This window comes from Somniosus microcephalus, chromosome 16, assembly GCF_052327205.1.
Source record: "Somniosus microcephalus isolate GS21.2 chromosome 16, FLI_Smic_1.0, whole genome shotgun sequence".
Taxonomy (NCBI): domain Eukaryota; kingdom Metazoa; phylum Chordata; class Chondrichthyes; order Squaliformes; family Somniosidae; genus Somniosus; species Somniosus microcephalus.
In genome coordinates, this window is record NC_141002.1 from 76,034,406 (window position 1) to 76,149,064 (window position 114,659).

The window sequence follows — 114,659 nt, forward strand, 5'->3', positions numbered from 1 at the left end:
AAAAACTTTTCAAATCGGGCGCAATTCTGGGTGCAATTTGCGCCGGAATCGCCGATTGCACCCAAAGTGGAAACTCCACCCCAAAATTTTCACAAAATGACAAATAGTATCAAAAGTCTATTTTTCTTGGCTTAATGTGCATGCTGCTGGCAATGATATGTGCTAAATGTGCTAATTTTAATCAAAAGATTTTTAAACGTAATGGCAAAGTTTATATCAAATAGAAAACGATGGAATAGATGGAAATATTGCAACATCATATTCAAAAGCAAATATATAAATAAAGTATTTGTCAAAATTCCAAACCTCATTGCACCAAATTTTAAAAATCCATTAAATATAAATAGATTAGATATTCAAGGAGCAAAAAGATGCTATCTCTTTTCCAGACTAACAACATGTTGAACGAGTAGCTGTGAACACTAGGAGAGCGTGAATAGTCTCCCTTGTACCATGAAACAAACAGAGCAGACCAGTTTGTCGTCGTCGAGCTGCAGTTGGCTTGATCGTTCCCAGGTGAACCGGATGTCATGCACTATCAATTTCCATAGCAGTTCACCGATCTAGAGCACAAGTCAAAAAGCACATCTCACAGCATAAGTCATTATGCAATCTAAGCATTCATTGTCAATAATCAGTAAATAACACTGTTATCAGGTGATTTATTAAAGAAAAATAATCACACTGTAAATAAACTAAATCATTTTAATAACTTGTCATCAATAAAGGATTCATATTAAATCATGCAACACTGAAGGACAAAATAACATTCATCACCACGTTTCCATAGTGGAAGGATACATAATGGGTACAGATCTGAAATCTATCCATTTATTTAAACATAGTTTAGCCTGCAAGAAATGTCATCACACAATAAGAGTTTATCATCATCTTACTAAAATTATGACCTAAGGGTATGCTAAGCATATGTTGATGGTTGTAAACTTTTATTTTTTTTAATTGCAACAGACCTAAGGAACAGTTGCTTTGTTCTTGGGAGCACCAAGTGGGACTAAATCATAAAACTAAACGATACATTTGCCAGCTGGCAGATAGGATTGAGAGAGGGAATTAGTCAGAAAGAAAAATGTGAACAGTGCTGTGCGAATAAACAAATCCATGTGTTTGTAAATATGCTGTGCCCTGTTTGCCAGGTTACTTTTAACTTTACAGGATATTTCCAAAATATGTGACTCATTGAAGATTCATGCACATCAGAACAAGGGTTTTTTTTAAATGGGAGTTATTGCTAATTAACACTGATGTATTCCTGTGTTTATTGGGTTCGGGTTCAATGGGTAATCCTGGAAATGAATAAAAATTCTTGAATCTCCAGTTTGTAATGCTACAACCAAGATTCCCCTATTTTAGAAAGCTTGTAAGAAGGAATCAATTGTATTATTATAAGTATAAAAAGATACTATGGTAATATGGAAATAAGGGTTAATGAAAAAGGCTAATGTTCATGGGCAGATGGGAGATAGTTCCCACAAATGTACCTTACAAATGGAACACTGTCTGATGGGAGGAAGTCAATTATGAAGCACAGTAGGTGAGTGGAGCTTGTTGTAGTTTCAGGTTACTTGAGGGAGTTCATTTGATTTGTGACAGATGGACAACATCATAATATAAAACGTCCTAAGGGATTGTAATTGAAGAATCATATTCCCTCCAGTTGGAGTGATAGACTGCATAAATTGCAGATACTTAAAATAAATACCAGCAGTTCAGTTGAAAAATCTATCTGGGCCACATATGCAGCTTCCCGTAGCCATTCTCAGCTCCTTTATCTCATCTTTGAAATGACAAAGGCAATTCCAATTCTGGACACTTTCCAATCTCATCAATCTATTTGTAGGTCTCTTCTCCCCTACAGTCGCTGGTTACAGCTGCTTATAAAATTAGATATTTTCTCTTTAAAATATAAAGAATTAATTGAAAAATGGAACCAACAGCATTCCAGCCCTATTCTGGACTGAAAATGTGAATTTAAAGTATGAGAACTTATGAGGAGAGCAAGATGAAAGTTTGTAACATCTGGGAGTTTTCCTAACTGCATAGCACTGGGGAATGAACTGAGCAAAGAAACCAGAAGCACAAAGTGACCTTTAACTCAGAGGCTTTGATTTCTGTTATATCCAAGTGCTGGTTTGATGTCAGTACCTCTTTTGGCTGCAATTGTACTCTAGCCACCAGTCTCAGATTGGTAATTGTGGAGTATGATGTGCAGTTAGCAGACCAGAGATACATTGCAGGCTATGCATTTGCTGTGGGTCACACTAGGGTCAGCCACAAAAGAGCACTTTGCATGTGAGCTTGAATGTAAGCCCAGAGCTCGATACCCTGAGCAGCTCATTTTCAATTCTGGGGGGGGGGGGGAGCATTCACTTTCTCCTAACATTAAGTTTATAAAATCCAATGGACTGCCATGGCACTTTTAAAATGTGGCTTTCCATTAGGCTGGAGTTATAGTGCAGCTTATGGCAACTGCATGTATATAGTGCCTTTAGCATAGTAAAATGTCCTAAAGCACTTCACAGGAGGCTATCAGACAAAGTTTGACACCGAGCCACATAAGGAGACATTAGGACAGGTGACCAAAAGCCTGGTCCAAGAGATAGGTTTTAAGGAGCGTCTTAAACAAGGAGAGAGGCGGAGAGGTTTAGGGAGGGAATTTCAGAGCTTAGGGCCCAGGTAGCTGAAGGCACGGCCGCCAATGGTGGGGCGAAGGAAATCGGGCTGCACAAGGGGCCAGAACTGAAGGAACGCAGCGTTCTCGGTGGATTGTAGGCAATGTTCCCTCTGTGATGAAATATGTCATTCATCAGACTCTGTAGTTAACTACATACATTGTATTGCCTGCTCCGGTGCTTTACCTTGTATTGTGTATAGTGCACCGCCCCCTTTGTGTGTCGGCTCCGCCCATACCTGGCCCTACTTAAGACAAGCCCAGGCTTGTCTTGCAGCAGAACAGCAGCATGCTAGGTGAAGCCACAGGCATCTTTTCTTTGCAAATAAAAGCCTTGTTTTATTCAGTTAACTTTGAGTCTTGAAGTCATTGAGGCGCATCACCCTCTAAATTTTTTTGGCGCCACGCAGCCCCTTTAAGGCGCTGCATGGGTCATTCAAAATACTGCGCATGCGTGGTTTTTGCATTGACAAGCCGGCTGCGCGGTATCCCAGGACCGCTGCGCAGATGCACAGCTTAAAGGGAATGTTGGTTGTAGGACTTGGTTATAGAGGTTACAGAGATAGGGAGAGGTTGAGGACATGGAGGGATTTGAACACAAGAATGAGAATTTTTCAGTCTTAAAACTGGTGTGCAATGGTTTTCTGAAATGAATCTTGCACCTCCTGACTTCAGTGCACTCAAGCGTGGATCTAACTTCAAGTAATACGATGACTTTCCATTTGATACATTCTCAAAACAGCTTCACATGGAAGCAAAAGTGGTGGTAAAACAGAAACCTAATAATAGTGTGAGCTGCTTTTGCACTGTTTTCCAGTCAGAAAGCAGAGTTGTGTGAATTTACATTTATATGTACAATTCCACTCATGGAATCTAAATGCCGGTAAAATTCTTACTGTTAGAAGAGAATCGTGGGGCATAAAACCTTAAAGCAAAGATACTTTTTAAACTTTAAAATTAAATTAAATTTCACATTGCATGAGTCGCAATTATACTGCAAGTAGTGCAAAGCCAAAATAATGACAGATGATTGCTTTGTGGTGCTCCCACACAGTTTCTGAAACCCAATTGCAGAGATCGCTATAGTTATATAGCAGATTCCAAATCCAAGTGATAGCAAATAGATGTGATAATCTGACAGGTAATTCTCCCAGAGGGGAGCAGCACTCACAGGGAATAGAGCTACAGTATTGTAGTCCTGATTCCCTGATCCACGATCCCTGTGAACTCAGCTCCCCATTGGGAGCGCAGGATGCACAATTACCCCTCTCAGCTATAACTTGCCCATTAAACACGATTTTCATCAACCTAACAGCAATGAAAGGTTAGTGTCACCCGAGCTAGGGAGTTAAAGTTGAAAGAGACCCTTTTACATACATACACATTTAGTATTTTTCTTGGCAATCATATCACAGTCGATTTTGCTATTCTCAGGTATGATGCCAGCTGTCCGCAATTCTTCTAAAAGCAACTCAAATTGTGCAATAAGTTGCCGGTATGTCTGGCACCGAGCCATGCTGTGCATATGCGTGGGTGACTTTCCGGTAAAACCTAACCAAAAGGCACAGAGAAAATGTTCAGTAATTCTCAATCAGCAATTAGCAGAAAAAGCAGTTAAATGCTTACGTTCATTTAAAGATAAAATCATTATATGGATCTTTCAGTACTACATATTTCCTTACTTAAATGCGGTAAAGCTAACACTTACAGCAGTTAAATAACGCAACCGTTAAACTTTCAATTTTAGAATTGTCATAATATTACACAAACAAAAGTCATGTTTTCTATTATTCTACTTCAGATATTCTTTACGTACTCATGTACAAAAAATTGCAAGCAACAGTTATGTAAAATACTGTATGTTCAATATTTACATAACTGTGGGAATTAATAGCACATTCTGCCTCTTCATCCGTTTCTATCAATCAGTTACACTGCAACCTGCCATTTCAATTTACTGCTTATAAAAACCTACATGCAGGTGTGACCTATACACAAGACATTATAATAGTCACAAAGCAGATTAAAATTCATTTGACAGAGTTGTTTTTCTAATAGCTTTGCAAAAAACATTGCCGAGTTGTAAAGTTGAGGTCATCCAAAACTCTGCTGCCCATATCCTAACTCGCACCAAGTCCCGTTCACCCATCACCCCATGCTCGCTGACTTACATGGGCTTCCGGTTAAGAAAAGCCTCGATTTTAAAATTCTCATCCTTGTTTTCAAATCTCTCCATGGCCTCATCCTTCCCTATTTCTGAAATCTCCTTCAGCCCCACAACCCCCGAGATATCTGCGCTCCTCTTATTCTGGCCTCTTGAGCGTCTCTGATTATAATCGCTCCACCATTGGTGGCCGTGCCTTCAGCTGCCTAGGCCCCAAACTCTTGAATTCCCTCCCTAAACCTCTCCGCCGCTCTACCTCTATTTCCTCCTTTAAGACACTCCTTAAAACCTACCTTTTTGACCAATCTGCCCTAATATCTCCTTATATGGCTCGGTGTCAAATTTTGTTTTATAACGCTCCTGTGAAGCGCCTTGGGATGTTTTACTATGTTAAAGGCACTATATAAATGCAAGTTGTTGTTACGATTTTCCACACAAATATTTGAGCAATGAAAGGAATAAACCCAGCATATATAGAGAAACAAACAACTCATCATCTCCTACACTCAAATGCTACAGAGTTTTTTAAAGAAATCGATTTATTTGAGCTTACCTTCTAAAAAGGATTTCAAATGAGTGCCTACGAATAGATCTGTAAATACATTATTGAGCTGCCGGTTAAATGATGAACATCGTACATTTGCCCATGCTGTGTAGCATGTTATTCTTGACTGTAGAGGCATTTCATCAAAAATTCCCCAAATCATTAGTCTGAAATGTCTTCAATATCTGCAAATAAAAGCAAAAATTAATTAACTTCAAAAATAAGGAAATAAATGTTAACCATTTACTATCCCACTTCCCAAGTTCACTCTCTGTAACCAAACTATTCTTCGTGGTCAGCAGGGAAGATAATACAATCGATCGACTGTAGCCACAACACGAGACACTTTCACAGACCCTGGCAGCATGGTGGGATGCATGCACTGCAGTGAAGATGGCAGTGAACTGATCAGCCCTCTTTTTAATATGGTAATCTTCTACTATTTCCAGGACCCTGCAGTGCTTCCTAAAATCAAGGACCAACCAACCTGATTAGAACTGTCCTCATGCAACATACAAATCCCCCGCAGGAACATCTCTTCATTTTATTTGATACAGTTGTCCATGTTATCAGATGACAATCTAAACTTTCATAAACCTTGGGAACATGACTTGGGCCACTCAATCGTAGGAGATTGTTGGATTAAGGCACCAAGGCTGACCAACATAACCTCCAACTGCAGCAGGAGAGGGTCAGTTCAGAAGGTTTTGTCATATATACCTCATTGTACACAAACTCCAACCCTGACAAATGATTACTAATGGAACAGTGACCTAGTGCATACTTTGTTTATGACTCTACTTTCAGCCCACCTTGGAGGCCACTAGGACCTTACCATTCCTTTAGATCCAACCTATACCTTTATCCTCAGCTTCCTTACCTTTTGCTCCTAACAGCCAATTGGCTCATTCTTCTTCTTTAGTGCAACCCAACATCCCCATGCCAAATGTGGATAAAGCACCTGTGGGACATTTTCTAATCAGAGTAAATAATGCACCTGAAGCTAAGAATGTACTCGAGGGTAGGTGCCCTATTCCTGCATGCCCCAGGTCCTCATTGCTCAAGGAATCCCAATTCCAACCACTAAGTGGACAAGTCGTAGTTCCCCATCTCACACACCAACCTTCCACTGACAACAATACCCAGTGCCCTAGACCTTCTGTCCCTCCTGTTTTCCCTCCCATTGAGTGATCTTGAGATCCCAACAAGAAAAGATGCTGATCCAGCCAACAAGTGGGAAGGACAATGGCTGATGAAATTTAATGCAGACAAATGTTCAGAAAGGGAAAATAGACAACATGTGTATTCCATGGATGGAGAATTGAGCAAATTAGAGGCTCAAATACAGACATGGTGGCCATTACTGAGACATGGCTGCAAGCTAGTCATGATTGGGAGTTAAATATTCCATGTTATAAGGTCTTTAGAAAGGATAAGGAAACTGGATGAGGAGAAGGGGTAGGCTTATTGATTAAAGTTACTATTACAAAATTAGTAAGAGGATATTGATAAGGGAAATCAATCAGCGGAGTCTTTAAGGTTAGAATTGAGGAATAAGAGACTTCAAACTGTAATGGGAGTTATCTACAGGCCTCCTGATAGCAGCAATGAAGTGGCAGAATGTATTCAAAAAAGGATAGCAAACTGAGAAAAACTTTGACAATGTATAGACTTAGTGAACATAACCTGGCGATCGAAAAAGGTAGACACAGACAGACCCGGCTACCAAGAGAGGACAGGATATGCTCTCACTGCAGTCAGGGAGTGGTGGAGACAGAGATGCACTTCCTCACAGCTTGTAGAAAATATCAGGGCATAAGGGAGAATTTCTACCCAAAATTCACAAAAATATGCCCGGAATTCAGAAATTTGAATGACGACCAAAAACTCCCATACCTACTAGGGGAAGAGAGAAATTGCATAACACTAGCGGCACACTATGTTACAGCTTGCCATAAACAGAGGGACAACCAGTAAGTATAAGAAAAGAGTATATATAAATTATATGAAAGTATATATTTATACACTCAGGGATATATCTGTTTATACACTGTATGGATAGATCTGTATTTTTGTGAACAAACATGAATGTTTTCCGATGCTTTGGCAACATAAGATGTAACTTGTCATGCCAATAAAGCGATTTGAATTGAATTGAATTGAATAGAGAAAACGGGGAATTACAGATCGGTAAGCCTGACATCGGTAGTGGGGAAAATGCTAGAGTCCATTATAAAAGATGTAATAGCAGAGCACTTGGAAAACAGTGACAGGATCGGACAAAGTCAACATGGATTTACAAAATGTAAATCGTGCTTAACTAATCTACTGGAATTTTTTGAGGATGTAACTTGTAAAATAGATAAGGGAGAACCAGTGGATGTGGTGTATTTGGACTTTCAGAAGGCTTTCGAAAAGGTCCCACATAAGAGATTAGCATGTACATTTAAGGCACATGGGATTCGGGGCAAGGTATTGACTTGGATAGAGAACTGGTTGGCAGATAGAAAGCAAAGAGTTGGAATAAACGGGTCTTTTTCCGAGTGGCAGGCAGTGACTAGTGGGGTACCGCAGTGATCGGTCCTTGGACCCCAGCTATTCACAATATATATTAATGATCTAGACAAGGGAACTAGATGTAATATCTCCAAATTTGCAGACGACACAAAGCTGGGTGGGCGTGTGTGCTGTGATGAGGATGCCGAGAAACTCCAGTATGATTTGGACAGGTTGGGTGATTGGGCAGAAGCATGGCAGATGCAATATAATGTGGATAAATGTGAGGTTATCCACTTTGGTGTCAAAAACAGGAAGGCAGATTATTATCTGAATGGCAATAGATTGGGAGAAGGAGAAGTGCAACTAGACCTGGGTGTCCTTGTGCACCAGCCGCTGAAGGTAAGCATGCAGGTGCAGCAGGCGGTTAAGAAAGCAAATGGTATGTTGGCCTTCATAGCGTGAGGGTTTGAGTACAGGAACAAGGATGTCTTGCTGCAGTTGTACAGGGCCTTGGTGAGACCACATCTTGAGTATTGTGTGCAGTTTTGGTCGCCTTATCTGAGGAAGTATATTCTTGCCATGGAAGGAGTTCAGCGAAGATTCACCAGGCTGATACCTGGGATGGCAGGAATGACGTATGAGGAGAGATTGGGTAGATTGGGCTTGTACTCGCTGGAGTTTAGAAGAATGAGAGGGGATCTCATTGAAACATAAAATTCTGGCAGGACTGGACAGACTAGATGCAGGGAGGATGTTCCCGATGGTCAGGGAATCCAGAACCAGGGGTCATAGTCTAAGGATAAGAGGTAGGCCTTTTAGGACAGAGATGATGAGGAATTTCTTCACCCAGAGAGTGGTGAACCTGAGGAATTCTCTACCACAGAAGGCAGTAGAGGCCAATTCATTAAATATATTCAAGAAGGAGTTGGATATATTTCTTAAGGCTAAAGGGATCAAGGGGTATGGGGAGAAAGCAGGGTGAATTTGGATGATCAGCCATGATCGCATTGAATGGCGGAGCAGGCTCGAGGGGCCGAATGGCCTACTCCTGTTCCTATCTTTTATGTTTCTATATTAATTCAGAGAATAGAGAAGCTTGTAGCAAAAACAAAGTTATTTTAATGGGAAACTTTAATTTTCATATAGATTGGGAAGAGTGGAATAACTCAAGTCAGAAAGGTAGTGAATTGCTTGAGTGCATTCAAAGATAGTTTTCTGGGGGAATATGTTTTAGAACCAACCAGAGGGCAGGCCATACTAGATTTAGGAATGAGTAATGAGACAGATTTAAATAAATGTTCCTTTACTGTTAGATTATTAATTAACAGTGATCATAATATTATCAAATTCAACATTGGGTTTGAAAAGGAGAAACTTAATACAAAGAAAGAATGGCATTTATATAGCACCTTTCACAACCACTGGACATCTCATAGCACTTTACAGCCAATGAAGTACTGTTTGGAGTGTAGTCACTGTTGTAATGTGGGAAACACAGCAACCAATTCGCACACAGCAAGCTCTCACAAACAGCAATGTGATAATGACCAGATAATCTGTTTTTGCTATGTTGATTAAGGGATAAATATTGGCCAGGACACCAGGGATAGCTCCCCTGCTCTTCTTCGAAATAGTGCCATGGGATCTTTTACATCCACCTGAAAGAGCAAACAGGGCCTCAGTTTAGTGTCTCATCCGAAAGACCACACCTCCAACAGAGCAGCACTTATGTGCTCAAGTCCCTGGAGTGGGGCTTGAACCCATAATCTTCTGACTGAGAGACAAGTGTGCTACCCACTGAGCCACAGCTGACAGTTACTAAGATTCTAGATTTTGGTACAGCTAACGTTAACGGGATGACACAGAGACTGACGACAGCAAACTGGTCAAAACTGCTATCGGGTAAAACTACAGATAAACAGTGGAAGGTGTTCAAAAATAATTTAGCATAAGGAATATATTAGTAAGCTCCACTTACCAAATAAAACCGTCATGGTCGACAAAAAGGTCAGAGATAACATAAAACTAAAGGAAAGAGCATATGAATGTATAAAGAATAGTGTAAATCCAGGGGACTAGAAGAGATATCAAGAACAGCAAAGGAAGACAAAAAAGACAGTAAGAGCTGCAAAAAGGAATACAAAGACAAAATTGCGAGGGATATCAAGATTAACACAAAAACTTTATTACAATTATATTAGAATAAAAAGAGTAGTCAGGGGTATTGTGGGCGATTTAAAAACCAGATGGGGGTAATATTGCAAATGCAAATAAAGAAAGGCAGACTTGTTAAATAATTACTGTGTGTCATTCCAAGGAAATTAAATATGACTCAAGGACTGGAATTCACTAAAACTAACAATAGCAAGAAAACAGTATTAGAAAAAATAATGGCACTAAAGACTGACAAATCCCTAGGATATTCTGGTTTCCACCCCAGGGTTTTAAAGGAAGTAGGTGAAGAAATTGCAGATGCTTTAGCCATAATCTTCTAAAGCTCTCTCAATTCAGGAATTGTCCCTTTAGATTGGAAAATTGCAAATGTAACTCCAGTATTTAAGAGAAAGGTGAGAGAGAGAGAAGCCTGGAAATTATAGATCTGTTGGAATTTATAATTAAGGATAGAGTGACCGAGCACTTCGAGAAATTTGAGCTGATTGGAGAGGGCCAACAACAATTTGTAACGGGTAGGTCATGTCTAACAAACCTAATTGAATTTTTTGAGGAAGTAACTAAAATAGTAGACGGGGGAATGTCTATGGATGTAGTTTATAGGGATTTCCAAAAGGCATTTGATAAGGTTTTACATAAGAGAATGTTAGCTAAAATGAAAGCTCAGGGAATTGAAGGTAAATTAATATTGGCCCAGAAATTCGGGTCGGAGGCTTCCCGTGGGTGCAAGCTTCCGACCTGCACTTACCTAGCGCGCCGGCCGTTGTGCTGTGGGCCCGCGTGGGATTCCGATCCTGGGCCTGCTCCAACTGCCGCCGCGCAGTGCTTGCGTATCCCAGGGGCGCAGTTAGTTCGAAGCGTCCCCTGGGATCATGTGGGCCATAGAGAGCCAATCGTAGCAGGGAATCTCTATTCATAGATTTGACAGGAAGACCTGTCAAATCTATGATTAGAGTTCAGCCCCAAAACATAACTAAAACTAAAATAAATAAAATAACATCACATTTTTAAAATAACTATAAATTCCATAAAATAACTATTTTAAACAATAATTTAAATTTTTGAAAAAATAATTAGTTTTTAGCGGGGCTAAAAATAAACTTACCTTTCTTTAAAGTATTTAAAAATAATAAACCTGATGGAAAAATGTTTTAATTTTACTTAATTCACCACTTACCTTGTTAAAAGCAGTCCTTGTGACTGCTTTTTAAAAGCGTAGCTCCTGGAGACTTAACCTCCCGGAGAAATCGGGAAAAAAAAGGAAGTTCCAGGCGTACACGCTGCCTCTCCGGCACACGCGTTCGACCTGTGAACCCCTTCCTTTAAGGGAACGGAAGTTCCGGTTTCCCATGCATGCGCAGCGCATGCACGAAACCGGCACGTTCGTTGGGCCTATGTGTGAGTACCCAGCGCATAGTCGCCCATGGGGACCCGAATTTCTGGCCCATTGTACTGGTTAGGAGATTGGTTAGGCAGTAGAAGACAGAGAGTAGGGATAATGTATATGTACTTGAATTGGAAGGAAGTGACTAGTGGTATCCTACAAGGATCTGTGCTTGGGCCTCAGCTATTCATTATAGAAACATAGAAGATAGGAGCAGGAGTAGGCCATTCGGCCCCTCGAGCCTGCTCCGCCATTTAATGAGATCATGGCTGATCATCCAAATTTAGTACCCTGCCCCTGCTTTCACCCCATATCCTTTGATCCCTTAAGCCTCAAGAAATATATCCAATTCCTTGAATATATTTAATGAATTGGCCTCAACTGCCCTGTGTGGCAGAGAATTCCACAGGTTCACCACTCTCTGGGTGAAGAAATTCCTCCTCATCTCTGTCCTAAATGGCTTACCCCTTATCTTTAGACTGTGACCCCTGGTTCTGGACTCCCCCGCCATCAGGAACATCCTTCCTGCATCTAGTCTGTCCAGTCCTGTTAGAATGTTATAAGTTTCAATGAGATCCCCTCTCATTCATCTAAACTCTAGCGAATATAAGCCTAATCGACCCAATCTCTCCTCATTCGTCATTCCTGTCATCCCAGGTATCAGTCTGGTGAATCTTTGCTGCACTCTCTCCATGGCAAGAACATCCCTCCTCAGATAAGGTGACCAAAACTGCACACAATACTCAAGGTGTGGTCTCACCAAGGTCCTGTACAACTACAGCAAGACATTCTTGCTCCTGTACTCAAATCCTCTCACTATGAAGGCCAACATACCATTTGCCTTCTTAACCGTCTGCTGCACCTGCATGCTTACCTTCAGCGACTGGTGCACAAGGACACCCAGGTCTCGTTGCACTTCCCCTTCTCCCAATCTATTGCCATTCAGATAATAATCTGCCTTCCTGTTTTTGCCGCCAAAGTGGATATCCTCGCATTTATCCAGATTATACTGCATTTGCCATGCATCTGCCCAATCACCAACCTGTCCAAATCGTACTGGAGTTTCTCTGCATCCTCCTCACAGCATACATGTCCACCCAGCTTTGTGTCGTCTGCAAACCTGGAAATATTACATCTAGTTCCCTTGTCTAGATCATTTATATATATTGTGACTAGCTGGGGTCCTAGCACCGATCCCTGCGGTACCCCACTAGTCACTGCCTACCACTCGGAAAAAGACCCGTTTATTCCAACTCTTTGCTTCCTGTCTGCCAACCAGTTCTCTATCCAAGACAGTACCTTACCCCCAATCCCATGTGCTTTAACTTTACACGCTAATCTCTTATGTGGGACCTTATCGAAAGCCTTCTGAAAGTCCAAACACACCACATCCACTGGTTCTCCCTTATCTATTCTGCCAGTTACATCCTCAAAAAATTCCAGTAGATTAGTCAAGCATGATTTACCTTTTGTAAATCCATGTTGACTTTGTCCGATCCTGTCACTGTTTATAAAGTGCTCTGCTATTACATCTTTTATAATGGACTCTAGCATTTTCCCCACTACCGATGTCAGGCTTACCGATCTATAATTCCCCATTTTTTCTCTACCACCCTTTTTAAATAGTGGGGTTACATTAGCTATCCTCCAATCCATGGGAACTATTCCAGATTCTTTAGAATTTTGGAAGGTTACCAGCAATGCATCTACTATTTCTAGGGCCACTTCCTTAATACCCAAGGATGTAGATTATCAGGCCCTGGGGATTTATCGGCCTTCAATGCCGTCAATTTCCCTAACAGCATTTCCCTACAAATACTGATTTCATTCAGTTCCTCCCTCTCATTAGACCCTATGTTCCCCGACATCTCTGGGAGGTTATTTGTGTCCTCCTTTGTGAAGACAGAACCAAAGTATGTATTTAATTGGTCTGCCATTTCTTTGTTCCCCATTATAAATTCCCCTGATTCTGACTGCAAGGGATCAAGCTTGACTTCGCCAATCTTTTTCTCTTCACATATCTATGGAAGCGTTTACAGTCAGTTTTTATATTCCCTGCAAGCTTACTCTCAATCTATTTTCCCCCTCTTAATCAATCCCTTTGTCCTCCTTTGCTGAATCCTAAACTGCTCCCAATCCTCAGGTTTGCTGCTTTCCCTGGCCAAATTATATGTCCTCTCCTTGGATCTTATGCTATCCCTAATTTCCCTTGTTAGCCACAGTTGAGTCACCTTTTTTGTTTTATTTTTATGCCAAACAGGGATGAATAAATTCTGTAGTTCATCCATGCGATCTTTAAATGTTTGCCATTGCCTATCCACCGTCAACCCTTTAAGTAACGCTCCCCAATCCGTCCTGGCCAACTCGTGCCTTATATTTATTGATGACTTAGATAACACAATAGAGAGCTATATATCCAAGTATGCCAAAGACACAAAAATTGGTGGTATACTAAATAGTGTAGTTGGGAGCATAACATTACAAAAAGATATTGATAAAGTAAGTGGATGAAACTATGACAGATGGATTTCAACACAGGTAAGTATAAGGCCATCCATTTTGGACCAAAAAAGGATAGATCCAAGTATTATTGAAATGGTGAAAAGCTAGGAACAGTGGAGGGCCAAAGAGATTTAAGGGCCCATGTACACAGACCACTAAAATGTAGTAGTCAGGTACAAAAATTAATCAAAAAGGCTAATGGAATGTTAGCCTTAATAACTAGAGGGCTAGAATATAAAGGGGAGGGAGTTTTGCCAAAGCTATACAAAGCCCTGATTAAATCAAATCTTGAATACTGTGTACAGTTCTGTGCACTGCACCTTACAAAGGATATATTGGCCTTGGAAGGAGTGCTGCACAGATTCTTCAGAATGTTATGAGGGCTCCAAGGGTTAGACAATGAGGAGAGATTACATAAACTAGGCTTGTATTCCCTGGAATATAGAAGGTTAAGGGGTGATTTGATTGAGATTTTTAGGATTTCGAAAGGAATTGATAGGGTAGAGAGAAACTTTTTCTGCTGGTGGGGGAAGTCTAGGACAAGGGGACATAACCTTAAAATCAGAGCCAGGTCATTCAGGAGAGAAGTTAGGAAACACTTCTTCATGCAAAGCGTGGAACCCTTTCCCAAAAAAAGAGATGCGTGCTCAATTAATAATTTTAAAACTGAGATCGATAGATTTTTGCTAGACAGGGGTATGGAAGGATATGGCGCCAAGGCAGATGGATGGAATTAACATACAGATCAGGCATGGTCTCATTGAATGGCAGAACAGGCTCAAGGGGCTGAATGGCCTACTCCTGTTCCTATGTTCCTCTGATGGTGAACTAGCTAAGGGTGAAGCTGAAGGAAAGCTAGTCTTAGACTTGACACTAAACATATCCAGCCAATGCAATCAACCAAGCTACATAGCCAAAACAATAGAATATAAGTCAAAGGAAATAATGATCAAACTGTATAATACTCAGGCCAGACAACACCTGGAGTACTGTGTCAAGTTCAGGACATCAAGAAACAAGAGGGACATTTAAGTGTTGGAGGCAGTGCAGAGAAGGGCCACATCACTGATCCCCAGTGTCATGGGTCTGAGCAGTGAGAAAAGATTGAATATACTTGGGCTTTTCAGCCTGGGAAGGAGGCATCTGAGAGGTGATGTTATTGGGCATAGAAACAGTCAACACAGAACAGGAGTAGAACTAGGGGGCGTGAGTTCAAACTAGTAAAAGGTAATTTTTCGATTGATATCAGGAAATTCTTCTTCACACAGATTGAGTAGTGGAGGCAAATACTCTGGAGTAATTTAAGAAAGACTTGGATGCTACAAATGAGAGGGGGAAGACTAGGATCCCTCTGGATGGATGAATTAAGATGGACCGAATGACCATCCTCATCTGTGATTATCTTGTGAGGAACTTCTTACTTGCAAACTAGATTTTCGGCTTTGAAAGCTGGGGTAGCTTCTTCCTGATCCATGGAGAAGGGGGCACGCTATACCTTGAGCCTCTGACCTATCAATTGAGAATATTCCATCCCAATGTTTCCTATTCTCTTTTCACAAAAAACATCTTCCATCATTTCTCATGACAGTAATTCACCTTAAACATCGCAGTGACCTTTAATGACCAACTGAGATCACAATTACCGTTCGTGTCGCACTATTACGATCTCGAGAGGAAACGCTGGACTTGCGCTGCTGAGCTCTGCAAGCTGAAGTGTCGGGAGACGGGATCGGGAGCAGCTCGCAACTTTCCGGAAAAGACAACATTCGCAGCCTCCCGGCAACCGCGGGGGACTTCTGTCCTTCCGATTGGTGCACATCTCGCCGATTTACGCGTCAGAGAGAGAGAGAGATAGGTGGAGCATTGTTTGCGGTTACTATGACTGCGTAAGAATCCGCTCTGTTCCAACTCGCCACTTCAGTGGAATTTTACTCACGATCTCCCTTCTTCTTTCTATCCTTTGTTCCAGTCAATTCTTGCACTGGTTGTCAATCTCCCGAGCATCAGTCGTGCTGTAACATCCCCAGCATTGCATCACACACGTTTGTGCCTATTGTTGTTACCAGAACGTTTAAATAAACAAAGGAAAAAATTGCAGTGTTCTCACAGCAGGGATAATTTATAGCTAATAATGGCTATTTGATTAAGATTGTAATTTGGAGGGGTTCAGGTGACATTTTTAAAAAATTCATTGATGGGATGTGGGCGTCGCTGGCTAGGCCTGCATTTAGTGCCCATCCCTAATTGCCCTTGAGAAGATGGTGGTGAGCCGCCTTCTTGAACCGCTGCAGTCCATATGGTGTAGGTACACCCACAATGCTGTTAGGAAGGGAGTTCCAGGATTTTGGCCCAGCGACAGTGAAGGAACGGCGATACAGGTCCAAGTCAGGATGGTGTGTGGCTTGGAGCGGAACTTGTAGGTGGTGATGTTCCCATGCGTCTGCTGCCCTTGTCCTTCTAAGTGGTAGAGGTCGCAGGTTTGGAAGGTGTTGTTGAAGGAGCTTTGGCGAGTTGCTGCAGTGCATCTTGTAGATGGTACACACTGCAGCCACAGTGCGCCGGTGGTGGAGGGAGTGAATGTTGAAGGTGGTGGATGGAGTGCCAATCAAGCGGGCTGCTTTATCCTGAATGGTGTCGAGCTTCTTGAGTGTTGTTGGAGCTGCACTCATCCAGGCAAGTGGAGAGTATTCCATCACACTCCTGACTTGTGCCTTGTAGATGGTGGAAAGGCTTTGGGGAGTCAGGAGGTGAGACACTCGCCACAGAATTCCCAGCCTCTGGCCTGCTCTTGTAGCCACAGTATTTATATGGCTGGTCCAGTTCAGTTTCTGATCAATGGTAACCCCCAGGATGTTGATAGTCGGTGATTCAGCGATGGTAATGCCATTGAATGTCAAGGGGAGATGGTTAGGGTCTCGCTTGTTGGAGATGGTCATTGCCTGGTACTTGTGTGGTGCGAATGTTACTTGCCACTTGTCAGCCCAAGTCTGAATGTTGTCCAGGTCTTGCTGCATATGGACACAGACTGCGTCAGTATCTGACGAGTCTCGAATGGGGCTGAACAGTGTGCAATCATCAGCGAACATCCCCACTTCTGACCTTATGATGGAGGGAAGGTCATTGATGAAACAGCTGAAGATGGTTGGGCCTAGGACACTGCCCTGAGGAACTCCTGCAGTGATGTCATGTGATTGAGATGAATGACCTCCAACAACCACAGCCAACTTCCTTTGTGCTAGGTATGATTCCAACCAATGGAGAGTTTTCCCCTTGATTCCCATTGACTTCAGTTTTGCTGGGGCTCCTTGATGCCACACTCGATCAAATGCTGCCTTGATGTCAAGGGCAGTCACCCTCACCTCACCTCTTGAGTTCAGCTCTTTTGTCCATGTTTGGGCCAAGGCTGTAATGAGGTCAGGAGCTGAGTGGCCCTGGCGGAACCCAAACTGGGCGTCAGTTAGCAGGTTATTGCTGAGTAAGTGCCGCTTGATAGCACTGTCGATGACACCTTCCATCACTTTGCTGATGATTGAGAGTAGACTGATGGGACGGTAATTGGCCGGGTCGGATTTGTCCTGCTTTTTGTAGACAGGACATACTTGGGCAATTTTCCACATTGCCGGGTAGATGCCAGTGTTGTAGCTGTACTGGAACAGCTTGGCTAGGGGGCGCAGCTAGCTCTGGAGCACAAGTCTTCAGTACTATTGCCGGAATGTTGTCAGGGCCCATAGCCTTTGCAGTATCCAGTGTCTTCAGCCGTTTCTTGACATCACGTGAAGTGAATTGAATGGGCTGAAGACTGTCATCTGTGATGCTGGGGACCTCAGGAGGAGGCTGAGATGGATCATCCACTCGGCACTTCTGGCTGAAGATAGTTGCAAATGCTTCAGCCTTGTCTTTTGCACTCACGTGCTGGGCTCCACCATCATTGAGGATGCGGATATTTTTGGAGCCTCCTCCTCCTGTTAACTGTTTAATTGTCCACCACCACTCACGACTGGATGTGGCAGGACTGCAGAGCTTTGATTTGATCCGATGGTTGTGAGATCGCTTAGCTCTGTCTATCGCATGTTGCTTCCGTTGTTTGGCATGCAAGTAGTCCTGTGTTGTAGCCTCACCAGGTTGACACCTCATTTTTCGGTATGCCTGGTGCTGTTCCCGGCATGCTCTCCTGCACTCTTCGTTAAACCAGGGTTGATCTCCCGGCTTGATGGTAATGGTAGAGTGAGGGATATGCTGGGCCATGAGGTTACAGATTGTGGTTGAATACAATTCTGCTGCTGCTGATGGCCCACAGTGCCTCATGGATGCACAGTTTTGAGTTGCCAGATCTGTTCGAAATCTGTCCCATTTAGCACGGTGGTAGTGCCACACAACACGGTGGAGGATATCCTCAACATGAAGACGGGACTTCGTCTCCACAAGGACTGTGCGGTGGTCACTTCCACCAATGCTGTCATGGACAGATGCATCTGCAACAGGTAGATTGGTGAGGACGAGATCAAGTAGGTTTTTCCCTCTTGTTGGTTCCCTCACCACCTGTCACAGACCCAGTCTGGCAGCTATGTCCTTTAGGACTCGGCCAGCTCGGTCAGTTGTGGTGCTACCGAGCCACTCTTGGTGATGGACATTGAAGTCCCCCACCCAGAGGACCTCAAAGGTCCAGAGGTTTATAAACTTCATTTTAGAATAGATTCGATTAATGCCAAGAAATTATTCCCAGATTTTTAAAGCATTGGCTTTAAATATTACAGCATCCGCAGTATTTTGCTATTGTTTTAAATATTATGGGGTTGTTTTATTCAATCTTGTGTCTATTTTACGGAGAGCAGCAGCTGTGTACATGCTGCCCGTGTCCTCCAGGTCAATGGCAATTTTCACTTTGATTTCTAATTTTATATCCAAGTCACTTCAGTGCTTGGATACAATTTTAAAGTGATCCAATAGGAATAAATCACTTACAGTTACATGCATTTTGTTACGTGGAGACATAGTTTTGAATTTGCAATTTATTTAGGCATGAACTGAATTTAATTTCACATTTAACTAAAGAACTTGTTATTTAATAAAGCGCCTTTCACATTCTCAAGACATCTCAATGTGCTTCATAGCTGATAAATTACTTTTTCAAGTGTAGTCCCTGTTGTTCTGTAGTCAAACATGACAGTCATTTGTGCAAAATAAGATCGCACAAACAACAGAGATAAATGACCAATCTATTTTTAAGGTGCTGGGTAAGATAAATGTTGGCCAGCACACTAGAACTCCCTACAACAATACTGCGGATGCTGGAAATCTGAAATAAAAACAGAAATTGCTGGAAATACTCAGCAGGTCAAGCAGCATCTGTGGGGAGAGAAACAGAGTTTAACGTTTCAGGTCGATGACCCTTCCTCAGAACTGGAAAAAGCTGGAGATGGAACAGGTTTTTAAGCAAGTGTAGGGGCAGGGAAAGGGGGGAGGGGAGGAAAGAACAAAAGGGAAGGTCTGTGATAGGATGGAAGGCAGGAGAGATGAAGAGAAATTAAGAGATGGTGCAAGACAAAATGCGATGGTAATGGGACAAGTTAAGAAACATAAAAGATGGCTCTAGATGAAGTGTAAACGGCACTGGCAGAATGAAAGACAGCTGCCATGTGGGAGGGAGAAAAAAATAAATAAAAATAAAAATAATGGCCCAGAAATTCGGGTCTCCACGGGTGAGTACGCACGGGGTACTCACCCGTAGGCCCAATGGAAGTGCCGGTTTCCTGCATGCACTGCACATGCGCGGGAAACCGACACTTCCGTTCCCCTGAAAGCAGGGGTTCAGAGGTCGAACGCATGCGCGGGGGAGGCTGCGCGTGCGCATCGAACTTCAGGTTTTTTTTGCAGGTTTTCCCAGGAAGGTAAGTCTGCAGAAGTTAGACATGTAAAAAGCAGTCGCAAGGCTTGCTTTTTACAAGGTAAGTGGTGAATTAATTAAAATTAAAACATTTTTTCCACAGGTTTATTATTTTTAAATACTTTAAAGCAAGGTAAGTTTATTTTTTAGCCCCGTTAGAAAATAAAATTATTTTTTTCAAAAACTTAAATTATTGTTTAAAATAGTTATTTCATGTAATTTATAGTTTATTTAAAAAATGTGATTTAAAAAAAATGTATTTGAAGATTTAGTGATGTTTTGTAAGAAGAAGGGGCCCGTAGTATTTCTAAGTTTGACAGCACTTCCTGTCAGACTTATGAATGGAGCATTCCCTGCTCCAATTGGCTCTCCATGGCCCACGTGATCCCAGGGGATGCATTGAACTAACTGCGCCCCTGGGATATGCATGCACTGCGCGCCGGCAGCTGGAGCAGGCCCAGGATCGGAATTCCACGCGGGCCCACAGCTCAATGGCCAGCGCGCAAGGTAAGTGCAGGTCGGGGGCTTGCACCCGCGGGAAGCTCCCGACCCGAATTTCTGGGCCAATAAAATAAATGGAAAAAAAAAGGATGGGGCAGAGGTTATGATCTGAAATTGTTGAACTCCATGTTAAGCCCAGAAGGCTGTAAAGTGCCTAATCGAAAGATGAGGTGCTGTTCCTCGAGCTTACGTTGAGCTGCATTGGAACAATGTAAGAGGCCAAGGATGGTGAAGTCTGAGTGGGAGTGGGGCGGAGAATTAAAGTGACAGGCGACTGGAAGCTCGGGGTCACCGTTATGGACTGAACGGAGGTGTTCTGCAAAGCAGTCACCCAATCTGCGTTTGGTCTCCCCAGTGTAGAGGAGACCGCATCATGAGCAGCGAATACAGTATATTAAATTGCAAGAAGTACAAGTAAATCACTGTTTCACCTGGAAGGAGTGTTTGGGGCCCTGGACAGTGGGAAGGGTGGGGGTAAAAGGGCATGTGTTGCATCTCCTGCACTTGCACGGAAAGGTGCCAGGCGAAGGGGAAGGGGTGTTGGGGGTGATAGAGGAGTGGGCCAGGGTGTCGCGGAGGAAGCGGTCCCTTCGGAATGCTGAAAAGGGAGGTGAGGGGAAGATGTGTTTGGTTGGTGGTGAGATCATGCTGGAGGTGGCAGAAATGGCGGACGATGATCCGTTGAATATGGAGGCTGGTGAGGTGAAAGGTGAGGACAAGGGGAACCCTATCGTGGTTCCAGGAGGGAGGGGAAGGGGTGAGAGCAGAAGTGCGGGAAATAGAACTAGAACTCCCTGTTCATCTTCAAATAATGACATGGGATCTTTCATGTCCACCTAAACAGGCAGACAGGACCTTGGTTTAATATCTTACTATGTCTTGCAAATCCATGTTTGAATCCCTCCATTCAGGTTTCTGCCCTTGCCACAGTACCGAAATGGCTCTGATCAAAGTCACAAATTACATCATTTGTGACTGTGACAAAGGTAAACTATCCCTCTTCATCTTCTTGACTTGTCTGCAGCCTTTGACACGGTTGACCACTCCATCCTTCTCCAATGCCTCTCCACCATCGTCTAGCTGGGTGGGACTGCATTCACCTGGTTCCATTCTTATCTATCTAATCTTAGCCAGAGAATCACTTACAATGGCTTCTCTTCCCACTGCCGCATCGTTACCTCTGGTGTCCCCCAAGGATTTATCCTTGGCCTCCTCTTATTTCTCATCTACATGTTGCCCCTTGGCGACATCATCTGAAAACACAGCATCAGTTTCCACATGTACGCTGACAGCACCCAACTTTACCTCACCACCACTTCTCTTGACCCCTCCACGGTTTCTAAATTGTCAGACTGCTTGTTCGACATCCAGTTCTGGATGAGCAGAAATTTTCTCCAATGAAATATTGGGAAGACCGAAGCCATTGTTTTCAGTCCCCTCCACAAACTCCGTTCCCTAGCCATTGACTCCATGCCTCTCCCTAACATCTGTCTGAGGCTGAACCACAGAGTTCACAACCTTGGTGTCGTAATTGACCCTGAAATGAGCTTCCGACCCCATATCCGCAGCATAACTAAGACCGCCTATTTCCACCTCTGTAACATCGCCCGACTCCGCCCTTGCCGCTGCTGAAACCCTCATCCATGCCTTTGTTACTTCTAGACTTGACTATTCCAACACACTCCTGGCTGGCCTCCCACATTCGGCCCTTCGCAAACTTGAAGTCATCCAAAACTCGGCTGCTAGTGTTCTAACTCGCACCAAGTCCTGTTCACCCATCACCCCTGTGCTCGCTGACCTACATTGGCTCCCGGTTAAGCAACGCCTTGATTTCAAAATTCTCATCCTTGTTTTCAAATCCATTCATGGCCTCACCCCTCCCTATCTCTGTAATCTCCTTCAGCCCCACAATGACCCTGAGATATCTGTGCTCCTTTAATTCTGCCCTCTTGAGCATCCCTGATTATAATTGTAGTGTATGTACCTTTAAGAGAGAACTACTTTTACAGCTCCTGTATACTGTAGTACCGGCAGTGACCACACCTGTATATAAGCCTTGAGCATGCCTCTGTACCCCAGTCTTGAGACTACCCTACTCCAGTAAATACCTGTTGATTGTTAAGTTACAGCATCCGTGTGGTTATTGAAAAACATCATACTCTCAGAATCACGGATCTAACAGTGACGACGAGTGCCGATTCTAATCTACCTGCAACTCTGCATTTCCCTTCGAGGATTCGCTCCGGGAGGGCGGTGGAAGAAAGTCGAGGCCAGAAACACGGGCGTCGACCACGAGCAACCGCCCAGTCGTCCGGCAGAGAGTGAACATCGCAGGGGAGGCTGTGGAGAGCCGGGCTTGGTTCACCAGCCACGACGATCAGTAATAGACTGACGACAGGTACAGCGCAGACCCTTCCCGGACAGTGGTGGCTGGAGCCGACCGACGGCAGAGAGAAAGCTGAGCAGCGTCGACGGGGTAAGACAGAGGGTGAAGCGCGCAGGGCACAGCTGGGGGTTGAAAACCGAGCGGCGTCGAGGAAAAACAAAACGGAGAGAGAGAGGGTAAAGCAACAGCCGGGTTCAGGACTGAGCGGCGGAAACGGGAAAGGTGCACAAAAAAAAAAGAACGCGCAGAGCACAGCCAGGGCTCAAGGGCTGAACAGTGTCCGCGGGGAGAAGAAGGGAGAGCGCGGGAGACGCCATTGAGCCGCGGAGAAGAAGGAAGAGCGCGGGAGATGCCATTTTTAGAAGCCGCAGCGGAGAAGAAGGGCGAGCGCGGGAAGGAAGGAAAGCGCGGGAGACGCCATTTCGTGCCAGCGGAGAAGAAGGAAGAGCGCGGGAGACGCCATTTTTGACAGTTAAATCACACCCAGGGATGCCGAAGAGTGGCAGTATCTCTACGTTCGACAATGAAGTCGAAGATAGGGCGACATATGTGGAACTTATTGAGGTGTACTGCAGGGCGAATGAAGTGCCAGATGCTAGGAAAGCACTGGTTTTGATAAATTCCATGGGTGCAAAAACTTATGGGTTACTGCAAAACCTAATAACCCCAGAGAAGCCTGTGAACAAGAATTTCGAAAGCATAGTAGAAATCCTACAGGACCACTTAAACCCCACACCGCTGCTGATAGCAGAACGATTTAAGTTCCATAAAAGGAACCAACACAAAGATGAAAGCAATTCTGAGTACCTAACGGAACTGCGCAAGCTATCGAAACACTGCCAGTTTGGAGCGGGACTAGCAGATACGTTAAGGGACAGGTTTGTGTGTGGGCTGCAAAGTGAAGGAACCCAGAAACGGCTTCTATCAGAAAAGGATCTTACGCTGGACAAGGCTTTCAGTATGGCAGTATCACACGAAGCAGCCGCAAGGGGCGCTGCAGAGATACAACGGAGACCGCAAGAATATGGCACCAATGAAATGTCCTATGGAACAGGGAAGTGCTATCGCTGCGGCAGAACAACACATGACCAGAAGGATTGTTGGTTCAAGGACCAAGTGTGCAGACAGTGTGGAAAAGCAGGACACATAGCAAGAGTCTGCAGGTCTGGGAAGAAAACCAACAGTAAGAAATCTCCACAGGAGAAGTACAAAAAGGTACACCAGGTGATGGACAGTAGTTCAGACGAACAGAAAAGTGACACAGACTCCGGAAGCAAGGAGCTGGGTTGTCTGAAACTACATAAGGTAACCAAAATGGAGGATCACCAGACTATCTGGGTTACACTCAAGATAGACGGAGTCCAAGTGAAAATGGAATTGGACACAGGATCAGCCCTAACAGTCATAAACCAAAGGAACTACAAGCGGCTATTTTCACATATACCCTTGAAAGCTACAGAGATTGTCTTGAAGACGTACACGGGGCAAAAAGTCTACCCCAAAGGAAAAATAAGGGTGAAAGTGATAAATAAAGGCCAGGAAATACCTAAAATGGATATATATGTATTGCCAGATGGAGGACCACCACTGCTAGGATGTGAATGGATCCGGAAGATACAATTAGATTGGCATTCCATACAGGCACTGAAGGTTGAGGCCAAAAAGGATGACGACGTCACACCTGGACGACTGTCAAAAATGCCAACTGATGCAAAAGAAGTGTTCCAGGAGGGACTCGGAACACTAAAAGGCATAACAGCAACGATTAAAATAGAGGAAAATGCAAGCTCAAAGTTTCTTAAGGCCAGACCAGTGCCTTATGCGATCAGACCAGCTGTCGAAGCAGAGCTGGAAGGGTTGGAACGTTCAGGAGTACAGTCCAAAGTAGACTGGAGCAAGTGGGCTACACCCATTGTTCCTGTAATGAAGAGGTCGTTGAGTTATACGCCTGGGGAACCAAAGAAGGTCCGCATCCGTGGGGTTTTTAAGGTGACAGTGAACCCAGTCCTTCACACGGTACAATATCCGCTTCCACGAATTGAGGATATTTTTGCCTCGCTATCTGGAGGTAAACGCTTCACCAAAATTGATCTAACCCAGGCGTACTTGCAAATGGAGGTAGAAGAAGCCTCGAAACAATACCTTACGATTAACACTCATAAAGGTCTTTATCAATACAATCGGCTGGTGTTCGGGGTAGCATCGGCTCTGGCTATTTGGCAAAGGGCGATGGATCAAGTCTTGCAAGGGATTCCAGGGACTCAGTGTTATTTGGACGACATCCTGGTCACGGGCGAAAATGACAGTGATCACCTCGCCAACTTGGAGAAGGTGCTCACCAGATTAAAGGAATATGGGCTACGAGCTAATCGCTACAAGTGCGAGTTTTTCCAGAAGCGGATCTCGTATTGTGGCCACGTCATCGATGAAGAGGGGTTACATAAGTCCCCTGAATAGATTGAGGCAGTAGTCAAGGCTCCAGCACCGGAAAATGTGTCACAACTGAGGTCGTTCCTCGGGCTGGTAATCTACTACCATAAGTTCTTACCAAATTTGTCCACGGTATTACACCCACTGAACACCCTACTGCAAACAGGGGTACCATGGAAGTGGAATGACGAACGTAGACAAGCTTTCCAGAAGTGTAAAGAATTGATCACATCAAAAGAGGTGTTGGCCCATTTCAACCCAGCACTACCAATTCATTTGGCATGTGATGCATCACCCTATGGTATTGGAGCGGTGCTGTCGCACAAATTCCCAGACGGGTTGGAGAGGCCAGTAGCCTTTGCGTCTCGGTCACTAACCTCAGCCGAGCGCAACTACGCCCAGATTGACAGGGAGGCCTTCAGCCTAGTATGGGGAGTAAAAAAATTCAACCACTATCTGCATGGGCAGAAGTTCACCTTGCTGACTGACCACCAACCACTTGTCTCCATCTTTAATCCTAAGAAGGCCGTTCCAGTGATGACTGCACAACGGTTACAAAGATGGTCCCTGTTTCTAGGGGCGAATCAATATGAAATAGAATATAAAGGCACGAAACAGCATGGAAACGCTGATGGGCTATCGCGCCTGCCACTGCCTACTGTGGAGGAAGCACCAGCAGTGGACCCTATCGAGATATTTTATTCGTCAATAATTGAACGATTGCCAGTAACGAACGCGGATATAGAGAAGGAGACCCGCAATGATCCGACGCTGTCTCGGGTATATGATTTGACAGTGAGGGGATGGCCAACACATGGTGACTCACTGTTGCCAGCATTCTCATCCAGAAGAGAACAGCTGTCAGTATGCCAGGGGACAGTGATGTGTGGATCCAGAGTGGTGATTCCACCCAAGTTAAGGGAGAGAGTGCTAAATGAGCTACATGAAGGTCATCTGGGGGGAGTGAAAATGAAAAGCCTTGCTAGGGCTTATGTGTGGTGGCCGGGAATCGATCAACAAATCGAAGACCTAACCAAGAGCTGCTCAGGATGCCAGAAGGTCCAAAATGCACCACCACATGCCCCTCTACATCCATGGGAGTGGCCCTCCTCTCCATGGCAATGGGTGCATATTGATTTTGCTGGTCCATTCATGGACTCAATGTTCTTAATAGCAGTGGATGCTCATTCAAAGTGGCCTGAGGTGATAAAAATGTCCTCAACCACTACAGAGAAAATAATTGCAGTCCTACGGACCATATTTGCCAGAAACGTCTTGCCAGAGCAGATTTGCTCTGATAATGGACCACAGTTTGTGTCCGAAGAGTTTCAAAAATTTAGGAGAAGAAATGGGGTAAGGCATTACACATCCGCCCCGTATCATCCAGCCACAAATGGATTGGCTGAGAGGTTCGTACAAACCTTTAAGAAGGCGATAAAGGCCATGTGCAACGATGAAATTCCACTACAGCATAAGGTGGACAATTTCTTATTAGCCTACTGAAACGCGACACATGCAGTTACCAACCAAACCCCGGCCATGATGTTCTTTAACCGAAGGTTGCGATCTCGTCTGGACTTGCTTAGACCAAATGTGCGAAGAAATGTTGAGGATAAACAATTCCAGCACATCAATGAGAAGCCAACAAGGAGCTTCAATGTAGGACAACCAGTCTTGGCCCGTGACTACCGAACAGAGAAATGGCAACCCAGAACGATATGCACACGACAGGGGCCATTAATGTACACAGTGGATGTCGGGGAGAACATTGTGAGACGCCACGTTGATCAGATCTTAGCGTCACAGGAACGAGTCAACCCCATGTCTTGCGTACCTGGGGATGAACCCGACATACCGGTAGCATCTACCTCCGAACCAGTAGCAGTGGAACCCGATGAACTAACCGATAAAAAGGGGCCAGAATCGCCTCCGCACCAAGAACAAGAACCTCAGGAAAGGCGCTATCCCAAAAGGATCAGGAAGCTGCCCCAAAGACTGAATCTATAAATGGACTATTGTTGTTTAATGTACATGTTAAAGTGTTAATTGTTATTTGAATATTATGGGTACTACTAATCTAAAAGGGGAGGAATTGTAGTGTATGTACCTTTAAGGGAGAACTACTTTTACAGCTCCTGTATACTGTAGTACTGGCAGTGACCACACCTGTATATAAGCCTTGAGCATGCCTCTGTACCCCAGTCTTGAGACTACCCTACTCCAGTAAACACCTGTTGATTGTTAAGTTACAGCATCCGTGTGGGTATTGAAAAACATCATACTCTCAGAATCACAGATCTAACAATAATCACTCACCCTTTGGTGGCCGTGCCTTCTGTTGCCTAGGCTCTAAGCTCTGGAATTCCCTCCCTAAACCTCTCCACCTCTCTGGCTCTCTTTCCTCCTTTGAAACGCTCCTTAAAACCTACCTCTTTGACCAAGCTTTTGGTCACCTGCCCTAAGGGATGTAATCTGTCACCCCTGATCCTCTCTAACTTCTACCGCTGCACTATAGAGAGCATCCTGACAAACTGTATCACGGTATGGTACGGCAGCTGTAGCTCCCATGACCGGAAAGCCCTGCAGCGGGTAGTCAAAACTGCCCAATGCATTACCGGCACCCGGCTACCGACCATAGAACATATATATCAGAAACGCTGCCTATGGAGGGCACGGTCCATCATCAAAGACCCTACCCACCCCAGCCACAGTCTGTTCGCCCTCCTACCATCTGGAAGACGCTACAGATGCATTCGCACCCGTACGACCAGATTTAGGAACAGCTTCTTTCCCAGGGCTGTCATCCTACTGAACTCCACAAATAAACACTAAAGCCTGCACATCTGCCGATGCACTTTATTATGGTCATATTTATGCTAATATATATGTACAAATGTATGTTGAAATGTTTAAGTGTCCTAATCCAAATTGTACACTCTCGGGAGCCGCAAGCCTACATTTCGTTGTACTGCACTTGTGCACTAACAATGACAATAAAAGTTGATTTGATTTGATTATGTGGCTCGGTGTCAATTTTTTTTTGTGTCTTATAATACTCCTGTGAAGCACCTTGGGATGTTTTACTACGTTAAAGGTGCTATATAAATACAAGTTGTTGTTGTTGTTGTTGTACTAGCCTAGATCAAGTATTCAGCTCCCTGAGTGGGAATTGAGCAACCTTCTGACAAATGCTACAAACCAGGTCCTTCGAACTTCCTCAGTTAAAACTCTAAATAAGCTCAGTTCTCTGAATTTCTATTTGCATGACTAATCAGCATTGTAAATGTAAAATAATTTTAAAAAATTGCAATTCAAAAAGCAAATTAAGTGAAGAATGTCAGACTTGGCACAATGGTTAGAAAGTTCTAAGTTCAAGTTCCACTCCGGAGACTTGGGCCACGATTTCCCCCACCTCGGCGGGTCCATGGCGGGCGACGTCGGTGGCGGATCCTGACCCTTCTGCTGGCTTCAGCCCGCTGTCAAAAAATGATTTTCCCCTGATTGGGCTTTTTAAGTCCGCCTAGTGCATTTCCTGGCCAATTGAATGAAATGGGTCTGATGACGTCATTTGATGACGCATCATCAGCCGGTTTCTTTAAAGGGACCATGCACAAATTTAGTTTGACAGTTATGCTGTCAGTGTTCTACATGATTGAGGTGCTGCAAACACTGACAAGCACTGCACAGAGGTGCACGGCTGCACCCATATGTTTATGCAGGGAGTCAGAGGTACTCTTCCCTTCCAATGGGCGGAAGAGACCTCCCCAGGAGACCAATACAGCCTGGTTGCATATTGCACAGGAGGGCACAAGCAGGGATGTTGTCAGGAGGATCAGGCTGCAGTGAGGCAAGCTTTTTAATGATCTCAGTAGATCACGAAATGTTACTGCAAAGCCACACTCAATCTCATCCTGCTGTGCCTCTCAAAACACCCCCATCACTCTGCCTTCCCTACCCGACTCCTGCACATACTTACTCACACCAACTTAACTTGCACCTCCACCCATCCCTCTCTATCTGCATTATCACTTCCCCATCTCACTAGCCACCCCTCACACTCACCCTCAACCTAGTGCAATCATACCAACTAACAACACACAAGGGTAGGCACTTGGGTGTTTTAGCCAATGTTCATGTACAGTTTCTGTTAATGTGGTGTCAAACATTGAAACCTTTATTTTCAACACTTTACGTTCTTGGACAGATTTGTGTGCACCTTTGGAAGTGGCTTAGTGAGTTGCAGTAAATGGTGAGATATAACGTTATCCCCTGCAATGGTGATGAGTGTGAAAGGAATGGCTTGGGCATTGCAGGGATGCTTTATGTTGTTGGTGTGGGGTGGTGCCAAGCTGGTGCATCATGTGGCAGCCAGGGTGTACAGCATCAAGTGAAGTAAATGTGGCCATGGCGAGGCCATCCCTGGCGTCCTGGGCAGCAATGTGGTCGGGTGCTGATGCCCTGTGTCCTGTGCAGCATCAGTTGATTGCGGAGGTTGGTGTTGTTGTTGGTGCTGCTGGTGTGCCTGGTGCTGCTGGTGTTGGGGCTGACCGTGTTGGGGCTGACCGTGGTGGGATTATGAGGACCAAGGTGAAATAGTTTCAAGGGCACTGATGCTGATGGAAGAGATGACAGGTGAACTTGAGATGACAGAAGTGATCTGTCAATGGTGAGAGAGGTTGTTCCAATGAGGTGACACTGGATAGAAAGTTTACTCCAAACACTTGCAACCTGCATGAAGCTCAATCTGTCTTCCAAATGCAGTAAGCAACAGCTTCTGAGCTTGGAAAGTGAACAGCTGTGAGATGGGAGCTTTTATAGCACATTTGCAGCTGTCAAGTAATGAAATGATTCCATGCTCATACAACTCCCGACCTCCTTACCTGACGTGATCCCTGAGGAGCGTGGACCCCGTGGGCGACCTCGTAAAATACTTTTAATGGTCTGTTAACAAGGTCATAATGACCTGAATTGCCACCCCTGCCCACACCATGGAGCACATCCTTGGCAGTCTGCAAAGGATGGTGTACTCCCTGAGAGACCGTGGGGACCCAGACCACATGCCATGTGTGATGGGTGATGTGGCAGCATTCATTGCAGCACAGGCAGAAGCAAAGCAACGCCTTAGTGCTGTAATGCAGTCAATGGTTGCGGCCATCTAATCTCAGACTGCTCTCATGCAGTCTCAGCTTGATGCCACGCAAGCTCTGATTGCTGCCATCATCGCTGGGTCCACCACAGTCCACTGGGGATCTCACGGTGTCGCAGCAGGCCAGCAATCTGTGATGCAGCAGATTGGTAGGGATGCTGAGCTGCTGCCCCGGGGGAGTGGCAGCGTGTCAGTTGAGCAGGAACCTGCTGTCCTCTCTCAGGATGACAACATTCATGTTCCCACCACTGCCACTCTGACATTGCCCTTGTCGCTGCCTGTCATCCAGCCAGCCCAGACTGCCGCCGCCCAGCCTGAGGTGGTGCAGTCTACAGCCAGGCCTTCCAGGCCCAGAGCTGGTCGCGGGCATCCTGCAAAGCCATCTGTAGTTTCCGACACCGACACTCAAAAACCTTCCACCAGGCCTGCTGCAGCCAATGGGGACAGACTACATAAGAGCAGTAGATTAGGAAAAGGCATTGTAAAGAGGGGAAGTAAGGGTTTGCAAAAGGGTGATTAGTTAATACTGTTGTTTTATATATGTGTTTATTGAATGGGGATAAATTTATTAATGGAATGTTGCTGATTTTGTAGTGTCTCTCATTTCAGCTTTGCGCTGTGATATGGCAAGCAAAATGGATGGAATGATCGGGATGTGGGGTAGAATTTATTGGAACCGCAGTCTGATGAGGCGGTCATGGATCACCCTTCCAGAAGGCCAATTGAGTGGCTGCCTCCTCCATCGCTGCTGTTCCTCCACCTCCTCTCCCTCTTCCTCCTCCTGAGGTGGTCCCGCTATGCCTGGTGGCAATGGCTGGGCCCCTCTTGATGGCCAAGTTGTGCAGCATGCAGAACACGACAAAAAGGGACACCTGCTCAGCTGAGTACTGGAGGGCTCCTCCCGAGCGATCAAGGAAGTGGAACCATTGCTTGAGCACCCCAATGGTCTGCTCAATGATGTTCCTGGTGGTGGCATGAATCTTATTGTATGGGTGCTGAGCAGCAGTGTTGGGGTTGCAGAGGGGAGTCATGAGCCAGGTGGAGAGTGGATAGCCCTTGTCTCTGCCCAGCCAGCCGTGAGCTTGATGTGGTGGCTGGACAAGTCTGGCACAGGATGAAGGCTTCGTGGCTGCTGCCAGAATAGTGGGCATTGACGGTGAGGTTTCGCTGTCTGTGGTCGCACACCAACTACACATTAAGTGAATGGTATCCTTTGTGGTTACGGAATACCTCAGGATTGTTATGGGGTGCCCGCAAAACCACAGGAGTGTAGTCAATGGTGCCCTGCACCATGGGGTAGCCCACTATCCTGGCAAAGCCACATGCACGCTTGTCCTGCTTCTCTCTGGTCACGGGGAAGGAAATGTACTCCCTTCTCCTTCTCTAGAGAGCCTCTGTGACCTCCCCGATGCAGCAATGGATGGCGAACTGCAAAATGTTAGTCTCCTGCTGCAGAGTGGAAGGATCCGCTGGTGTAGAAATTGAGGGTGATGGTGACCTTGACTGCCACTAAGAGCCCTGGTGGTCCTGATCTGAGGCTCGAGGTCTGGCTGCATGAGGTGGCAGAGCTCTGTGACCAACTCCTTGTTGAAGCGGAGCCTTCTAAGACATGTCTCCTCAGTTAAATTTATGTAGAAATGCTCCCGGAATAGCCTGGGAGGGTAAGGCCTCCTGTTGACAGCCCTGTTGGCCCTCCTCCCTCTGGCCACATTTTCCAATCTCTGTCTTCACCGTAGATGCTGGAGGGCGAGGTCTAGTGCCAGTACAGCCCCCATTAACGTGTACAAGATTGAAATCTCAGCACAATGAAACGGACAATTTTTTGGCAGCCAGAACACTCCTGAAAGTAATAAATGTTTACCTCAGTGAAAACGGCTATCTTGTGGCAGAGCCACTGAGGGACTCTGAACTGTACATAATTCCCTTTAACGATGTGTTAGCTACAGACTAAATCTGTACCATTGTATATACTGTTTGCATGTACAGTGCGCAGTCCCTTTAAGAGCGCGGTCAAACGCGATGACGTCATGCCGCTAATCATGTGATCACCCAAACGTGGGGAAAACGTGATGACGTGATGACGCCATCCACGGAACCGCCCAGGCAGTCCTCGTGGAGCCTCCGACCTGTTAAGACCTGTATTCATAGTTCTCTTGCATCAATCTGTTTAAACTCGTTAGTTTGACATTAAAAACCTTTTTGATTGATTGCCTGCGTCGAACTCAATCTTCAGATAGGAATTTGACCATTCCTACAATCTCCCCACTTAAAACAGAGAAGGCAGCATTGAGTGCTGACTAAAATCAAACCGGATGTTGATGCCTTTAAGTACCGCTCCTACAGCAGCCATCTGACTGCATCACGCCTCCTCTTCCTGCCGTTGTTCACGCCAGGCACAAAGGCAGGGGGGCGGCAGTCAATTTTGCATGTGACGTCACGATCTGGCAGCTGCTAAAGGTGTGGGCGCTAGACATTATTGGCAACGCTAAATCCCGGGTGAATGTCGCGTGCGGTGTTGGATTCACCGCGCCCGGCCACAAACCCATTAGCGCCCCCCTCAGGCGCTAACATGCCGACTTTCTCCCCCCCTTAAGTTTAAAAAAAAACTTTCCTTGTGACAGCTGCTAGCAATGCAAATCATTAATTTTAGCAATTGGAAAATTGTGGGTAGTAGCTGGTTAATTTTATGATTTACAGTGTTGTGTATGAACTAGTCTAAAGCAAAATTAATCTGGAAAGTTTCAACTCTTTTCCCAGTACAAAACTGGTTAACAACCAGTATTCTCGTTCCGAAAAATAAGATAGATTGGTACAGGAAATGAAAATGTAACACAGATACTCTCATGAATTTGGCATTTAGCACAGTATTAAGGTAGAGAACTAGCCTTTGTTTCTAGCCTAAGCAATAACATATTGGAGAATGTTTGATACTGACAATGGGTAGAAAATGTGGAAATGTGTTCCATTGCCAATCATTGATATCACTTATGTTTATGAGCACAAAAAATCAAATTAATGAATCAAAAGCACTGCCTGTAATTTCTAGCCTAGGTTAAAACAAACATCTGATCCCAAAGAGCCTGGGTTGATAAACAGAAGATGGAGGCTTGAGGCTTTTGAGTATGGACACTGATACAAATCTTAATGATTTGAAACCGGTTTTTTGTTTCAACAACTCTTGCTCCGTATCATTTAGGAAAATGTTGTGATGGGTCATGGAGGACAGAATCTGAGCCTGTTGGGAAAAAAAGGGGATGGAAGTCTTCATGTTAAACAGGAAAAGGGATGACGTGGTATGCTGAGGTTTCACTCATGGATCACCCTTCCCGAAGGCCAATTGAGTGGCTGCCTCCTCCATCGCTGCTGTTCCTCCTCCTCCACTCCCTGAGGTGGTCCCGCTAGGTCTGGTGGCAATGGCTGTGCCCTCTTGATGGCCAAGTTGTGCAGCATGCAGAACACGGCAAAAAGGGACACCTGCTCAGCTGAGTACTGGAGGGTTCCTCCCGAGCGATCAAGGAAGTGGAACCATTACTTGAGCACCCCGACGCTCGATGATGTTCCTGGTGGTGGCATGAATCTTATTGTATGGGTGCTGAGCAGCAGTGTTGGGGTTGCAGAGGGGAGTCATGAGCCAGGTGGAGAGTGGATAACCCTTGTCTCTGCCCAGTCAGCCGCGAGTTTGATGGGGTGGCTGGACGAGTCTGGCACAGGATGAAGGCATCGTGGCTGCTGCCAGAATAGTGGGCATTGACCGTGAGGTTTCGCTGTCTGTGGTCGCACACCAACTACACATTAACTGAACGGTATCCTTTGTGGTTACGGAATACCTCAGGATTGTTATGGGGTGCCCGCAAAGCCACGTGAGTGCAATCAATGGCGCCCTGCACCATGGGGTAGCCCACTATCCTGGCAAAGACACAGGCATGCTCGTCCTGCTTCTCTCTGGTCACGGGGAAGGAAATGTACTCCCTTCTCCTTCTGTAGAGAGCCTCTGTGACCTCCCCGATGCAGCAATGGATGGCGAACTGCAAAATGTTAGTCTCCTGCTGCAGATTATAAGGATCCGCTGGTGTAGAAATTGAGGGTGCCACTAAGAGCCCTGGTGATCCTGATCTGAGGCTCGAGGTCTGGCTGCATGAGGTGGCAGAGCTCTGTGACCACCTCCTTGTTGAAGTGGAGCCTTCTAAGACAAGTCTCCTCAGTTAAATTTATGTAGAAGTGCTCCCGGAATAGCCTGGGAGGGTAAGGCCTCCTGTTGACAGCCCTGTTGGCTCTCCTCCCTCTGGCCACATTTTCCAATCTCTGTCTTCGCCGTAGATGCTGGAGGGCGAGGTTCAGTGCCAGTACAGCCCCCATTAATGTGTACAAGATTGAAATCTCAGCACAATGAAACGGACAATTTTTTAGCAGCCAGAACACTCTTGAAAGTAATAAATGTTTACATCAGTGAAAACGGCTATTTCCCCATTTCAAACAGAGAAGGCAGCATTGAGTGCCGACTAAAATCAAACCGGATGTTGATGCCTTTAAATACCGCTCCTACAGCAGCCATCCGACTGCATCACGTCTCCTCTTCCTGCTGTTCACGCCACGCACTAAGGCAGGGGGCGGCAGTCAATTTTGCATCTGGGCCCTTCCACACGCGTTGATGTCATGATCTGGCAGCCGCTAATGGCGTGGGCGCTAGACGTTATTGGCAGCGCTACATGTCGCGTGCGGTGTTGGATTCGCCACGCCCGGCCACAAACCCATCAGTGCCCCCCATCGACGCTAACATGCGGACTTTCTCCCCCCTTAAGGTAAAAAAAAACTTTCTTTGTGAAAGCTGTTAGCAAGGCAAATCATTAATTTTAGCAATTGGAAAATTGTGGGTAGTAGCTGGTTAATTTTATGATTTACAATGTTGTGTATGAACTAGTCTAAAGCAAAATTAATCTGGGAAGTTTCAACTCTTTTCCCAGTACAAAACTGGTTAACAACCAGTATTCTCGTTCCGAAAAATAAGATAGATTGGTACAGGAAATGAAAATGTAACACAGACACTCTCGTGAATTTGGCATTTAGCACAGTATTAGGGTAGAGAACTAGCCTTTGTTTCTAGCCTAAGCAATAACATATTGGAGAATGTTTGATACTGACAATGGGTAGACAATGTGGAAATGTGTTCCATTGCCAATCATTGATATCACTTATGTTTATGAGCACAAAAAATCAAATTAATGAATCAAAAGCACTGCCTGTAATTTCTAGCCTAGGTTAAAACAAACATCTGATCCCAAAGAGCCTGGGTTGATAAACAGAAGATGGGAGACTTGAGGCTTTTGAGTATGGACGCTGATACAAATCTTAATGATTTGAAACCGGTTTTTTGTTTCAACAACTCTTGCTCCGTATCATTTAGGAAAATGTTGTGATAGGTCATGGAGGACAGAATCTGAGCCTGCTGGGAAAAAAAGGGGGGATGGAAGTCTTCATGTTAAATAGGAAAAGGGATGATGTGGTATGCTGAGGTTTCACGTTACCACACTGCCATTGCAACTCAAATCTGAATTGAAATCCAGCCCAGATAGATGTCTTCTGCTACTGTAAGGGTGCTACACAAAATTAGTTTGAATACTCTTAATCAGCTTTTAGTGGACACTACTCCACAGCAAAACAAACTGGCTACAGTTCAGTTCAAATTGGCAATCTGAATCAGCAGAGTTGCAAGGATGGGAAAATTCAGACTAGTGCACTAGGGGATGCTCTTCTGAGATTGGGGCTAAAGGACACTTTGGGCGTAGTAAAGGGAACTGTACTCTGCATCTAGCTATGTTGAAGCTGATTTTCAAATACACAATGCCAACATTGCATTGCAGGGTGCTCAGTTCTCCAGACATAATTCAACTTCACAATTACAAGGAAGATTAACAAAATTTGTATCACATCTCAGTTTAATATCAGATAACTAAGGAAAGTTATCTGACCCCCCACGGGTCACTTTTTATAACAAAAATCAATTATACTTTCCATAGGAAAAGACTCCTTGAGCAAGACATCAAAGGGTTAGAGAAATAATCGATCCTTTAGGGTAAATATTTAAAGTAAATACTTCAAAACTCACAAATATAAAACATCATATTCTGTACATTTCAAAGTTCAAGCAGGTTATTTTCATGAGCAGAGGGAGTTATTTTTCAAGATTACAAACAGACAAGGCATTTTCCAGGTGTATTTTTGTCTTGTTCCATTTGCGCCTTGTTTGCACTGGACCAATTACACTGATCACCTGAGATCTGCATATACACAGATCCCTACAAGTGAAACATTTTGTTAGCAGTATGGAATATTACAGGTTACTCCAGTTCAGGGACCAATGGCAATTAAATGGGAATTTTTAGGTACTAACAAAATGAGATACACAAGAGATCAAAATGGTGCCATTGTTCAGGTCGGAGGCATGTGATCTTATTTTGTGCCCTGACTATCTTGTATTTTTTTAAGCAGGTATTCCATCTGTAGGTTCAGGTTTGGCTGTCCTTTTCTAGTTTTTTGGCTGAGTATTCTGTACTTCTCTAGTTTTTGCTCCTTGTATTTCCTCTGTGCCTCTTCCTTTTCTTGTTGATTTTTCTCAGCCGCCTTTATTAAAAAATATTTAGAAAGACGTTAATATGTACACTTAGAATGGATAAACTCTGGAACAGTCTTTATTAATTCAATGGGATTAAAGAAATTTATGATGATCCTTTGCAATTTCTCTCAGATACAACACATTCACACTTTGCTGGCACAGCCTATAGTATAGGTTTCTCTCTCCGCAGATGCTGCCTGACCTGCTGAGTATTTCCAGCATTTCCTTTTTTAATTTCAGATTTCCAGCATCTGCAATATTTGGCTTTTATATGGGTATAATTCACAGTTGGAGGGAGTCTTAAATAACAGCTTACTGATGGTCATTTCTGGGCAGTGGTATCAGTTATGGCCACCTGTTGCAGCAATGTTGATGTCCACTGGATCTTTTTGGTTGTGTTACTATAGGTTTATGAACTTCAGGTGCAGATGAGTGGCACAGATCAATCCAAGTTATAAGGCAGACGTTATAGCCACTGGTAATAGGGCAATAATGGGAATTGGATTTTGGAGAGCTTCTTCAGGTTCAGCCTGAGCATGTATGCTATATTCTTGGTGTGGGCTCATTTCCATTTTGCCTTAACTCACATGGAACTCACTGAGTTTGGGAGAGGGGGGGGGGGGGGGGGGGGTGGGAGGAGAACTGGAAGAGGTAGGAGGCGGGGAATCCACCTGGCAACATTTTTGGAGAGTAGCCTGAGCTTTCTGCCCCAAGGCTTCCTCCAATGCCTACACGAGAGAGCTTCAAACGTGGAGTTGGCACGCCCTGCAAGAGAAATCTGCCAGAATCTGGTCTCTTTGGGACAGCTGCTTCTCTAAGGCTCCAGGAGACCATCCCAGCCACCCACCACTTAACCTCATCTGACTCGGGTGAGAATATAGAATGCAAAAATAAGGTAACAACTCGCTCCGCATGGCCAAGGACCCTGCCAACCTAAAATGGAGGACCCTGTTAGCTTAAAATGGTGGTGCAATGTCGACATCGCTGAGTCACTTGCATATTGTGAGAGATGATCATGTTAATTCAAGAAACTGAAGGCAGCAGGAAGTAAAATGCTAATATGGCTGGCACCCACGATGTCACACCTTGCTGGTGGAACAATGTAGGGTGGAGTGCAAAGGGTATACTGACAATAGGCGATCCGAAAACACATTACCATGCATTACCATAATGATTAGGTGATCGTGAAACCATTACCTGCATATTTTCTATATTACAAACCATTCAGTGAACTGTGACTTCTTTATTTCAAACTGCCAGGCCAGGAAATCACTTTAAACTGTGTACGTGCCTCGCTCGGGATTGGTGTAGAATGTACGATGTGTTAATGTCTTTTCAAAAGTAAAGTATAATAATGTGACCCACTGTATGAAAGATTGCTTGCTCTGGTGGAACCTGTCGAGACTCTGCTGGAGTCAGAACGGTGCTGTATCAGAGTAAGTCTCCCGGGACAACAGAATAAAACAACTGTTGAACTAAACCAGTATTCGACTCAGTGTTTGTACTGAACCAGATTGAGGACCAAAAAAATCCGTTTCAACACGGGGAGCACCTCCGAGTAGAAAATTAGGAATACAAACAAGTTAGTTAGTTGGCACAAAGGGTAGAAATGGTACTAAGAAGTAGATGTGGGCAACAGCATGTTCTGAAATGTAGTAAATAGTGAGGAAGATAGTCGCAGACTTCAGGAGGATAGAGACAGACTGGTGAAATGGGCAGGTACATGGCAGATGAAATGTAATGCAGAGAAATGTGAAGTGATGTATTTTGGATAGAATGAGGAGAAGCAATATAAACTAAATGGCACAATTTTAAAGAGGGTGCAGAAACAGATCTGGGCAACGTTCCCGCTAAACTGCACAGCGATCTGGAGGTCCCGCGCAGTCCACTCACCAGCTTTTAAATGGGAGAAACCACACATGCACGGAAATTTGAATGGGTCACGCACCCAAAAAAAAACTAGAGGGTACATTGCCGGGAATTCAATCGGAGGTGGGGGGGGGGGGGGTGGTGGGGGCGGCAGGGACGCTGGATCCAGCAGGCAAGTAGAAAGGCACTTGCATCCTGGATCCAGCAGTCTTCGCCTTCCTTTAGCTGGCAGGTTCCCCGACCAGACAGAGTTAAATTTGAAATGGTGGATCACCATGAGGCACGCCAACCTCATTATAATATTTAAAGTGGCAACCTACCTCCTGCGAGCGGGTTGGCTGGCTGTCCCCCGTCAAAACTGGAAGTGGGTGGGTTGCAGGCAGGTTGGGGTCGGGCTTCAGTTTTTAAAAAAAAACTCTAACCTCCCACCCCTTCTTTTGGGTTAAAACTCCCCCGATTGTGTCCAATTCTGGGCATCACACTTTAGGAACGACTTTAAGAGGTACAAAGGAGATTTGCCAGTACTATGCAGTGCTACAGTTATATGCAAGCATAGTATTTTGTTGACCATATTAGTTATGGTATTGACTAATTTCTTCTAGCTGATATTGATAGATGCAATTTTGCAATAATATTTAAAAACCTTTCAGCACCAGAACTTTAAGTACATACATGTGTGCTGGCAATTAAAAAATGCTTGTTAATTCAGAACAATCAAAGTCTATTTCTAATTATCATAAACCTACTTGATTAAATCCCTGCTGTTTATGCCAATGAAAGTTTGTTATTGACTCTACACGTTACAATATGTATTCTTGCATTTCTAAAACTATAAAGTCAAATTAGAAACAATCTAACGGATAGCTCATAGAATCACACTTCAATTCCAAAAACATACTGCATGACACTTACCTCTTTTTGCTTTCTACGTTCTGCTTGCCTTTTTTCATATTCTTCTTCAGTTTTTTGATATGACGACTTATTCTTTTTCCTAAAAATCAAAGTGCAATGAAAGCACAGGATATCCTTGGCATTTAGGTAAGCATCTTCAGCCGCGAGACATCACAGCAGATTTATCTTCCAGAATTTACTTATTTCTAATGATGTGATTTAAGTCAGCACTCAGCAATTTTACAGCATTGATACACAGGGCCACAGCTCAATGACAGAATCATGGAAATCTCAGCAGATGGGTGCCATCTGTCCCATTCTGCTAGCTCCATGTCAAAGTTACCTATTAACATAGAAAAATAGGAGCAGGAGTAGGCCATTCGAGCCTGGATCCTCTATCTCAATACCATATTCCCGCTGTCTCCCCAAACCTCGTGTTCTCTCATTCTCTCTTCCACAGCCTTCTGTGATAGAGAATTCCACAGGTTCACCACCATCTGAGTGAAGAAATTTTTCCTCACCTCAGTCCTAAATGTCCTACCCCATATCCTGAGACTGTGACCCCCTCGTTCGAGACCCCCCCAGCCAGGGGAAACATCCTCCCTGCATCCAGTCTGTCTAGCCCTGTCAACATTTTATAAGTTTCAATGAGATCCCCTCTCATTCTTCTAAACTCTAGTGAATACAGGCCTAGTCGACCCAATCTCTCCTCATACAAAAGTCCTGCTATCCCAGGAATCAGTCTGGTGAACCTTTGCTGCACTCCCTCTATGGCAAGTATATATTTTCTTAGGTAAGGAGACCAAAACTGCACACACTACTCCAGGTGTGGTCTCACCAAGGCCCTGTACAACTGTAGTAAGACATCCTTGCTCCTGCACTCAAATCCTCTTGCAATGAAGGCCAACATACCATTTGCCTTCCTAACTGCTTGCTGCACCTGAATGTTTGCTTTCAGTGACTGGTGTACAAGGACACCCAGGTCCCTTTGTACATCAACATTTCCCAATCTATTACCATTTAAATAATACTCTGTCTTTCACCTTTATCCACTATTCTAAACTCATCTCCTGTGTTTTCTCTATAAGTGTTTATCTTATTGCATCTAAATGTTGGGAGTGATGCAAGTTCAAATAGCCACATTGCATATTCTAATAACGCATGCATGAAAAAAAAATCCTTCTAACGCCTCCCAATATGCTTCTAGAACTAATTCTAAATTTATGCCCCTAGTTATCGATTTGCCAAAAATTGAAACAATCTTTTACTATTTACCCTCTGAAATCCTTTCAAAATGTTGAAGACTTATAACAGATCTTCCTTAACCTTTTCTGTTCTAGTGAATACAGTCCTAGTTCCTCGACCCTCTCATTAGATCCAGTCATCCCTGCTCACTTTCTAGTGAGTTCATGCTGCACCTTTTCCATAGCTTTAATGTCCTTTCCATAACAGGGTGCCCAGAACGGCACACAGTACTCCAACTGTGGCCTGACCAATATTGCACATAGATTCCTCTTCACCTCAGTGCTTTTCCATTCAGTGTCCCTTCAAATAAAATCTAGAATTCCAGTTGCCCTTTTTATGTTTTTCCCCTATATACACTATCTTCTTTTAAAAGATCTTAGAAGTAGCCTTTTGGTTCCTCAGCTCCAGAGAATTTTAATATTTAGGTTCTATTTTCATTCTCTGTTCTTTTTTCCAAAATGTGCTCTTTTACATTTATCTATATTGAACTGCATTTGCCACATATCTAACATTTGCCTAATTTGTCTAGGTTCTCCTCTAGTCTCCCAAAATGGAAAATATTCAGTGTTCTAACTTGTGTGGTTAAAGAACAATTTATAAATTTGCAGATGACACAAAATTGAATACAGGGCAAGTAATTTAAAACAAATTAACAAATCAGCCTTTGGTTTAGATAGATTGGGTGAATGGGCCAACATATGGCAGATGTCTTTCAATGTGGGCAAATGCAGTGTTCTGCACTTAGGATGGGAATCTCCAGGCATGTTTAACTCACCATGTGGGAAATGATTCATGAACACCATGATATGTTACTACAGATTTACAGCCAATTATTATATTCTAGTGGTTAAACTAAAGCTAAAAAAACTTCAAACCATTCCTACATTACAACAGTGACTACACGTCAAAAGTACTTAATTGGCCGTGAAACACTTTGGGACATCCTGAGGTTGTGAAAAGCACCATATAAAACCAAGTTCTTTCTTTTCACATTAATTTCACAATTTTGAAAGAATGTTCAAAATCTCCTACTTTTTGGTCTCCTCTGCTTGAGAATCTGGTTGAGTTATTGTTGCAGTTTGGTTATTTTTAGCTTTCTTTGATTGTTTCTTAAGCAGCTCTTCTTCAGCTAGATACAGGTGGCGCAAATGATCTGGGTAATTCTCGGTATACTGTACTTCTTGAGGGTGTGGCGCTTTCTTTGCTTTTCTCAGTAGCTTCTTGTACTCATGCTTAATCTTCTCCTTCCGCTGGAAAGCAAAGCCTTGACCTGCAAGTGAACAATATTATTCAAACCGTATCAAAATCTAGACACTGGAACACATCTGGCATCAAATCGATAGCAACATTAGATTTATATTCACCTTGAACAGGTCAATTTATAAAATTTATACATGAAATTTTACCGTTTCCCAATAGGTAATTAGAAACTTGGGAACACATCATAGCAACAACACAGGTTACGCAATTAACTCAAGTGATGCCCACTAAAACATTTTAATCATAGAATCATCGAAATTTACAGCACAGAGGGAGGCCATTTGACCCATCGTCTCTGTGCCGGTAATAGGAAACATAGAAGATAGGAGCAGGAGTAGGCCATTCGGCCCCTCGAGCCTGCTCCGCCATTCAATGTGATCATGGCTGATCATCCAAATTCAGTACCCTGTCCCTGCCTTCTCCCCATATCCCTTGATCCCTTTAGCTTTAAGAAATATATCTAACTCCTTCTTGAATATATTTAATGAATTGGCCTCAACTGCCTTCTGTGTAGAGAATTCCACAGGTTCACCACTCACCGGTGAAGAAATTCCTCCTCATTTCAGTCCTAAACGGCTTACTCCTTATCCTTAGGCTGTGACCCCTGGTTCTGGACTCCCCCGCCATCGGGAACATCCTCCCTACATCTAGTCTGTCTAGTCCTGTTAGAATTTTATAAGTTTCAATGAGATCCCCTCTCATTCTTCTAAACTCCAGTGAATATAAGCCCAATCGACCCAATCTCTCCTCATACGTCATTCCTGCCATCCCCGGTATCAGTCTGGTGAATCTTCGCTGCACTCCCTCCATGGCAAGAACATCCATCCTCAGATAAGGCGACCAAAACAGCACACAATACTCAAGGTCTGGTCTCACCAAGGCCCTGTACAACTGCAGCAAGACATCCTTGCTCCTGTACTTGAATCCTCTCGCTATGAAGGCCAACATACCATTTGCCTTCTTAACCGCCTGCTGCACCTGCATGCTTACCTTCAGCGACTGGTGCACAAGGACACCCAGGTCTTGTTGCACTTCCCCTTCTCCCAATCTACTGCCGTTCAGATAATAATCTGCCTTCCTGTTTTTGCCACCAAAGTGGATAACCTCGCATTTATCCACATTATACTGCATCTGCCCAATCACCCAACCTGTCCAAATCATACTGGAGTTTCTTGACATCCCCCACACATCACACATGCCCACCCAGCTTTGTGTCGTCTGCAAACTTGGAGATATTACATCTAGTTCCCTCGTCTAGATCATTAATATATATTGTGAATAGCTGGGGTCCTAGCACCAATCCCTGCGGTACCCCACTAGCCACTGCCTGCCACTCGGAAAAAGACCAGTTTATGCCAACTCTTTGCTTCCTGTCTGCCAACCAGTTCTCTATCCAAGTCAGTACCTTACCCCCAATCCCATGTGCTTTAACTTTACACGCTAATCTCTTATGCAGGACCTTATCGAAAGCCTTCTGAAAGTCAAAATACACCACATCCACTGGTTCTCCCTTATCTATTCTACCAGTTACATCCTCAAAAAATTCCAGTAATTAGTCAAGCACGATTTACCTTTTGTAAATCCATGTTGACTTTGTCCGATCCGGTCACTGTTTTCCAAGTGCTCTGCTATTACATCTTTTATGATGGACTCTAGCATTTCCCCACTACTGATGTCAGGCTTACCGGTCTGTAATTCCCCGTTTTCTCTCTACCACCTTTTTTGAATAGTGGGGTTACATTAGCTACCCTCCAATCCATGGGAACTGTTCCAGAGTCTATCGAATTTTGGAAGATGACCAGCAATGCATCTACTATTTCTAGGGCCACTTCCTTAAGTACCCTAGGATGTAGATTATCAGGCCCTGGGGATTTATCGGCCTTCAATCCCGTCAATTTTCCTAACACCATTTCCCTACAAATACTGATTTCATTCAGTTCCTCCCTCTCATTAGATCTTATGTTCCCCGACATCTCTGGGAGGTTATTTGTGTCCTCCTTTGTGAAGACAGAACCAACGTATGTATTTAATTGGTCAGCCATTTGTTTGTTCCCCATTATAATTTCCCTTGATTCTGACTGCAAGGGACCTACGCTTGACTTCACCAATCTTTTTCTCTTCACATATCTATAGAAGCTTTGAGTCAGTTTTTATGTTCCCTGCAAGCTTACATCTATTTCCCCCCTCTTAATTAATCCTTTTGTCCTCCTTTGTTGAATCCTAAACTGCTCCCAATCCTCAGGTTTGCTGCTTTTTCTGGCCAATTTATATGTCCTCTCCTTGGATCTTATGCCAAGGAAAAGATTAATTGCTTTTTAAAAAAAATATAAATAGTACTTTTTTGTGCAACCAACAACTTGGCATTCTACGTGGAAGTCCCTGGACGTTGTACAGTTCATCTCTACAGTTTGAACAGAACACAGATAGATTGGATTAGAAGCAAAATAAAAAGCACTGAGTAAAATGAGGGAGGCATGCTTCAACATGACCTTAAAAAATGCTATTAATTTTATAAAACTATGTTTTTAGTACAGGAAACTTTGTGCTATCTGGCACCGACGGGACCGAGCTGTTACCGTTCCCTCAAAACTGCCGGACACGCCAGCGCTAATGTTGAAACATACGGAAGCTTTTGAGCTCCGTATCTGTCAACAAACCCTGTTGCTTAGCAACAGCTTCTAAACAGTCCAAGCGTCTGTGTAGCTTAGCAACAGCTTCAGCGAGACCTAGCAGAGCTTGACTGTTGAGAGAAAAAAGCAACGAGAAGAAAAAAAAACCTAACGAAACGGCTCCTGATTTTTGCCGGTGGCTCGAGCATTCTGGACAGTTAGCCTCTGGATAACACAAAGTTTCCTGTAGCAGGAAACACAAATTCATCATAACACCCCAAATTCACAACATGCACTCCTGACAAGCAAGCCTATGCAAATGGATAGAAATTTACTCCATAGAGTGTGGGGAAAACATTTTTAGTTTGCAAACCAGACTTATGATGTTCATTTTTTTCAATAATCTATTCAAAAGGAAAACTACCCAGTCAAAAACTAGCTTTGACAGTAACCTACTTACAACTCACTTTAAACATGTTCTGTAATACTGATTCATATCCTCTCAATGTAGCTGTCTAGGTGTTATATAGAAGGTCCTAACATAGAAACATAGAAGATAGGAGCAGGAGTAGGCCATTCGGCCCCTCGAGCCTGCTCCGCCATTCAATGCGATCATGGCTGATCATCCAAATTCAGTACCCAGTCCCTGCCTTCTCCCCATACCCCTTGATCCCTTTAGCCTTAAGAAATACATCCAACTCCTTGAATATAATTAATTAATTGGCCTCTACTGCCTTCTGTGGCAGAGAATTCCACAGGTTCACCACTCTCTGGGTGAAGAAATTCCTCCTCATTTCTGTCCTAAAAGGCCTACCCTTTATCCTTAGACTGTGACCCCTGGTTCTGGACTCCCCGACCATCGGGAACATCCTCCCTGCATCTAGTCTGTCCAGTCCTGCCAGAATTTTATAAGTTTCAATGAGATCCCCTCTCATTCTTCTAAACTCCAGCGAGTACAAGCCCAATGGACCCAATCTCTCCTCATACGTCATTCCTGCCATCCCAGGCTTCAAGGGTTAAGTTACAAGGAGAGATTACACAAATTAGGGTTGTATTCCCTGGAATTTAGAAAGTTAAGGAGTGATCTGATCGAAGCTTTCAAGATATTACGGGGAACAGATAGGTTAGACTTAGAGAAACTATTTCTGCTGGTTGGGGATTCTAGGACTAGGGGACATAGTCTAAAAAATAAAATTAAGAGTGAAATTAGAAAACACTTCTACACACAAAGGGTGGTTGAAGTTTGGAACTCTCTTCCGCAAATGGCACTTGATGCTAGTTTGTTAATTTTAAATCGGAGATTGATAGCTTTCTGTTAGCCAAAGATATTAAGGGATATGGGCCAAAGGCAGGTTTATGGTGTTAGGTCGCAGATCAGCCATGATCTCACTGAATAACGGAGCAAGCTCGTAGGGCTGAATGGTCTCCTCCTGTTCCTATGCTTCGGAACAGGTGACTCTGGACCGATAGTTCTCAAAGCTCCCCACCACTGGTGGGTTTACCTCATGCCATGTCTGGGTCTGCTGTAGACTACCCACATGGTAATAAGTGAACCAGATGAACCCTGGTATTTTTTTCCGTCAAGTAACTCCATTATTCCGCAGCCCAGCGCTGCAGCATAACACGAGTCGGGTCGAGTCCTCACCTTCTTTAACACTGCCCCAACCCTTCTTAAAGCGATCAGCCTTCCATTGGCGCTTTGGTTTTGAAATCTGTGCCCCGCCGCCAGGAGCCAGGCGTTTAAAGCGTTTCTCGGTGAGGGAAACGCCGCCGCCGCCGCCAGGAGCCGGGCCCTTAAAGCGTTTCTCGGTGACCGAAACACTTTTCGCCGGCCGGCCGCTCGGCACCATTTTCCTTCTGCCGGTGTCGTCATCAACGTGCGACCGTCCACCCCGTGACTACGGCAGCCGAGGGAGATCAAAACCCCCCCCCGGGCCGCCGCTTTAACAATGTGCGTCTGGCGGTGATTCGAGATCTAAACGCGCCCGCTACTTTGTGTCGAGGTTTAATGATACGTCAGCGGACTATTTTACCGACTCTGACAACGTTGGGCCATCCTCCCCGGCTTTGGGGCCTTTCGAGCCTCTGCCTTCTCCTCTCGGGTGAAAGTCCGCGGGGAGCGAGAGGTCGGGCCCGCGGCAACCGCTCCAACTCACACAAGGAAATGCTGTTTTCCAGCCAGGTCGGTTTAGACCTGGTGAAGAGCAAAATCAAATGTCTCACCGAGTTCCTGGACATTTACCTCAGAATAGCCAATGTGCACACGGTTGATTTTTACACCAAAGACGTTTGGAATGAGTTTGTGGCCGTGCCACCTGAAACTGTCATCTCACATCTCCTCTGTCAGCAGGGAGGAAGCACACCGGGTAAGAAAGGGTTGGATCAAGTGACAAGTCAGCACACGAGCAGAGCTGACTGTAATGTTAATAATCTGTACCAACACAAAACCCCAGGAGAAGCTGGGCTTTATCATTCCTCTGCTGAAAATCTAGATAGGAACAAACCTTTTATGTTCAAAGTTGCCACTAGTTTTGGGATACCAGATGATGAGCTGGATTAGCAAACACTAAAGATAGAAATAACTTGCATTTATATGGCACCTTTCTTGACCTCAGGACGCCCCAAAGCGTTTCACAGCTAATGAAGTACTTTTCAAGTGTAGTCACCGGTGGTTAATTTGAGCACAGCAAGGTCCCACAAACAGCAAGCAGATAAATGATCCCACAGCACCTTATTCGAAGAAGAGCAGGGGAGTTCTCCCCGGTGACTCTGGACAATATTTATCCCTCAACCCACAACTAAAAACAGATGAGCTGGTAACTTATTCTATTGCTGTTTGTGGAACCTTGTGTGCAAATTGGCTACTGCATGGTATAAATATCAAGAACCACCAAAACTTGCCCAATGCAGGGAAGAAATGTGACTTGGCTAACTCTGGGTTTGAACTCAAAGTTGTCCACTTTAGATTGCTGACATTTTATCACCAGGCCTCCTGGAAAGGAACCTATTTCTGGTTTAGGTTACAAAAGCAAAATACTACAGATGCTGGAAATACTCAGCAGGTCAGGCAGCATCTGAAGAAAGAAACAGAGTTAACATTTCAGGGTGATGACCCTTTGTTAGAACTGGAAAAAGTTAGAGATATAACAGGTTTTAAGCAAGTACATAGGCAGGGAAAAAAGGAGGGGAGGAAAGAATAAAAGGGAAGGTAGGTCTGTGAGAGGGTGGATGGCAGGAGAGATTAATTGACAAAAGGGATGATGGTTGACATTTCTAAACGCAACTGAAAAGACAGTGGCTCCATTGCTATTTCTAGCCTTCTCTCTTAGGCAGTCCCTCGGAACTGAGGATGTCTTGCTTTTAAAAATGAGTTCTCAGGTGACTGATGAGTCCATTGTGGGACCTACAGTCTCTGTCACAGGTGGGGCAGACGGTGGGTGGGGTGCTTGGGTTGACGTGCGCATGGCTTCCGCTTGCTCCCGGCGAAGAGACTCAAGGTGTTCGGCGCCTTCCCGGATGCTTCTCCTCCACTTTGTGTGGTCTTGGGCCAGGGATTCCCAGGTGTCAGTGGGGATGTTACACTTTTTCAAGGAGGCTTTGAGGGTGTCCTTGAAGCGTTTCCTCTGCCCACCTGGGGCTCTCTTGCCGTGCCGGAGCTCCGAGTAGAGCGCTTGTTTTGGGAGTCTCGTATCGGGCATGCGGACAATGTGACCCGTCCATTGGAGCTGATCGAGCGTGGTCAAAGCTTCGATGCTGGGGATGTTGGCCTGAGCGAGAACACTGACGTTGGTGCGCCTATCCTGCCAATGGATTTGCAGGATCTTGCGGAGGCAGCGTTGGTGGTACCTCTCCAGTGCTTTGAGGTACCTGCTGTACCTGGTCCATGTCTCTGAGGCATACAGTAGGATGGGTATCACTGCTGCTCTGTAGACCATGAGCTTAGTGCTGGGTTTGAGGTCCTGGTCTCCAAACACTCTCTTCCTCAGGCGACCGAAGGCTGCACTGGCACACTGAAGGCGGTGTTGGACTTCGTTGTTGACGTCTGCCCTTGTTGACAGTAGGCACCCAAGGTAGGGAAAGTGGTCCACGTTGTCCAAGGCCTTGTCGTGGATTTTGATAATCGGGGGGCAGTACTGTGTGGCGGGGGCAGGTTGGTAGAGGACCTTTGTCTTACGGGTGTTTAGTGTAAGGCCCATGCTCTCGTACGCTTCGGTGAAGGTGTTGACGATGGTTTGGAGTTCGACCTTAAAGTGTGCGCAGACGCAAGCGTCGTCTGCATACTGTAATTCGACGACAGAGGATGGGACAACCTTGGATCTGGACTGGAGGCGACGGAGGTTGAACAGTTTCCCGTTTGTTCTGTAAATTAGCTCCACTCCAGTGGGGAGCTTACTGAGGGTGAGATGGAGCATTGCAGCGAGGAAGATCGAGAAGAGCATTGGTGCGATGACACAGCCTTGCTTGACCCCGGTCCGTACGTGAATTGGGTCTGTGGGTCTGTTGGTCAGCATCACGGCTTGTATGTCGTCGTGAAGCAGGTGGAGGATGGTGACAAACTATTGAGGGCAGCCGAATTTGAGGAGGACACTCCATAATCCCTCACGGTTGACAGTGTCGAAGGCCTTTGTGAAATCGAGGAAGGCCATGTACAGCGGTTGGTGCTGTTCCCTGCATTTCTCTTTCTAGTAACTTTCTAGTAACAAAGATTAATTTGCACACCTTCACCATGGTGTCAATTTAGGCAGCATCCAACACTAGTGTCAAAAAGCCATTGTTAGCATTGTAAAGTGCAAATTATTTGGAATTGCCTTTTGAGATTAACATCCCCACCAGATGTAACTTCACGTTTGGTTGTTTTGCTGTGTAATGACTTCACACTGTCAGTAACTTCTGCCATGGCACCTCATTCTCAAACACTCCTGGCTCTGCTGCTCTTCCTCTTCCATTATTGTACGGAAGAAGGGTATGCCCATTGGGAAAGCCATTCCAGCTGTTTTGTCCTTCTGAATGGGGGGTCGGGGTGGGGGCGGGGGGGGGTGGTAGGGGCAGGGGGTCTGATAAATGTCAGGTGCACCAAGGATGACAGCAGTTTTGTTAAGTATAGTGCAGGTCTTAATCATTTCTTTAAAAATTACCATCGAATTCCAGAAACCTAAGTTACACCGATATCAGGTGACATTGCGTATCGTAAATCTACGCCAGCACATTATTTACATAACTCCAGGAAACTCGCATGGGCTGATCTTTTGCATGGGGCACGAAGATACGTAAATGAGCGGCAGAGAGTTTCGGCGGATGTACCTTGGCACAAATGATTTACGGAAATTAGCAGGTAGCGATGTTTCAGCATAAAACCAGCGTAAATCAGTTACATCTGAATTTTCTTGGGGAACAAATGGTTTCCAAGCCAAAGTAGGGGTTGCTCTTCTGAACCCTGCTGTTCAGTTAAAGGTATATTGTTTGGGCAGAGAAAATGTATACGGCTAGAACTTGATCTTGGAGTTCTTGCTACTGGCACCGGATATAAAAAAAATTGTTTCATCAATCAACACTTGAATCTTTCACCAAGATGGACTTAAAATAGTCACTTAATGGCAACTAAATGTTTTTAAAATAGATCTGCAGAAGTAATGCTCATATTTTAATTTATTTTTTAAGGTTTACATTTTAAGTTTGCATGTTATTTTTTTAAAATTCCTTACATCTTGTCATTTTCGAGCAAAATCCTTTCATCATTCGTTTATGCTTCAATTGGGAATAATTTGCAGTTGTCCTGAGAAACCTTCTGCCCAATAGTGTCAGTTAGCTTCATGCCCCACTCTCATGTTATAAGAGGCAAGTATTAACTGAAATGTGTTAATTTCAATGAATGTGTGCTTTAATAATATACAGTATTTCACTCTGAGCTCTAAACTCACTCTTCGTGCCTTTGAAATTGCTTCAAATGTTCACCACAAATTACATTTTCTATTGATCTGTACTTTATAATCTTCATTGGGTACATAAAGGTTTTTTTCAGACTCTTATGTAGCAGAAATGCATATTTGGTACTTTGAAAGCCACAATGGATCCAGTGTGCTCAAATAATTACGAACCTTTGCTCTAAGCAATAATTGTAATTAGAGCTCAGATTCAGTTATTGCTTAAACATTTTCTTTATTCATGACCAGAAGGAACAGGTGTCTCCGTATGGGACCAGGCCCAAAAACTTAGCGATGTGGCTGCCTACGTGAGAGTTACTCAGGATCATTCTCTGCCAAACCTTGGAGTGTGCACACCACTGGATGACCTGCGGCAGGAGATGTGGGGAGATAAACAAAAAGGTGTGGAAATCACAGGTTCTGTATTGAGTGTTTTTTGAATGGAATGTGGACCACTGCACATATTACATAGAATGTACAGCACAGAAACAGGTCATTCGGCCAAACTGGTCCATGCCGGTATTTCTGCTCCACACGAGCCTCCTCCCACCCCTCTGCATCTAACCTTATCAAGATAACCTTCTATTCCTTTCTCCTTCATGTGTTAATTCAGCTTCCCCTTAAATGCTTCTATGTTATTCACCTCAACTAATTCTTGTGGTAGCGAGTTCCACATTCTAACCACTCTTTGAGTAAAGAAGTTTCTCCTGAATTTCCTATTGGATTTATTAGTGACTATCTTATATTTATGGCCCCTAGTTCTGGTCTCCCCTGCAAGTGGAAACATCTTCTCTATGTTTACCCTTTCATAACCTGAAAGACCTCTATCAGGTCACCCCTCAGCCTTCTCTTTTCTATTTGATGATTGTTTAAGTAAGCCACCACTCTCGAGTTAAAATGATCCATTAATTCTTGTGCAATAGCCCTGTTATCATTTATACTTATTTTCCCTGTTAATTCTGTAAATCACAATTCTCACTTTCTTTCAGAATCTGATTAAATGTCCAATCTGACCATCTTGCCATTAATCCTAACCAAATTAAGTTCTGACTTAACTTGTCATTGTTGAACTTTTTCAGATTTCAAACTTTCTGATTTCTGTCTCAGAATGCCTGATTTCTTCTTCATATTATTTATTTTTGTGCAGGATACCATGCCTATTGTGAACCTAGACTCTGTTACTTAGGTCTCAATTGTATGTTATATGATATTGCACATGATTTCAAATGTCTATCTTTTGAGGAAAATGTAGAAAAGTTGAGTAGGCATGGTGGCACCACAGAGAACCAACACACTCATTGAAACTTATAAAATTCTAACAGGACTAGACAGGCTAGATGCAGGAAGGATGTGCCCGATGGCGGGGGAGTCCAGAACCAGGGGTCACAGTCTAAGGATAAGGGCTAAACCATTTAGGACTGAGATGAGGAGGAATTTCTTCACCCAGAGAGTGCTGAACCTGTGGGATTCTCTACCACACAAGGCAGTTGAGGCCAATTCATTAAATATATTCAAGGAGTTAGATATATTTCTTAAGGTTTTGGACCAAAGGAAGCTGCAAGAAGATATTGATAAATTGGTGGAATGGCCAAAATTTGTGGTAGAAGGAATTCAAAGCAATAAACGTGAGATGGTACATTTTGGTTCAAAAAAGTAATTATACTTTGAATGGGTAAAAGCTGGGTGATGTAGAAGAGCAGAGGGATTTGGGAGGATTTCAGATTCACAAGACATTTAAAGCATCACCTCAAATGGATAAAGCCATAAAAAGCTAATGGAATACTGGTCTTTATGGCAAGAGGTATCGAATAAAAATGTTGCAATGTAATGGTGACTCTATGCAAAACCTTAGTAAGACCGCAGTTGGAGTACTGTATATAGTTTTGGGCTCCGCACTGTTTCCAAGTTTCTATGTTTTAATATTTAGATGTAGGCTCCAAACATACATATAATATATATATATATATATGTGTGTGTGTGTGTATATATATATATATTATGTATATGTGTATATATATAAATATGTACATGTGTACAGGCTCCAAACATACACAGAAATTACAACAAGGAAACAGCACATTAGACTCAACTAGTTCATGTTCATGCTTATGCTGCACGCAAGCAGTAATCCTAATCTCAAGCGCCTGTTCCGTACGCATATCCCTTTATTCCCATTTGCGCCAATCACCTATCTAACCTCATTCTTAAATGTTGACAAGGTCACTGCTTCAATCACTAACTCTGGTAGTACACTCCATAGCATTACAGCTCTCTGTAAAAACATTTATCCTGCTTTCTGTGATAAATCTTTATATTTAATCTTATATTTATGTCCTTGTTCTAGACCCTCAATCATTGGGAACAATCTGTTTCTAACTACTCTGTCCCAGCCCTTCATAATTTCAAACATTTCAAATCATCCTGTAATCTACTTTGTTCTAACAAAAGCAGTCCCAATTTTTCAAGGTTTCTTCATAATTGTATTTCCTCATACCAAGCAGCATCTTAGTAAATCTGCGCTGTACCCTGTCTAATGCTTCAACATCCTTCCGACAGTGCGGAGCCCAAAACTATATACAGTACTCCAACTGCGGTCTTACGAAGGTTTTGCATAGAGTCACCATTACATTGCAACATTTTTATTCGATACCTCTTGCCATAAAGGCCAGTATTCCATTAGCTTTTTATGGCTTTATCCATTTGAGGTGATGCTTTAAATGTCTTGTGAATCTGAAATCCTCCCAAATCCCTCTGCTCTTCGACATCACCCAGCTTTTACCCATTCAAAGTATAATTATTACTTTTTTGAACCAAAATGTACCATCTCACATTTATTGCTTTGAATTCCTTCTACCACAATTTTTGGCCATTCCACCAACTTATCAATATCTTCTTGCAGCTTCCTTTGGTCCTCAAAATTATTTACCACATTTCCTATTTTAGCATTGTCTGTAAATTTGGACACCGTTCCCTCCAGCCCTTTATCCAAATTATTGATGTGCACAGTGAATAGAAGAAGTCCCAAAACAGAACCCTGTGGGACACTGTTACCCACTTCCAACCACTCTGAGAAACTGCCCTAAACTCCTGCTCTCTGTTTCCTTCCTTCCAACCAACTGGTTTTTATCTAATTTTCTATAATTTGCTTAATTCCATACCTCTTAATCTTCTCCAATAGTGTCTTATGTGGTGCCTTGTCAAAAGCCCATGTATTACAAAGTATTTACAGCACAGGAAAAGCCTTTCAGCCCAACATGTCCATGCCAGTGTTTATGCCTCCTCCCACCCCTCTTCATCTAACCCCATCAACATATCCTTCTATGTACACGAATGCCCATGCATATCACATCCACAACATTTCCCTCATCTGTATTTCAAGTACAGGAGAAGCTTTAATACCCCCTGCTGTCATCGTCCCTCAGATTACACCACAAGCTGCTTCTCATCTCTCTCCTCAAATGACTGGCCACCATCTTGAAATTCTTCCATGTGGGGATCAAGTATTAAATACATAGAGAGACAAATCAATCCAAAATTCTTCTTCATATATCTACAATTATGAGAACTAAAATGTGGCTTGTTGCAATTAGCAATAAGACACATTTCCAAATCTTTGCCCCAGGTGGAAAGAAGGGTATCCTTACTTGTGTGCCAGGCAATAGGTCTGGTCCTGCTACTGTCTAGTTTTATCTAAAAATTATACTTGTCTCCTATGGGAACAGAAGAAAAGCTGTTCTGCGTATGATGTTGTCGTCTATGTATAGTAACTGAGAACTGACATATAGAAAATATTAAAGCACCTATATAGGAAAATATGTGTACTGCAAGCGTAAGATTTCAAAACAGTAACAGCTTAATTATTAAAGAAAACCTTTCCTAGAAACATAGAAGATAGGAGCAGGAGTACAGGCTTCTCGAGCCTGCTCCGCCATTTAATGAGATCATGGTTGATCATCCAAATTCAGTACCCTGTCCCTGCTTTCTCCCCATATTCCTTGATCCCTTTAGCCTTAAGAAATATATCTGACTCCTTCTTAAATATATTTAATAAGTTGGCCTCAACTGTCTTCTGTGGTAGAGAATTCCACAGGTTCACCACTCTCTGGGTGAAGAAATTCCTCCTCATCTCAGTCCGAAATGGCTTACCCCTTATCCTTAGACTGTGACCCCTGGTTCTGGACTCCCCCGCCATCGGGAACATCCTTCCTACATCTAGTCTGTCTAGTCTTGTTAGAATTTTATAAGTTTCAATGAGATCCCCTCTCATTCTTCTAAACTCTAGCAAATATAAGCCTAATTGACCCAATCTCTCTTCATACGTCATTCCTTCCATCCCAGGTATCAGTCTGGTAAATCTTCGCTGCACTCCCTCCATGGCAAGAACATCCTTCCTCAGATAAGGCGACCAAAACCCTGTACAACTGCAGCAAGACATCCTTGCTCCTGTACTCGAATCCTCTCACTATGAAGGCCAACATACCATTTGCCTTCTTAACCGCCTGCTGCACCTGCATGCTTACCTTCAGCGACTGGTATACAAGGACACCCAGGTCTCGTTGCACTTCCCCTTTTCCCAATCTATTGCCGTTCAGATAATAATCTGTCTTCCTGTTTTTGCCACCAAAGTGGCAAATAACCTCGCATTTATCCACATTATACTGCATCTGCCATGCATCTGCCAAATCACCCAACCTGTCAAATCATACTAGAGTTTCTCTGCATCCTCCTCACAGCACACACGCCCACCCAGCTTTGTGTTGTCTGCAAACTTGGAGATATTACATCTAGTTCCCTCGACTAGATCATTAATATATATTATGAATAGCTGGGGTCCTAGCACCGATCCCTGCGGTACCCCACTAGTCACTGTCTGCCACTCGGAAAAAGACCCGTTTATTCCAACTCTTTGCTTTCTGTCTGCCAACCAGTTCTCTATCCGTCAGTACCTTACCCCAATCTCATATGCTTTAACTTTGCACGCCAATCTCTTATGCGGGACCTTATCGAAAGCCTTCTGAAAATCAAAATGCACCACATCCACTGGTTCTCCCTTATCTATTCTACCAGTTACATCCTCAAAAAATTCCAGTAGATTAGTCAAGCATGACTTACCTTTTGTAAATCCATGTTGACTTTGTCCGATCCGGTCACTGTTTTCCAAGTGCTCTGCTATTACATCTTTTATAATGGACTCTAGCATTTTCCCCACCACCGATGTCAGGCTTACCGGTCCATAATTCCCCGTTTTCTCTCTACCACCTTTTTTAAATAGTGGGGTTACATTAGCTACCCTCCAATCCATGGGAACTATTCCAGAGTCTATAGAATTTTGGAAGATGACCAGCAATGCATCTACTATTTCTAGGGCCACTTCCTTAAGTACCCTAGGATGTAGATTATCAGGCCCTGGGGATTTATCGGCCTTCAATGCCGTCAATTTCCCTAATACCATTTCCCTACAAATACTGATTTCGTTCAATTTCTCCCTCTCATCAGACCCCAAAATCTCTGGAAGGTTATTTGTGTCCTCCTTTGTGAAGACAGAACCAAAGTATGTATTTAATTGGTCTGCCATTTCTTTGTTCCCCATTATAAATTCCCCTGATTCTGACTGCAAGGGACCTACGCTTGACTTCACCAATCTTTTTCTCTTCACATATCTATAGAAGCTTTTACAGTCAGTTTTTATGTTCACTGCAAGCTTACTCTCATATTCTATTTTCCCCCTCTTAATTAATCTCTTTGTCCTCCTTTGCTGAATCCTAAACTGCTCCCAATCCTCAGGTTTGCTGCTTTTTCTGGCCAATTTATATGTCCTCTCCTTGGATCTTATGCTATCCCTAATTTCCCTTATTAGCCATAGTTGAGTCACCTTTTTTGTTTTATTTTTATGCCAAACAGGGATGAACAACTTCTGTAGTTCATCCATGTGATCTTTAAATGTTTGCCATTGCCTATCCACCGTCAACCCTTTAAGTAACGTTCCCCAATCCATCCTAGCCAACTCGCGCCTCATACCATCGTAGTTTCTTTTATTTAAATTCAGAACCCTAGTCTCTGAGTCAACTACTTCACTCTCCATCTTAACGAAGAATTCTATCATATTATGATCGCTCCTCCCCAATGGGCCTCGCACAACAACATTGCTAATTAATCCTTTCTCATTACATAATACCCAGTCTAAGATGTCCTGATCTCTAGTTGGTTCCTCGACATATTGGTCCTGGAAACCATCCCGAACACACTCTAGGAATTCCTCCTCCACAGTATTGTTATTAATTTAGTTAGCCAAATCTTGTAAATGTGTTTTTTTTTCCCTATTCCCCCCCGCCCCCCCCCCCCACCCATAGGTTAGTGCCTTATATCCACACTATCATCATGTCAGGTGAGGAGGTGCAGATTTAAACCTGGATATCATCGTTGAGATTCTGACACTGCAGAGGAGAAATTTAACTTGCGCCCAAAACCGGCGCAAAGTTGGTGGATGGACCACTTCGTGCCGGCCTGCGCAGGAACCAAATTCATCTTCGGGCCTAATTGAAATGCTGTTAGTGAGCCGCGGAACCAAATAGGTGCAGCACCGTAGCTCACCAGTTGGGGGAGGGTGGGAAATCAGCCTGCTCTCATGCAGGGCCGCACGGCAGGTTGGGCCTTGGGGGAGGGGGGAAGCAATCCCGGTGGCCTCGTACATATCAGTTAGGCTGGAGTTTTTCTGTGGGCCCACAAATATAAAAACTGAAAATGACTCGGGCTGGAGTTTTTCTGTGGGCCCACAAATATAAAAACTGAAAATGACTCGGCCCCTTTAAGAATCGCTGGTTAGGCCGCTCAAGTCATGTTACAACCAAGCAGAGCATGCACGGCGGAAGCGCCACCCGTTTGCACCTGGATTTCACATTCTGCAACCGACGTTGCACCCCCGATTTGCATATTTAAGAAGCCTAGCTGCTGTTTGAGGGGAGCGCTCTGGATGACTAAAAGTCGCCCAAGGTAGCGTGGCGTCCGGCGCATTTCCGGTCCAGATCAGCCGTAGCAGATCGCGATGCGAAATTTGGAGGCTGAATGCCCAATTTACGGGTGGCTGTAAGTTGAATTTCTCCTCCTATGTTGCTACGAGGTTGCCTTTCATCTCGATTTTATTTTGTTATATAACATTGCAGCTTGTAGGTCACGGGTATGGGTAGTCACCTCTTCGTGTGTAAACACCTGGCGGTTTTTCAGCATATTGGCGAAGGAGAAGAATCTCAAAATATTTTTGTCTTTCTTAGATATGTTTCTGAAAACCAGCACGTTTATGAATAGAAAGAAGTCCCATGAGGTTGAGGTGATGTCTGAAGTCATCGCATGTTTTGCCAAATATTGCAATATCCACCAGGTGAGAGAGAACTTCCAACCATTGATTAGTCGAAGCATCCTAGTTGTGCAGCAGCAGAACAATTTCCAAGTCTGTTTAAAGCACCAATTTCCTAAAAGTAGTACAGTGTCTCTGGTGCAGTTACTAGTCGAAATCCTTTTAGTCCAAGATATGTTGAATATGCCAGGAAAATGCAGGCCCTAATTCCTGGACTCATTTCCTTTCATAGAGGTTCTTTCCATATACAGAGCATGAGATAGTATGAAGGCAGTGCTGGTGGAATGCCAGTATTTTCAACTTCTGTAAAAATGAATATGCTAATGCTTTTGGGTGATGTTAGCATCCACCAAGCATGCTGATTTAGAACATGATGCTGTATCATGGAATATTAGATCGGTTCTGCCAATTCCCCAAATTTCCTACTTAATGGGGATGATTTTATCTTCTGGGTGGAAATGCGGCCAAGCGAGCGACAACAGGCAGGCTTGGCTGATTTTAATGGCCAGGCCTCATTAGCACGCTGCTTCCCGATCAAAAGAAGTGGGAAGGGACTACCACGATGTTAAAATCGTGAAGCTCGGCGGCCGCTCTTGGCAGGGTGCATTCGTGGAGGTTAGATCATGTGACATCTGACCACCTGAAATTTGATCATGTGGCATTTGATCACATGACTTCTACAAATGTTATTGCATTTACCTTATAAAGGTTGGGTCCCTGTAGTTGAGTATTTTGGCTCCTGCGCTAGCAGCTGTTATGCAACAAGTTCCAAGAACCGGGAGACCACCCGTAAACAGGCGAAGAGGGGAAACCGAGGGTGAGATAGACAGGAAACTGAGGGTGGGGATGAGGGGATACTGAGGAACATCCCATTTCAGAGACTCCCCCCACCACCGCCATTTTAGAGCCCCCCCGCCATTTAAGAGCCCCGAGTGACACCAGGACATATCAGGATAACACACCAAGAGGTGACCCTGTTGGTGTCTGACTTACAATTCCAAGCAGTGCTCACAAAAACGAATGTCCAGTCCAAAAGCCGACAGTTGCCTACCTGACCTGATAGGAGAGTTGGAAGAGCAGAGCCTGAATGAGTGATTGAATCCACATACTGAAGTAACATTGCTTTAGCGCGAGTCGGCTGTACAAGTCCCATAAACACAACAGTGAGTTGACCCTGTGAGTCACACCGACACTCCCCGGTTGCTGAGACGAGATTGTCGACACCCGCGATTCCCGACTCTCCGGCCCCCTCCCGACTGCACTACATGCGGTCCTGGCTCTCCATGGGTCACGTTACGGAGCGGAGCAGGGGCGCACTTTGGTGGGAAATTTAAAGGGCTGATCTCTCGGCCTTCTGGGATGGTTGGGAACCCTAGCTGCTGGGGACCTGCAGAAATGGTCCCCATCCTCCGGCACATGGTAAGTGCTTGCAAGGGGAATCCCCGTCAGGGAAGGGGAGAACACTTAGGGCAGGGTGGCCCAAGATTTTCTGGTGAGGCCAAGAGCAGCAGGAGTGCTTTTTCATCAAAATTAACTGCAAAATCCATAAATCAGTTTAATTTCAAAATATTTTGCATATGTGCTAATGATCCATAATTAGCATTAAAATTTGTGTTTGGTCTAATCCAAAATAAGAACATAAGAAATTAGAGCAAGAGTAGGCCATTTGGCCTCTCGAGCCTGCTCCGCCATTCACTAAGATCATGGCTGATCTTCCACCTCAACACTTTCCTGCACTATACCTATATCCATTGATTCCCTTAATATCCAAACATCTATCGATCTCTGTCTTGAATATATTCAACGACTGAGCCTCCACAGCTCTCTGGGGCAGAGAATTCCAAAGATTCACCACCCTCTTGAGTGCAGAAATTTCTCCTCATCTCAATCCTAGATGGCCGACCCCTTATTCTGAGACTGTGACCCCTGGTTCTAGACTCCCCAGCCAGGGGAAACATCCTCCCTGCATCTACCCTGTCAAGCCCTGTAAGAATTTTGTATGTTTCAATGAGATCACCTCTCATTCTTCAAAACTCGAGAGAATATAGGTCTAGTCTACTCAATCTCTCCCCATAGGACAACCCCCCCATCCCAGGAATCAGTCTGGTGAACCTTCGTTGCACTCCCTCTATGGCAAGTATATCCTTCCTAGGTAAGGAGACCAAAACTGTACACAATACTCCAGGTGTGGTCTCACCAGGATCCTATATAATTGCAGTAAGATGTCTTTACTCTTATACTTAAATCCTCTTGTAATAAAGGCCAACATACCATTTGCTTTCCTAATTGCTTGCTGTACCTGCAAGTTAACTTTCAGTGATTCGTGTACAAGGACACCTAGGTCCCTCTGAAAACCAACATTTCCTAATCTCAGCATTTAAAAAATACTTTGCTTTTCTATTGTTCCTACCAAAGTGGATAACTTCACATTTCTGCACATTATATTCCATTTGCCATGTTCTTGCCCACTCACTTAGCTTGTCTGTATCCCCTTGAAGCCTCTTTGCATTCTCCTCACAACTTACATTCCCACCCAGCTTTGTATCATCAGCAAACTTGGATATATTACATTTGGTCCCCTCATCCAAATGATTGATGTAGATTGTGAATAGCTGAGGCCCAAGGACTGATCCTTGCGGTACCCCACTAGTTACAGCCTGCCAACCCGAAAAAGATCCGTTTATTCCTACTCTCTGTTTTCTGCCCGTTAACCAATCCTCAATCCATGCTAGTATATTAACCCCAACCCCATGAGCCCTAATTTTGTTTCATAACCTCTTGTGTGGCACCTTATCGAATAACTTCTGAAAATCCAAATACACCACATCCACTGGTTCCCCTTTATCTATTCTGCTAGTTACAACCTCAAAAAACTCATTCGTCAAACACGATTTCCATTTTATAAATCCGTATTATTATTTTCTAAGTACAGGAAACTTTGTGATATCCGGCAGCGACGGGACCGGCGTGTTGCCGATCTATCAAAACTGCCGGACATACAAAGTTAATGTTGAAGCATACGGAGGTTTTCATCTCCGTACCTGACAACAAACACTGTTGCTTAGCAACAGCTTCTAAAGAGTCGGCTGCAGCTGCAAGCGTCTCTAGCTGAAGCTGTTGCTATAGCTACAGACCTTGCAGTGGCTGACTGGGAAAAAAAAAACGAGATCTAAAAAAAACTTACAGAAAACGGCTCCTGATTTTTGCCATTAGATCGAGTATTCCGGACATACAACCTCCGGATAAACCAAAGTTTCCTGTACCCTGTTACCACGTCCTTAATAATAGATTCTAGCAAAATCCGTACTACTGATGTCAGGCTAACTGGGCTGTAGTTCCCCATTTTCTCTCTTCCCTCCTTTTCTAAATAGTGCAGTTACATTTGCTACCTTCCAATCTGTGGGAACCGTTCTAGAATCTATGGAATTTTGGAAAATGACAACCAATGCATCCACTATCTCTATAGCTACCTCTTTCAAAACCTTAGCATGTAGGCCATCAGGTCCAGGGGATTTATCGGCTTTCGGTCCCATTAATTTCTCCAGTACTATTTCTTTACTAATCCTAATTTCCTTCAGTTCCTCATTCTCGCTAGACGCTTGGTTCTTCACTATTTCCGGGAAGTATGGAAATATCCCAAAGCATTTAACAGTGGGAGTCAGACACCGAGCAATCATTTGCCGATGGTTGCAGCAAGAGGGTGTGTGTTCATCCTGGCTCTGGTCATCCTGGCTCTGGTCATACTGGTTCTGGAGTGCACAAAGAACAGACTTTATTAAGCAGAATGATGCAAGCAGAAAATGCCACAAAGCCTGTGTTTGAATCAGTTCTTGTTTTGGTATGCTGTAGTGAAGTCTGTCAATGAGTTCAGAGGTTATTTTTAAGAACTGTGACTCAGGAAGTAATGGGCCATTATAAGGAGGCTAGGGACATTTTAGGAAATGTACAGTATATGACTAACTTAAAACAACCTGAACTTTAACGTGCTGACTGCACTTACTCTAGACTGTCTAATAGCTTTTGCATGTCTATGAAATTCTAATGTGTGCAATTATATAACTGATCTATAAAAATGCCCGTACATTTCTGATGACCACTATACACTATTTATAGATTTCATTGGGGCTTTTTACATAAAAGTGTCAGAGGATAGATTTTCTGCCCATTGACTTTGAATAATAAGAGAAAAAATCTAGCCCATATTTTATTGATTGGATGAATTTAATTTACAAAAGTCAAATTCACATTTACCCAGTCTGTTTACATAGATTGACTAAAGTTTCAGTTAATACTTGTTTTAAATAAATACTAGCTAGTCCTGAGTTGCTACCTAATGTTGAAACATGAAGTGCAGAATACAGTTTAAGTGAAGAAATTGGGTAGTGCAGTGGATTAGCGCACCGCTCGTGTCTCAATGGGACTGACCTCTCCTCTGTGTGCCAGTTATAAAGATCCTTACACAAAATGAGTTTGGGCAGTGTAGCTAAAATTTGGCACAAGATGTGAATTTTAATCAAAGCATGCCCAAGGGTATCTAGTGGAAATGTCAATGGTGCCATTAAGAGTGTCTCTTCAGACTTTAATTAAGGCACACGGGGCAGCTTCACCCTTCATCAGACAACATTGAATTTTATTTTAACAGTGGATGGGAAGAGTAAAATAATGTTTCGTTCCACAGCACTGACATCCTTCACGTTAAGCAGCATATAATTCACCAAAAAATTACTATTAACAAAAAAAATCTGTACGTCTAAATTAACTTTGAAACCTATATTAAAGGTCACCAAACTAAATCTGATGTGTACATGTAAATGGCCAAATATATTCCTATGAATTTAAAAAACATTTCAACAAGAATTGAGACAGTTTATCTTGGCTCCAGATGTTTCCAATATGAGTATTTTTCAAATCTCAAAATCTCCAGATGTGACCTCATCAATGATATTATAACCATTTGCTAATATGCAACGTGTACTATCCATTTAAGAAAATGATGTCTCTAATATCATTTGACAGGATTAGTTATAGACTTGGCTGCAGCACTGTTGATGATATCATTTTGTATCTCCAAAGGAACAGTCTAAGCATTGAGAAACATTTGGAGATTCAGGTTCAGTTCAAATATACAAATGTTTAGAAGCTTCCACTAAAACAAAAATAAAATGCTCGACGCAGGAGGCAGTCAATCTCTGCTCTATTTTTGAAGCGATAAAGCAAGTAGATACAAGATGTGCCTCCCACGGGAGGGGAATTAGATTACGTCGCCGCAGACCACTCTTGCAGTCCGCTCAAGACTGACATTGATCAAGGGTAAATGATTCCTGTCTGCCAGGAAATTATGTGTAGCATGGGGAGGGCAACAGGAGGGGGGAGGAGAGAAACACACAATGAATATACGGCCATGGTGCCCTTTCCAAAAGGTGAGTATATTATTGTTATTCTATACAAAGGGAGTTTGTCACAGGAGACAGATTTTTCTCCCCCTTTAATCAGTTGGTTTGTTCCAGGAGGTTACCCATCAGAATAATTAGTGCGAGACACAATTTGAAATATAAACACTATTTTAGCTCATCAGTTTTCCTGTGCTAGTGTAAAATCATCAACTGTTAATGTACATTTTGATATAATACCTGTCCTAAAGTAATATTTTCTGAAAAGAATTTTGATTCTGAGTCTCAAATCGATAGCTCGCATAAAAGGCATTGATGGACTAAAGCTGTTTATATGACTTAACTGAACATTGATTTTAAACCTTAATGCATTTTCTGTGTTGATCTTTCTAAATTATTTATCTTCCATATCTTTACATGTTTTTGTCTTTTTTCAATAGCATATTTCAAAATCAGGAAATATTCTATCTTTAGCTTATAGGGTAGAAATGACTATTGACTGTGCAAGCACTCAATGGTATGTATTCCTTTCTCCGCTGTTAAACAAAGATGTTAACCTGTTTATTTTAAATAGGTAATACCTTCATTAAAATAGCAGAGAGAAGCATTTCGAAAGCATGTTAAACGCCCATATAATAGCATCACTAGCAGTCATTTCTACCCTTTTTTTGAGGGATGGTATATTTCATTCCCCCCCCCCACCCTCATTTGCTGCTTCCCTAAGTTTATGTAGTTCTCTGTCTGATAATTCTGCACACTTACTACTTAATTTTCTAAATTTTCCCCAGTTAGTTTTTCCTGATTTGTCACTCCTCTTGTTGCCTTCTCTGTTTGCCTGCTTCTTATTCATTCCACCTACATCTTGCACCATCTACCCGTTTATCAAACCCTCACACTGCCCATTTCTGATGTCTCTCTGCTTTTTGATCACTTTTCCTTTTTCTCACAATTTCTGCCTTGTTTTCGCCCTCTTTAGCTTCTTACTCACTCTGCCTTTGCCTACATCATACTTCAAAGTAATTAATTGTATATGATGTTTGGGATGTTTCTGAGAGACATGATAAAACGCTGGGCCAGAAATTCGGGTCCCCACGGGTGAGTACGCGCTGGGTACTCGCGCGTAGGCCCAACGAAAGTGCCGGTTTCGTGCATGCACTGTGCATGCACGGGAAGCCGGAACTTCCATTCCCTTAAAGGAAGGGATTGACAGGTCGAACGCGTGCGCCGGAGAGGCAGCACGTACGCCTGGAACTTCCGTTTTTTTTACAGGTTTCTCCGGGAGGGTAAGTCTCCAGCAGCTACGCTTTTAAAAAGCAGTCGTAAGGCCTGCTTTTAACAAGGTAACTGGTGAATTAAGTAAAATTAAAACATTTTTTCCACAGGTTTATTATTTTTAAATACTTTAAAGAAAGGTAAGTTTATTTTTAGCCCCGTTAAAAACTGTAATTAATTTTTTCAAAAATTTAAATTATTGTTTAAAATAGTTACTTCATGTAATTTATAGTTATTTTAAAAATGTGATGTGTTTTTTAAAATTTATTTGAAGTTTTAGTTATGTTTTGGGGCCGAACTCTATTCATAGATTTGACAGGTCTTCCTGTCAAATCTATGAATAGAGATTCCCTGCTACGATTGGCTTTCCATGGCCCACGTGATCCCAGGGGAACGCTTCGAACTAACTTCGCCGCTGGGATACGCGAGCACTTCGCGCCGAAAGTTGGAGCAGGCCCAGGATCAGAATCCCACGCGGGCCCACAGCGCAATGGCCGGCGCGCTAGGTAAGTGCAGGTCGGGGGCATGCACCCGCGGGAAGCCTCCGACCCGAATTTCTAGCCCGCTATATTAGAATCATAAAATAGTACAGCACAGGAGGAAGCCATTCGGCCCATCGAGTCTGCGCCGGCTCTTTCGAAGAGCAATCCAGTTAATCCCACTCCCCTGCGTCCCTGCAATTATTTCTCCTTCCAAGTATTTATCCAATTCCCTTTCGAAAGCTACTGTTGAATCTGGTACTGGTTCAGTACTAGGACCACTGCTGTTTTTTGATACATAAATACAAGTTTTTTTTACCTGCTACTTGCATCCTCTGCCCTATACCCATAGCCTCTTCTGGTTCTTGTTTGCTCTTTTTCTTGCTCACTCTCCAGATGAGTTAGGGTTATGCTTAGGAAGGTAAAGATACTTTTGGCGTCCATTGGCCATGTTTGAGGCTTCTTAAACCCTGATTTTTATCAGCAATACTTGGAGTGTCAGCCTACACTTTTGTGCTCAAGTCTCTGGAGTGGGACTTGAACCCACAACCTTCTGACTCAGAGGCGAGAGTGCTACCTACTGAGCCACGACTGACACTCCAGTGCAATACTGAGGGAGTGCTGCACTAACAGAGGGGCGTCTTTTGGATGAGAAGTTAAACCGAAGCCCCGTCTGCTCTCTCAGGTTGCCGCAAAAGATCCCATGGCACTATTCCGGTGTCTTGGCCAATATTCATCCCTCAATCAAGATCACTAAAAATATAAATTATCTGGACATTATCACATTGCTGTTTGTGGGAGCTTGCTGTGCACAAGTTGGCTGCCCCGATTCCTACATTACAATAGTAACTACACTTCAAAAGTACTTAATTGGCTGTAAAGCGCTTTTGGACGTCCTGAGGTCGTGAAAGGCGCTATATAAATGCAAGTCTATCTTTTTTTCCCATTGTGTGCGATTCTGTGCCGATACCTGGTTCAAGTGGGAGTGGCACTAGTTGATGCTGAGGTGAGTGGTGCTCTTTGGGTGCACCCAATCAACCACTGGGCTCTCCTTGCTCTGTCACGTGAAAGGATGGGACATTTTGAATCTTTAAAGACACTTATCCATTTGAGTGCTGTATTCTCATTCCATGCAATATTGCAGAAAATCAATATGTATGAATGCACTGATGTTGTGCAAATTATAGAATATATGGCCTCTAGTCTCCACAGTCCCTATATCTACCAGGCGTCTCATTCCAAATAAGTTCTTATATGGCATCAATTCCTTCATGTTGTAGGATACACCATCTGTCCTGCCCTGTGCCTCCTGTTGGGTGTTAGTTTTGATTTTAAAGATAAGAGCTATAGCTATCCAGACAGTGTGATTGACAGATGGAGATTTCTTCCTGCCGTATGATTACATTCATCGTTCAAAACCACACATCCCAACAATTTTGTTAGTATGTCCTAAATTACAGTGAAAAACATACTTTTTCCCATTTTTCGTTTAGAAGAATATCGAGTCTCTGGGGTGCAAGAAGTGGAGTAAGAATGTGAAATAGGACGTGAGGGATAAAGAAGGCGAGCAGAGGGAACAAGAACTGAGAGAAGCCAGAAAAAGAAGAGAGAAATAGGGAGGTAGCTAGCCATTTTAAGGTGAAGCCATAAATAAAAATTTTATAGCCCAGATACTTTGTAGCTGAGAGATTCTGAGGGTGGCGTGTCCTTTGACCGACTTCATTGTCAGTATTTAAACTCAACTTCTATCAAATCATCATGTAGTATGGAAACATCAGTGTACGTTGGTAAATTAGTGCATTATTAACTCTCTGTACGATGACTTTGTAAAATTGCCAGTTCTTGTTTTGACAATTTAAATGCACTGATGTCAGATTTTGTACTTTGCTGGCTTAAGCGGCTGCTCTTTCAAAACTGAGATGAGGAGGAACTACTTCACTCAGAGGGTGGTAGGTCCATGGAATATGCTGCCCCAAAAAGCTGTAGAAGCTACATCATTACATAAATTTAAAACAGAAATAGACAGTTTCCTAGAAGTAAAGGGAATTAAGGGTTACGGGGAGTGGGCAGGAATTTGGACATGAGTCTAGGTTCAGATCGGTCATGGCCCTGTGGGTAGCGGAGCGGGCCCAGGGGCCGTGTAGCCTGATCCTGCTCCTATTTTGTGTGTCTAATTCTGTTAGATTCAGGAGATGGTTCTGTGATAGTGGATTGGCAGTTAGGATCAGATCAGCCATGATCTTATTGAATGGTGGAGCAGGCACGAGGGGCCGATTGGCCTACTCCTGCTCCTATTTTGTGTGTCTAATTCTGTTAGATTCAGGAGATGGTTCTGTGATAGTGGATTGGCAGTTAGGATCAGATCAGCCATGATCTTATTGAATGGTGGAGCAGGCACGAGGGGCCGATTGGCCTACTCCTGCTCCTATTTCTTATGTTCTTATGTTTACAACATGGTGTCAAAAACCATCATGGTAGACTGGCCTTGAACAAAATTAATCCCCCACAACGACCCATTGTAGTCCTTGAAATACTCTTGAACAAATATACAGAAAATAATCTGATCCACAAGCATTATTGTCACAAAACAATTTTTCAAATTAATGCCCAGTCTTCCAAATAAATCTGGTAATATTTATCTAACTGTTGTATGCTTAAAATAATGATTATAATACACAACAAATGAAAAATATAGAAGAATGGAAATAATGACGTAAGTCTTCATGGTATCATTATACTGATTTTAAATTCAAGACCAGACTGTTTGATGTCAATGATGTACAATATTTCTGTTGATACTGCCCTTTATTTCAACTCTAGTTAATTTTATCCCGATGCAAGGTTGTTCTTCATAACCTAAGGTGTACCAGCTCCTTTCTGCGCTACCCCCCAGGCTCTATATTTGTGAGTTGCATCCAAGTTTAAATGCAAATGTACAACGTACATTTAACCTTTACAGCAAATTGCTTTTCTTCACTGTTTCCGAACTGAATTACAAGTTCCCAAGCACAGCGCTTTAATCTGGTTGCTTATGTCCCGAAGGTGTATTATGCAGAAAGGCAAAAGATCGTCCCATACCAGCGCTACACCAGGGCAAAAAGAAAATTTGGGTCACAGGATTTTCCAGTGTAATTAAATACAACAACAACTTGCATTTATTTAGCACCTTTAATGTAGTAATAGGTCCCAAGGCACTGTCAGAAATACAAGTAAATCATTTGGCATGTGGGTACTGAGTATTTCATATATGTTAACCATCACCCTTATGGGAACCTTGTCCATGGTGCCAGGTTTGCTGACAAAAGTCAGCACAGACCAGGCCCCTCTCCCCTCAGCACTGCACCTACCCGAGTCCTACCAGTAATGGATGCGGTTCTGGTCACAGAGTACCGTGAGCAGGAATTCTCACGAGAGCAGCAATTCCCAACTACAATATGCAGCAGCCAGAATCACTTCCACTAGTAGCGGGACTCGGGTAGGAGTGGCACTGAGGGCAGGGGAGAAATGAGCGGTAAAGAAGGAGAGCGGGAAGGGGCATAATGAAGGGGAAACGGATTAGCATGAAGGGGAGAAAGAAGAGGGAAATTGGTGGCAGTGAAGGGGAAAGAGGAGGGAAGGTAATGGATGGTGAGAAAGACGCCAGGATCACGCCTGCCAGTGTATGTAGGGTCAGTGGGAGAGCATTGGATTTTTAGCTCGGGTGCTTGCCAGACCCACACCCAGAAATTCCAGTGCTTGACCACTATCTGGGGAGAATTCCAAATCCCTAAGAAGCAATTTACATTTAATTTTTTTTAAACAAATCTCGGTTCCCTGGCCTGGGCCCATTTCTCTTCCCTCCCTCTAGAAGTAAAGGAAATTAAGGGTTACGGGGAGCGAGCAGGAATTTGGACATGAGTCTAGGTTTGGATCGGACATGGCCCTGTGGGTAGCGGAGCGGGCCCAGGGGCCGTGTAGCCTGATCCTGCTCCTATTTCGTGTGTCTAATTCTGTTAGATTCAGGAGATGGTTCTGTGATAGTGGATTGGCGGTTAGGATCAGATCAGCCATGATCTTATTGAATGGCGGAGCAGGCTCGAGGGGCCGATTGGCCTACTCCTGCTCCTATTTCTTATGTTCTTATGTTCCCCGGTGGTGTCCACTTGTGCCTTCCTGGAGGCCAATATGTTTCCTCTGACTCGGTGGACTAGCTTCCAGCCTTGCACTAGGCCACATATTGGCCGGGGAGATCGGGACTCCCAGCGTTCGATTGGGAGTGGGACGCGGTGTATTCAGGTCCCAGCCAATTTCTAAGCTGTTCTGCTGGACCTCCTGTTGGAGTTATGCCAGGAGTCCACTGGAATGGTGGAGAAAATTCGACCTCCTACTATTTAGTACCAATTCTGGACCACAGTTTGAGATTGATTCGGGGCTGCAGCCCAAAGATCAGTCCGACCTCTCCCTCTGTACAGCAGTAATGCTGAATCACTTTTAAAGTTAAAACAATGACCTCAAGTGGGCTGGTGTAAACTTTTCATTTGTGCAGGAATTAATAGTCTGAAAATTTCTGCACTGCATGGAAACTTTGCTAAGACTGGCAAGCTGTACATCCTATTATTTTGACTTTGCGTCTTTAAGTCTTGAAGCCATTAACATTCTGCATCTGTTTGATATGTGCAGCGATGTTGGTCAATCGGCAGATGTTCAACTTCTATATTAAGTTAGATAATTTGAAACCAGTCTATTTTCACTCAAATGTTTTCATTCAGTGTGACACTGATACTTTGGTTTAAGCTTTTTTTTTGTATAACTGGAACCAACTATCTTAAATTTGACAAGCTAATAACATTTATATACACAAATAGATCTCCTTCGGTCTTGCTCATGGATAATGCTAGAGCACTGTTTCGGAGGTTTAAAGCAACAGACTATATAGCGGTGGCCAGTCGACAACCAAAAATTGGACCTGTTAACCCTCTGCTAAAATGGCAGAAATACAAATCTCTAGCAAATGCATAATTCATATGCAGGTAACTCATGGTGTAATTTCAGGGCCCTTATTTTTAGCTGCATACATCTTCTCTTCATCACCAATTGTCTATTCGTAGCTATTTACGGCTTGCTCATTGATTGGTTTCCTACCTGCTCAGTAATATTTTGGGCAATTAACATTGTTCAGTTAACAGTGATTTATTGTGATTTGTTGATTTTTTGTGAATATGATATGAATCAATCAGGTGCAAATTTTGCACTATGCATATGCAACACTTTAAACTTGGCAGGATACTTTATACTTTAAAGTGCGACTTGTGATGTACGTTTTCCCATGTACTATGGATGCGAGCTAGACACGAGACTTGTAATTACATAGATGATGGAGTCTCTATCTCTGTAACCTCCTCCAGCCATACAACCCTCCGAGAACTCTGCATTCGTCCAATTCCGGCCTCTTGTGCAGCCCAAATACTTCAGCCCACCATTGGCGGCCGTGCCTTCAGCTGTCTAGGGCCAAAGCTCTGGAATCTCCTCCCTAAACATCTCCGCCTCTCTACCTCTTTTTCCTCATTTAAGACCTCTTTGATCAAGCTTTTGGTCACCTGCCCTAGTATCTCCTTATGTGGCTCGCTGTCAATTTTTTTCTTAGAACGCTCCTATGACGCGCCTTGGGTTGTTTTACTACATTAAAGGCACATTGGCCCAGAAATTCGGGTCTCCACGGGTGAGTACGCACGGGGTACTCACCCGTAAGCCCAGTTGAAGTGCCGGTTTCGTGCATGCACTGCGCATGCGCGGGAAACCGGCACTTCCGTTCCCCTGAAAGAAGGAGTTCAGAGGTCAAACTCATGCGCAGGAGAGGCTGCGCGTGCGCATCGAACTTACGTTTTTTTTGCAGGTTTTCCCGGGAAGGTAAGTCTCCAGAAGTTAGACATGTAAAAAGCAGTCGCAAGGCCTGCTTTTTACAAGGTAAGTGGTGAATTAATAAAATTAAAACATTTTTTCACAGGTTTATTATTTTTAAATACTTTAAAGAAAGGTAAATTTATTTTTAGCCCCGTTAGAAAATGTAATTTTTTTTTCCAAAAATTTAAATTATTGTTTAAAATAGTTATTTCATGTAATTTATAGTTTATTTAAAAAATGTTAATTTAAAAAAAAATTATTTGAAGATTTAGTGATGTTTTGGGGCTTACATAAGAACATAAGAAGTAGGAGCAGGAGTAGGCCATACGGCCCCTCGGGCCTGCTCCGCCATTCAATAGGATCGTGGCTGATCCGAATCTAGACTCACGTCCACTTCCCTGCCCTCTCCCCGTAACCCCTAATTCCCTTATCTGCTAGGAAACTGTCTATCTCCGTTTTAAATTTATTTAATGTTGCAGCTTCCACAGCTCTCTGGGGTAGCAAATTCCATAGATTTACTACCCTCTGAGTGAAGAAGTTTCTCCTCATCTCAGTTTTGAAAGCGCAGCCTCTTATTCTTAGATTATGCCCCCTAGTTCTAGTCTCACCCATCAGTGGAAAAATCCTCCCCGCATCCACCCGATCAAGCCCCCTCACAATCTTATATGTTTCGATAAGATCGCCTCTCATTCTTCTGAACTCCAATGAGTAGAGTCCCAACCTACTCAACCTTTCCTCATACGTCAACCCCCTCATCTCCGGAATCAACCGAGTGAACCTTCTCTGAACCGCCTCGAGAGCAAGTATATCTTTTCTTAAATATGGAAACCAAAACTGCACGCAGTATTCCAGGTGTGGCCTCACCAATACCCTGTATAACTGCAGCAAGACTTCCCTGTTTTTATACTCCATCCCCCTTGCAATAAAAGCCAAGATTCCATTGGCCTTCCTGATCACCTGCTGCACCTGCACACTAACTTTTTGTGTTTCATGCACCAGGACCCCCAGATCCCTTTGTACTGTAGCACTTTGCAGTTTCTCTCCATTTAGATAATAACTTGCTCTTTGATTTTTTCTGCCAAAGTGCATAACCTCACACTTTCCAACATTATATTGCATCTGCCAAATCTCTGCCCACTCACTTAGCCTGTCTGTCCTTTTGCAGGTTTTTTATGTCCTCCTCACTCACTGCTTTCCCTCCCATCTTTGTATCGTCGGCAAACTTGGATATGTTGCACTCGGTCCCTTCCTCCAAATCGTTAATATAGATTGTAAAGAGTTGGGGTCCCAGCACTGACCCCTGCGGAACACCACTAGTTACTGATTGCCAGCCCGAGAATGAACCATTTATCCCAACTCTTTGTTTTCTGTTAGATAGCCAATGTTCCACCCATGCCAGTATATTACCCCCAATCCCGTGATTTCTTATCTTGATCAGTAATCTTTTGTGTGGAACCTTGTCAAATGCCTTTTGGAAGTCCAAATACACTACATCCACTGGTTCCCCTTTATCCACCCTGTATGTTACATCCTCAAAGAATTCGAGCAAATTTGTCAAACATGACTTCCCCTTCGTAAAACCATGCTGACTCTGTCCTATTAAATTATGTTTATCCAAATGCTCTGTTACTGTTTCCTTAATAATGGACTCCAACATTTTGCCAACCACAGATGTTAGGCTAACTGGTCTATAGTTTCCAGCTTCTTGTCTACTTCCCTTCTTAAATAAGGGTGTTACATTAGCAGTTTTCCAATCTGCCGGGACCTTTCCTGAGTCCAGGGAGTTCTGGAAAATAATCACCAATGCATCCACAATCCCTACCGCCACTTCTCTCAAGACCCTAGGATGTAGGCCATCAGGTCTGGGGGATTTATCCGCCTTAAGTCCCATTATTTTACTGAGTACCATCTCCTTAGTGATTTCAATCGTCTTTAGCTCCTCCCCCCCCCCCCCCCCCCCGTTTGTCCAGTGTTGGGATATTTTTAGTGTCCTCTACTGTAAAGACTGATACAAAATATTTGTTCAGCGTCTTTGCCATCTCCATGTTCCCCACCACTAGTTTCCCGGTCCCATCCTCTAAGGGACCAACGTTCACTTTAGCCACCCTTTTTCTTTTTATATAGCTGTAGAAACTCTTGCTATCTGTTTTTATATTTTTTGCTAGTTTAATTTCATAATCTATCTTCCCTTTCTTAATTAATCTTTTAGTTATTGTTTGCTGGCTTTTAAATGCTTCCCAATCTTCTATCCTCCCACTAGATTTGGCTACTTTATATGCCCTTGTTTTCAGTCGGATACTATCCTTTATTACTTTACTGAGCCACGGATGGCTGTCTTTTCTTTTACTCCCCTTTTTCCTCAGTGGACTATATTCATCTTGAAAGATGTGAAATATCTCCTTGAATGTAGACCACTGCTCTTGTACCGTCTTACACTTTAATCTGTTTTCCCAGTCCACTTTAGTCAATTCTACTCTCATACCTTCATAGTCTCCTTTATTTAAGCTCAGTATGCTGGTTTGAGATCCAACTCTCTCACCCTCAAACTGAATTTGGAATTCAACCATATTATAGTCACTCATTCCAAGGGGATCCTTTACTAGGACATTTTTTATTAATCCTGTTTCATTACACAGGACCAGATCTAAGATTGCCTGCCCCCTGGTTGGTTCAGTTACATACTGCTCAAGGAACCCGTCCCTAATACACTCTATGAACTCTTCCTCAAGGCTGCCATGCCCAATTTGATTAGTCCAGTCAATATGAAAGTTAAAATCCCCCATGATTATAGCTGTTCCCTTATTACAAGCCCCAACTATTTCCTGATTTATACTCCAACCAACAGAGTTGCCACTGTTAGGAGGCCTATAGACTACGCCCACTAGTGACTTTTTCCCCTTCTTATTCCTTATCTCCACCCAAACTATTTCACTATCCTGATCCTTTGACCCAATATCATTTCTGACTATTGCAGTGATTCCATCCTTGATTAACATAGCAACCCCACCTCCCTTTCCTTCCTGTCTGTCCTTCCTAATTGTCAAATACCCTTGTATGTTTAGTTCCCAGTCATGATTATCTTGCAGCCATGTTTCCGTAATGGCCACCAGATCATACCCATGTGTAGTTATTTGTACCGTCAACTTGTCAATTTTGTTACGAATGCTGCGTGCATTCAGATAAAGAACTTTCAAATATGTTTTCTGACAATTTATTCCTGCTTTTACCCCTTTTACTGCTTTACCTTTATCATTATACATTCTGTCCCTTCCTGACACGCTCTGGTTTTTAATTCCCCCACTGCTACCTTGCTCTATTACCTTCTCCGCTGTCATTTTTATTTTTCGCTCTCTTAAAACCTCCCCCCCCACTAATTAGTTTAAAGCCCTCTCTATAGCCCTAGTTATTCGATTCGCCAGGACTCTAGTCCCAGCACTGGCCAAGTGAAGTCCGTCCCAACGGAACAGCTCTCTCCTGTCCCAGTACTGATGCCAGTGTCCCAGGAAGCAAAACCCATTTCTCCCACACCAGGCTTTGAGCCACGTATTTAACTCTCTAATTTTATTTACCCTAGCCAAATTTGCACGTGGCTCAGGTAGTAATCCAGAGATTATTACCCTTGTGGTTCTGCTTTTTAATTTGACCCCTAGCTGCTCAAACTCCCTCAGCAGAACCTCCTTCCTTGTCCTATCTATGTCATTGGTACCAACATGGACCATGACAACTGGATCCTCCCCCTCCCACTCCAAGTTTCTCTCCAGCCCAGAGGAGATGTCCTTAACTCTGGCACCGGGCAGGCAACACAGCCTTCGGGACTCTCGCTCTCGGCTGCAAAGAACTCTTATCTATCCCCCTAACGATACTATCCCCTACCACTACAACATTTCTTTTATCTCCCCCCACTTGAATGGCTCCACGGTGCTGTGGCCGGGTTGCTCATCCTCCCCGCAGTCCCCGTTCCCATCCTCACAGGGAGTAAGCGCCTCAAGCCTGTTGGACAAGAGCAAGGGCTGCGGCTCCTCCAACACCACCTCCTGGACCCCCGTACCTGCCTCACTTCTAGTCACACCATCCTGACCCTGGCCACAGACTACATCTGAATTAATTAATCTAACCTGTCAAACTTATGAATGAAGCATTCCCTGCTGCCATTGACTCTCCATGGCCCACGTGATCCCAGGGGACGCATTGAACTAACTGCGCCCCTGGGATACGCAAGCACTGCGCGCCGGCAGTTGGAGGAGGCCCAGGATCGGAATCTCACGCGGGCCTTCAGCTCAATGGCCAGCGCGGTAGGTAAGTGCAGGTCGGGGGCTTGCACCCGCGGGAAGCCCCCGACCCGAATTTCTGGGCCTATATAAGTGCAAGTTGTTGTTGCTGCTGCTTTTCTAAGAAATGACAAATGAGAGGCACAGCAGGATGAAGGTGAGTGTGGCTTTGTACTAACATTTCGTGATCTACTGAGATCATTGAAAGGTTTGCGCCACTGCACCCAGGTCCTCCCTGCATATGGGGGGAATCATGGGCGAACCTGGGTGCAGCCCTGCACCTCTGTGCAGTGACCGTCAGTGTTTGCAGCACTTCAATGCTGTAGAACACTGACAACACAAATGTCAAAAGAAAATTGGGCATGGTCCCTTTAAGGAAACCGGCTGATGACACGTCTTGAAATGACATCACCAGGCCCGCTTCCTGTAATTGACCCGGGAAACACACTGGGCGGGCTTATCAAGCCCTATCAAGGGAAAATCATTTCACAGAGCGGGATGAAGCCAGCAGCGGGGTCGGGACCCGCCACCGACATCGCCCACCATGGACCCGCCGAGGTAAGTAAAATCACGGCCATAGACTCCTTTTTGTTTTCTTTTAATGAGAGTCAGACTTCCTGATTTCTATCCCTAACAATGCACCCAATACAGCAGGTGAGAGGGTGGCCAGTCCTCACGTTTATGCCAATGCCATTCTGGAAACTGGTCTATATGAGACTGACAACATCCTGGTGATTACTGTTTCACCATTTTCACTCCTTCCCTTAGTTTTGCCTTCCACTTGCTCACACCACAAGCTCAAATTCATCCTCACCATTCATTGGCATCAAACATATACTTTAATACAATGTGCTACTTTGTTTTCAGTTATTTAAGAAAGATTTATTTATTTGTAGGGATTAAAATTCCAGTTAAGATTAAGGGAAGTTTAATATTGTGAAATGGGGGTAGGGATTATGGGATTACTTTTAGGGATTAGGGTTCTCCTTTCTTTATGGAATACTTATCAGTCAGCACAATGCTGTGGTTTTCAGCACTTACAACATTTACTACTTAACCTCCCGCTGCAGGAGATTATCACGTCTTCCTGAGATCCGCTTGTCTATCATTAACCCCATTTCACATGCTCCTACCTTGTATTCAACAAATTTGATTGTCGAAGTCCATTTTTATTGGACTGAGCTGCAGCTGATTTTGTTCTGAGAAAATCCAACCAGTTGCCAAAGAGGAAGCAAGTGTCGAAAGTTCCTGCTGTGAACAGTTGTGAGGGAAGCTTTTCTATGCTGCTGTTTTTTTTTTAGTTAGTAGGCTTTCATCACTCAAGAGAATAAAAACAGCATTTCATGGCACTCCATTAAGTACCTTCTATAAAACACACACGACATTTTATTTCCCAGTAATCCGTCCCTTCCCCCTCCCCCCCCATAATACTATAGTACCAGTCATGTGGTGCTACACAGCTTCAGATCTGACATCCCAGTTGATTTGGTTACATTTACTTGCCATACAGCTTCAACCACTTTCCATGCACTCTGGAAAAAAGAAAGCTGAGAACTTTTTTGTCAAGACTTTTCAATATGTTTTATGAAAACGAACACAATATAAGGCAGTAATTCAATCTCCGAGGCTCCGCTGAGAATCAGAACCGCTCAAGCTTCGCCCTTGCGGTTTATGGTGTGATTAGAACTGCTTGATTGAATTACTGCCTTGTAACTGTGTTACATGCAGTGAAATAAAACCTGATATCACTGCAGTACAAATCATACAGTACGATGGGACTGTAGTTCAATTTCAGCTCAACTGCCTTCAATTTTCAGCTGTTTTCCGTCTGTAAGTTCCACTACTGTCTTCACTGGTGCCATGCTTTCCGCACAAAATTTCATAATATCAAAAATAAATGTCACGTACCTTTTATGATGATGGGATCTGGCACTTATGCAACTTTAGTATGTAGGCATGAGCAGGAATTACATATTGGGGATATAAGGCTACATGCTGAGCTGTTCTTTCATGCAGTACATAGTCACCATAAGTAGTCACACTCTAAAACTGTATATAATTTCAAAACAGTTGACTCTATATAATTTCAAATAGTTTGTAAATGTTTTCTTCATTGCTTGTTTTTACTTCACTTTCCCCTTGGCTCTATTGAATTTCCTCCTCAACTTCTCCCTCCCTACAGTAGTACAGAAAATCATCCAAACTATGTTGGGGATAGTCTTAAGGTACAAGGTATGTGTGTTTTCATTTCCATTATATCCAAAGTCTGGTCAGTGTCATAGGAGTGGCAGTAACTTTGTACAAGGACGCCCACTGTGCTCTAATGTGTGTTCTCACAACCTTCGATACTTTTTTGTTCCTATCAGTAATTCTTTGAATAAAAATGTTTAAGTGTTTTTGCCTCAATGCTTTAATTTGTTCACGATTAGAATAACTTTGGAATCATGCAGTTCCCACACATAAGGCACTTTATTATAACTATATAAGTTCATTCTTTCTCCAAGTATGCATTCTGTTTATTTAAGTATAAAGGCATACACCCAACCTGGTTTAAAATTAATTCAAATGTACATATTCAGTGTATTAAAGCAACTGAACAGAGAACACTCTGACCATTATGCTTTAACAGTTTGCACAAGCAATCTATATTTTGAGTCTTATTACACAAATGAAATTGAGGACAAACCACCCAACTGCAGCAGTCTACTCTAAGATGGCAGTGCTATATATAAGAACAAATGGTTTTATATACATTACACTGATACTTGCTGTAATATTCTCAGCTATCCAATACCAAAACATTAATGAAGAAAAGTTTAAAAGGAAAAATAATCTGCCTCGCTCACTTAATTTTATTCCTATTCCTTTTTAATGTTGACATTATCTTGAGACGATCGGCACAAGTTGTTTCCTTTGATCCATTGATTTTGTAGGGGAGGGCTGGTAAGTTTTGATTGGTACTGCTGACTGTAGCATACTTATAATCCTGCCATCATTTAATTTTCTGGTGCAGATGAAGATTAATATGAGTCAGTTCAGTGTTTAGAAAGGGTTAAGTATCCCTGCTGTGTTGATAATGTTCAGTTTACTTATGCAGCAGTCCTTGGGATGACCTTGTATAGCACCAATTGCTCTGTCTCACTTTCAGCGTGATGTATCCAAAATACTGTGTTAATATTATTGCTCCAGACATGAATGAAGTGCAGTTAATGTAACATTTTTATGTATTTCCAGTTTTCACAATTCGAAGTGTAATGCTCCACACTTCAAGCCCTGGTTATAGTATTCCCTTGTGTCCAATATGAAGAACAATAATAAAGGCATTACATTAGAAGAGAGCATGAAAATGCTATTCAGCTATGAATACACGTTTGGACTGCAATTGAAAACAGTTTACCTCAGGGTATTATAAATTAGATTGACGTTGTTGTAAATTATAATAATGATATTGAACCTTTTGTTTTGATTTCCCCTAGATAATTGATATAGGATCAGGAAAGGGCTATTTGAGTTCCTACTTGTCCATGCAATATGGCCTAAATGTGTATGGCATAGATTCTTCCAGCACCAACACCAGTGGGGCGAATGATAGGAACAGAAAATTAAAAAGATACTGGAAAGTTTATCAGCGTCAAAAAAAGCCTCTGAACCAAGACTTCGCACCAGAACATCCGGAGGAAAAGCAAATGCATAGTGTGGAGAGTTGTATGGATATCAGGGAACAGATTGGCCACAGTAGGGAGCAAGAGAGTAGTCCTCAAACTCAGCCTGGCCATGTACAGTCACCTGTACAGACTTCTATTTCTGCTACTTTCATAGAGTCAGAGACAAACGAGACAAAGGAAATAGATGCATCTGCACAGATTGTGGGACCAATTGAAAATGAACTTAATGGCGCTGAGAATCTGTTTCTGGAACTTCTGTCAACCGACGCCGTGGAAATGAGTTCACTGTCGAGGCAAAAGAAAGATCTGAATGAAAAAGAGAAAGAGAGAAGGAAAACTGCAAGCTTAGAGGCCAAAGCAAAGCGAATCAAAGAGGCTAATCTGTATTCCCCATTAACACTGCATGTTACTTCCACAACAGAACTCCGAGACATCATTTCTGACATAAAGGTTAGGCATCCTTACACAAAGTACAATGTTTTGAGATGTGTATTAAGATAATTATTAGATTGTGTGAGTGACACAGTGGGTTAAGTTGGTACACTGTCCTTTCACCTTTGGAGCCCCAGTTTAAATTCAGGCCAGGATGATGGCGTGAAAGTCGCCTCTCAGCTAACTGTAAGGGTCCCTCATGAAGAAATGAATTATGGTAGTCATCCGGTTCTTGGTGTGTGTACCCACAGCACAGAACTGCCCCTCACTTGGTGCAAATTGGCACTGTTCTGGCAATCAGCAAGCCCATATGATGGCTGGTGTGGGAGATCGAAAAATTCATACAGCTACAATAAGAAGATACTCTTCCAAGATTTGGAAGTTGGGATTAAAACCTATTGCTGGGTTGAGAAAAGTGAGCTATGCTCTGCATCCAGTTGTGCTATACCTTATTTGGAAGTGCAATATAGGGATCTTTGATAACAAGTGTGGAAAATAAGTGTTCCATTCCTTAGCACTGACATCCCTCACATTGATGAGCCCCAAAAATATAAAAAGTAGATATGATGTCGTTTTATAACCTTTTAAGGCACTGAAGTTAACTTTGTTAGTTATATATACTGTATTGTACTATTTCAAAAGGAGAAAATATTCTTACATAATGGTCTATTTCGTGACTGCCACAAGGTGGCAGGCATTCTACTTGCCTTTTTAAGAATATACAGTAAGAACAGTAAGAAGCAGCAGAACCATTTAATACAATCTTTTGAATTGATTTTCAGTAGCTTATTTGATGAAAATTGAACATTTTTAACAGCCGTTCTATTAAAAGGCAATAATTTAGTTGGATTTTATTCATTGAAAGGTTACCAAAATTAGAATAAATGCTGTATAATATTCCCATTCATTGCAATATGAAGTATGGTGAGATCATTCCTGTCAGATCAAACCTTTTCAAAAGAGTGAGTTTGTTGCTTCGGTGGGTCAGATAGGAAATGCTTTGCCTGGCGTAGTACTCAGCTATACAGCCCAGGAAGTTTCTGGGTTAGCAGCCCACTACGTGCTCAGTTAGCTAATTTCAGCCAGGGTAATAGTGAGGTTACAACAATCGACTGCAGTGTGTTCAGGTCTTGGAGGGAAAAATCAGGCAATGCTCCCATTCCTATCCAATGACTCAAAGAGCACAACGATATTTATAGATGAGGGAGGACATTTGGCCCATCTAACTCATCCTTCCATGGAAACCTATGCTCTTCCCATCACACTGCCTTAACTGCCTCTTAAATGATTTCAGAGTTTTTGCCTGCTGGAAAGTGCACTTGGTAGAAAGTGACCAGGTAGAATGGTCACTTGGATGAGGTACTGGAAGGACAGCACCTATTGAACTGTAACCAGCACATGAGGTTTGTTAAAATTAAAAATGTTATTTTATCTATGGCACGTAAGAATCAACCTTCAGGGGGCTGCTCTAGCAGGTGCTCCAGGGCATTTCTGTTACATGTGATTTGTCCCATTAATGTAACAAGGACTTTACTGCTTACTTTCCAGGATTCTATGATGGTCGGTCTGCACACCTGTGGTGACCTTGCCTCAAATACCTTGCGCATTTTCATGACTAAACCAGAGCTCAAAGCTGTTTGCAGTGTGGGCTGTTGCTACCATCTTCTCTCGGAGGAGTTTGAATTATCGGATGACAGCAAAGGTAAGCAAAATAAAATAGGGTGTGTAATTTGTCAGCAGAGTGCTGGAACTAGAAACCTGCTGAACACAATGAACACACGCTGTGTACTGCAGGAGTTACATTACTGGTAGTGCTGGTAGCAACAATAAAAGGCATTGTGTGAAAAAAATAATAAAAGCATGTTTACAAAATGAAAAATACCTTACGGTACAAGAAAACTAATGGATACATTTTATTTCCTTAGAATAAAAATGTTTATTTAATTGAAGCTACATGCATTTGCCTTCCAAATAGAAATGAAATGAATCTTTAAGTTCTGAAAATCAGCTTCTCTCAATGCATTGTTCCATTTAGTTCAATAGAGGTGATGATTTTCTCACCGTCTGCTCCTGATAGTTCTGGTTTTACTTGACTTACCTCAAAGACATTGGCCCAGAAATTCCAGAATGGGGCTTGCAGCGCGTGCAAGCCCCGTATTTACACTTACCCCGCGCTACTGCCGATCAGCTCCAGGGACGCCTGGAATTGGTGTTTCCAGAAGAAGAATCCCGGGCAGCGTATGACGTCACGCCGCCCAGGAGTGCAGCCAGCGCGAAGTCAGGAGCGTGCAGTGCAAGTGAGACACGCCCCTTGAGGCCTCAGTTTCACTGGACACGCCCCCAATGTTTCTGTCAAGCTGCTAACCATTTTTACATGCAAAGCAGCAGTTTAAATAGGTTTTTGGAAGTTTTTTGAAGATTTTGGTAACTTTCATAAACTTTTTAAAATGTTTACATTATTTTGAGTAATCTGAAGTAGTTTTAAAGAGAATTAAAGCAATTTAAAGACTTTTAAAAGCCCTAAAAGAATTTTTAAAATTCCATTTATTTATTTAGCAATGTCGTCGTCATACGTGTCTTCACACTGTTCCCTTTGGGGAACTGTATGAAGTGGTGGAAGGATTTATGGCCATGATTAACGCTCATTCCGTGACCGTAACCATCTTTGAACCAGCCATTAGGGCGGTTAGTCCTATGGCGGGAGGGTTTTACGGGCTCCCACAAGCTATACAAGGAGGGGGGACCACCCACACCCACGGACGCAAATATCCCACTGGATGTCAACCCAGAATTTAGAGCCGGAGCTCCGACTCCACTTGCCGGGACTGTCTGGAGCGGGGTTCGAAACCCTACCCTGATCTGGCCCAGCGGCGGGGATCCTACCGCTATGACAAAGGCCCAATCCAATTAGCAACGTGAAATGGCAGCATAGGGCTCCAGTCACGGGGAGGGAAAAGGCGCAGGAAACGTATGGGTGTCACCTTTTGTGCGGAGTGGGCCTTTTGCGTAGCAGTAAGCATCCCCGCCGCTGGGCCAGAAGGAGTAGGGTTTTGAACCCCACTCCAGACAGTCCCGGCAAGTGGAGTCGGAGCTCCAACTTTAAATTCTGGGTGGACATCCAGCGGGATGCTTGCGTCCGTGGGTGTTGGTGGCCCCCCCCCCCCTCAGATGGGTTGTGGGAGCCCGTAAAACCCGCCCGCCATAGGACTAACCACCCTAATGGCTGGTTCAAAGATGGTTACGGTCACGGAATGAGCGTTAATCACGGCCATAAATCCTTCCACCACTTCATACAGTTCCCCAAAGGGAACAGTGTGAGGATACGTACGATGATGACCTCTTGCGCAATGCACCTCCTTGGACCCTCAGTCGCAGATGCGAGGGGGCAAGTTGTGCAATTGTTAAATTTTTTATTTTATTGACATGTAAAATGTTGGCCCAGTAATTCCCTTCCAAATGCGCTAGTACGGTCGGGGTACTTACGCGCCTGGCCGGATGAAATGCCGGTTTTCAGCATGCACAGTGCATGTGGGGAAAACCGGCATTTCCTGTCCTCTGAACGAAGGGGTTCAGAGGCAGAACGCGTGCGACTGCACAGGCAGCGCGTGCGCAGTATAATTCGCCGCTTTCATTAATGCTTTCAGTGAGGTCCAGTCATTACAACTTACACATGAAAAAAGCATGGGTACAGTTGCTCCAGAGGCTGCGGAGGAAGATATTTCTTATCGTGGAGCTTCTGAAAGTATGTATGTCTGTATATATTCCTTTGCGTGTTATGTATATATTCCTTTACTTATGTGTATGAATGTATTATTTAATTATGACTTTCAGAGAAAGTAACTTATTGGAAAATCATAATTAAAAATATACATTCATACACATTAGTAAAGGAATATAAAACATACATACATATACGTAAAGGAATATATGTGGACATACATACATAACTCATTCTCACAGTCCATTCACACAGCCACAATTGCTCCTTCTACCTACCGTTCTGAAAACCCGTTTAAAAAAAAAAAAAAAAAATTAAAGTTTAAAACTTAGTTAAAATTTCTTAAAATAACTTCCCTCCCTTTCCCAAACCTAAATATTGCATTTCATAAGCTCCTGCATAAAATATATCTCCTTCCCCAGCCAATGAACAACTTTACACTTGCTTTTTTTAAGTGCAAGTTCTAGGGACTTACCCTCACTGAATCCATCAGTGAAATCTACAAAGTTCACTGCGCAAGCGCTGCCTGTGCAGTCGCACGCGCTGTGAATAGACCTCGGGTCTGGAAATGCCGGCGTTCCCCGCATGCGCTGTTCCTGCTGAACGCCGGCATTTCCAACGGCCAGATGCGTGAGTAACCCGACCGTACTCACGCTTCTGGCCTGGAATTTCTGGCCCATTATTACAGCAGCACTATATCGAAATTTACAAAGAACATTATTACCTTTGCATTTGAATTTCTATATAATTCGAGTATATTATTCCAATTCTCAACAGTATTGTATTATTTTCGCTAGAGCCCCCCCCCCCCCCTAAGCTATTTGTTCAGATTAAAAAATATCAGGACTAAGGCTGGTAATGCATTATTACTCTTTAGTCACCACATTTCAATGCCTTGAGCACATTATATGTGCTCCGAATTTAGCATAATTTTAATGTTTAATTAAGGAGGTGGAAAAACTGCATGGTGCTAAGCAGAATTACTTCAGAAGAAAGAAGGAAAGAAAGGTTAGGGTCTCTTCATTCAGCTGTTTCAACCTGCACCTGAATTCATCCTCCCCCGCCTCCACTGATTGCCTTGCCCACCTCATCTCCCTCAACCTTCCCCTGCATATTGGCTTCCTCATCCACAGACAACCATTCCTTCAACTTTATCATGGCCTCTGAAGTTCCGATCAGTCACAGTTTCTGATCTGATCATTTCTTCATCTGCTTTATACGGCACATCCCTCTGCTCTCTGAAACCTCTTCACTCTTGCTGTCCACCATTGGAAGAAACTAAGCTCAATTCCTTCACAAAAGTCCTTTCAAACACCACCCCTAACCTCCTCTGGTCTATCGACCATGACAACAACAATACCTTTGTGCATCAACTCCACAATTATCTTTCCTCCTCCGCTGCCCTGATCTTTACTAGATCTATAAATGCCCCCTTCCTTCAGTGGCCTGAAATCTGTATACTGTAAGCTTAAACACACATGGTGAGCAGCCTGCCTGGCTGTCAACCATCAAATCTGGATTGATTACCTGAAGCTATACTGTCACTTCATTTCCATGGCCAAATCTTGAAACCATGACCATCCTGGAAAGTGGGTAGAACTCTCAAACCCTCTTTTCCACTGCTCACCATCTCCTGCTATGTTCCTCCAACGTATGCGCTAGTCACACTTCAGGTGCTCATTATAAGGAACTGACGAACGTCTCTCTGTCCAAAGATCATCTGTACATAAGAACATAAGAAATAGGAGCAGGAGTAGGCCATTCGGCCCTTCGAGCCTGCTCCGCCATTCAATGAGATCATGGCTGATCTTCTGCCTCAACTCCATTCACCGGCCCTATCGCCATATCCCTTGATGCCCTTACTAGTCAGAAATCTATCGACTTGTGTTTTGAATGTACCCAATGACTGAGCCTCCACAGCCCTCTGGGGTAGAGAATTCCAAAGATTCACCACCCTCTGTGTGAAGAAATTTCTTCTCATCTCAGTCCTGAATGGCCTACCCTTTATCCTGAGGCTGTGGCCCCTGGTTCTAGACTCCCCAGCTAAGGGAAACATTCTCCCAGCATCCATCCTATCAAGCCCTGTAATAATTTTGTATGCTTCAATGAGATCCCTTCTCATTCTTCTGAATTCAAGAGAATACAGGCCTAGTTTACTCAATCTCTTTTCATACGACAGTCCCGCCATCCCAGGAATCAATATTGTGACCCTTCGTTGCACTTACTCTATGGCAAGTATATCCTTCCTTGGGTAAGGAGACCAAAATTGTACACAGTACTCCAGGTGTGGTCTCACCAAGGCCCTATATAATTGGAGTAAGACTTCTTTACTCCTGTACTCAAATCCTCTTGTAATGAAGGCCAGCATAGCATTTGCCTTCCCAATGGCTTGCTGCACCTGCACATTCGCTTTCAGTGACTCATGTACAAGGACACCCAGGTCCCTTTGAGCATCTGCATTCCCCAATCTTTCACCATTTAGGAAATACTCTGCCTTTCTGTTTTTTCTACCAATGTGGATAATTTCACATTTATCCACATTATATTCCATCTGCCATGTTCTCGCCCACTCACTGAGCCTGTCGAGATCCCCTTGAAGCCTCTTCACATCCTCTTCGCAACTGACACTGCCACCTAGCTTTGTATCATCAGCAAATTTGGAAAAGTTACATTTAGTCCCCTCATCCAATAGATTGTGAATAGCTGGGGCCCAAGCACCGATCCTTCAGTACCCCACTAGTCACAGCCTGCCATCCTGAAAAAGACCTGTTTATCCCTACTCTTTGTTTTCTGTCTGTTAACCAATTCTCAATCCATGCTAGTATATTACACCCAATTCCATGTGCCCTAATTTTGTTCACCAACCTCTTGTGTGGGACCTTATCGAAGGCCTTCTGAAAATCCAGATGCACCACATCTACTGGTTCCCCTTTGTCTACTCCACTAGTTACATCCTCAAAGAACTCCAATAGGTCTATCAAACAGGATTTCCCTTTCATAAATCTATGTTGACTCTGCCCAATCTTACTATTAGTTTCTACGTGCCCAGTTATTACATCCTTTATAATAGATTCCAGTATTTTCCCAACTACTGATGTGAGGCTAACAGGTCTGTAGTTCCCCGTTTTCTCTCTCCCTCCTTTCTTAAATAGCGGGGTTACATTTGCTATCCTCCAATCTGCAGAAACTGTTCCAGAATCTATAGAATTTTGGAAGATGACAACCAATGCGTCCACTATCCCAATGGCCACCTCTTTCAAAACCCTAGGATGTAGGTCATCCGGTTCTTGGTATTTATCGACTTTTAGTCTCATTAATTTTGCTAGTACCTGTACTGTTTTTTTACTAATAATTTCTTTTAAGTTTCTCTTTCTCGTCTCTCCCTTGGTTTTCTCGTGTTTCTGGGAGGTTTTTTGTGTCTTCCTCCGTGAAGACAGAAACAAAGTATTTATTTAATTTCTCTGTCATTTCCTCATTCCCATTATAAATTCTCCCGTCTCTGACTGTAAAGGACCTACATTTACCTTTGCCAGTCTTTTCCTTTTCACATACCGATAGAAGCTTTTACAATCTGTTTTTATATTTTTCACTAGTTTGTGCATTTTCCCTTTCTTTATCAATTTCTTGGTCCCCCTTTGCTGATTTCTAAAAAGATCCCAATCCTCAGGCTGACCGCTTTTTCTGGCAATTTTATAAACTTCCTCCTTTGACTTAATACTAGCTTTAATTTATTTTGTTAGCCATGGTTGGATCACTTTTCCTTTTGGGTTTTTATGCCCTAGAGAAATATATGTTTGTTGCAAAATATGAATCATTTCCTTGAATGTTAGCCACTGTATGTCCACCTTCATACCTTTTAGTGTAGTCTCCCAATCTACCATGGCCAACTTGCCCCTCATACCCTTGTAGTTTCCTCTGTTTAGATTGAAGACCTTAGTTTCAGATTGGATGACATCACTCTCAATCTCAAACTTAATGTAAAATTCAATCATATTATGGTCACTTGTCCCTAAAGGCCCCTTTACCACAAGATTATTGATTAGCCCTTTCTCCTTACACAGTACCAGACCCAGAATAGTCTGTTCCCTGGTTGGTTCCTCCACATACTGATCCAGGAAACCAGCTCGCATGCATTCCAAGAATTCGTCCTCCACACCATTAGTGGTAATTTGATTTGCCCAGTCAATATGTAAATTAAAGTCCCCCATGATTACCGTATTGCCCTTGTTACATGCACTTCTAATCTCTTAATTGATACTGTGCCCTACATTACCATTGTAGGGCACTAGTTTAAATCCTTCCCAACAGCACTAGAAAACCCCCCTGCGAGGATGTTGGTCCCGCTTTTGCCGAGGTGTAACTTGTCCAGCTTGTATAGGTCCCACCTTCCCCAGAATCGGTCCCAATGCCTCAGGAATTTAAATCCCTCCCTCCTACACCATCTCTCCAGCCACGCATTCATCTGGTCTATTCTCCTATTTCTGCTCTCGCTAGCACATGGCACTGGGAGTAATCCTGAAATTACTACCTTTGAGGTCCTGCTTTTTAATTTATTTCCTAGCTCTTTATATTCTGCTTGCAGGACCTCGTCCCTCTTTCTACCTATGTCGCTGGTACCGATATGGATCACGACCTCTGGCTGTTCACCCTCCCCCCTTCAGAATGTCCTGCAGCCGCTCAGTGACATCCTTGACCCTGGCACCAGGGAGGCAACGTACCATCCTGGAGTCATGTCTGCGACCACAGAAACATCTATCTGTTCCCCTTACAATAGAATCCCCTATCATTATTGCTCGCCCACTCTTTTTCCTCCCCTCCTGTGCAGCTGAGCCACTCGTAGTGCCATGGACTTGGCTCTTGCTGCATTCCTGAGAAACCATCTCCCCCGGCAGTATCAAAAACAGAAAATCTGTTGGAGAGGGAGATGGACCCAGGGGACTCCTGCACTACCTTCCTAGTTCTTTTATTCTGTTATCTTATATCTTGCTCTACTCCCTCTTATATCTCACTGTTTCCGTCTCCATATGCCAATCTGCTTTTTTTCATGCTTCCTCTTATGCATAACAACAAAAGCGTTAAAGGACAACTTTCCTTGCCCCCCCCACCCCACCGCTTCAGCACTGGACAGGAGCAGAGACCAGCGACCAGAAGGTGCCAATTTCCTGTATATATCTGTGGGGAGGTTTAAAAATTAAAATAGGAAGATTTGCCTTCCAGTCTTCAGTCCCAGAATCCCCACGAGGGTCAGTGGGGATCTGGAGATGGTCCAAAACTCCAAGTTTCACTTGGCACCCCATCCCATCTCATTAGCTTAGCTGCAATGGATCTGAGCCTACTGCAGGCACAGGCCCAGCCCTGCCTCTTCATGAAAGCCTCAAATATCTCAGCACAACATGAAAGGGATGGAGATTCGGCAAAATGGATCTCCACCTCTTTTTCCTGACCTTTGCGCCCAGGAAATTGTGTACTCCCCTGGGGCAAGGGTCAGGAAAATTGTCCTTTTAATCTTCTCTCAAGGTTTCTTCTCGTGTATCCTGCATGATCACCTACTGTACCTCGGATCCAAATTAAATGATCAAAATCACTCCCTCATTTTGGCAACTTGAGATGCTTTCCCTCAGCAACATCACCCAGAAGCATGAGGCCAACTTCTACATTTATACTACAGTAATGACACCCAGCTTCTGTGCCTCCACCATCTATTCCAAGGCTATTGCTACACTCTCCAATGACTTATCCAAGCAACAACAATAGCAGCAACAACTTGCAATTATATAGCACCTTACATGTCAAAAAATATCCCAAGGTGCTTCACAAAGGCCTAATTTTAAAAATGGATGCCGTGCCAAAGAAGATAGCATTTGGAGGGGTGATCAAAAGCTTTGGTCAAAGAAGTGGGTTTTAAAGAGTGTCTTAAAGGAGGAGAGGGAGGTTGAGAGATGGAGGGGTTTAGGGAGCGAATTCCAGAGCATGGGGCCTAGGCATGGCCTGCAGGTACAGCCACCAATGATGGGACGAAGGGAGGGGAGATACAAAAAAGCCAGAGTCAGAAGAACAGAGTGTTCAGGGGGTAGAGCTGGAGGGCGTTAGTTATGGAGGGGCGAGGCCACAAAAGGATGTAAACATGATGATGGGAATTTTAAATTAGAGGCATTGGACCGGGAGCCAATGTAGGTCAGCATGGACAGGGGTGATGTTTGAGCAGGATCTGGTGCAGGATAGGATACAAGCTATAGAGATTTGGATGAGCTGAAATTTACAGAGTTTGGAGGATGGGAGGTTGGTCAGGAGAGCATGGATAAGTTAAGTTTGGAAGTGACAAAGGCTTGGGCGAGGGTTTCAGCGGCAGATTGGCTACGGTAAGGGTGGAGACGGACAAGGTTACGAACGTGGAAGTAGGCTGTCATTATGATGGAAAGGATGTGGTGTTAGATGCTCAGTGCGGGGTAGAATAGGATGCTGAAGTTCCAAGCAGTTTGATTCAGCCTGAGACAGTGGCCGTGGAGAGATAATGGGGCAGAATTTGTGGTCGGTATGACGGCATACTCTCGGAGTACGCCCTCATACCGCCTTTGAAATGGACCGCAAGTTCGGGATTTCCACATCCGCTAAATCCCGAACTTGCAATCTGTCAAGTTCCGACTTGACAAATCATCTGCTCTGACTGTATTATCCTCATTGTTACTGCAGAGTTGGGCTAATTGCCTACCAACTGCCCAGCAATTATACATTAATTATGCAGGAGCCTGTTTGCACAGCGTAAGGGGACACAGGTCATGATAAAAAATCTTCATCAGACGCTTTTTTGTTTAAATTACTATGAATATGTTTGCCCTTTACACTGAGCCTGCCTGAGGGATTAGCAAGCCTCCAAAAGTTCAGTTGAATATTATCTGAAGGTACAGCTCTGCTTGAATAAAGTGGTTAAGTAACCTGCAGTGTAGTCTGATTGCTTCTGGTCTATTGATATTTTTCTCCAAAATTCATTTCTAATTCTAAGAATGTAAATCCAGACTGAGGTGAGTGAGAGACCTTCTGTTTCCTGATTGGCGCACCGCCCCACGTGATCCCAGGTACGCTTATGCACACAGTGTGCCCCTGGGATCCACGGGCCGCTACACTGCGTTCAACTCCGCAGCATCTAACAGCAACTTCTCGAAAGAGGGTTCCCAGCAGGTAAGTGGCGGCACGCCATAGCTACACCGGCGACCGCAATTTCAGGGCCGTGGAATCATTGGCAAGGGGAGAGAGTTTGTGGTGGGGGCCGAAGACAGTGACTTCAGTCTTCCCGATTCTTAGCTGAAGAAAATTGCGGCTCATCCAATACTGAATGTACAGGCTTAGGTTTTCCCTAACAAAACTAAGACAAATTAGAACTTGAAAGCAACAACTGGCCTAAGACAAACCAGACTAGTAACTTCCAACTAGTCCGATATTCATGCCACAAGTCTGTTTTTTAAAATAAAAGTTGCTAATCAGCTTATCGAGGATGCCAGATCTGGAAATTTTGTCCATTGTTTTTTTTTCTGCTTAAGCAAAATTGTCTGTCTTTATCAAATAAAATTGTCACAGATATTTGAAGGGATAAGTTAAACAACTCGATTCTTCATTTGAAGGTCAGGGTTGCTGCACTGTAAGTCAGAAGAGAACTACTGGGAAGGGAAGGTGCCTGGCTGTAATCCAGTGGCATCATAAGCTTGAATGGTTCATGAAAGTTTCCCATGAGGTAAATGAGAGCCTTTAATTCACTTTCCAGCACCTGATGATGTATAAAATATAAATTATTAATAAACATTCATTCAGAAATTTCCCTGGTTTGTTCTGTATTCAGACTTGCCATTATTAGCCGGTGCTGATTATCAGTTAAAAGTAGTTTTCGATGAGCCTTGCTAAAGTGTGTTGTGCTCCTTTGTGATATAATTACTGAAGATTTTTATGCGACTCCCAGGAGGGTGTTACAGGGATGTGTTATTTTCACAGTAATGGGCTGTTTATTTCCTGAGAGGTTCAAAATTGTAAATCCATGAAATATGCGTAAAAGCAACTTTTTTATTTTTCAGAATAAATTATCTGAAAAACCCAAGGCATGTAACAGGAAGTGAAGATTATGGAAAATTAACCACTTATTGATTTTTGGCCATGTTACTAGCGATTTTACCTTTTGGGATTTTAGATTACTTTACCACGGAAGGTGGTGGGAGGGGGTTATATAATTTATATTAAAATGTGATTTTAAGTTAAAGTTGCTTTCAAGATGCTAAGATTTTGCAGGACAGCCACATCTTGGGAATGTGGATCAGATGTTAGGCAAAATGTCTGTCCAGATGTCCTCCGACAATGGAGGTTCATTAAAAACACCCCAACAAACATTCACACCAAAGGCATTGGACTGTCATACTTCTGAGCTTTGCAAAAGCTAGTGTCCCTAGTCCCACACCTGGGATGGGAAGTAGCTGGTTTAATTGACAGCTTTGCAGTTGAGAAAAGGAATCATAGGTTAAACTTGCCACAAAAGAACAAAGACCCGTGTTTTGCAGGTCAATTGGTAAAAGGTGTGTTGAGAGAGAGGTAAAAACCTAGGCCAACCTATCTTAAGCAAAGAGCCAGCTGGGTCTGATGGTAATAGGGCTGTCCACAAGAAAGTGTTGCTTTGGCGGCTAATGGTGGTATTGTGGTGTATTTTTGTTGTTTTCTTTGTGGAGGAAGGACTGAAGTTAAGTTGAAGTAACGTAATATTTGCTATAACTGTTACCCTGTACATTCACTTACTGACTGTAAAATAAAGCAGCTCAACGATTGGGAATTCTGACCATGTCCCACTGAAGTGCGAATTGCTCTGCCTTTCAGAAGATTGGGGAAGTACACATGAGCGTACATGTGAGGATCATGGTATCCAGTTCATATAACAAAAGAATATCATTGTTATAGCCCCTCACCTTCTCCCTCCCCCCACCGCAGGCTACTCCACATATTGGGTAGTGAAAGCAAACTCCTTATGAGAGATGTAGGTCTGCTAATGGGAGACATTTGTAAACGGCACTTGTACTCATGGAGACCACATCACAAGTGGTTTATTTTCTATAATCTATTGGTCCCTTTTATGTTTTATTTGCACTACACGCGTTGTTTTTTCAGCTCTAATTTTCTTCTGAAGTACAGTTATAAAGATTTATTTGCTTGTTTTGGCCAGGCTTACTTCTGCGCACTGGCTCCCCATTGTGATGTCATGCCGTGTGTCATGGCTTGACTGCTGTTTCACAGCCCAAAGTGAACGTTTGATGTGAGTTCCAGCAGTGGCTTGCAGGAGGCACCAAGCATTGGTCAGAAACCACTTCCCATGCTTACGGTATATGTTAAAACAAGCCAAAGTGTCAGTCCTGACTAATGCTTGAATTAGATCTTGGTCTGTTTTAACAGACTGTCAGATTGTGAAATCAGTATAATGCTCAGCAGAGGCACTGTTGAGTGGCCAGTCTGCTCTGCTGAGATAGTATTCTGGAGGAGAAAAAAAACCATGAATGTGATTAGCCCACTGAAATGACATTCAAATTGCACAGGCATATGACTTAATTGAAACAACCCACACCCTTGTGCTGCTGATTCCTGCATAGCTGATATAGGAGCAATAGCAATCTTAGAATTGTTAGTCAAATGTCCTTGCGTAAAAAAAAAATAGCTGCAGTTTTATTTACGCTCTTTGTCTTGATGGCGGAGAAATCTAGCGTACCATGATACAAACAAATATATTTGTGTTGTGCCTTGAAGTTTCCTGCTGATAAATTAATATCCATGGTCAATTTTAAATGAGTTCCTGATATTCTGGAATGACATCTGAGTGCTGAGGAAGAAATGGCCTCACACAGTGCAGGAAGTTTTAAAAGGCTATTTCCTCCCCAGGTGTAGGTCCAGGAATAAAAATGAGGCACTAAGACTATTGGGGAAACCCCAGTCGATTGGGATTAGGGCTTTATAATAAAAATGTGTTCATTATATCTTTTTCTCCCTATATTTCTTAATGTCTCCCAGTGTTGCCCACCCGTCACCATCTGCTCCCAGGCTTCAGCTTATGTTGCCGAGGGACCAGTTGCTGGGGCTTAGAAGAGACCAGTCTAGCTTAACTCATCAACTTTTCCCTCTCATCCAGTGGGGTTAATGACTGCTGTCTGCTCAACATCTCCTACAATGTCATGTCGGAGGTCAGTCAGTAGCTCGCTATGGTGAGAATCAGGAGCATGAATCATCCTGCTGCCTTGTAGCACAACACATTGGACCTCCAGCATGCTGTACCACCGTGCCACCTCCTGGGGTCCATTTTTTTGAATAGACTTCTAGCATATGGCTGTGGAACACCACTGTTGCATTGTCGCTGAGGTGTAAGTATGGATACATCCCATTAACGAAAAGAAGGACGTTGCATTTATATAGCGTCTTATAAGATCTCAGGACATCTCCAAGTACTCTACAGCCAATGAAGTACTTTTGTAGTCACTGTTGTAATGTAGGAAACAAGGCAGCCAATTTGCACACTGCAAACTCCCACAAACAGCAATGTGATAATGACCAGATACAGGAAACTTCGCGATATCCGGCACCGACGGGACCGAGCTGCTGCCAATCTATCAAAACTTCCGGATAGACCAGCGCTAATGTTGAAGGATACGGAGGTTTTCATCTCCGTATCTGACAACAAACACTGTAGCTTAGCAACAGCTTGTAAACACTCGGCCCGTACCTTGGAAGCATCTCTGAAGCTGTTGCTAAGCTACAGAGACGCTTTCCAGAGCCTGACATTGTTTTTAAAAAAAAAAAATGCTAGGAGAAGAAAAAGAACCTAACCAAAACGGCTGCTGATTTCTGCCGTTAGATCGAGGTTTCCGGACACACAACCTCTGGATAAACCAAAGTTTCCTGCAATCTGTTTTAGATTTTTTTTACATAAAGCTACTTTGGCAGTGCCTCAGGTGTAGTATTATTACCATTTCATTTCACAGAGGCAGTTTGATAGTTTTGGTCAAGCCAGTGAGAGTGGCAAATGATGCAGCAAATCGTACATGATAGTAAATACCATTATCACAGTAGTGACAAAATATACCACTTGTCTGGATGTAGAAAAAAAAAAGACCTCCATATACCTCCAATACAAGCATATCCTTCCTTATTTAAGGAAGGATATACTTGCATTGGAGGCAGTTCAGAGACGATTCACTAGGTTAATTCCAGAGATGAGGGGTTTTTACTTAATGAGGAAAGGTTGAGCAGGCTGGGCCTATCCTCATTGGAATTTAGAAGAATGAGAGGAGATCTTATCTAAACATATAAGATACTGAGGGGGCTCAACAGGGTAGATGCAGAGAGGATGTTTCCCCTCATGGGGAAATCTAGAACTCGGGGGCACAGTCTCAGAATAAAGGGTCACCCTTTTAGAACTGAGATGAGGAGGAACTTCTTCTCTCAGAGGGTTGTAACTTTGTGGAATTCTCTGCCCCAGAGAGCTGTGGAGGCTGGGTCATTAAATACATTTAAAGTGGAGATAGACAAATTTTTGCAAGATAAGGGAGTGAAGGGTTATGGGGAGCGGGCTGGGAAGTGGCTTTGAGCCCAAGATCAGCCATGATCTTATTGAATGGCGGAGCAGGCTCGAGGGGCCAAGTGACCTATTCCTGCTCCTATTCCTCCTTCTTCTTATCGTGTCCACGGACAGTCTATACATAGCCCAGCCAGAACTGGACACATTTTTGCGCCTTGTTGTTGAATTCAGCAAGATCTGCAACAGTGCAGGGTTCCTCTAACGATGGGCATTGTAGGAGATGTTGCATAGTCTGTGCCTCAGTTCCACATTCACAAGTTGTCGGGCTGGTTGAATATCCCCATTTGCTTAGTGACACCATTGAGCAACCTACACCGGTCCTAAGTCTGTTAAGGCACTTCCAGGTTGTCCAGTTGCAATTAGCTCCTGGGGGAAGGCTTTCATCAGGTAAAATTTCCATCGCTGGGGGTTGTTCAAGACTGGCGAGCCGGTCTTTCCACAAGGCGATGCGGGCTTCAGATGAGGTTGATTGTAATGGAACAACACTGTTCATGAAGCTCTTCCTTGATTTTAGGCGGCTGGGTGTAGGTGTGTGACAATGCAGAGGGTGCCTCTCATCTGATGTTTGACGGAGTCGCTCTTTCTTGCTGGCTACCGTTCTTCTTATATCAGGGGGAGCGATACCCGCCAGGATATATAGGCTGTTGGTGTTTGTTGGTTTTAAGCAACCTGTGATAAATCAGCAGCTTGCATTCAGAACGGCATCCATCTTCTTGGCATGAGTAGACCTTTCCCATGCAGGGCAGGCGTATTCAGCAGTGGAATAGCAAAGAGCAAGTGCACTGGTTCGCAATGTTTTCGGGCTTGCTCCCCATCTTGTGTTAGTGAGCTTATTCAGGATGTTGTTTCGTGCGCTCACTTTTGCCTTTTCCTTATTATCTCCTTATCCTCCTATTCCTTATGTTATATAGCACCTTATAACATCTCTGAGAAACATCTCAAAGCACTTTTCATACAATGAATTGCTTTGAAGTGCAGTGACTGTTGTTATGCAGGCACAACTGGCAGCTATTTTGACAACAACTAGATCCCATGAACAGCAATAAGCTAAGTGAGCAGTTAGAATCTGTTTTGGTGCTATTAGTGTAGAGTTGTAACCTGCAGTTGATACTTTAAGTTGACAGTGTAGCGATCAAAAAGGCCTGCTGTATTACTTTACTTCAGCCTGAGTGATGGGGAGAAGGGAGAGTGTTCCATTTCAGATTCATTGCATGTTGAAAACTAATCACAGTTATGGAGAGAATAATTTAGAGCTGATTTCAGGAGGTTTTCTTTATCTTTCCCTGGCGTTATTTTCATCACCACTGCTGTCAGATCAAAACCCTTCTTAAAGTTTGGCATTAAACTTATCAACACCATTCACCAGCGGTGAAATTACTTTAGGACATGACTTGTGTACATTATTTATGAGCACTTAGATTAAACCCTAATGTTGTCAACCATCTCCATTTGTGACCGTAATCACAACCACATAATTTTATTTAATGTCTCAAGATGGAATCTACAAATCTACATCAAAAACATCACATTATGCTGACAGAGTTAAATATTACCCCACACTTATGGATTCACCGATTGCTTTACACACTGTACTATACCATAGAACTTGCCATTTTCACATTACCCCAGTTACCTCCAAAGAATTCTTTATTATAATTAAAGAGCAGAGAAAACAACTTGATTCCAGTCTTGTGGATTCAGCTGCATACATGCTTTTCCACCCTCTCATATTACTCCCCATAGTTAGAATTTGGCTTTCGTTCCAACGTAATCCCTGCCATGGATTTAATGATGTACTTGCCCGAGTTTAGTACTAGTACCTCACTTGCAGCTGTGTCTGATCCTTGCTTGGTTCTGTTTTGCATTCATTTTTTATTGTGTTTATCTGGCAGCAATTTAGCCAATTTTTTTCTTCCTGTACTGTCTTTCTGTTGTTTCTTTGGCCTCTACCATCAGTTTTTTCCCACGAGGTGCCTTCAGAATAGTCAGCAATTTGACTTTGATATCTGTCCTTTGGATGATTAATTTTGTCAAAATATTTACAGTCTGCACTATAGGTATAATAGTTTCAACTTGTCAAGATGCGTTTGTTATATTGAAATATAACTGTCACAGGAAATTGATGTGACTTCTATTTTCATCAAATATTAAAGGAGTAGTGTATTTTACTGGGAAATCACACAATCCTTAGAAATGGAGATGTGTACACTTATTAGTGTCTTTCAGCCATCAGTTAGTATTTTCTTTTATTTGTTCATGGGATGTGGGCGTTGCTGGCAAGGCTAGCATTTATTGCCCATCCCTAATTGCCCTTGAGAAGGTGGTGGTGAGCTGCCTTCTTGAACTGCTGCAGTCCGTGTGGTGAAGGTACTCCCACAGTGCTGTTAGGGAGGGAGTTCCAGGATTTTGACCCAGCAACGATGAAGGAACGGCGATATACTTCCAAGTCAGGATGGTGTGTGACTTGGAGGTGGTGGTGTTCCCATGCGCCTGCTGCCCTTGTCCTTCTAGGTGGAAGAGGTCGCGGGTTTGAGAGGTGCTGCCGAAGAAGCCTTGACGAGTTGCTGCAGTGCATCTTGTAGATGGTACACACTGCAGCCACGGTACTCCGGTGCTGGAGGGAGTGAATGTTTAAGGTGTTGGATGGGGTGCCAATCAAGCAGACTGCTTTGTCCTGGATGGTGTCAAGCTTATTGAGTGTTGTTGGAGCTGCACTCATCCAGGCAAGTGGAGAGCATTCCATCACACTCCTTACTTGTGCCTTGTAGATGGTGGAAAGGCTTTGGGAAGTTAGGAGGTGAGACAGTCTCCACAGAATACCTAGCCTCTGACCTGCTCTTGTTGCCACAGTATTTATGTGGTTGGTCCAGTTAAGTTTCTAGTCAATGGTGACCCCCCAGGATGTTGATGTTGGCGGATTCGGCAATGGTAATGCCGTTGAATGTCAAGGGGCAGTGGTTAGACTCTCGCTTGTTGGAGATAGTCATTGCCTGGCACTTCTGTGGCGCGAATGTTACCTGCCACTTATCAGCCCAAGCCTGAACTACGTCCAGGTCTTATTGCATGCAGGCATGGACTGCTTCATTATCTGAGGAGTTGTAAATGGCACTGAACACTGCAGTCATCAGCGAACATCCCCATTTCTGACATTATGTTGGAGGGAAGGTCATTGATGAAGCAACTGAAGATGGTTGGGCCTAGGACACTGCCCTGAGGACCCCCTGCGGCGATGTCCTGGGGCTGGGATGATTGACCTCCAACAACCACAACCATCTTCCTTTGTGCTAGGTATGACTCCAGCCAGTGGAGTGTTTTCCCCCCCGATTCCCATTGACTTCAGTTTTACTAGGGCTCCTTGATGCCACACTCGGTCAAATGCTGCCTTGATGTCAAGGGCAGTCACTCTCACCTCACCTCTGCAATGCAGCTCCTTTGTCCATGTTTGGACCAAGGCTGTAGTGAGGTCGGAAGCCGAGAGGTCTTGGCGGAACCCAAACTGGGCATCAGTGAGCAGGTTATTGGTGAGTAAGTGCCGCTTGATAGCACTGTTGATGACACCTTCCATCACTTTGCTGATGGTTGATAGTAGACTGATGGGGTGGTAATTGACCGGATTGGATTTGTCCTGTTTTTTGTGGACAGGACATACCTGGGCAGTTTTCCACATTGTAGGATAGATGCCAATGTTGTAGCTGTACTGGAACAGCTTGGCTAGAGTCACGGCTAGTTCTGGAGCACAAGTCTTTAGCACGATAGCCGGGATGTTGTCGGGGCCCATAGCCTTTGCTGTATCCAGTGCGCTCAGCCATTTCTTGATATCACGTGGAGTGAATCGAATTGGCTGAAGACTGGCTTTTGTGATGGTAGGGACCTCAGGAGGAGGCCGATATGGATCATCCACTCGGCACTTCTGGCTGAAGATGGTTGCAAACGCTTCAGCCTTGTCTTTTGCACTCACGTGCTGGGCTCCACCAGCATTGAGGATGTGGATATTCATAGAGCTTCCTACTCCCGTTAGTTGTTTAATGGTCCACCACCATTCACGACTGGATGTGGCAGGACTGCAGAGCTTTGATCTGATCCGTTGATTGTGGGATCTCTTAACCCTGTCTATAGCATGCTGTTTCTGCTTTTTAGCATGCATGTAGTTCTGTGTTACAGCTTCCCTAGTTTGGCACCTCATTTTTAGGTATGCCTGGTGCTGCTCCTGGCATGCTCTTCTACACTCCTTATTGAACCAGGGTTGGTCCCCTGGCTTGATAGTAATGGTAGAGTGAGGGATATGCCGGGCCATGAGGTTACAGATTGTGGTGGAATACAATTCTGCTGCTGCTGATGGCCCACAGCACCTCATGGATGCCCAATTTTCAGCTGCTAGATCTGTTTTGAATCTATCCCATTTAGCACGGTGGTAGTGCCTCACAACATGATGGAGGGTGTCCTCAGTGTGAAGACGGGACTTCGTCTCCTCAATGACGGTGGCCACTGCTACCAATACTGTCATGGACAGCTGCATCTGCAACAGGTAGATTGGTGAGGACGAGGTCAAGTAGGTTTTTTCTTTGTGTTGATTCTCTCACCACCTGTCACAGGCCCAGACTGGCAGCTATGTCCTTCAGGACTTGGCCAACTCGGTCAGTCATGGTGCTACTGAGCCACTTTTGGTGACGGACCTTGAAGTCCCTCACCCAGAGTACATTCTGTGCCCTTGCTACTCTCAGTGCTTCTTCCAAGTGGTGTTCAACATGGAGGAGTACTGATTCATCTGCTGAGGGAGGGCGGTAGGTGGTAATCAGCAGGAGGTTTCCTTGCCCATGCTTGACCTGATGCCATGAGACTTCATGGGGTCCGGAGTCAATGTTGAGGACTCCCAAGGCCACTCCTTCCCAACTGTATACCACTGTGCTGCCACCCCTGGTGGGTCTGTCCTGCCGGTGGGACAGGGCATACCTTATGCTTTAAAACTGCTGGTTTGAGGCAGCCTTGGAACAAATGTGTACATTCTCACTAATGCCTAATAGTTTGTTTCCAATTTTCTCCTCCAAAGCAGTGATTTGTGCTGTGTGTGTGTAGTTTAACTGTACATCACCTAAGGCAGTGAATGTCACTGAGCTATTGGACTATGGAGGCATTACCACTAAGTCCAATCCTGACCATACCCTATGTCCACATGTATGCAGTTTCCAGACTGCATATTGAGACGTTTATCCTTCCTAGTCCAGGGACAATTGGGCCAATTGTAATGCCTTTACTGCTGGCCTGGCTGAGGTTAGTTAACTCAGGGATAACTTAGGGACACACTTGAGGCCTTCCTAGTCTGTGTGGTTCAGTACCCCCCCAGTCTGTGTGGTTCAGTACCCCCCCAGTCTGTGTGGTTCAGTACCCCCCAGTCTGTGTGGTTCAGTACCCCCCAGTCTGTGTGGTTCAGTACCCCCCCAGTCTGTGTGGTTCAGTACCCCCCAGTCTGTGTGGTTCAGTACCCCCCAGTCTGTGTGGTTCAGTACCCCCCCAGTCTGTGTGGTTCAGTACCCCCCCAGTCTGTGTGGTTCAGTACCCCCCAGTCTGTGTGGTTCAGTACCCCCCCAGTCTGTGTGGTTCAGTACCCCCCCAGTCTGTGTGGTTCAGTACCCCCCAGTCTGTGTGGTTCAGTACCCCCCAGTCTGTGTGGTTCAGTACCCCCCAGTCTGTGTGGTTCAGTACCCCCCAGTCTGTGTGGTTCAGTACCCCCCAGTCTGTGTGGTTCAGTACCCCCCAGTCTGTGTGGTTCAGTACCCCCCAGTCTGTGTGGTTCAGTACCCCCCCAGTCTGTGTGGTTCAGTACCCCCCCAGTCTGTGTGGTTCAGTACCCCCCCAGTCTGTGTGGTTCAGTACCCCCCCAGTCTGTGTGGTTCAGTACCCCCCCAGTCTGTGTGGTTCAGTACCCCCCAGTCTGTGTGGTTCAGTACCCCCCCAGTCTGTGTGGTTCAGTACCCCCCCAGTCTGTGTGGTTCAGTACCCCCCAGTCTGTGTGGTTCAGTACCCCCCAGTCTGTGTGGTTCAGTACCCCCCCAGTCTGTGTGGTTCAGTACCCCCCAGTCTGTGTGGTTCAGTACCCCCCAGTCTGTGTGGTTCAGTACCCCCCCAGTCTGTGTGGTTCAGTACCCCCCCAGTCTGTGTGGTTCAGTACCCCCCAGTCTGTGTGGTTCAGTACCCCCCAGTCTGTGTGGTTCAGTACCCCCCAGTCTGTGTGGTTCAGTACCCCCCCAGTCTGTGTGGTTCAGTACCCCCCAGTCTGTGTGGTTCAGTACCCCCCCAGTCTGTGTGGTTCAGTACCCCCCCAGTCTGTGTGGTTCAGTACCCCCCAGTCTGTGTGGTTCAGTACCCCCCAGTCTGTGTGGTTCAGTACCCCCCCAGTCTGTGTGGTTCAGTACCCCCCAGTCTGTGTGGTTCAGTACCCCCCAGTCTGTGTGGTTCAGTACCCCCCCAGTCTGTGTGGTTCAGTACCCCCCAGTCTGTGTGGTTCAGTACCCCCCAGTCTGTGTGGTTCAGTACCCCCCCAGTCTGTGTGGTTCAGTACCCCCCAGTCTGTGTGGTTCAGTACCCCCCAGTCTGTGTGGTTCAGTACCCCCCCAGTCTGTGTGGTTCAGTACCCCCCAGTCTGTGTGGTTCAGTACCCCCCCAGTCTGTGTGGTTCAGTACCCCCCCAGTCTGTGTGGTTCAGTACCCCCCAGTCTGTGTGGTTCAGTACCCCCCAGTCTGTGTGGTTCAGTACCCCCCAGTCTGTGTGGTTCAGTACCCCCCAGTCTGTGTGGTTCAGTACCCCCCAGTCTGTGTGGTTCAGTACCCCCCAGTCTGTGTGGTTCAGTACCCCCCAGTCTGTGTGGTTCAGTACCCCCCAGTCTGTGTGGTTCAGTACCCCCCAGTCTGTGTGGTTCAGTACTCCCCAGTCTGTGTGGTTCAGTACCCCCCAGTCTGTGTGGTTCAGTACCCCCCCAGTCTGTGTGGTTCAGTACCCCCCCAGTCTGTGTGGTTCAGTACCCCCCCAGTCTGTGTGGTTCAGTACCCCCCAGTCTGTGTGGTTCAGTACCCCCCAGTCTGTGTGGTTCAGTACCCCCCAGTCTGTGTGGTTCAGTACCCCCCAGTCTGTGTGGTTCAGTACCCCCCAGTCTGTGTGGTTCAGTACCCCCCAGTCTGTGTGGTTCAGTACCCCCCAGTCTGTGTGGTTCAGTACCCCCCAGTCTGTGTGGTTCAGTACCCCCCCAGTCTGTGTGGTTCAGTACCCCCCAGTCTGTGTGGTTCAGTACCCCCCAGTCTGTGTGGTTCAGTACTCCCCCAGTTTGTGCTTCTACCTATTTTGCCATATCTGGAACCTCTAAGCAGCAGTTTTAAAGCATACATTGCAGTAGCAAGGGCCAGATAAAAGGTACCCGTGAGTATGTAGATATTTCCCTTTTAACATTTCGAATTATTGGGCAATCCAGTTTCAGTTTCCTTTTAAACAACTATCCTTGTTTTTCATTCCACTTTAGCTCAACAGATTTGGATATAATTAACATTTAGGTTAAATGAAGATCAGTGATAATGCCTGCATTTGGCTGTGCTTAACTCTGAAGTGATAATGCCACTCCATTGTTAATTGTATTACTTGTCCTGCTGCATAAAAAATAAAGTAAAGTAAAATATTGTCATACTTAGCAAAAAAGGAACAATGTTACTGTAGAGTGACTTGGTGTTACAGTGGGTTAAAAATCTGTCTTTTTATCTCGGAGACCTGGGTTAGAATTTAACCCACAGTGCTGGAACAAATGTCTCATTTTTCTACTAGTTGCAAGGATTGCACTGAAATAAATTTGGGGCACTCTCAGTCCAATTACCAGTCCATACCACAAAACCTCTGACAATTCAGCAGAGATTGGCACTAAATTAGATGTCTCACTGGAAGAGGCCACAAGGAAGGCTATTTTGGGGAATGTTAAGTTGGTGCAGTAATGAGCACTCTTCCAAGGCTAGATTTAAGACATGTTGATGGGACACAGCAGTGCTTGATGCTGACATTGGGAGAAAACTGTAGGGAAGTATTCCATTCCCTGGCATTGACATCTTTCACCCTGTGGAGCACAAAAGTAAAATTTAAAAACATATATAGTACTGCAGAGGGTTGTAAATGGCATTGTAGCAAAGTTAATTGAGAAACAAGAAACCCCAAATAACTTAACAGCCATGGCAGACCATACAGTACCTCAATACTGAGAGAGCCTTCTATAGTTTGAGTTATGGCAGTGTCTTCAAGAACTAGTTTTCTTGATTTATTTTCATATATTAACTGATGTGTTTGCAATTACTTATCCAAAATGGTATTTTAAAAATACAGCTTCAAAATATGAATGCACAGGAATGTGCTTCTGAAGAATAATGAGTTCTTCATTTTTTCTTTCTCTGCAGAATGCTGTCAGGGACCATGGGGGTTTCCTATGAGCCAGTACTTGAGAGGCAGTGTCTGGCGTTGTGGACGGAATGCTAGAATGTCTGCATGTCTGGTACATTTTCACATCAGCTTTGCAATTTACTGTGTGTGATGCATCGATTTTCGTAAATTACAGGCTTAGAGTCAACCTATTCAAAGCTTAAAAATCTTGTGTTCATCTCACTTTGTAGCCATTGGAAAGAGTGACAGTTGGCCATGGGGTAAGTGTATCCATTTATATTCTACCTTTAACAACTAATGAATATGGTATCTTTATTTTAAACTTTAGTTCAATTGTGTTTGATGGAATATTGATTGCCCTTTCTTAGCTGTCATATAGTATGTAAATATGAATACTGATAGCATTATAGAATATCTTGGGCAGCGAATAATTTGGCAGCTTTGGGACAAAGTACATATGTTGCAGACTCACTTCAATACTTCAGGAAGAATAGTCACTCCTTCGCAATGAAGCGAATGAATACACAGTTCCTTTCCTTCTGCATAACAGCCAGGGATTGAAATTCTCTTCATATGACTTTAGTACAGTTCTCCGATAAAACCCAAGCATGTCTTTTTGCAAAGAAAAGAAATGAACTACTATGATGTAATGTATGAGTTCACAAATTTAACATGGCTGATCCTATCCGATGTGATATTGAGCCATACAGACAAGGAAGTGCCCGATTAGATCCCTGGACTAGGCTCAGTTAGCTGATCTCCCCTGAACCAGTGGTGGGGCACAATAATTGAATTCATTATCCATGGGCTAGGGGAAGAAAAGTCAGCCAGGGCTCCTGCACCTGCTTATTATCCATAACTCCTGCAGGTAAGAGCATGGGCCACACACTTGAGTATATGTGGTGCACAACTGATTTAGCCACCCATCACCAGATCTGGCTGGACCAGATCAAGCACTCTCGGGCCTCGCTCTCCTCTGCCAAAACTGTTCACTACTCCAGGATCATCCTTGACAGCAGCGATAACTCCACTACCAACCATCTCCCTAAGCCCCCCTCTTCACTTCCCCCTCCACCCTCACCTCCAAGTGTGAAGAGCTCATGGACTTTCTTGTCACTAAGATTAAGACCATCTGTTCAACTGCATCTGCTGCATTTCCCCCTTTTCCACTTGCCCACCAAGCCTAATCTCCCCCAAGCGCACCCTCGCCCTGGCCTTAAACATGTGTCTTTCTCTAGTTTCTGGCCGATCTCCCCTCATGCTATCTCCGAGCTCATCTGTGCTTGAGACTCACCTCCTGCTCCCTTAACCCCATTTCCATTAAACTGCTGACCATTTAACTTCCCATCCTGGTCCCCATCAATGTTGCCCCTAAGATGCGCGGCCACGCATTAATCGTGAGGTCGAGCGCAGGCTGCCCACCAGCTGCTGCCGCTGGAAAAGATGCCGAGCATATGCGGCCATGCAGCAAATTTAAATGGTCTGCGCAGGGAAAAAAACAAATTAGAGGGAACATTGGTCCCCATGCTAGCTGACATTGTAAATGGTTCCCCCTCTCCGGTATTGCCCCCCTCGCTTTCAGAGCAGCCGCCATGCCACCACTCCTGAAAAATAACCCACCTCCACCCCTTTGTGCTTGCAAACTACGTCTCCAATCTCCCTTTCTCTCCAAAGTCATTGAATGTTTTGTTGCCTCCAAAATCTGTAACCATCTTTCCCGCAACTCCATGGGGTTAATTTTAACGGGTGTCCATACGAACATATGAATCAGGAGCAAAAGTAGGCCATTTGGCCCTTTGAGCCTACTCCGCCATTCAATAAGATCATGGCTGATCCGATTACTCCACATTCCCGCCTACGCCCGATAACTTTTCACCCCCTTGCTTACCAAGAATCTATCTACCTCTGCCTTAAAAATATTCAAAGACTCTGCTTCCACCGCCCTCTGAGGAAGAGAGTTCCAAAGACTCACGACCCTCTGTGAAAAAATTTCTCCTAATCTCTGTCTTAAATGGGCGACCCCTTATTTTTAAACAATGACCCCTAGTTCTAGATTCTCCCACAAGAGGAAACATCCTCTCCACATCCACCCTGTCCAGACCCCTCAGGATCTTATATGTTTCAATCAAGTCACCTCTTCTTCTTTTAAATTCCAATGGATACAAGCCTAGCCTGTCCAACCTTTCCTCATAAGACAACCCGCCCATTCCAGGTATTAGTCTAGTAAACCTTCTCTGAACTGCTTCCAATGCATTTACATCCTTCCTTAAATAAGGAGACCAATACTGTACATAGTACTCCAGATGTGGTCTCACCAATGCTCTGTATAACTGAAGCATAATCTCCCTACTTTTGTATTCAATTCCCCTCGCAATAAACGATAACATTCTATTAGCTTTCCTAATTACGTGATGTACCTGCATAGTAACCTTTTGCGATTCAGGCACTAGAACACCCAGATCCCTCTGCATCTCAGAGCTCTGCAATCTCTCACCATTTAGATAATATGCTTTTTTATTCTTCCTGCCAAAATGGACAACTTCACATTTTCCCACATTATACTCCATTTGCCAGATCTTTGCCTACTCACTTAACTTATCTATATCCCTTTGTAGCCTCCTTATGTCCTCTTCACAATTTACTTTACTACCTATCTTTGTGTCATCAGCAAATTTAGCAACCATACCTTCGGTCCCTTCATCCAAGTCATTTATGTAAATTGTAAAAAGTTGAGGCCCCAGCACTGATCCCTGTGGCACACCACTCGTTACATCTTGCCAATCAGAAAATGACCCATTTATGCCTACTCTCTGTTTCCAGTTAGCTAGCCAATCTATGCCAATATGTTACCCCCTACACCATGAGCTTTTATTTTCCACAATAACCTTTGATGTGGCACCTTATCAAATGCCTTCTGGAAATCTAAGTACAGTACATCCACCGGTTCCCCTTTATCCACAGCACATGTTACTTCCGATCCGATATCACTGTTTTTATGCCATAGTTGAAAGTTAAATATACTTCCCATGTTTTAATCTCTCCAATTAGGTTTCTGTCCCCGTGACAGAACTGAAATGGGCCTAATCAAAGTACAAATGACATCCTTTGTGACTGTGATCGTGGTGCCCTATCCCTCTTCGTCCTTCTCGACCTCTCTGCAGCCCTTAACACAGTCAATCACACCATCCTCCTCCAACACCCCTCCTCTGCTGTCCAGCTCAGTGGGACTGCCCTTGCCTGCTACTATTCTTACTTATACAGTGATAGCAAGAGCAACTCAAGCAATAGCATCTCGTCCCTCCCACACATCATTACCTCTGGTGTACCCCAAGGATTTACCTTGGCCCCCTTCTATTCCTCATTTACATGCTGCTCCTTGGTGACATTATCTGAAAACACAATTATCATGTTCCACATGTATGCTGATGACACGCAGCTCTACATCACCACTAACCCCCTCGACCCCTCCAGTTCCTCTCTGCTGTCAGACTACTTGTCCGACACTCAGTCCTGGATGAGATGCAATTTCCTCCACATAAACATTGAGAAGACCAAAGCCATCGTCTTCATCCCTCGTCTCAAACTCCCTACCCTTGCCACTGACTCCACTCCCGTCTGTGGCCACTCCAGCCCCATATATTCTCCATCACAATGATTGCCTACTTCCACCTCCGAAATATCACCCATACCTTTGTGACCTCCAGACTCGACTATTCCAATGCTTTCCTGGCCGACCTCAATCCTCCATAAATTTCAACTCATCCTAATCACATGCCCATATCCTATCCTGTACCAAGTCCCACTAACCTGTGCTCACTGACCTACATTGGCTCCTGGTCTCCCAATGCCTCAAATTTAAAATGTTCATCCCCAAGTTTATTTCCCTTCATGGCCTCACCCTTCCCAATCTCTGTAATCCTGCTCCAGCCCTTCAACTCTCTGAAAACTCTGCTTTCCTCTGACTCTGGCCTCTTGTCTATCGTCCATCCCCTTTGCCCCACCATTGGCAACAGTGCCTTGAGCAATCTAGGTTCGACGCTGTGGAATTCCTTCCCTGAACTTCTCTGCCTCTTCCTCTCCCTCTCCTCCTTTAACATCCTCCTTAAAACCTACGTTATTATCCAAGCTGTTAGCCACATCTCCTGATAGCTCCTTTTTGCTTGACATCCAATTTTGTCTGATTGTGTTTCTTTGAAGCGCCATGGGACATTTTTCTATGTTAAAGGCACTATGCAAATGAACGTTATAGAATAGGATAAAGCTTGATGCTAAAATCTCCCATTGTTGAATTATGTGAATTTGTGAAGAATGGTCTTTTGAATGAGGTACTACAGTGCTGCCAATACTCCAGCATCACTCAGAGAGGAAAATTGGAGGAAGAATTATCTTTGTTTGTGCAAGAGTGTTAAACTTTTTGTTGATGTAATTCAAAATACTTTCAGCTTAACAGTAAGAATGTTAGAGATGTAAAAAAAAAGAATGTTAGAGAAAGCTTTTTATTATTTTGAAGTTTGAGTTATATAAGGGGTACTGCTCTTTGTTAGAGTTCTTAAAGGACTAACTACTGTAGTTTATGTGCTAATTGTAAAGAAGTTCCTGTCCAACAAGAGTGGATATAATTTCTGTCACGATTTGACATATGTTCCACATTATTTCTTGGTAGAAGGATGTGAGATCCCTTTAAACTGGGCTCATTGTTGTCCCCTTGCTAATGTGATGAATTAATTTGTAGATAGTTAATTTAAACCTTCCCTGCCACTCCTCCCGCCCTTTGTACTGCCAATTTATTTCTTCATGCATAGATATGTAATGAAATAGAGGAATATGAGGCCATGGTGTCTTTTACTGCTGAATTTAGAACAAACAAGTAGTAAAGACAATGTTTTGTAGAAGTTCAGACAGTTTCAGATTTTATTGGCTGATGAATAATTATTTGATTAACTGATTGCTTATTCAGAGTAGAAGTTGTTGCCCATTTTGCAGGAAACCATTTTGCACAATTTACTGTTGCTTCCATCAATTCTGTGGGTGTGATACATGACATGCCATTTTCAGAATTCAGCTGTTTGCTTGTCATTTGATCAGAATATCCCAGAAGTCCAGAAGCGATTCCAGCAGTGTGGCTGTTTTATAAAAAACAGCAGCAAAAACCACAAAAACAGAGACAGAATGAAAACTCAAAATGAGGTTGGCTTTTGGCACGACAAAAAGTTAAACGTATAAATAAACACTGCACTGTAGGTAGTTGGCACTACTGTGATTCTGCATTTTTACAGTATTTTTGCCAGCTGCTGAGATCACTGCAGATTGTTATTATCAAACCCTTTGCACTCTTAATCCCTTGATTTTGTGTATGTGCTAAATTACATGTGTCGATTTGTTCTGAATTGACAGTAAGGTGACACTGTGTTCTGCTGTTTGTTCTTTTGTTGTTGGCAGCTTCCTTCAGAATCCTTATTTTATCGTGCAGTCCTGCAAGTTATTATCAAAGAACACTTTGGAAATGGAAAGACATACACCACATTGCAAAGAACAAAGTATGTTTTGGAGGTTTGCATGAAATTTCAAGAATATAATAGTTGCCATCTCTGGGATCTTTTATGACATAGACTATAGGAAGAACACAGTATATTGCACAGCATCTGAGGGCAATTAATTGGAACGGAACTAGGGGACTGGGTGGCGGGGTGGGCTTGTACACTCTCCTTTCATCGCTAATTAAGCCCAAAGTGATTGGACAAAAAAGCTCCTCTTTCTGATGGCTATCAAGGTTCCTAAGCAGGTGTTGTTTATAAAATTTCAATCTAGTTCCAGTGAACATGAGTCCATGACACAGATATGTTCATAATTTGACAGCAGCATGGGTTATCTCATTCACAAGTGAACATTCTGCACCAAGGGTGATCTTCTGAGCTTGGCATTAATGGAGATCTTTGGGCCACAGTGGCAGTATCATTTGTCTTGCTACCAACACCAAACTACCAATTTCACAGACACTGAACTATCCCACAATATTAGGAACATTGGAACCGTAGTAGGCCATTCAGCCTCTCGAACCTGTTCCACCGTTCAATCATGGCTGACCTGTATCTTAACTCCATTTACACGCCTTGGTTGCATATCCTTTAATAATGCCCTTGCCTAACAAAAATCAATTGACCCCCAGCCTCAACAACTTTTTGGAGGCGAGAGTTCCAGATTTCCACTACCCTTTGTGTGAAGATGTGCTTTCTGACATCACCCCTGAACGGCCTAGCTCTAATTTTAAGGTAATGCCCCCTTGTTCTGGACTCGCCCACCAGAGCAAATTAGTTTCTCTCTATGTACCCAATCAAATCCTTTAATTATCTTAAACACTTCAATTAGGTCACTCCTTACGTTGCTCTACATTGAGGTCGAACATGCTGATTGGACCTTATCCCTTAGTTATATTTCACAAGATGCAATACAGAGCTATACACCTCATCCCAAACTCTGAGTAGTTTGCGTGTTATACCAGAGTATCATTTCCATTTCCCACACAGCCTATCCTCATGGCCTCTTGTAGAGAGATTGCTGAACCCTCAGCTAGTGCTAAATTTAAGAGCAGTTTCTTTTCAGAGGAATCCACTGGGAGCTGGGTTGAGACTAGCTGAAATCAGTTCACATAGAATCCATTATAATGCTCTGAAAGAGGACAGACTTCCATCTAATCTATCTGGGCTGAATTTCAACTTGATTCCCAGAGGTGATCAAGCATAGTATTCTTATTCTAACACGTTGCACCACTTAGTTTCTTCAGGATATGTAACTTTTAATAAAAAAAGATGAAAAATAAAATAGGAGTTGATAGTAAGAGTTATTAAACGCATTAATCTTAAACATAATACTGCTGTAAAACTGATACTGCAGGTTGAAAGTATTTCAGCTGGAAGGACAATGTTCTGTCGTGTGTGTGTGTGTGTCAGCAGTTATGAAAAATGTAATGTTTTTACGGGCATTGCTGGGTTCTTTTTCCACAGCCTGCAAAAATAAAAACTGCTTTTAAAAATGTTTTAAATGTGAAAAAATGTATTGAATGACCAGCTGAACTGCATGCTGAATGAGAAAGGCCTTTCTGGCTTGTTCATTCTTTTGAACAAATGCTGCTGATTGAATGCCAGAGGCTTATGGACTTTGCACATCCAAGGAGGTTCTGTACAGGAGTACATTACCTGTGTGTCCCATTCACAGAATCACAGAATCACAGAAACCCCACATTGTGGTACCATATTACTTTCTGCTAAAACAATGAAAATGACTTAACTGAGGTTTTCTTGTGATAGAAACAAATGAATGCAATTAAAATGTTTAGCTATTTTAGTAGTAAATTAAACTGAAATGATTGCGTTTTGTGACATTTGACTAATTGCAGCAGCAAACACGTTGGCAAGATCTATTCTAAGTCCTCATCCTTTGTGGACTACACCAGAAAATCAGTAGAAAAGCTGGGAATGGATAGCTCGAAGGTTGGTAGTTTTATTTGTTCAAGCTCTGAGATTTACATCTTCTTGCACTGCTTGCTGTCTGCCACTAGATGTTGCTAGAGTCTTTAAATGGTTTGTTGCGCGAATACTTGGGGCTAGATTTTGATTGAGGAGGCGTGTAGGAGGCGGGACTACAACTTTCAGGGTTGTAGTCCCGCCTCCATCGAGTTGTGGCCAACCCACGCGATTTTCATTTGATTGACCTTGTTGAGCCCGCCCAGCGGGCTCAGCAGGCCAATTAAGAGCCACCCGGCAACAGGTGACATCACAGATTGACATTTCATCTGTCAAAAGCTTTTGAAGCTGTCAAACACTGACAATCTGTACTCCAAGTTAATTGCTTCCTCTCAGGCTGATTTAGAGATCTCTCCAGAACAGAAAGCTGAATGCTGCAACTTTTGACAGCTCGCGGCTGTTAAGTATGTGTATTGTATTGAACAATTAACACAAAGACTTAAACGTATAACTCAAACAGGTCTTTACTGGTTGGAGGTAGGGACTATACGTAGGTCTTTACTTCATGCCCACAGGCGGGAACTGAGGGGAGATCAGTACCCACAGTACTATTTATACCCCTATGGCCAGGAGTGGTACTGCGTATCACTACGCCCAACAAGTAGTGCAGTCCTGTCCATAGGTTCAAAGTAGCACACATATTACATACACAACATTCCTCCCTTCCTAGCTTTACAGTCATCTCCCCATTTAACATAACGTAATAACATATATACATATATAACTTCAGGTTTACATAACAGAATAACATAGATACATAGATAACTTCATGTCAAAACAGATCACAGATTCAGTCTCTGCGGAAAACAGTTCACAGATTCAATCTCTGTGGTGGAGTCGGTTCACGTTGCTGGAGTGACTCATTCAATAGTCCTTCCATGGATTTAACAGTTTGAACTTCCGAACTGAATTGGCTCCGTTTGGAGGGACCACGTGTGTGATCTGGTAGAGGTAATAATGGTTCAGATGGGTCATCTTCTGTTTCGACTTTTCCTTTTCTGCTTCTTGGAGACTCTCTGGGCTCCACTGTCAGCTGCCAGCTGCATGCGCAGTTCCTCCTTCTCTCCCTCCTTTTTCCGTAGTAGAGCCACCTTCTCCCGATGTTCCGTAGACTTTCGGTGCTCCTCCATGATTTCTGTATGGTGGGAGTCGAAGTTACAAGTTGGGCAGGACAGGACATAGTAATATTCGGTGTCGTCCTGATCTAGGCCAGCGAGAGGGTCTTCTATTTCCTCCATACCCAGCTGGGCGTTAGCCAGCTTTTGTTCCAAGTCCAGACATCTTTCCTGAAGAGACTTCTTCATGCGTACCTCTTCATCCAGCTTTTTCTGGGCTTTCAGCAAGTCGTTTACTAATGACCTCATTTGAGATTTTACTACTTCAACTTCTTTTGGAGATTGATTGATCGGACTATTCAATCCCTCTACCGGAGCAGCTGTTTCAGCGGTCTGTTGTTCTACGTTGACGTGAGTCAGCGTACTTTTGGCATCCAAGGGCTGCTCTGTTGCAGTCATCTCAGTCTGTGTTGCCACCTCAGCTCTTCCAATAACCTTTGAGAGCTCCGAACCCCTTTCGTTTGAATATTGAAGTTCGTGTTCAAGTTTTTCCCATTTCAGAGTCCTGTCCTTCAGCATATGCAGGAGTTGGCTGACCGTTGACTCCTCTGACATCAGACGTTTTGTGTGCTCCTGCTCCATTTTCTCCATCAGCTGCTTCTGTTGTCTTTCCAGATTCTCCAACTCTGTATCAAAGAACTCTTTCGTTGCATTCAACTCTTGCTCACAACGGCGAAGCATTTGTTCTAATTGCTGTTGTAGTTTGAAATGGAGTTGAGTTCGAGCCCGGTGTCCCTCAGAAATGGGCACATCAGTAGACTTGCCAGACTCAGAATCCACAGTTAAACTATGTTGTTGTTGCTCAGTGGAATTCTGTGCTGAAACTTTGTCTTTTGCACCTGAGTTGGGCTTACCATCATCTGTTCCAGAGTCTGGGCCGACTATCTTCACCGAGTTCTCACTCGTTATTGTTTGTAGGAAATGCCAGTCCATATTCATTTTCCTAATCCACTCCCGTCCTAGTAGTGGAGAACCTCCTTCAGATATCACATATAAGTCCATTATTTGACTGTCTTCGCCCTTGTGGACCACTGCAACCTCTATTTTCCCGATGGGGTACACTCTTTGCCCCGTGTATGTTTTCAATATAATCCCCGTATCCTGTAGGGGAATATGTTGGAATAACTTTCCGTAATCTTTCTTATTTATGACCGTCAATGCCGATCCAGTGTCCAATTCCAGTTTTACTTGGACTCCTTCTATCTGAAGAGTGACCCAAATTGTCTGGAGGTCTGCACCCTTACCAGCGTTGAGTACTCTTAAGCTAGCCAGTTCATTACAGCTTAAGCTAGCCAGTTCATTACTGCTAGCGTCTGAATCGGACTCCTGTTCGGTCACCTTGTGTACCTTTGCGTATTGTCCTTGCGGTGACTTCTTGTTGCTGGTCTTCTTCCCTGACCTGCATACTCTAGCTATATGTCCAAGCCTACCACAAGTTCTACATTCTTGGTTTTTAAACCAACACTGGTTCTGATCATGCGTTGTCTTTCCACAACGATAACATTTGCCAGAACTCACACCCAATTTGTGTGCACTGAGCTCCGGTGACCGTAGCTGCATTACTGCCGTGCCTCTCGCTGCGGCTTCGTGTGCTGCTGCCATAGTGACCGCCTTCTCAAGCGTCAGCTCATTCTCCTCGAGCAGTCGCTTTTGTGTATCCTGTTTAAATAAACCACACACAAATTTGTCTCGTAGTGCATCTGTCAGTCCCGTTCCAAACTGGCAATATTTCGCTAATTTACGCAATTCCAGCAAATATTCAGCATTGCTTTCATGCTGTAGCTGCCTTCTGTCGTAAAATTTAAATCGTTCCGCTAGCATCAGCGGCATGGGGTTTAGATGATCTTTCAGGACAGTAACAATCTCATCGAACGTCTTATCCGCCGGTTCATCTGGTGATAACAGGTGTTTCAATTGCCCGTATGTCTTCGCACCCATTAAATTTAATAATGTTAGAGCTTTATCTTGGTCACGAATTTTATTGGCCTTACAATAATTTTTTACTCTTTCAACATATATGGCCCAATTTTCGAGGTCACTATCAAAGGTGCTAATATTCCCGTGTTTAGGCATTGTAGATTTGCAATTTCTCAGATTTTATTTTCTTTACTTGTTATCAAAGATGGCGGCTTCCCGCTCTTGCCGTCGTCCTCCGCCCACAAAATGGCGGTTTTCCCGCGCTTGGCGGTCTTCACCCGTCCCCCCCGACGCCGTCTCCCTTCAGCCCCCGAGTGCGGCCCTTATCTTCGCCGCGATCGATAGCCCGCGCTGTGCACCGCGGCTCTCGCACCTTGAGCTTCTGCAGCCGCCGCGCCTTTCAGTCCGAGTGCGGCCCTTATCTTTGGTTCCGATCGCTGGCCCGCGCTGCGCCTCGCACTTGAAGCGGCTCCCGGCCTCTGGCTCACCCGCTCGCGCGGCTCTTGCTCGCTCCCTCCCGGGCTCTGGCTTACCCGCTCGCGCGTTTCACCGCGGCTCTTATCAGGGATTGCGATCGCCCTTATCTTCTCACTCAACTTCCCCAGCCCTGTCTTTGCAGCCAACACTGCACGGCTTACCCCACCACCTAGGTTGAACAAGGAAACTGCAGAAAGACTTCTGTCAGTCGCTGGAAGCTGTCAGGATGTTTGCTGCACTCCAGTGCTCAGTCGCTGATGGAGGCTTCAGAGTCCTAAAGCCTGTCGCTTCTAGTGGGGTGGTGATGTTTGAAACCTCTCTTCAACTGCCGCAGGGTAAGAACCTGACTCGTCGCCAGTGTTAAGTATGTGTATTGTATTGAACAATTAACACAAAGACTTAAACGTATAACTCAAACAGGTCTTTACTGGTTGGAGGTAGGGACTATACGTAGGTCTTTACTTCATGCCCACAGGCG

General features: G+C 43.9%; 3 protein-coding genes across 3 annotated transcripts; 1 reads left to right on the forward strand and 2 right to left on the reverse strand.

Annotated features, from left to right (window-relative positions):
* Positions 1–420: 420 nt before the first annotated feature.
* On the reverse strand, positions 421–5,578 carry LOC147106301 (uncharacterized). Its single transcript, XM_086009291.1, has 3 exons — positions 5,407–5,578; positions 4,071–4,240; positions 421–563 (listed from the first exon to the last, which is right to left on the reverse strand). The coding sequence occupies exons 1-3, from the start codon at positions 5,558–5,560 to the stop codon at positions 423–425; spliced, it is 465 nt and encodes a 154-aa protein (XP_085865417.1). The 5' UTR covers positions 5,561–5,578; the 3' UTR covers positions 421–422.
* A 30,638-nt stretch (positions 5,579–36,216) lies between these two features.
* Positions 36,217–46,692, reverse strand: LOC147106302 (thyroid transcription factor 1-associated protein 26-like). Its single transcript, XM_086009293.1, has 4 exons — positions 46,431–46,692; positions 41,949–42,186; positions 39,693–39,771; positions 36,217–36,919 (listed from the first exon to the last, which is right to left on the reverse strand). The coding sequence occupies exons 1-4, from the start codon at positions 46,633–46,635 to the stop codon at positions 36,749–36,751; spliced, it is 693 nt and encodes a 230-aa protein (XP_085865419.1). The 5' UTR covers positions 46,636–46,692; the 3' UTR covers positions 36,217–36,748.
* A 15-nt stretch (positions 46,693–46,707) lies between these two features.
* On the forward strand, positions 46,708–110,763 carry LOC147106303 (putative methyltransferase-like protein 25). Its single transcript, XM_086009292.1, has 9 exons — positions 46,708–47,151; positions 50,956–51,108; positions 57,975–58,081; positions 78,823–79,461; positions 80,992–81,145; positions 103,170–103,264; positions 103,383–103,412; positions 108,592–108,689; positions 110,546–110,763. The coding sequence occupies exons 1-9, from the start codon at positions 46,794–46,796 to the stop codon at positions 110,715–110,717; spliced, it is 1,806 nt and encodes a 601-aa protein (XP_085865418.1). The 5' UTR covers positions 46,708–46,793; the 3' UTR covers positions 110,718–110,763.
* Positions 110,764–114,659: the final 3,896 nt, after the last annotated feature.

Bases quoted from the DNA above. Each gene is read 5' to 3' on its own strand.
- LOC147106302 (XM_086009293.1), bottom strand. From the start codon at position 46,635: ATGGTGCCGAGCGGCCGGCCGGCGAAAAGTGTTTCGGTCACCGAGAAA. The intron at 42,187-46,430 runs GTGAGGACTCGA...GTTCACTTGCAG, and splicing joins TTGGGGCAGTGTTAAAGAAG to GTCAAGGCTTTGCTTTCCAG. The intron at 36,920-39,692 runs GTAAGTGTCATG...TTTTTAATAAAG, and splicing joins AACGTAGAAAGCAAAAAGAG to GCGGCTGAGAAAAATCAACA.
- LOC147106301 (XM_086009291.1), bottom strand. From the start codon at position 5,560: ATGATTTGGGGAATTTTTGATGAAATGCCTCTACAGTCAAGAATAACA. The intron at 4,241-5,406 runs GTAAGCTCAAAT...CCTTTTGGTTAG, and splicing joins TTTGAAATCCTTTTTAGAAG to GTTTTACCGGAAAGTCACCC. The intron at 564-4,070 runs GTATGTATGTAA...CTTGTGCTCTAG, and splicing joins CCAAGAAAAATACTAAATGT to ATCGGTGAACTGCTATGGAA.
- LOC147106303 (XM_086009292.1), top strand. From the start codon at position 46,794: ATGATACGTCAGCGGACTATTTTACCGACTCTGACAACGTTGGGCCAT. The intron at 103,265-103,382 runs GTACATTTTCAC...CTCACTTTGTAG, and splicing joins CTAGAATGTCTGCATGTCTG to CCATTGGAAAGAGTGACAGT. The intron at 103,413-108,591 runs GTAAGTGTATCC...TGTTGTTGGCAG, and splicing joins GAGTGACAGTTGGCCATGGG to CTTCCTTCAGAATCCTTATT.